Source organism: Lynx rufus, unplaced genomic scaffold, assembly GCF_022079265.1.
Source record: "Lynx rufus isolate CCGP_SWC_20201006 ecotype Redwood Valley unplaced genomic scaffold, mLynRuf1.p SCAF_1, whole genome shotgun sequence".
Taxonomy (NCBI): Eukaryota; Metazoa; Chordata; class Mammalia; order Carnivora; family Felidae; genus Lynx; species Lynx rufus.
The window spans coordinates 187,346,147-187,490,325 of record NW_025814823.1 but is presented as its reverse complement, the minus strand read 5'-3'; positions in this window follow the sequence as shown (position 1 = coordinate 187,490,325).

Below are 144,179 nucleotides of genomic sequence, written 5' to 3'. Positions count from 1 at the left end.
TTACTGTACTCTACCCAACCCAGCCATAAACTCAGGTACCACATCTAACAGCTTTCATTTTTCCCATCAGTATGAGAATTGGACAATGTATTTCATCTCATAGGCTACTATCATTTATCATCTCACTTTCAGTCTCTTTTTGGTTAAGACAAGCTCAGGGAATAGGACTAAAAATTACAAAAATTCCTAATTTCAAGGCCAACGTAACTGTGTGACAGAAATTAGTCCTGTAATTGCCTATTCCTTTCAGCTGGGGAAAGAAAGTCTAGAAAAACTTACAAATCCTTCCCTGTAAAAATCTCCCCTAGCAACTCCTTCATCAAAACCTCCTGTAAATAACTGGCTTGGTATCAAGGAATCTTATTCAAAGATTCACGAAGAAAATTATAAAAGCTGTCAATATTATAGCTAGATACTATGCAAAGAAAAAGAAAATGAAACAGGGAAAGCAAAGTAAAATAACAAACAGTCAACAAAAAAAATTGCCATGGAGAGTATACAAGTATGACCAAGATTTCATTGTGAACCGGCACAACAAAACTACCTCATGAAGCAATCATTGCTAAAATGCAGAGATCATGTCAGAACTCTAAAGCCTAGAAAAGTGTTTGGTGTAAGGAAAGAAATGGAGGATAAGTGAGAAGCCAACAACAACAAAAAATGAATCTGACCTGAGAAACAACACAAGGAAGAACAAAAGCTGCTATAAATGCAGTAGACTACAAAATATAGGAATAAGAAATGTTAAAAAGGATTCATGAGAGAGAAATTAATGATCTCAAAGGCAGATGGGATTGTCCAGTATGTGTATAATTGGAACCTTTTATGAGGAAAATGGAAATAGGCAAGTAAAGCAGATATTGAAAATTATTAAACAATTAAAGAAAAAAAATTAAACACAGAGAAAGAGTTGGATATATAGTTTGAAAGGGTAGTCTATGCTCTATGAAAGAGGTGACACAGAATAGCCAACATGATGACATACCCTCATGAAGTTACCACATATCAGGGATAAAGAGGGGATCCTTTAGGCAGCCAGAGAGAAACTATTCAGGTCTTGGGTAAGGTGGGAAAATGGCTTCAGCAAATGCTCAAAGAAAGGTAGCATTGCCTTAATAATCCTCAAGAATAGAAAATATGGTTTAAGAACCTGACCCCTAGCCAAACTATGAACTGCATTTTGGAAAATACAAGAACTTCTGGAATATTGGTCCCAAGAGTCTTCACTGAAAGTTCTGTTGGAGGAAAAAGATCAGCTCACCCAAAGAGGATTATAAAAATCACAGCAAAAAGAGTTGTGGTGAGGTCTGAATCTATTCATTTGCAGGAATGAGACTAAATGTCATGTGGGGATAACAGTTTTAGTGCAAAATACACATTTTATTATCCTGACAAAAGTTGGGAAGAGAAAAGGGACAAATAGGGCAGGTGATATAAATACAGTGACTATCTTATGTTTTATAGCCCAGAATGATGAATTGAGCACCGCAAGTCTAACAGAACATAAGAAAAAGATAGTACTGTATACTGGGTGGTGAATAAAGGGGAAAAGAGAAGATATACTAGTTTTTTTTTTAATTTTAGTGTTTATTTATTTTTGAGAGAGAGTGAGAGAGACAAAGCACGAAGGGGGAAGGGCAGAGAGAGAGGGAGAAATGGAATCTGAAGCAGGTTCCAAGCTCTGAGCTGTTGGCACAGAGTCTGACATGGGACTCAAGCCCAGAAACGTGAGATTCTGACCTGAGCTGAAGTCAGTGCTTAACCTTTTGAGCCACCCAGACACCCTAAAGATATACCAGTTTTATAATGCTTATAACTAAGTTGATAGACACTATTAAGGTAGAGATTTAATAGTTATTAATAATGTTACAGTTAAAGTAATTAATTACTTACACATTAAGTATAAGCTTTCCAAGTTACAAAACAAATATTCACAAAAATAGAGAACATTAGAAGTTTAAAAAATACTAACGAAAGGCCCCATGCTCTTTACTTTAAACTTATTAAAACTTAGAGTAGACATGGCTACTTTTCTATGTTAGATCAGTATTGTTTATATAGTCCAACAATCAATAAACTAAATGCCATTTAAGTAATCACTGCTACTTTTCCCTTGAAGCTCTATCAGAAAATCTCAGCATATTAAAAGACAGATAAAGCTTTTTTTTGTCCCTGGAAATTATGTAATTTTTTCATCAACAAATCAACTAAATAATACCCAAATTAATGTCAATTTCTTAAATAAAAGTGCCACTTGGTTTTCTTGGAAGTTCTGGAAGACTCTTCTGAGTCAAGTGTACATTTGCGCATATGGTGTATTGACTGACAGTTATGAGACTTGTTATTTGAGCAAATGACAACATGTGCCAAGTCTCCAACCCTTCCCTCTTGCAGGAGGGTGGTGAAGAGATATCAGTTCACTAGGGCTGCTATGACAAAGTGTCACAAACTGGGTAGCTTAACCTACAGAGATTTATGGCCTTATAGTTTCAGAGGCTAAAAGTCCCAGATCAAGGTGTTGGCAGAGTTGGTTCATTCTTGAGGGCAGGAGAGAGAATTTGGTTCATGACTCCCTCCTTTTTTGTTTTGTTAGCAATCTTTTATCTGCCTTGGCTTATAGACACGCTATCTTGATCTCTGCCCCCATGTTCACATGGTGTTCTTCCTCTATGTGTGTATGTACACATTCCTCCTTTTCATGAGGGTACCAGTCAGATTAGGAACCCACCTACTTTAGTGTGACCCTATCATAACTTGACTAATTACACCTGCACACTTCTTTTGCAAATGAAATCACATTCTTAGGTAATAGTTAAGACTTCACATATGAGTTTTGGGGAAACACAAACCCACAGTAAGAGAGAAGAGAAAGTGGTAGTTCTGAACGGATGTGGCAGACCATCCAACCTGTCAACACAGACAGACAAAACCAAACTGGATGTCCATTATAATCAGGTGCCATTGCTGGTATATTTGTTAATTTTCACTGCCACCTCTTACAGGTTCTCTACTCCCTAAGTAGGTAATTCTGTTTATTGATATGTATTATTGATGTAAAAGAAGGTAGATGAGTACATTAGAGTATGAGAAGAAATTAGGATCCAAATCTAAGCACCTTGAAATTAAGGACATCTAATAAGTGAATGGGAATATTCTTAAATTTGTGAGACTTTCCAAATTTACTAACAGTTAATTATGCTATCCAGCATACTGTTTATAAGCAACCTAATATCATTAAATGAGCATAATTTACTGCTGCAGGATCCAAGCAAGTCTTCCAAAATGTCATCTGGATTAACTCCTCAAAGAGACACACATGTTCTGCTTTGAGACTAACCATACTGCAGCAATTCTTTGTTGGTAACACGGAGTAGTAGAGGTGAGGGTGACAGAGGCTTGATGTTATACTTGTTGGAATGAACCCAAGTGTCTACAAAGACTTCCTTATCTTCCAGATAGCAGAGAAACTCTATCCCACTAATTTCCACGTCACTAAATAAATCAGTGCTTCCCAGCGTAGGGGATGGTATGTAATAGGGTCTTAGGCAGTGTGAGATAATGCAGGATACTACTTAAAAGGGAGTAATGGAACTCTGATGTCTATAATGGGATTTTTCTTTTTTTAGTTCCTTTTGTATTGATGCAAGCAAAAGAATTGGCTATCTCAATTTGGTGTTAGCTTGATTTTAATCCTTAACACATTCTAATTTCCTTGGTAACACACAGGAAGACATCAAAGCTCAGGTTTTTAGGTAGGTGCTATTGTTTATTTGCAATGTGATGTTCCTTTTAATTCATTTTATCATTACTTTTTAGTGAGGGCAATTGATATAAAGGTTACATTTATGGAAGGGACACATTTTTTAAAATAAATTGAGAAGTTAATTTTTTTAATTGCAAAATAAATAACAGTTATGTAGTTAAGCAAACATTTGAAAAGTGGCATACAAATGGCTGAAATCTGGAAACCACTGAATTCATTCTGTCATTTATTCTGAATTCATTTGCATATAAGAACAAAGCATTCCAGTGGATGTTCAATAAATGTATTTAGTTGCAGGAAAAAGTTACACTCTGCACACAAATTTGCATGTTTTGGATGAGCAGAATGCAAAAACCCAGAAACCTGACAAATCTCTGTTTTGTTGGAATAGAGCCAGGGCTGAATTGCAAACCACCTTTGGAGCTGGTGGCAAGGCCTCCTCCTTTCTTTCTGTTTTTATCCCTAGTTTTCTTGTTTTGCATTATGTTTGATCCTGCAAGCCACCTCTGATCCTTTTGGGAATAGGCAGAGTATATAAAAAGGGAGGTGATTAATCAGTATTTGTTGAATAAATGAATACATAAGTGAATGAATAAATAAACAGAGAAAACAGATGAACTGAGAGGGAGAATTACACAGATCTGGTTGCTCTGAACTCCCCCATTTAGTAAGGGAGTATTAATTCAAGGAGCACACTGTGATTCTAACAGGGAAGGCAACACCCTGCATGATCCAGATGGGTAACATGAAATCTGAACCAGCAGGACATTAGAGAAAACACTTAGTGTCTGTCTTCCCTCCAGATGTGTTTGCGGGGCCGGCTGATAACCCCATGAACACAATGGACCCCCAAAAGACTTTTCAGGCAAGTCAGAGAAGCTGGAGCTTATGGTTACATTGCCTAACCTCAGTATTAACTGTACTGATTTCTAATTTATAGAATCATGAAAATAAAAGTCCTGGTTTTGGTGGAAAGGAAAGTTACAAAATCCATTTGAGTGTTTATCCAGCCTGAATTAATTAGAGGGGAAATGGGAGGGGAGAGAGAGGGAAATGACAGATCTTTGTTCTCTGCTCAGGAAGGGCATCAGCATGACACTGAAAGCTCTTCTGGGGGACAAAAGAAAATCCCAGGTGGTTTAGTGAAAGTGGTTTTCATCTCAGTTGATGGGATGATTCATAGGCTGTTGGAGAAATTATCAGCGGCAGAGAAACACCAAAATGATGTAACCTATTGTTCCTAGTCCTCTAGATTTTAGCAATACTCCTTAATTTGTGATATAGTAATTTACATACAAGTCTTCACTCTCTTTCTAAATTGGACTCTACTAGAGGGGAGGATCTACTGGATTCATTTTTGTATTCTCTATGGTACCCATTATTTGAGGTGCAGTCGGTGCTCAGTATGTAGCACCTATTAGTTAAATGTATGAATAAACGTAGATATTTGAAAATTGCTACAGCTGCTGTATACATACTTTTCCACCAATGTTTGAGCACTTACCATGAACTGGACAGTACTGTTAACCACTGGGAGAAACTAAAATTCAGGGCACAGCCTCCCTTCTCATGTGGCTGATTCAACCATGAACACAAGTAACTTTCATACAACTGAGAAACAGATGGGGAAATAAGACAAAGAGATGTAGTGCCTGGAGAGTCAGATTTCAACTTTGAGGGTTGCTTAGGGTGAGGATGGAGGAAGAAGCATTTGATGAAGGCGTTGAAGAATGAAATTCAACAGGTAGAGATAACTCTGGAAAAGGATGTCCCAATGGAATATGCCACCAAAGACAAAATCTGGAGATGGGATACAATAAAGTGTGTTTTGGGGTACTGGGTAGTTTAAAGGGGCTACAATAATGTCCAGAATGTAGGGTGTATGTGTATATGAGTGTGGGTGAAGGGGGAGGGAAAATATGGGACAGGAAATGAATCAAGGAATTAAAGACCACCTTGGCACAGATTTCACAAAGCCTTAAAAACCTGGTGAAGGCATTTGAATACAACTAATGAAAGTTGTTGAGCAATGGATATGGCACTATCTCCACTGCTTTCTAGGATCTGGACACAACAATAAGCTCATGTGATTAACATGTCTAGGGAAGATTTATCAACACCCTCTCCTCCAGGGCCATTCTTATCCTTCCAGGTATCAGGGGTGCACCATCCAAACAAAAGGAGGCTCCAACAGATGTCAGCTAATTAAAGGAATGGCTCCCTGCTGGAACTTTATCCCCAGTAGGAAGAAAGGAGAAGACAGTATAAGAAAAAAACAGTGGGAGAGCCCTTTTTTTAACTTTAAAAAAAACACTTACTCATTTTTGAGAGATAAACAGAGCATGAGCAGGGAAGGGGCAGAGAGAGACAGAGAGACTGAGAGAGAGAGAGAGAGAGAGAGAGAGAGAGAGAGAGAGAATTGGGAGCAGACTCCAGGCTCTGAGCTGTCAGCACAGAGTCCAGCGTAGGGCTCGAACCCACCAACGGGGAGATCATGACCTGAGCTGAAGTTCCATGTTTAACTGACTGAACCACCAGGCACCCCAGTGGGAGAGTCCTTTTAAAGCACAAGACACATTTGTCTCTATTTGAGAGTCTATTAAAAAAAAATGGCTTTCCTTGAAAATTAGTTATTAAAGAATATGACCTTAGCATTTATTTTTACTTTCCAGCAGAAAACATATTCCTGGGCAATCAAATATCCAGGTTGATGAGAGAAAGCTTTACTTCACAAAGGAATGTCAGCTGATGAAGGAGTTAAGTGATAGAATTTAAAAAAGCAATAATGTAATTGATTCAGGCCCAAATTTTCAATTGGTGTTAAAGCTACGAGGTGAATGAAAATATAGGCAATTAATGAATACAACAAAAGTGAGATCTCGTTTTTCTTCTGATTAAAACCCAGCATGGGCATCTATTTCACTAAGAGCCCAAGTCCTTACAGAGGGCCCAAAAGTCTCACACAATCAGAACCCATTACTTCTCTGACCTCAAGCTTCTTAATGACACTCTCCACACCCCTCAACCGCTCCCCACAACTCCTATCACTTCAGCCACATTGACCTCATAATTATTCTTTGGACATAGCAGTCATGCACCCTTCCTTAGGGTCTTTCACTTACTGTCCCTATGGTCTGGATTGCTCTACCTCCAGATATCTGCATGACTAAGTCTTTCCTGATACAACTTCTCAACACCCTATTTGCAAACATATCTCACCCCATTGCCATCCTTAAGCATTCCCAGCCCTACCCTTTTTGTTTTTCCTTACTAGGCATTTATTAACTGCTAACCTGTGATATAATTTACTTCTGTTGGGAGGCATAGAGTTTTGCATTTTGTTCTCTGAAAAAATCCCAGGCATCTAGAATAGCACCTGAGATGTAGTCATCACTCAAGTATTTTAGTGTATTGAATAAGAGGCTATGAGCAAAAAGGAGTCTTTTGTGAATTATACTTGATAAGTGGCTCTTGCACTGCCCATGCATGCAATTGGAACACAGATCACAAGTGTGGACTGGCCTCTGTGTTGCATGAAGGGGGCAAGTTTGGCCCATAGGCATTCACTACCATAAATATGTGAAAAGTGGTGCCTAATTAGAGGATAAAGGAAATGTATTAATGCTGAGAAATTAATGAGCTTGGGGAAAAGAAAATCGGCACCTTTCACAAAGAAATCTGTTAGGAAAACATAAATGCAGCAGAGGCCAAGAGAGAGGGCAATGCCAATTTCCAGACTTTGTCCTTTCTGCTTCAGAGATCCCCAAGTTTTGCTTTTTCTGATAAAATTCATTAAGTAGTCAACAGAAGTCTCTCAACACCCAGGCAGCTTCTTTGAACTTTCATCAGTTTGTGAGCCATTCTAGAAACCAGCTCAGGGATTGCACACTGGTAACAGAAGGTCAGGGACGAAGGCAGTCTGCTTCTTGAATCTGGGAGGATCTTTCTCCGGGGATGAAGAGGGATACAGTATCATCACCTGCTTGGTGGGAAAGAGAGGAGAGGAGGCAGAAGAAAGCAGCCCCACCTCAATGCAGACTGTGAAGCCTTTCCATTTTCCCTCCTATAATCGGCTTTTTCTTTGTTCCCTAGGATTATGATCTTTTATGTCTTTCACTCCAGTGGTTCCAAGGGGTCTGCAAATCTGTGAGCACTAGACATTATCTCTAGGTTAAATAAATATGAGTTTGTGCATACCTATATGTTTTTGAAATGTAGATGTTAGTGGGAATGATGAAATATGAATCCTATTAAAAAGTGCTACTCAATTCATAGGATGGTTTGTCATAATGCTCAGCGCAGTAACCTTTTGTCACAGTGGCTTAGATAAATATAGGTTGCTATTATCACGATCGACAAAGTCTTCTGTGGGAAGATAGAATAGGGATAAACCATCTAAATCAAGTTCCTATTTAGTTCCTTAATAGGATGGGAAACCAGAGAGATGGAGTGACCCTAAGGTCTCATGGTGAACTGATAGGCCTGGGGTAAAACCCAGGTCTCTGGATGCCAAGTCCAGTGCTCTCTCAAACCCCACCCCCCCGCCTGCCAGTAGACCCCAGACTTCCCACATTCCTCATTGAAAGGATGTTCCCTACCTTTTGATTGTTTAACCTCTTGCTAGGGCAGTCTGAATCAAGAGGTCAGAGTGCTCAGCTAGAAGAGGGTCTTATTCTTCAAGGAAAGACCTAATTATTGCAAACAAAGCAGCTGCTGCCCATTCACAGGCAGGGCAACACTTACATAGCTTCCCAGGAGAGGTAATCCTACACCAAGACTTCCCTTCTACTACAGAATCCAGCATCTGGCAGCCCTGAATCTCTTCTCACCCCAAACCAACCCATTCTCCACACTGCAGTGTGAGTGATAATTTCAAGATAGAAATCCATGAGTTAATTCAACAAGTCTTTTAACACCTAGTGTGTGCTGTGTCCACTAGATCAGTGGGCAGTCCCTATCTTTGTGCAGAGGTAGTGTGAGACAGCAAACAAAGACATGTCAGTAGTGGTGAAAGGTATGAGGATAGAAAGTGCAGGGCTGGGAATGGAAACATGGAGTGTATTTGGTTCCAAAAACTCAGACCAAAATCCTGAATGTGACTTTCAGGGCTCTGTGTGATCTTGCCTTCTCTAGGCTCCAGGCTGCCTTTCTAGGTTCATCTTATACCGGCCTTCTTTTCTTGTTTGCAACTCAGCCACACAAACTTTTTTTCAGATCCTGACCTTTAGCACATAATCTCTTCTCACTGGGCCTTAGCACATGCTGTTCCCTCTCTATCTCAAGCTGCCTTTCCTTCTCCTAGTAAATTCTTTAGAAGGCTCCTCAGTTGTTATTTTATCAGGAAAGCATTCCCCAACTCTTATTCTGGTACCATAGAACTTCTTCAGACTATTCATCACATTCATATTTTATATTCTTGTGGTTATTTCATTAATGTCTTTTGTCTCTGCTAGGCTGTAAACTCTATAAAGGCAGAGACCACGTATCATTGGGCTTATCCCAATATCTAACACAGTAGGTGTTCAATAGATATAAGCGAAATGAATAAAGATTATCTAGAGATTCTGTTTATGGACTGTGAGTGTTCCCTTAGCTGGGAATTTTGGGTGCTCTCCATGACTCTGCTGAATTTTTTCTTACTGAGAAAACTTATATAACTTAATCATTTAAAGTATACAAACAGTGCTATTTGATACACTTGCAATGTATTCCATCACCTTTATCAAGTTCAACATGTTCAGTACCCATTAAATAGTCATTCCTCATTCTCAACCCCAGTCCATGGCAACCAACCACTAATCTGCTTTCTATCTCTGTGGATTAGCCTATTCTAGACATTTTTTTTTAACGTTTATTTATTTTTGGGACAGAGAGAGACAGAGCATGAACGGGGGAGGGGCAGAGAGAGAGGGAGACACAGAATCAGAAACAGGCTCCAGGCTCTGAGCCATCAGCCCAGAGCCTGACGCGGGGCTCGAACTCACGGACCGTGAGATCGTGACCTGGCTGAAGTCGGACGCTTAACCGACTGCGCCACCGAGGCGCCCCTCTAGACATTTTAATGTAAGCAGAATCACAAAATATGTGACCTTCTGTGTCTGGCATCTTTCACTTAATAGAAGTCCCGAAGTTCATTTGCATCATAGCAGGTATCAGAAATTCATTTTGTTTGATGACTGAATAACATATCCCATTGTATGGATATGCCACATTATATCCATCCATTCATCATCTGATGGACCTTTGAGGGCTGCAACTCATGTAACTATGACCATTCATTTATAAGATTTTGGGTTTATTTTGGTTATGTGTTTTTATTGAGGGGGATATATATTGAGAAGCAGAATTGCTGGGTCACATAGTAATTTGGTTTAATTTTTTGAAGCCTTTTGTGTATGAAGAATAGATATCTATGTTTGTGAAGTTGCTAAGGTTTGCTTAGCAACATCCCTTATTTCTGTAACTTGCTTCTTGTGTTACCTTGAAGGTAGAGAGTAACCTTGCACACATGGGCATCATGGGCACTCTGTCCGTTGTCCCAGCATCCCACCTCATGTGCCCTTCACCCTCAATGATTTTCTTCATTACTGCCTCCTTTCAGTGCATGACCTATTTTCTTTCTAAAAGCTATTAGCTTCCATGGGGGCTAAAAGAACAGGTTTTAATGGGACCTTGAGGCAAAAAGTTGCAGAGAAGTTTTGATAGAGACATTTCCCTCAGCTCTACTGATTTACCTAGGTAAGCTAGTCTCAAAGTTTTGTCAACTTTGTTAAAATTATTTAACCCAATTCAGTTTTCTCATCTGTAAAATAGGAATAATACATGTTTTATAGAGGTAAATGAGAAATATAGATAAAATGCCTGGTGTTGTGCCCTGGCAGGTAGCATATTTCAATATAAAATAGTCATTTGTTATTTTTCTCTGAACTAAGTTGCCATAATATACAGAATTATTCATAACTATTGTTTTAGCCAGAAAACTGACAGTTTCATTTTTCTGTATCCATTAATGAGAAGCTATCATCTTTATCGAATCAAATTGTGCCACTTCTCTGACAGAGACTTTCCTATTTCTTCTCTATTTATGCATTTAGAATCAAACTTAAATCTCTTCTGAGGCCCACATGGGCTCTGACCTGGCCCTCCCTTGCCTCTCCTGCAACTGTGTTCTCAGGCGTCTCTCCATAGCTCTCATGCTCTGGCTATGTTAGCCTGCTGATCTCTTGAGGCCCCAATTTCTTTCCTGCCTCAGGTCTTTGGCATCTGCTCATGACCTAGCCTAGAACCTTGTTCCCCAGGCTTCCTGAAGCTTTTCTGTAAGAAGGAAACTGTTATCAACTTAGTTAATTGCTTCCATTCTGACAGCCCTTTCCTTATGCTTTACATCAAAGAGGAAAACAAATCCAGAATTCTTTTTTGTCACTACATGCTTTTTATTTTCCTTCATAAATGATTATTTGTTTACTTGCATGTGCTCAGCCCTCTTTTTAAGCTGTGAGCTTTGTGGGGGTAAGGAACCTGCTTCGTCTTGCCCTCCTCTGCATATACCAAGCTGCCTCATAGGAGCCTCCCAACCCTTGTTGAATGAATGAAGCTGTGGTTTCTCTTCCATCCTGGAGCCAAAATCATCTCCAGTGAGCCTTACTTCCAATTCCATTGGGAAATCAAGTGATAATAAGAGTTGATGCAAAAACATCTCCACTTGCAATAAGGAATATTAAGAGGCACAATTCTCCTTTTAAAAGTGGCTTAGACACTGGGTGGATGGGGGTCACAGTTTTTAGTGGAATATGGAGAAAACTTCTATGAGAATCCAGTCTCAGAAAAAAGAAATCACAGGAACATGAAAACATCAGATTGTCTAATTACTGATAAGATGGAAAGGAATAAAAATGCAGCCATATGCAGAAAGCTTAGGGGGCATGGGTGGTAGTGGGAGGGACCATGAAGGGGCACAAAAAAACCAGGGGTTACAGATGTTCATTAGGTTGGCTGTGGTGATGGTTTCACGGGTGTATTCATATGTTGCAAACTAAATACAGGGTTTTAAATACATACAGTTTATTGCATAGCAATTATGCCTCAATAAAGCTGTTAAAAGATCATATGGAAAACAAAGCAACTACTACAACAAAACAGCAGTCATAGATTTTCTCTGGCTGGTGAGCTCAGAATGTAAGTTTCTGAAGGTGGAGATGATTCATCCCATTTATTCTGAGCATTCTGGAATGGGACAAGGATGGGTGGGACAGGTGAGGGAGAAAGAATAGCCTATGTAGGACACCTGTGGCCTCCCACACCTCACCTCTGTGCTCAGGGGACTCTGCTCCTGGGAGAGCAGAGGCAAAGACCCCTCTCCCCACCCACTGCATCAGGCACCCTCAAGAGGAAGCTTAGAGCCCAAACAAGCAGAAGAAAGTTGTGTTGTTATTGTTTTGTTGTTACTTCAAGCACCAAGGAGCTCAGACACACAGACCAGCAGCTCCTGCAGAAAATCTGCCATTTCCTATATGGCATTGACCCTTCCTCTCCTGAGGCTGCCCTCAACTACTGAATACCTTCAGTTTATGGAAAAAGCATTTCTTTTCCTTTCTTCTCCCCTGTTTTTCTCTGCTCACATTTTCTCTTTTTTTCTTGTTCTATTCCGTCTTTGAATATGAAAATGAATGAACACTAGTTGAACACTGTGCGGTCAACCACTTTCCTTACACTATTTTCGTTGATCCTTAAAACCACCACAGGGAAGACCTGCCATTACTTTTCCTATATTACAAACAGAAAAAAATGATTCTGTGAGTAGTTCAGAGGCTGAAGGATGTCCTGCTGCTTGTGCGTGCAGAGCCTGGATTTGAACATGGGACATCTCCAATGTCTCCGCTTTCAACTCCCAGACACAGAGAACCCTTATTCCTAAGTTCCCCAAGTTTCTCTCTTTCCTTCACACAGGTATTAATGTATGTGGTGCTTCCATTGGGTGAAGGAGTATATTAAATGGCATGGAAAATGGTCCTTACATTCTGTGAAGCATAAAAAACATGTTCAATAATTTTGTGTTTTATGATCAGCATATAGGTATATAGTAAATGAGATACATATACACCAAAATGTATCATTGGTCATCTGCATCATGAGATGATGAATGAGATATACTTTCTTCCTTTGTTTATCTGTGTTCTTTTAAATTTTTGTGATGAGCATATATTACTCATGTCATTAAAAATAGTACAAGAACATTCTCTGAGAAGTATAAATACTTTTGAAGTATTTTTTTTCTCCTTATAACCTTGATTCTGACTAGTGAGTAGCAGCTCTTCTCTCCCAAGAGAACAACATAATGTAGTTGTTTCAGGATCATAGGACAATATCAGAGGTGCAAATCAAACTTGTCTAAAGCAAACTTCAGTTCCAGTTCAGAGGGGGAGCTTTCTTCCTGAGAGTGACCACAAGCCCATCTGACAAAAGGGTTCCATCCAGGAAATGCTTTGGAAATGTTATGAACTTTCATATGCCACCTTCTACTAAAGATTTCCTGCACCTGAGGTCAGATATCTGGTTCCTGGACCTGCTTTAAAAGCATAAACAGAACACTATAGTACAACTAGTTGCATTATTAGCTCCACTTTGTATTTTGTTTCCTACTTCTGTTTTATGCACCTCTTAACCTCATCCATGATTAATCATTAACCTTGCCTTTTTCACCCCTATTCCCTGTTTACCCACCGATTATAGAAACCTAACGGGGACTAGATGACATTATTTGTCTTGAAATTATCTGATATAACTGATTGTGCCAAGTACCGAATGGTGCCTCACCGTCCGGAAGAATGCATGGCTCCAGATTGTTTCGAATGCTACCTTCTCCCCACCCCCAGGTTTCAAGACATGCCTCACCCTCTTCTCATGTACTCACCTCCTTCCACAAACAAATATAAGATGTCCAGAGGCTCAACAGAAGGCAGCTTTAGGAATAATCCTGCCTTCTCGTTGGGTTGCCCTTTTCATAAAGTTCTCTTTCCTTTAATTTTTTTAATTTTTTAATTTTTATTTTCTTTCAGTATATGAAGTTTATTGTCAAACTGGTTTCCATACAACACCCAGGGCTCATCCCAAAAGGTGCCCTCCTCAATACCCATCACCCACCCTCCCCTCCCTCCCACCCACCATCAACCCTCAGTTTGTTCTCAGTTTTTAAGAGTCTCTTATGCTTCGGCTCTCTTCCACTCTAACCTCCTTTTTTTTTCCTTCCCCTCACCCATGGGTTTCTGTTAAGTTTCTCAGGATCCACATAAGAGTGAAAACATATGGTATCTGTCTTTCTCTGTATGGCTTATTTCACTTAGCATCACACTCTCCAGTTCCATCCACGTTGCTACAAAGGGCCATATTTCATTCTTTCTCATTGCCACATAGTACTCCATTGTGTATATAAACCACAATTTCTTTATCCATTCATCAGTTGATGGACATTTAGGCTCTTTCCATAATTTGGCTATTGTTGAGAGTGCTGCTATAAACATTGGGGTACAAGTGCCCCTATGCATCAGCACTCCTGTATCCCTTGGGTAAATTCCTAGTAGTGCTATTGCTGGGTCATAGGGTAGGTCTATTTTTAATTTTTTGAAAACCTCCACACTGTTTTCCAGAGTGGCTGCACCAATTTGCATTCCCACCAACAGTGCAAGAGGATTCCCGTTTCTCCACATCCTCGCCAGCATCTATAGTCTCCTGGTTTGTTCATTTTGGCCACTCTGGCGTGAGGTGATATCTGAGTGTGGTTTTGATTTGTATTTCCCTGATGAGGAGCGACGTTGAGCATCTTTTCATGTGCCTGTTGGCCATCTGGATGTCTTCTTTAGAGAAGTGTCTATTCATGTTTTCTGCCCATTTCTTCACTGGGTTATTTGTTTTTTGGGTGTGGAGTTTGGTGAGCTCTTTATAGATTTTGGATACTAGCCCTTTGTCTGATATGTCATTTGCAAATATCTTTTCCCATTCCGTTGGTTGCCTTTTAGTTTTGTTGGTTGTTTCCTTTGCTGTGCAGAAGCTTTTTAACTTCATAAGGTCCCAGTAGTTCATTTTTGCTTTTAATTCCCTTGCCTTTAGGGATGTGTCAAGTAAGAAATTGCGATGACTGAGGTCAGAGAGGTCTTTTCCTGCTTTCTCCTCTAAGGTTTGGATGGTTTCCTGTCTCACATTCAGGTCCTTTATCCATTTTGAGTTTATTTTTGTGAATGGTGTGAGAAAGTGGTCCAACCTTCTGCATGTTGCTGTCCAGTTCTCCCAGCACCATTTGTTAAAGAGACTGTCTTTTTTCCATTGGATGTTCTTTCCTGCTTTGTCAAAGATGAGTTAGCCATACGGTTGTGGGTCTAATTCTGGGGTTTCTATTCTATTCCATTGGTCTATGTGTCTGTGTTTGTGCCAATACCATGCTGTCTTGATGATGACAGCTTTGTAGTAGAGGCTAAAGTCTGGGATTGTGATGCTTCCCGCTTTGGTCTTCTTCAAAATTACTTTGGCTATTTGGGGCCTTTTGTGGTTCCATATGAATTTTTGGATTGCTTGCTCTAGTTTCGAGAAGAATGCTGGTGCCATTTTGATTGGGATTGCATTGAATGTGTATATAGCTTTGGGTAGTATTGACATTTTCACAATATTTCTTCTTCCAATCCATGAGCACGGAATGTTTTTCCATTTCTTTATATCTTCTTTAGTTTCCTTCATAAGCTTTCTATAGTTTTCAGCATACAGATCTTTTACATCTTTGGTTAGATTTATTCCTAGGTATTTTATGCTTCTTGGTGCAATTGTGAATGGGATCAGTTTCTTTATTTGTCTTTCTGTTACTTCATTGTTAGTGTATAAGAATGCAACTGATTTCTGTACATTGATTTTGTATCCTGCAATTTGCTAAATTCATGTATCAGTTCTAGCAGACTTTTGGTGGAGTCTATCGGATTTTCCATGTATAATATCATGTCATCTGCAAAAAGTGAAAGCTTGACTTCATATTTGCCAATTTTGATGCCTTTCATTTCCTTTTGTTGTCTGATTGCTGATGCTAGCACTTCCAACACTATGTTAAACAACAGCGGTGAGAGTGGACATCCCTGTCATGTTCCTGATCTCAGGGAAAAAGCTCTCAGTTTTTCCCCATTGATGATGATGTTAGCTGTGGGCTTTTCATAAATGGCTTTTATGATGTTTAAGTATGTTCCTTCTATCCCGACTTTCTCGAGGGTTTTTATTAAGAAACGTTGCTGAATTTTGTCAAAGGCCTTTTCTACATCGATTGACAGGATCATACGGTTCTTATCTTTTCTTTTATTAATGTGATGTATCACATTGATTGATTTGCAAATGTTGAACCAGTCCTGCATCCCAGGAATGAATCCCCCTTGATCATGGTGAATAATTCTTCTTATATGCTGTTGGATTCGATTTGCTAGTATTTTATTGAGAATTTTCGCATCCATATTCATCAGGAATATTGGCCTGTAGTTCTTTTTTTACTGGGTCTCTGGTTTAGGAATCAAAGTAATACTGGCTTCATAGAATGAGTCTGGAAGTTTTCCTTCCCTTTCTATTTCTTGGAATAGCTTGAGAAGGATAGGGATTATCTCTGCTTTAAACGTCTGGTAAAACTCCCCTGGGAAGCCGTGTGGTCCTGGACTCTTATTTGTTGGGAGATTTTTGATGACTGATTCAATTTCTTTGCTGGTTATGGGTCTGTTCAAGCTTTCTATTTCCTCCGGATTGAATTTTGCAAGCGTGTGGGTGTTTAGGAATTTGTCCATTTCTTCCAGGTTGTCCAGTTTATTGGCATATAATTTTTCATAGTATTCCCTGATAATTGCTTGTATCTCTGAGGGATTGGTTGTGATCATTCCATTTTCATTCATGATTTTATCTCTTTGGGTCATATCCCTTTTCTTTTTGAAAGGCTGGCTAGAGGTTCATCAATTATGTTTATTTTTTCAAAAAACCAACTCTTGGTTTCGTTGATCTGCTCTACAGTTTTTTTTAGATTCTATATTGTTTATTTCTGCTCTGATCTTTATTATTTCTCTTCTTCTGCTGGGTTTAGGCTGCCTTTGCTGTTCTGCTTCTAGTTCCTTTAGGTGTGCTGTTACATTTTGTATTGGGGGTTTTTCTTGTATCTTGAGATAGGCCTGGATTGCAATGTATTTTCCTCTCAGGACTGCCTTTGCTGCGTCCCAAAGCGTTTGGATTGTTGTATTTTCATTTTCGTTTGTTTCCATGTATTTTTTAATTTCTTCTCTAATTGCCTGGTTGACCATTCATTCTTTAGTAAGGTGTTCTTTAACCTCCATGCTTTTGGAGGTTTTCCAGACTTTTTCCTGTGGTTGATTTCAAGCTTCATAGCATTGTGGTCTGAAAGTTTGCATGGTATGATTTCGATTCTTGTATACTTATGACGGGCTGTTTTGTGACCCAGGATGTGATCTAGCTTGGAGAATGTTCCATGTGCACTCGAGAAGAAAGTCTATTCTGTTGCTTTGGGATGCAGAGTTCTAAATATATCTGTCAAGTCCATCTGATCCAATGTGTCATTCAGGGCCCTTGTATCTTTATTGACCGTGTGTCTAGATGATCTATCCATTTCTGTAAGTGGAGTGTTTAAGTCCCCTGCAATTACCACATTCTTATCAATAAGGTTGCTTATGTTTGTAATTGTTTTATATATTTGGGGGCTCCGGTATTCGGCGCATAGACATTTATAATTGTTAGCTCTTCCTGATGGATAGACCCTGTGATTATTATATAATGCCCTTCTTCATCTCTTGTTACAGCTTTTAATTTAAAGTCTAGTTTGTCTGATAGAAGTATGGCTACTCCAGCTTTCTTTTGACTTCCAGTGGCATGATAAATAGTTCTCCATCCCCTCACTCTCAATCTGAAGGTGTCCTCAGGTCTAAAATGAGTCTCTTGCAGACAGCAAATAGATGGGTCTTGTTTTTTTATTCATTCTGATACCCTATGTCTTTTGGTTGGTGCATTTAATCCATTTACATTCAGTGTTATTATATAAAGATATGGGTTTAGAGTCATTGTGATGTCCGTAGGTTTCATGCTTGTAGCCATGTCTCTGGTACTTTGTCTCACAGGATCCGCCTTAGGATCTCTTGTAGGGCTGGTTTAGTGGTGACAAATTCCTTCAGTTTTTGTTTGTTTGGGAAGACCTTTATCTCTCCTTCTATTCTAAATGACAGACTTGCTGGATAAAGGATTCTTGGCTGCATATGTTTCCTGTTTTTCACATTGAAGATCTCCTGCCATTCCTTTCTGGCCTGCCAAGTTTCAGTAGAGAGATTGGTCACGAGTCTTATAGGTCTCCCTTTATACGTTAGAGCACGTTTATCTCTAGCTGCTTTCAGAATTTTCTCTTTATCCTTGTATTTTTCCAGTTTCACTATGATATTTCGTGCAGAAGATCGATTCAAGTTATGTCTGAAGGGAGTTCTCTGTGCCTCTTGGATTTCAATGTCTTTTTCCTTCCCCAGATCCGGGAAGTTGTCAGCTATTGTTTCTTCAAGTACACCTTCAGCACCTTTCCCTCTCTCTTCCTCCTCTGGAATACCAATTATGCGTAGATTATTTCTCTTTAGTGCATCACTTAGTTCTCTAATTTTCCCCTCATACTCCTGGATTTTTTTCTCTTTTTCTCAGCTTCTTCTTTTTCCATAATTTTATCTTCTAGTTCACCTATTCTCTCCTCTGCCTCTTCAATCCGAGCCGTAGTTGTCTCCATTTTATTTTGCAGCTCATTGATAGCATTTTTTAGCTCCTCCTGGCTGTTCCTTAGTCCCTTGATCTCTGTAGCAAGAGATTCTCTGCTGTCCTTTATACTGTTTTCAAGCTCAGTGATTAATTTTATGACTATTATTCTAAATTCACTTTCTGTTATATTGTTTAAATCATTTTTGATCAGTTCATTGGCTGTTATTTCCTGGACGTTTTTCTGAGGGGAATTCTTCCATTTTGTCATTTTGAATAGTCCCTGGAGTGGTGCGGGAGTGCGGGGCACTTCCCCTGTGTTGTCTTGAATAACTTAGGTTGGTGGGCGGGGCCGCAGTCAGACCTGGTATCTGCCCCCAGCCCACTGCTGGGGCCACATTCAGACTGGTGTGTACCTTCTCTTCCCCTCTCCTAGGGGCAGGATTCACTGTGGGGTGGCGTGGCCCATCTGGGCTACTTGCACACTGCCAGGCTTGTGGTGCTGGGGATCTGGCATATTAGCTAGGGTGGATCGGCAAGTTGCACAGGGTGGCAGGGGCAGGCTCAGCTCACTTATCCTTTGGTGATCCGCTTCGCGAGGGGCCCTGCGGCACAGGGAGGGAGTCAGACCCGCCGGAGTTATGGATCCGCAAAAGCACAGCGTTGGGTGTTTGCGCGGTGCAAGCAAGTTCCCTGGCAGTAACTGGTTCCCTTTGGGATCTTGTCTGGGGGATGGGCGAGGGAGATGGCGCTGGCAAGCGCCTTTGTTCCCCGCCAAGCTGAGCTCTGTCGTCCAGGGCTCAACCACTCTCCCTCCCATTGTCCTCCAGCCCTCCTGTTCTCCTAGCAGAGCTGTTAGCTTATAACCTTCCAAATGTCAAGTCCCGCTTGCTGTTGGAACACACTCCGTCTGGCCCCCCCGCTTTTGAAAGCCAGACTCGGGGGCTCTGCTTGGCCGGTGGGCCACCCCTCTGCCCCGGCTCCCTCCTGCCAGTCCGTGGAGCTTGCACCACCTCGCTGCCCTTCCTTCCCTCTTCCATGGGCCTCTCGTCTGCGCTTGGTTCTGGAGACTCCATTCTGCTAGTCTTCTCGTGGTTTTCTGGGTTATTTAGGAAGGTGTAGGTGGAATCTAAGTGATTAGCAGGATGCGTGGTGAGCCCAGCGTCCTCCTACGCTGCCATCTTCCCAGGATCCCCCAGTTCTCTTTCCTTTAAAACCAGTGTCTCCAGACATTGCCTTACTGCGCATCAGGTACATGGACAAGTTTGAGTTCAGTAACACATCTCTCTCACCCCAGCTGCCTTTGCCCTTCCTCTTCTGCATATGGCGCTTTCATTTATACCTACTTTGTAAACCTTTCTTTGTTTGCTCTGAGGTGGAAAATTAATCTTAGTAAAGCAGAGAGTTTAAAAAGTTAACTTAAAGATTCTTATGCTTCCCATAAGATTTGGTCGTGAGTCAAATCCAGGTAAGACCTATGTCTATCTGTTTTCTTCTTCAGTGTATCCTCAGTAGCTAGGATAAGTTAATTCATTTAAAAATAGTTAGGATGTCTACTTGGTTCCAAGCACTGGGTTGAGTGCTCGGGGATTTAATAATGAAAAAGCAAAGTTTCAGCTGCCCCCAGGGGAAGGGAACACCCAATAAGCACCCAAACCTACAAAATGTGGTTATAAAATGAAGGAAATACACAAGGTGATGGGAAGAAGAGTAACAAGGGGATGGTTCTAAATGTGGTGGAAGGGGATGCCTTCTTATAGGGAGGATATTGGAGCTGAGATTTAGAAGTAGGAGGAGGGGCGCCTGGGTGGCGCAGTCGGTTAAGCGTCCGACTTCAGCCAGGTCACGATCTCACGGTTTGTGAGTTCGAGCCCCGCGTCGGGCTCTGGGCTGAGGGCTCAGAGCCTGGAGCCTGTTTCCGATTCTGTGTCTCCCTCTCTCTCTGCCCCTCCCCCGTTCATGCTCTGTCTCTGTCTGTCCCAAAAAAAAAAAATAAATAAAAAAAAAAAAAAAAAAGAAGTAGGAGGATAGAATAGGAAGCACATGAAAGGTATGGGCCAGGTATTTGCCTGGAAATCAATGTGTCAGCCTTTTCAGCTTTTTCTGCATCCCCCAACAGGTCCTTGTGCACAGCAGGAAACCAACAAAAATTGTAGAACTTGGTTCAGACAGGTTATTGAGCTCCTGTAATTTGCTAACCATTACATTTTATAGACTATCTCTCTTAATCTTTCCAACCACCCCATGAGGCAGTCCTTAAATAAAGGACCCCCATTCTGCTGATGAAGAAAATGTTCCATGACATTAACTTGCTCCAGGTCACATGGCTGGTAACAGAACCAAGATCAGAGCCCACATCTTTTGGACAATCTCCAAGATGCACCTGCTTCCACTAATCCTTGAACGAGTAAAGGTAGGAGGGTTTAATGAAAAAAAACTAAAAATGAGTACATTACTGTCTACATAGTGGAAATCCAAAATCAAGCATTAATTTTATAGAAGCCGTTTGCCTCTTTTAAATGTAGGTGAAATTCCAGAAAATAAAACTTTTTTTTTAAATAAAACAAAAGTTTCATTGCTTTGGTAACAACTCTGATAGATGCTAAGACTTCCAAAAAATATTCTTGTGGGCAGGAGAGTTTAAGAGCAATGAGTGAGTGAGTCTATTTCCTAGGCTGATCTTGTGACAGGTTTGCTGTGTGATATTGGAGAAACTCACCACTCTCTACTTCAGAACCCCTGATGATGCCCCCACTATCAAACAGCAACGTGAGGCAATGTCACAAATGTGTGCATGAGAACTATAGGGTCAAAGTTCCCTGAAAGTGGGGAAATGCCAGGCATATAAGGAGATCTATAGAATGGCAGAGTAGAACACAGTTTCAAAGTCTGTTCTGGGGGGAAAGAAAGGGAGCTCAGGATGGAAAAAATAATATCAGGCAAGGACAGAAGGTTCTGAAGAGAAATGGGAGCATCTTTTCCCAAATAGCCACAGACTCCTTGATGTCAGTGCACAGTTTTTCCTAATTTTGTTTTTCCCCTATAGTACCCTTCAGAGGGTCCTAGCACATGTTAGGTAATTCAACAACTGCTTAGTAACTTGGAACATTCTGGGAGATGAGAAAGGACACTGTTACTACAAAGACATGTTGACCAGTAAGTGATAAAGGAAACAAGGATACAAAGTCAGATACTAAAGGGATCCTCTGTATAAGCTTCAGAAGTTTTCACCAGCAATTAGCATGGCCACACTCTGAGTGGTGTGCATGTGAATACTTGCTATGAGTACCTAGGGAAGACAGTATAGAGAAATCAGACCCATACAACTACTATTCATCTGACATTTACTAAGCATCCACTCTGTCAGGCACTGTTGAACTCTGGAGACAGAATCTTGAACCAAACAGATCTGCCCTCTTGGAGCCTAGAACCTTACACATCAGTTACCTTGCCTTAAAAACTAATAATACAAGTAACTATTAGCAACAGCAACAAATGGCCTAGAATTTATTTGGCCTGTAACATTCTAACGAAGGAATCTTAGAGACTTTTCAATCTAAACGTTCTATCTTACACACAGGAAGGCAGAGGCCCAGAAATACCTACTTGCTCAGGGCTATGTAGTTTGTTTGTGTCAGACTCAAGATCAGAACCCAACCTGCTGAAAGTTTCTAAGTTGCTAGGCTGTGTCTCAGAGAAGCCTGTAATTGTTCCTAATGTAGTGAGCCTGAGGCATTGGGACTTGAAGCACTGCCACAGTGGTCCTTGGTTTATCATCCCTCAGAGAAAGAGACATGCTTCCAGCAGGCATTGGTTTATAGGCTCTCACAGGCCCAAATGCATTTTATTATCTGAAGGGACTTCACTGAGCCACTGAGGGAGCAGCACCACAGAGCACATTCTCAGTAAGTGGAAAACTTGTACTAACACAAACCTGCTGTTTTGTGCTGCACAAAATCCTAAATATCTAACCATTTGATGGTCTACTGAAAATTAAATATTACAGAAGCCATCCTATTTAGCTTCTTGCAGAACAAGTCCCATTATCATTTAAGGGGTCTGTCATATGCTTGACAGGTTGTGGCCTGGTGGCTCCCTGCAGGTATCACACAACCAACAACAGCAGAACAGGAGCACAGCAAGGCCCCCCTGCCTACCCACCCGGCCTCATGCTGTTCTCATTCAGAAAGTGGTGCCGGTGCACTGCTCACAGGCTGTTCAGTTGCAGCTCTCCCCAAACCCCAGAACAACGAGGGCTGGAGGAGACATCTGGGGGCCATCTCTGTGGACCAGATCATTCGTGGCTAGTTTCACCATAAGTTTTTGCCTACTGACATATGGGAGGTCAGAATATCCATGAGGTGGTTTCACCTGGAAGCTTCTGTCACCAAAGACTTGAGAACTGAGGGTCTCAGCTTTTGCCGATTCCCCCACCCTTGCACTCTTCCTTAGGACTGGGAAAGATCCCAGTGCCTGTTTTTTTTGTTTTTTGTTTTTTTGTTTTTAAATGAAGGGAGCTGGACATTGTTTCCTGCTTTTAAAAATGGGCTTAAGGTCAGAGAATACAGAAAGTTCTGAGAGTGGTGGTAAACAGTCACCTAGCTGAGTAAGCTGCTTAATCTCTTTGAGCCTCATATATATCTATAAATAAAGATATTAATAGTACCTACACAATAGAGCAACTGTGAGGAGTAGATGAGGCAGCCCATGTGAACTGCTTGCAGCAAGACCAAGAATCTAGTTGTCATCCAATATATGTTAGTTCTTCCTATTCTGGGCCTTCACTTAGACAAATGTAAAGTGGGCAGACAGTCCCGGCAAAGCAATAACAATAATTCTCTTTCTCTCTCTCAATATATAGGTGTGTGTGTGTGTGTGTGTGTGTGTGTGTGTGTGCACGCGCTTCTGCACACACTTGCATGTATTACACATGTTAGCTGCAACGCCTATTTTAGCTAATATGATACTTTGCTAAGCTGCTCTGCCCAACTTGCACTATATATATTTAGACAAAATATGTATTTTATCAACATTAGCAAGAGAGAAGCAAAGGGATGAACAGATTCATGAAATTACATATGAAAACGCATCTATCATGTTCTGAAGAGCGGTTGGCAGGTAGCCAGAACTCTGCAAATGAAAGCTATTATAATCGTTAAGAATTTGGGAGCTATGAAATTTTTCTCACCGACATTAACCATGTGTTTATTTTCACAAAGGCCTTATGCTTCCCTTAGTTGCCACACAAGACTGTGGCTTCACTTGGGGTCTGACTGAACCATGAGAAGTGTGGAATGACAGCTACAAGGGAATATCAAGAGAATGTCCTCCTACTTCATATATGGGGAAACTGAAGTTTAGAGAAAAGGAGGAGATTCATTAAAGCTATACAATGAGCTAGAAAATGGTTAAAATTTAAACAAGCTGGGAGAAAAATAACAACTAACAGTTATTTTGCAATAAACTCTGACTGGGTATTGTTCTAAGTGCTTACAACAACTTACCAAGTAGGTATTACTCTTAGTCCCTTTTAACATATAAGTAAGTAGATGCTTAGAGAAGTTAAGAAACTCCCTAATGGCAGAGAGCTAGTTTAGTTTCAGAGTCTGTGTTCTTGACTACCCACTGAACTGTGTATGTAAATCTTGATAATGGGGTTATGGATAGGGAGTTAATGCACGAGATATCTTCAGCCTTTGGTAAAAAGCCTTGTGGGATAGCCCAGCTTTGCATTTAAGAATCAGATGGACCTGGGTTCAATCCCAGCTCTGCCATTTAATAGCTCTGCTGTTGGCCCTGGGCAAGTCACCAACTTCCTTGGGCCCAGGGTTCCTTGGGTATATGGTAAGACAGGCTATGTCCCAAAGGGCTGCTGAGAAAATAAAATAGCAGTATAGCCTGGTGAATCAGAAAGCATGTGTGACTCACAACTCTATCACCTGAAGCTATGATATTTGACATATTTCATAACTTGCCTGGGTCTTCAATTTCCTCATATACAATACAAGTGATAGTACCTTTTACATGGGTTGGTTTTTGTGCTGAGTAAAGAAGATCATTCATGTAAAGAATGAGCACAGAGCCTGGGGCTCAATGAGCGCTTCCTAAATATTAGTCAATATTCCTGTTACAATGTACATAAAGTTCCAACTAAAGCACACAACTTAGCTGGCATTCAAGTCAATCTGGCCAATAAATGGATGATACACTGAACTCTTTTGTAAAATATTAAAAGGCCTAAGTGTTTATTGTTTAGGCTTCTGTCTTAAGACTAATTTCATTGAAATAAAAAAGTAATGTGGAGGAGTGAGGACAGGGTTAAGAAAGAAATGAGACAATTTTGAAAGAGAAATTAAGAAAATAATCCCTTTTACAATTCCATCAAGAAGAAAATACCTAGGAATAAATTTAACCAAGAGAGTCAAAGACCTGTACTCTAAAAACTATGACACTAATGAAAGAAATAGAAGAACATATGGAAAGATATTCCATATGAAGTAGAAGAATTAATGTTGTTAAAGTGTGCATAATATCCAAAGCAATCTACAGATTCAATGCAATATGCATCAAAATGCCAATGTCATTTTTCATAGAACAGGAACACAAAGTTCTAAAACTTGTATGGAACCACAAAATACCTCAATTAGCCAAATCAATCTTTTTTTTTTTTTAACATTTATTTATTTTTGGGACAGAGACAGAGCATGAACGGGGGAGGGGCAGAGAGAGAGGGAGACACAGAATCGGAAACAGGCTCCAGGCTCCGAGCCATCAGCCCAGAGCCCGACGCGGGGCTCGAACTCACGGACCGCGAGATCGTGACCTGGCTGAAGTCGGACGCTTAACCGACTGCGCCACCCAGGCGCCCCGCCAAATCAATCTTAAAGAGCAAAGCTAAAAATGCCATGCTTTCTGCTTTCAAACTATACTGTAAAACCATAGTAGTCAAAACAGTATGGTACTGGTACAAAAGCAGTCACATGGATTAATGGGAGTAGAATAGAGCCCAGAAATAAATCCATGCTTATATGGTCAATTACTCTTCTGATAAATAAGGAAAAAGCCTCTTTAATAAATGGTTTTGGCTACTAGGTATTTATTCAAAGGATACAGTGTACTGTTTTGAAGGGGCACATGCACCCCCAATGTTTACAGCAGCAATATCAACAAGAGCCAAAGTATGGAAAGAGCTCAAATGTCCCTCAACAAATGAATACATATAAATATATACATATATTATATGTATAATGACTCCTGAAGTCATACACGCTAGTAACTTGGGTATAAATTAAAAAATAAATTAATTTAAAAAATGGTGTTGGAAAACTGGATAGCAACTGTGTAAAAGAATAAAACTGGATCAGTATTTTACACCGTATACAAAAATAAATTTGAAGTGGATTAAAGACTTGAATATAAGACCTGACACCATAGAACTCCTAAAAGAAAACATAGACAGTAAGCTCTTTGACATCAGTCTTAACAACATACATATTCTTTGGAACATTCTCCTTAGGCAAAGGCAACAAAAGCTAAAATAAACAAATAGCATTGTATCAAACTGAAAAGCTTCTGCACAGTGAAAAATACCATCAACAAAGTGAAAAGAAAATCTACTGAATGTTAGAAGATATTTGCAAATCATACATCTGATAAAGGGTTAATATCCAAAATAGATGAAGAACTTACACAACTTGATATTTAAAAAACTCAAATAAGAAGATTTGAAAAAAACATTTTTTCTAAAGAAAATACATAATTCGCCAAAAGGTATATAAAAAGATGTTCAAGATCACTAATCATCAGGGAAATGCAAATCAAAACCACAATGAGGTATCACCTCACACTAGTCAGATTGGCTATTACCAAAAAAACAAAACAAAACAAAAAAATCAAATGTTGGTGAGGATGTGGGGAAAAGGGAATCCTTGTACATTGTTGGGGGTGTAAACTGGTGCAGTCACTATGAAAACAAGTATGGAGATTCCTAAAAATTTAAAAATAGAACTACCAGGGGTGTCTGGGTGGCTCAGTCGGTTGAACATCCAATTCTTGATTTAGGCTCAGGTCATGATCTCATGGTTCATGTTGGCAGTACAGAGCCTGCTTGGGATTCTTTCTCTTTCGCTCTGCCCCTCCCTTGCTCTGCGCTTTCTCTCCCTCTCTCTCTCTCAAAATAAATAAATAAAAACTTAAAAACAACCAAACACTGCTGGGTCTTTAAAAGAATAGAACTACCATATAATCCACTTTGGGGTATTCCTCTGTAGAAAATGAAAACACCAATTCCAAGAGATATATGCACCCCTGTAAGTTTATTCCAGTATTATTTATAATAACCAAGATATGGAAGCAATCTAAGTTCCCATTGATAGATGAATGGATAAAGATGTGGTATACACACACGTAGGCACATGCACACACACACACACACACACACACACGAATACTACTCAACCATAAAAAAAATTAAATCTTGCCATGAGCAACAACATGGATAGACCTAGTGGGTATCATACTAAGTGAAATAAGTCAGAGAAAGATAACTACTGTATACTTATATGTGGAATCTGAAATACAAATGAACAGAACAAAACAGAAATAGATTTTAGATACAGGAAAAAACTGTTACCAGAGGAAAAAGGGGTTGAGGGGTGGGCAAAACAGATGAAGGAGATTAAGAGGTACAAACTTCCAGTATTAAAATAAATCAAGGGATATAATGCACAGCATAAGGAATATGGTCAATAACATGGTAATAACTTTGTAAGGTGACAGTAACTAGACTTATTATGGGGGTAATTCTGCAATGCATAAAAAAATCAGATCACTATCATGTACATCTGAAAGTAATAGGATATTGTATGCCAATTATAGTTCAATGAAACAAAACAAGACAAACTAAAAGAAATGGGATAATTTTGTTTAGCTGAGGACATAATTCTCCACAGAGACTTATCATGCCTTCTCTTACTTCCTCTGCACCCTCCCTTTTACTTCTACTACATGTAGAATCCTGCCCCAAAGGGTATTTATAAAATTGAACTGCATGGCTTTTAGATTTAGACTTCAGATTTTGAATATCTAAAGCTAAGAAAGGTAGGTTCTGAGGAAACTTAGAAAATACATTCCATTTATTGCGAATTTTGAATGGATTAGGTATTACACCTATTATAAAATATTCTACCCACATCTTTCTTGCCAGTGTGTTACCATAGAAGTGTATTGTGCTAGAACCTTTGAGAACTTTCACTATAGAAGGGGCTTTTTTTTTAATTTTTTTTTTCAACGTTTATTTATTTTTGGGACAGAGAGAGACAGAGCATGAACGGGGTAGGGGCAGAGAGAGAGGGAGACACAGAATCGGAAACAGGCTCCAGGCTCTGAGCCATCAGCCCAGAGCCTGACGCGGGGCTCGAACTCACGGACTGCGAGATTGTGACCTGGCTGAAGTCGGACGCTTAACCGACTGCGCCACCCAGGCGCCCCTAGAAGGGGCTTTTAACTAGCGATCCAGCCAGAATCAACTTCAAGGAAAACATCAATCAACCCAGTTCACTCTCCCTATCCAATACTACTCAGGTTCTCCCAGGTCAGGAATGGGTTCTACAAATCCCAAGAAGCAATTTCCACATCTGTCCATTCTTAATAAGCACCTTGGAGTGAAGAATTAATGCAACGAATTCTTCAGGTTCAGGCCAGTTGGAATTGTCTTCTACCTTCCTCCTCTTAATACTCATTAACATTAATGTTAAATTGTGGACATGGGGCACACACTGTAGATTAGCAGATCTAATGTCTAGTAGATTAACTTCTCTTTTGTTTAAACCTACCAAAGTGTATTTAAAAAAACTGAAGGAATTTTCCAGGTTTCCTTGAAACTAGGATTACCCATGTGTCACAGTTTTTTCCAATGAGATGGAATAGAGTATGACTCTCCTTCCTCCTACTGTAGGCCATGGAGTGGCCATATTGTGATTATAAGGTAAGGAGATGAGAAAATACTGTTGCTGAGGAGGCAGAGATGAAGGTTATAAAAAATGGGTCCCTGAGGGCATCTTTGAGTCCATACACTAGCTGTGGACTGCTTCCCTCTGCACTTGTTTAAGCTACTGTAATTGGGTATTATTTGTGTGTGTCTTATTCCTAACTGACAAAATGAATGGACAGTTGTTATTTGTGGCCACTTAGGCTCCTTCTATTATAGCAATAGCACCCACATTTACTTTGAAATAACTATTCCCTCCCTTTATGGAACCCTGGGTAGAAGGACTGTCAAAATGCCTACTCCTTGGTTTATCAAGGGGTTGGCACAAAACCAAATCATTTCCTATACTTCCTACATGGAATCCAACTGATGTTTTTTTACAATTAGTTTTTCAGTCTTAGATTCTAAGAGTTACACCAAATCCTTCCAATAAGTTCCATAGTTTCTGAAGTTAGAGCCTCTTTCTGTTGCCTGTAGCCACAGAACCCTCTGTGGTACTAGCAATCTACACAAAAACATCGATACTGAATAGTTTCTATTAAAGTTGTTGCAAATATTATCCCATGAAATTGTTACAAAGTTCCATGCAGTAGGAACTATTAGGGACATTTTAGAAGTTTAGTAAACTGAGGCTCAAAGAGGTTAAGTGATCATTCTTACCAACGTCACACAATAAGAATGTAGCAGAAGCAATAATCACCAAATACCTATGTGCTACTCCTAGCATAGCCTCTCCTGCATTTGGTTGGGCCCTTGTAACTAGTACTGGCCAATGGAACATGAGTGACAATGACATATGCCACTACCAGGCTGAGGTCTGCTAAGAGCTGGACTATCTCCTCTATTTCTCATCCCATGACTCAGTGACCTTGAGGATGGCTTAGCTACAGGTTGGGGGATGATCTCCCAACCCAGAACAAACTGATTATGACAGATGAGTAAACTATTACCCCTTAAGCCAATGAGACTTCAAGGTTTATCTGTTGTGCATTTAGAGTTAGTTATCCTGCCCAATGTATTGACAGTGAATTGAAATCATATCTGGTTTACTTCTCTGTATTTTATTTTTTAACAGAAACATTACAAAACTAAAAGAGGAGATAGAAAGGACACCTACTAAAAATGGCCTTTTTTGAGCTCTCTGGTCCTAGCCTGGTCTCTCTAGAAGATATTCCCTTTATGTTTTCTTGTCTTGGATTCATGCTAATGGAGTTTCCTCTAGCAAATAATGATGATCATCATATAATAACTACCTCTACCTTTTAATGAGTGTTCACTTGTTATTGGCCACTGAATTAGTAAGTGGCAGAGTGTGAATTCAAACCACGAACATCTGATTTCAAAGCCCATACTCAGAGTTCTGGCCCAAGATGACAATATAGGAAGATCCCAAACTCATTTCCTCAACAAACACACCAAATCTACATTTATTTATAGAGCATTCCTAGAAGAGAAACAGAGAGCTGACTGAACAGCTTCTGCATAATAAAAGAGCACAAATGGCAGGAATGAAGAGCAACAGTGAAGGAAACACAATCACAAAGGAAACCTCCACCCCTGAGGCTGGGATCTGCAGTAGGGAGGAATAGTACCAAGGGGCCAGGAACAAATTCACCTGCTCTGGGAACAGAAAAAAAAAAAACAACTGTCCATGGTTTGGAAGAGCAACTAGTATATAAAAGATCCAGGCCTAGAACTTTGCCAAATGACAAGGGAGCTGCTGGAACTCTCTCTTGGTCAGAGAGGTTGGCGAGTGCCATGGTTTATATTCTTACTCCACCTTGAGAGCACAGAAGGGACAGGATTCAAATGCCTTAGCTGGCCTGCTGCCTCACCGAGGACTGGGCCTCTAGCCCAAGACCGGCTCTCAGCACCCTGGTGCCCAGGAAAAAAAAAGCTGTGGTTTAACAGAGTAGCTACAATAGAAAAGATCCAGCAGTAGAACCCTGCCAAATGGCAAGGCAGCTGCCGGAACTCTCTTAGGGTTGGAAGGGCTAGTGAGCACCATGGTTTATACTCCCCCTCCATTCCATGTCAATAGGGAGAGCTGGTCTGGCATTTTAACAGGTCTATTGCCTCAATGGGCCATGGGCCACTAGCTCAGGCCAGCTAGTCCATCCCACAAGGCTGACCCAGGACAGTACACACCAGGACCATGACCCCCCTGTCAGCACTCACTATATCTCCAGCTATTGTGCCAAGGGTGAAAAGGGTAGAGCACCCCAAAACACTCTAGGCCCTCACCATTTCGGCTTTAGATGGCTTGCTAGGGCACCCCAGGTGCAAAGTGCTCCAAGACTTACTGGGTGATACATGCTTTGGCCCCAGCGACCCTGCTAAAGTGCCCCCTGTTCAGAGAGCCCCAGGATACTCCTGCCTGTGCTGACCAGGTTCCAGTCACTCTGCCAGGGCACTCTGTGCACTTGAGACACCTCAGCTTGCATCCACTTCAACTTCAGCTGTTTGTCTGGGTACCCTTGGCACAAAGAGTCCTGGAATACTCTGGCTTATACCACTTCATCTTTAGCTATCCTGCCAAGGTGACCTCTCTGCACGGAGCTCCAGGATCCTCTGGCTTGTACCCTTTTCAGCTTCAGTTGTCCTGCCAGGGCACCCTCTGTGGGGAGTCCAGGGACCACACTAAACTGAACCCACTTCAGCCTTAGCTGTTCTTCCAGAGTGTCTTCTGTGTATAGAGTCCCAGAACCCCTATAATCCCCAGCTTGCACCCACTTAAGCTTCAACTGTGTGCATAGGTGTGCCTAGGATTTGTGTTCATAGGACACTTGGAACTCTTGGCCTGCATCTACTTCAGCTTCAGCCATCTGACAAGGAAACCCCATCACGGAGTGCCCTGTGACTCCCAGCCCACACCAGCCACAGCTCCAGCCAGCCAGTGAAAGCAATCAAGTACACACAATTTACACAGAGAATGGACATATACAAGACCATTCCTTCAAGTTTAGAATTAGCTCTTCTGTCTAATGTATAGAAACAAAAGGTCAAGCAAAAGAGGAGAGAGAAGAAAATTCTCCAAATAAAAGAACAAGATAAAAACATCAGAAAAATATCTAAATCAAATGGATAGAAGCAATATGTCTGAAAGAGTTTAAAGTGATGATCATCAAGATGCTCACTAGGCTGGAGAGAGGAGTGGAAGAACTTAGTAAGACCCTAAACAAAGAGATAGAAAATATAGGGGCGCCTGGTGGCTCAGTTGGCTAAGGCGTCTGACTTCAGGTCATGATCTCATGGTTCATGAGTTTGGGCCCCATATCAGGCTATGTGTTACCAGCATGGTTCGGATTCTGTGTCTCCCTCTCTCTCTACCCCTCCCTCACTGACTGTCTCTCTCTCTCAAAAATAAATAAACATTTAAAAAATTTAAAAAAAGAGATAGAAAATATAAAAAAGAGCCAGAGTTGAAGAATAGAGTAGCTGACATGAAGAATATACTAGAGGAAATCAATACTAGATTAGCAGATCCAGAAAAATGGATCAGTAATCTGGAAGACAGGGTAATGGAAAGCATCCAAGATGAACAAAAAATAAAAAAATATATAAAAAAATGAGACTGGGTTAAGGAATCTCTTAGACAACATCAAATGAACAAACACAAGCATTATAGGGGTCTCAGAAGGGGAAGAGAGAGAAAAGGGCAGAAAACTTATTTGAAGAAATAAGAGCTGAAAACTCCCCCCAAAAGGGAAGGAAATACAGATTTAGAATGTATAGCGAGTTCAGATTCAGAAAGTATAGAGATTCAGGAAGTACAGAGAGTTCCAAAGAAGATGAACCCAAAGAAATCCACATCATGACACATGACAATTAAAATGTCAAGGTTTAAAGATAAAGAGAATTTTAAGAGCAGCAAGAGAGAAGCAAAAAGCTACATACAAGAAAAATCCCCAAAGGCTCTCAGCTAATTTTTCAGTAGAAACTTTGCAGGCCAGAAGAGAGCGGCATGATGTATTCAAAATGCTGAAAGCAAAAGAACCTAAAATCATGAATACTCTATCAGGCAAGGTTATCATTAAGAATTGAAGGTTGGGGTGCCTGCGTGGCTCAGTCAGTTAAGCATTCGACTTAAGCTTGGGTTAGGATCTCGTGGTTCAGGGGTTCAAGCCCCATATTAGACTGTGCTGACAGCTCAGAGCCTGGGGCCTGTTGCATATTCTGTGTGTGTGTGTGTGTGTGTGTGTGTGTGTGTGTATGTGTGTGTGTGCATGCCCTTTCCCCCCTTGCACTCTGTGTCTCTCCCAGAAAAAAAAAACATTAAAAAAAAAGGAACTGAAGGAGAGGGGGTGCCTAGGGTCTCAGTAGTTTAAGCAGGTCATGATCTCACAGTTGTGTGCACAGTCCCTCTCTTTCTCTTAAAAAGAATTAAAGGAGAGAAAGATTTTTCCCAAGCAAAAGCTACAGGTGTTTATCATCACTAAATTAACTTCACAAGAAAGGTGATAGTCCTTTTAAGGACTTCGTTAAATGAAAAATAAAAGGCCATAATTAGATAAGGAAATTATGAATAAAAAATGTAAAACATAATAACATATACATAAAATGTGGAGGGGGGAGTAGAAAAAATTTTTTTTTAGGATATGTTTAAACTCAGGGGCTCCTGGGTTGCTCAGTCGGTTAAGCGTCCAGCTTCGTCTCAGGTCATGATCTCACACTCCATGAGTTCGAGTGTCGCGTCAGGCTCTGTGCTGACAGCTCAGAGCCTGGAGCCTGCTTCTGATTCTGTGTCTCCCTCCCTCTCTGCCCCACCCCTCCCTCATGCTCTGTCCCTCCCTGTCTCAAAAATGAATAAAAGTATTAAAAAATTTTTTTTAAAAGAATATGTTTAAACTCAAATGACCATCAACTTAATATAGATTGCTATATACTTAGGATGTTATATATGAACCTCATGGTAACCACAAACCCCAAAACCTATAGTAGACACACAGAAAATACAGACAAGGTGCACATGGGTGGCTCAGTTGGTTAAACATTCAACTCTTGATTTCAGCTCAGGTCATCTCATGGTTTGTGAGACTGAGCCCTGTGTTGGGGTCTGTACTGTCAGCAAGAAGCCTGCTTGGAATTTTCTCTCTCTTTGTCTCTCTCTCTGTCCCTCCCTTACTCTCTCTCTCTCTCTCTCTCTCTAAGTAAACAAACAAACTTGAAAAAAATACAGACAAAGCAATACAAACTTAAGACTACAGAAAACTCAATTACAGGGGTGTCTGGGTAGTTTAGTCAGTTAAGTACCCAACTCTTGGTTTCGGCTCAGTCATGATCTCACAGTTCATGGGATTGAGCCCCATCTCAGGCTATGTGCTGCCAGGATGAAGCCTGCCTGGGATTCTTTCTCTTCTCTCTCTGCCCCTTCCTGCTCACTCTCCCTCAAAAATAAACTTAAAAAATTAAAAACAAAATTAATTTCAAAAAAAAGAAAGAACAGAGAAGAACTACACAGTCAGAAAACAATCAACAAAATGGAAGTATATACCTATCAATTATTTTAAATGCAAATGGTCTAAATGCTCCCATAAAAAGACAGGGTGTCAGAATGGATAAAAAAAAATAAGACAAATCTATATACTTCCTGTCAGAGACTCATTTCAGACCTAGGGATATATACAGACTGAAAGTGTAGCGATGAAAAAAATTTTACACAAATTCCAAGCAAAAAAAAAAAAAATAGCTGGGGTAACAATACTTTTATCAGACAAAACAGAATTTAAAATACTGTAAAAACAGAAACAGAAGGACATTATATAATGATAAATAGATCAATACAACAAGAAGGTATAATAATAAATATCTATGCACCAACATTGGAGCATCTAAATACATAAAAAAATATTAACAGGCATAAAGGGAGAAATTGATGGTAATGCAATAGGGGACTTAAACACCTCACTTATATTAATGGATATATCATCGAGGCAGAAAATCAATAAAGAAACAGTGTCTTTAGATAACACCTTAGACCAGATATACCTAACATATTTAGAACATTCCATCAAAAAACAAAGTACACAATATTTTCAGGTATACATCAAAAAATTCACCAAGATAGCTCACATCTTAGGCCACAGAATAAGTCTCAATAAATTTAAGAAGACTGAAAACGTATTATGCATCTTTTCTGACCACAATGGTATGAAACTAGAAATCACACACACACACACACACACACACACACACACACACACACACACCTGGAAAAAAATTTCAAACACACGGAGGGTGAACAACATGCTACTAAACAATGTGAGTCAACCAAGAAATGAAAGAAGAAATAATACATGGAGACAAATGAAAATGAAAAGACAATGATCTAAAATGTTTGGGACACAGCAAAAGCTGTTCTGAGAGGGAAATTTATAGCAATGCAGGCCTACATCAAGAAGAAAAAACTCACATAAACAATCTAATTTTACACCTAAAGGAACTAGAAAAGGAACAAAGAAAGCCCAAAATTACTAAAAGGAAGAAAATAATATCAGAGCATAAATAAATGATGTAAAGACTAGAAAGAAACAATAGAAAACATCGATGAAACAAAAGCTGTTCTTGAAAAGGTAAACAAAATTGAGAACACTTTAGCCAGACTCATCAGGAAAGAACCCAAATAAGTAAAATCAGAAATGAAAGAGGAGAAACAACAACTCACACCACAGAAATGTGAAGGATTATAAAAAATATGAAAAATTATACACCAGCAAATTAGACAACCTAGAGGAAAGCAGTATTCTTAAAAAATATAACATTCCAAAACTGAATCAAGAAGTGGGTAATGTGAACAGACTAATTACTTGTAATAAAATTGAATGAGAAATAAAAAAACTACCAAAATCGGTAGACAAAACAACTTGAAAGAAAACACTTTCAAGAGGAAATGAGATATCTCAAGAGAATGAGATGTCAAGAGGGAGCTTTGAAAAAGCCCAACATATTCCTGGGAATTTGAAGGCAGGAGCAAGTACAGGGCTGTGTATCTGTCCAGAAAAACCTGAGAAAGCTGTAAGAGCTCACTCCTTGTTGACCTTGCACAAACACAAAATGAAAGCTGAGGCAGAGTAAATGGCCTGCCACAGCATTCAAAGCATGCCCCAACCAGAGCCCTTCAAATTCACTAGAGGGGCTCAATAGTAGATTTGAATAGGCAGAAGAATCAGCAAATATGAAGACAGTTCAAATTATTGAACTAAAAAAAAAATGAAGAAAAATAAGTAGAGGCACACCTGGGTGGCTCAGCTGTTGAGTATCTGACTTTGGTTCAGGTCATGATCTCACAGTTTGTGAGTTTGAGCCATGCATCGGGCTCTGTGCTGACAGCTCAGAGCTTAAAACTTGCTTCAGATTCTGTGTCTCCCTTTCTCTCTGACCCTTCCCCACTTGCTCTCTCTCTCTCAAAAATAAATAATAAAAAAAAAACTACCAAAATCCATAAGTGCATGACTAGATGGATTCACAGGTAAATTCTATCAAACATTTCAAATTTATTCTTGCATCCCAAAAAAACTGAAGAGGAACGAATTCTATCAGCATTACCCTGATACCAAAACCAGACAAAGACACCACAAAGAAAACTACAAACCAATATCCCTGATGAGCACAGATGCAAAAATCTTCAACAAAAGATTAGCAAACCACATTAAATAATACATTAAAAGAATAATTCACCACAATCAAGTGAGATTTATCCTGAGAATGCAAGGTCCTCAATATTTACAAATCAATGTGATATACTAAATTAACAAAACAGAGGACAAACATCCTATGATCATCTTAATGGATGCAGAAAAAAGCATTTGACAAATTTCACAATCTGCTCATGATGAAATTCTCAACAAAGTGGGTTTAGAGGGAACATACCTCAATATAATAAAGACCATAAAAAAAAAAAAAACCCTACAGCTAACATAATACTCAATGGTGAAATACTGAAATCCTTCCTCGAAGATCAGCAACCGGACAGGGATGTCCATTCTTACCACTTTGATTCAACACAGTACTGGAAGTCCTGGCCACTACAATCAGACAAGAAATAGAAATAGAAAGCATCCATACTGGTGAGGAAAAGTTAAACTATCACTATTTGCAGATGACAGGATACTATACATAGAAAACCCTAAAGACTCCACACACACACACACACACACACACACACAATTAGAAAAAATGAATTCAGTAAAATCTCAAGATACAACATTAATCAGAAATTTGTTGTTTACGCACTAACAATGAAGTAGCAAAAAGACAAATTAACAGTTCTATTGAATATTGCACCAAAAAGAATAAAATATCTGGGAGTAAACTGAATCAAGGAGGTGAAAGACCTGCACTCTGAACACTATAAAATATTGATGAAAGGAATTAATGGTGACAAACACATGAAAGAATATTCCAGGCTCATCAGTTGGCAGAATACTGTTAATATGTCCACACTCTCCAAAGCAATCGACAGATTCAATGTAATCCCTGTCAAAATACCAATAGCACTTTTCACAGAATTGAAGTAATTCTAAAATTTATGTGAAACCACAGAAGACCCCAAATACCCAAACCAATCTTAACAAAGCTGGAAATATCACAATTCCAAATTTCAAGCTATACTACAAAGCTGTAGTAATCAAAACACTATGGTACTGGTACAAAAAATGAACACATAGATCAGTAAAACAAAATAGTCCAGAAATAAACCTATAGTTACATGGTAAATCTATGACAAAGGAGGCAAGAATACACAATGGGGAAAAGATGGTCTCTTCAGTAAATGGTTCTGGGAATACTGGACAGGCAGAAAAATGAAACTTTTTTGTACCATAAACAAAAATAAACTCAAAGTGGATTTGAGATATAAATGTGAGACCTTAAACTGTACAACTTTTAGAAGAAATAGGCAATAACCTTTTTTTTTTTAATATTGGCCATTGCAGTATTTTTCTAGATATATCTCCTAAGGCAAGGAAAACAAAAGTAATAAACTATTGGGACTACACCCAAATAAAAAGATATTACACAGCAAAGGAAATCATAAAGAAAAAAGTCAACCTACTGAATGGGATAAGGTATCTATAAATGACTTATTTGACAAGGCGTTGATATCCAAAATATATAAAGAACTTATACAACTCAGCACCAAACAAACAACAATCTTATAAAAAATGGGCAAAGGACTTGAATAGACATGTTTCCAAAGAAGACATATAGATGGCCAGATACATGGAAAGATGCTTAACATCACTAATCAGGGAAATACGAATCAAAAACAATAATAAATCACCTTACACCTGGCAGAATGGCTAGAATAAAAAAGACAAAAAATAACAAGTGCTGGCAAGTGGAAAAAATGGAACCCTCGTGAACTGTTGATAGGAATATAAATTGGTGCAGCTGCTGTGAAAAAGAATATAGTTTTCTCAAAAAAAAATACAAACACTGTATGATCCAATAATTCCACTACTGGGTATTTATTCAAAGAAAGCAAAACACTAATTGGGAATGATATATTTGCAGCATTATTTACAATAGCCAAGATAGGGAAGCAACCAAGTGCCTACTTATCAATAGATAAATGGATAAAGAAGATGTGGAAAATTATATATATATATATGGGAAGAAAGGGAATATTACTCAGCCACAAAAAGGATGAGATTTTGCCATTTGGGACATGGATGGACCTAGAAGGTATTATGCTAAGTGAAATAAATCAGATTGAGAAAGACAAATACCATGATTTCACTTATATGTGGAAACTAAAGAACAAAACAAATGAATAAACAAACAGCAAAATCATATCAATAACAGAAAGCAAACTGACGGTTTCCAGAGAGGAGAGGGTGGGCAAAATGGGTAATGGAATGAATAAGTTACAGGAATCAAAGATACAGCATAGAGAATATAGGCAATGGTATCGTAATAGTGTTGTATAGTGACAGATGGTAGCTATACTTGTGGTGAGCATAGCATGATGTATAAACTTGCTGAATCATTATGTTGTACACCTAAAACTCATGTAATACTGGGTGTCAAGTCTACTTAAAGAGTAAGTAACAAAAGCCAAACTCAGACTCCAAATAAAAAGGCCCAACTCAGACTCCAAATCTTGGTGTACCCTAAGTGAGGCTGCTCATCTCGCTCCATAGGACTGGGATGAGTGGATACAGCTTACAGTTTCTGCTCCCTTTCTCCCTCCGAGATATCATCTTCTTTTCAAAAACATTCTGGGGCCAGCTGGATTTGAACATCATTTACTCTGTCCTCAGCAGGAAAGCAACAGTGATCTCTGGTTACCTCCCAGCTCCCAGCATGAGGAGATTTTGGTTATCATTCTGCTAATGATTTCACTAAGTGTATGCTATTTATCTCCATTGGTCTGCTGAGAGGGGAGCAGGCAATACAGTTTGATGCTTATTATTCTCTTATTCTGCTGGCCAGCACTCTCCTACCCACTCATCAAATTCAATGTTTTGTCAGGCATAGTGGCCTTCAAGTCCTGACCCCAAATTCCTTTTGATATACTTGCCACCCTCTGCCTTGGAACACTGATAATCAATTTAATTCAACATATTAAACAATCAAACATCTATGTTCCTGGTATTGTGTAAGGCTCTGGGAATTGAATGGTGGACGTAATAAAACAAATAGGGTACCTGTTCCCCATAAATGCCTACGGTATCATGGGGGTCAGATATAGATAGACAATCCTGATACAGTGTGATGAGGGTGCTGATGGGAGAAGTAGAGCAGGCTCTGGGAACCCTAGTAAATGCACTGCAGCCTCGACTATCAGGAAGGCTTTCTCAGCATGGTAAGGATCCAATTTATCTGGCTAAGAATTCACCATATTGATGGAAAAGGTAAATAGGATAAACCAAACGCTGGCTGTTCTTGAATTCTCAGTTGCCAAATAGGACATGTGGCTGGAGGGGATTCCTTCATACACATCTTGAGGCTAAAGAGGATCCTCTACATCACAGTCCTCTTATGTATGGGCTTATAGCAACATTCTTGAAGAAGAATTATAAGACTTAAAGTTTTAGTCTATCCAAGCTCTTCAACTTAGTGGTAACAAGACCACATTCTCAGCATGGGGAGAAAGCAGAGTGAATACTGAGGTGTCCCCCCCAAATCTTCTCTGCCTCCAGCACCTTCAAAAGCCCCTTTCCTCACAATGCATCTAGAACAGGTAGGAAAAGGGATTATCATTTTTTCATCCTCTCTTCTATATCTGTACTATGCTTATGCTGACATAGCTGTCAGTCCCCTGACCTGAAAAGCTACCACCTCCTTTCTCATCCTGCCAAGTTCAAGCCCCCTTTCCCCAAAGCCTTCTGGTTGCCCCAGTTTGCATCCCTCTCTCCTCTCTCTGTTCCTCCCAGGAACATACATTATGGCATTCGGAAGTATAAAATCCTAAATAATATTTTAATTAGACATTATTAAGTGTTAAACTCTTTAGGACAGAAACTGTTTTATTATATCCCCTATAGACTTCATAACGTTTGGTTCAAGGATGTCCTAAATATTAATTAGTTGGGTGTATGTGGTACAGTTCAAGGCATTCAGTAAGTGTTCATTAAATAGTTTTTGGACCAGTATATTATGTATGGAGCAAAAATAGACAGATTGATCTGAGACACAAAGAACCCTTAATTCTAGGAGGTGTTATAGGAAGGGAAGGGACATTATGGAACCTGATACTTTGACAGAATCTTTTGTTTACTTTTGTATGCAAAATACTTACATTGTTCAGGTTAATTATAACAGCCCTGAGTTATCTTGATATAATAGATGAAAATTATATGGTATTAGAAAATGATTCAAATTCAAATATGACCTCAGGATATAGGTTTTCTCCTATAAGACATTGGTTCCCCAATTGGGCATGCCAAGGGATGGTCTCTGATAACACATGTTCCAGTCCCAGGCCAGTATTTTAGAAGGGATGAGTAGAGGAACCTGGTGGAGGCTATTATTAGCTTTAAATTTTTTTTAATGTTTATATTTGAGAGAGAGAGTGAGGGAGGGAGGGAGGGAGAGAAGTGGGGGGAGGGAGGGAATGAGCAGGGGAGGGGTAGAGAGAGACGGACACAGAATCTGAAGCAGGTTGTCAGGCTCTGAGCTGTCAGCACACACAGCCTGACTTGGGACTTGAACCCATGAGCTGTGAGATCATGACCTGAGGCAAAGTAAGATGCTTAACTGACTGAATCACCCAGGCATCCATCTATGACTAGCTTTAGCAGACCCTCTCTTGAGACAGTGTCCTAAATCCAGGAGGAGGATGCTGTTAGATACGGTATGTAATTGTACTGTTCCCAAAGGATCAGCAATAGAGATAACTCAGATGAGCTGGTTTGCAGAGACACCCATCAGGTCTTTTTTCCATCTGGACTATTTCAGTATTTTATTTTTTTTTAGGTTTTTTTTTTTTTTTTTTTAGAGAGAGAGTGAGTGTGAGCATGAGCAGGGGAGGAGTAGATGTGGGGGGAGGGAGAGGAAGGGAGGGAGGGAGAGGGAAGAAGAGGAAGGGAAAGAGAGTATCCCAAGCAGGCTCCATGCTTTTAGTGCAGAGCCTGATGTGGGGCTTGAACCTAGGAACCATGAGATCATGACCTGAGCCAAAAAAAAAGTCAGACGCTCAACTGACTGAGCCACCCAGGTGACCTTGGACTATTTCAGTATTTTCACAACTAATGTTGACCTAAATGGCTTGGAATCTCTTCCATTTTGGCTTTTCTTTTATAAACAGGTAAGTGATGAGAATACATACATTTATAATTAGGAGGAAAATAATATATTAGAAAGAATGTGGGAAAAACCACAATTGCAAAAAGTATGCAGGAATGTCAGGTTTTATCTGGAAGGCTTCAGGGACCAACATGAAAGCTGCTGTTTGCAAGCAGCTCAGTAAAGCAGATCAACGGTCAGGAAGTGAAAAGATCTAATTTCCAAAACCATAGACTGTTTTCAATGACTTTGAACAAGTCACTTCACCTTTGGGCTTTAGTTTCTGAATTTGTTAAAAGTAGAGGCTGGATAAAGTAAAACCCAAGCTCTTTATCATAGCCTAAGAGGCCATATATGATCTGGCCTTTGCTCTGTTCTCTCCTTTCTGCCCCTACTTCCTCCTTACCCACTGTGTTCCAGCCATACTCTCCTGGACTTTTGACAGGATTGTACCAGGGCCTTTGTGTTTGCTCCTATCTCTTATGAAATGCTTTTCCATCCTTTTCCCTTCAAGATGAGTACATTCCTTTTTGACATTCAGATTTCAGCTCAGGCAGGCTTATCCTGACACTCCTAGCCAAAATAGTCCTACCTATTTCTCCATTACCTTATTTTATGTATAGTATTCGCCACTTTCTGAAATCTTCTTTATTTAATTTTTTTTTAACATTTATTTATTTTTGAGACAGGGAGAGACAGAGCATGAACAGGGGAGGGTCAGAGAGAGGGAGACACAGAATCTGAAACAGGCTTCAGGCTGTGAGCTGTCAGCACAGAGCCCTACGCAGGGCTTGAACTCACAGACCGCGAGATCATGACCTGAGCCGAAGTCGGCCGCTTAACTGGCTGAGACACCCAGGCGCCCCTGAAATCTTCCTTATTTGTGTGCATATTTTTGATCTCTTCACAGTAGAATGAAAACTCCATGAGAGCAGAATCTTTAATGTTTTTCAATGCCCTATTCCCTATATGGAAAACAAGGTCTGGTACAGAGTATATGTTCAGTAAATGCTCAACTGATTGAATAATAATGAATACTTATATGGGTCTTTTTAGTTTTCAAAATACCCAGTATTTAGTCTCATTCAGGCTTCAGCATCCTATAAATTAAGCAAGAATTATTACATTTTAGTACCAAAATCAATTATTATTATTATTATTTTTTTTTTGGTGGGAGATAATCTAGTAATTTTTAGAAGGGTTAAAGGGGAAGAGGAAAAACACTACTCTGAATGAGCTTATAATTTATAAAGGGTGAATCTGCTTAAGAAATGTTGATGACAAAAAAAGTGTGTGACTTAGAATCAAGGAAATAGTGTTATAACTGTTTAAAAAATGGCGAAGAAACCAAATCCTGAAACTAGCCAGTGGAAGAGGCTGGTTTTCAAACTACTTTTTCTTCAGAGGTCTTCTGCATTCCAGATTTAACATCCATGACTAGCATTATCTCCTTTACTCACCTTTTCAAGGCTCAGAAGGCAAAGGAGATATAACTCAAAACTCTCCTGCTGCTTCTCGAAAACTCTTAAAATTCTGCAAATGTTCTGTCATTCCCACTTCTACATGCCCCAGCTTTAAAACCATGGCTAAGCACTAAAAAGGAGGAATCTGAGTTTGAACTGACCTAGAAGGAATTGGAGAGAGAAAAGAATGAATAGAAATGAATCACAAAGGAAGACTTGAGGCTTTCCTTCACCTAATGTGGCCAGGATGCTTAAGTACAGAGCCAGTTAGAAACAGGAGGCTGAACTAGATGCTCTCAAGGTCATTTCTGATTTTAGCAGATGGTTTTTGGTAGGCAGAGGAGGGCACATGCTAAGATAAAGTGAAGCTTTACTCAAAGTGTGTGAGAGTCTGAGGCACTGATAGCCTGTAATGTTGGCCAAACAGTTAAGTGTTAAAAACATACTATGGGAGATGGTCTTCTTTTAACAGAACTTAATACAGAAATGTTTCTCTTCAGGAAGTCTGAGAGGGGAACATTTCAAAGGATATACTCTCAGGGATGAAATTCACCTCAAAGGACCATCTAACCCAGCTTGCTTTCTTTAGACACAGAAAATATGGTAGTATTTCCACATACCCTATGAGGAAACAGCAACCTCCTTGCTAAATATGATGCACATAGAGTTCTCAGTCCAGTGTCTTGCAAATAGTAAGCATGAAGACATTGTGATTATCATGACTATTAATCTATTCTAGTTGACAAATATTTAGTTCAACATACTATGTGTAAAGACCCAAGACCAAGACAAAAAAAAAAAAAGTAAGCACTGCCAAGGAGCTTGTACCCCAGAAGGGAGAGAGATTACTCCCACTGATGTTGAAAGGGGCTGTGTGAGCACTGGCCAGAGACGGAAACAGGTAAGGCAGAGCCTGTGTACTCAACATAACAATTGAATGCAAGTTCTCACAGGGTAGATTGGGATAAAACAAAACAAGAAAATATAAGGGGTACAATAATGAAGAATAAATTACCTAAGAAAATATTGGACTTTCATGAGACAGGGATAATTCTTTGTCATTTTTTTTTAAAGATTCTAGATGGTATTAAGTAACTGTGCTTTCCCTATCTCTTGAGACCCTAAGGATACCAGGTGAGGTGGTTCAGTGGCATCCCACACTTCCCTGTGCTCTGTGTGACCTTAAAGAATAGGATTGGCATAATTCAGAAGGTGCATTTTCCTGCTTCTTTGATAAATAGGTTTTTTAAAAAGGTAGTACTTCAGATGAGGGAGAATAGCTATTGAGGCCACTGGCCCAGTGGGGGCAAGAGAACAAGATGGGCCACAACTCAATTCCAGGGCAACATCCTAATGTCCCTCATACAATAGATATTCTGCAGATTATAAAAGAATTCTAGATTTGATTGAAATATTTAGCTTTGTTAAAGGCAGTGAAGCCAAGGTACAGAAGCAACATAAGGTCCTATTGATGGATCAATGGATAAAGAAAATGTGTTTGTATGTTTGTACACACATATACACAATGGCATCTTATTCAGGTATAAAAAAGGAAATCCTGCCATTTCCTACAACATGGGTAGATCTTGACATCATTATGTTAACTGAAATAAGTTAAAGAAAGATAGATACCTTACGATCTCACATTTGAAATAAAAAAACCCAAGCTCATAGATACAGAGAATAGATATTGGTGGTTGCCAGAAGTGGGGTAGAGACAAGCAAAATGGGTGGACAGGATCAAAAGGTATGAACTTCTTGTTATAAAATAAGTGAGTCACGGATTTGCAATATACATCATAGTGGCTATAATTAACACTGTATTATATATTTGAAAGATACTAAGAGAATAGATCTTAAAAGTTGTCATCATTTGGGTGCCTGGGTGGCTAGTTGATTAAGCATCTGCCTCTTAGTTTTGGCTCAGGTTATGATGATATCACAATTTCATGAGTTTGAGCCCTGCATTGGGATCTGTGCTCAGAGCACAGAGCCTACTTGGGATTCTCTCCCCTTCTCTCTGCCTTTCCCCAATTCACACTGCCTATATCTCTCTCAAAATAAACTTAAAAAAAAAAAGTTGTCATCACAATTAGAAAATGGTTTTATGGGGGGGGGGGTGCTTGGGTGGCCCAGTCGATTAAGGAACTGACTTCAGCTCAGGTCATGAGCTCGCAGTTTGTGGGTTCAAGCCCCGCGTCGGGCTCTGTGCTGACAGCTCAGAGCTTGGAGCCTGCTTCAGATTCTGTCTCTGTCTCTCTCTTTGTCCCTCCCCTGCTTGAGCTCTCTCTCTCAAAAATAAACAAATATTAAAAAAAATTTTTTTTAAGTTATGTATGCTGATGAATGTTAACTAGACTTATTCTGGTGGTGATCACTTTATAATATATACAAATATCAAGTCATTATGTTGTACCCCTAAAATAAATACTTCATGTCAATTATACCTCAATTGCAGACACACACACACACACACACACACACACACACACACACACACACACACACACACCCCACACCATGGATAACTCCTTCAAATAAGTCTCCAAATAGATAAGCAGGTAAGTGATCTCTTGATCACCTTCCTATAACACCAGCACCAGGATGGGAATTAGGAGATCAAAGTTCCAGCCCCAGGTCCATGCTTTTTACACCCTGAGGCAAGACTTTAACCACCGTATACAACTCCATGGGACCTGCTGCTCCCTGGAAATCTACTTCTAAAATTTAAGGAGCTAAGGTTAATGGAAAAATGGGAGGCTAGAGGAATTCCCTTCTGGCTCTTTTTATTTCCTTCCCTGTCTCAGAACTTCATTGGATCCCAGAGGCAGAGTTGGCACCAGACTTTAGCCATGGGACTACAGCCTTATAAAACTGGCTTCCAGAAAATGAAAGCTGCATACACCTAGTGGTGCACTGGCTACTCGGAGCTCTTTATTCCAGTCTGTCCATTATCTCCTTTACTTTAGTCCACTTGGCCCAAATCGCACATTCTAATTTGGTTGTACAACTCATTTCTTTCATTTCCTTTAGCTAAAGTCCTACAAAGAGAGTGCTAGCAAAAAAAAAAAAAAAAAAAAAAAAAAAAAAAAAAAAAAGTTGAAGAAATGTAAAGAACCTGAATGTTCTATCTCCTTTATGTATTCTTTTTTTTTTTTTTTTTTTTTTAAATTTTTTTTTTTTTTTTCAACGTTTATCTACTTCTGGGACAGAGAGAGACAGAGCATGAACGGGGGAGGGGCAGAGAGAGAGGGAGACACAGAATCGGAAACAGGCTCCAGGCTCTGAGCCATCAGCCCAGAGCCCGACGCGGGGCTCGAACTCACAGACCGCGAGATCGTGACCTGGCTGAAGTCGGACGCTTAACCGACTGCGCCACCCAGGCGCCCCCTTTATGTATTCTTTATGCTTTGCACCTTTTATAGGGTTGGAAGCTTTGTACTGATAATAATGAGTTATTCAGGGCATGCAGTGTTACCAGGCCTGGGTGTAATGTAAATGGAATTATTTGCCATAGAAATACCCAGTCCAATCTCTTGGCAAATTGCAATCTCTAAAACTAGGTCCCTTTGAAAGGAGCTTACATAAATGTATACCTTGTTTGAAAGATTTGCAGCAATTTGAGACATATTGAGTTCTTTCTAAGATGAACATAGATCAGCTCTGCTCCGTCATAAGATTTAATTAGCAATCATTTATTAGTACCTATTAATTGCCTGATTTTTCAGTTTTACTGATTAAGTGACTTGCCAACATATTTCTACAAAAATGCAAGCTATGTGCCACTTAAGTGTGTGTGTGTGTGTATTTATTTATAAAAGAAAATTAACCAGGCCTTTGTGTTTTACTTGGTTACGTTAAAAAAGTAAGTTCTTAAACTAAGCCTTCTTCTATGTTCAGAAATCTGTGAGACCCAATGGCAAAAAGGTTATAAAACACCACCTTCTTCTCAAGACACTGACAAGTCTAACTGGGGAGATAAGACTTATAAACGTGAACTAGGTAGATGAAAAATATGAGGTTATATGTAGCCATGACTATATGTCCAGATACTAACTATACAGCTGTTCAGGGAAAGAAGTCACCAACATGGGATCAATGAGGTAGACTTTCCACAACATTAATAAAAGGCTGGTGAAGTTGTCCAGTTCTCTTTTTAAAAATTTTTTTTTTTCAACGTTTATTTATTTTTGGGAGAGAGAGACAGAGCATGAACGGGGGAGGGGCAGAGAGAGAGGGAGACACAGAATCGGAAACAGGCTCCAGGCTCTGAGCCATCAGCCCAGAGCCTGACGCGGGGCTCGAACTCCCGGACCGCGAGATAGTGACCTGGCTGAAGTCGGACGCTTAACCGACTGCGCCACCCAGGCGCCCCTCCAGTTCTCTTTTTAAAGGGTCACGAGGAAAATTCCTCTCAGGGTTTAGACCTAGGAAATAGCCGTCTTGTCTTCTCTTCTTGGAGAGAGTATGGGGATTGATCTCAGGGAAGCCTAGTCATAGGAGTTTCTTAAAGCCTAGAAGAGAGCTCTGTTGAGGCTGGGGCCCAAACACAAGCTGGAGACCAACGTATATCCTAGGAGTGAGATACTGTAGGACCACCATGACTGCTATAACAAAGGAAGGGTCTTGATTCAGAATCAAGAGACCTGAGCTCTTGTGCCAGCCTCACAAGTCCCTCCTTGAACAAGTCACTAGACCTTCTTCAGATTATATTGTCTTTTGTTTTATATTTTTAATGTTTATTTTTTGGGAGAGAGAGAGAGAACGAACACATGAGAGGGAGGCGGGCAAAGAGAGAGAGGGAGACACAGAATCCGAAGCAGGCTCCAGGCTCTGAGCTGTCAGCACAGCCTGACATGAAGCTCCAACTCATTAAACGTGAGATCATAACCTGAGGCAAAATCAGATGCTTAGCCAACTGAGCCACGAAGGCACCTCAAATTGTGTCTTCTTAAAATTATTTTAGAGAGAGATCTTACAAGTTTGGGAGATGGACAGAAAGAGAATCTTAAGCAGGCTCTATGCTCCATGTAGACCTGACATGGGGCTCAGTCCCACAACTATGGGATCTTGACCTGAGGTGAAATCAAGAGTAAGATGCTCAACTGACTGAATCACCTAGGCACCCCTAAATTATGTCTTTAAAAGCTTTAAATTTTTTTTTTAACATTTATTTATTTTTGAGAGAGTGTGAGCAGGGGAGGGGCAGAGAGAGAGGGAGACACAGAATCAGAAGCAGGCTGCAGGCCCTGAGCTGTCGGCACAGAGCCCGACATGGGGCTAGAACTCACAAGCCGTGAGATAATGACCTGAGCCGAAGTCAGACGCTCAACCGACTGAGCCACCCAGGCACCCCTAAAAGATTTTCAAAGTATGATGAGGTAACATTCAAAGGTGGGGATTTCCTTGTTTGGATGTGGTATCTCCGAGAGAGCCAATCCCTGGATACCCAGGCAAGGGAAATCACAAAAAGAGAATGAAGCGTTTATTTTCCCCCCCTCTTTGGCTCAAGGCTATCCATCAAGTATACCAACTTATTTTCTAGGATTATCATATGTTTTGGAGAGGAAACCCTTTCCATTCCATTAGTCTGCCTTTTGTGTAGAAGAAAGTGTTGACTTCCCAGAAGCAGAGACAGGGGGTCAGGGGGTGGGGGGTGAGTAGCCCACTTAATCTGTGTTCCCTCTGAGGTGGAAACTTTACAACCACTCAGGAGGTACAGTATATCCCTATTCTACAGAGAAGCAAACTGGGGCTCAGAGATGTTCAGAAACTTGCTGAGGTCATACCATTAGTAGGGGGAAAAGCAGGGATGGAATGCAAGTCTTTGTGGGGCTCTTACTATGTCTGCATTTGGGGAGGAAGAGTGTGTGCACGGAAAAGAACACCAGGCTGGGAACTGGAAACCCACACTCTAGTTCTTGCTTTACTTCTACTTCATTACATGATGTTGGGCCAAGCCTTTCCCTCTTTCAGGCCTCAGGGCCCCACTGAAGACAATGAGCTAACTGCTCTCTAAATTAAATGCACAGGAATTTTCAGTATATAGCTTTCCAAGTAAAGAGCCCATAGCTTTAATAGATTTACAAAGGGATGCATAATCCCCTAAAATGTTTATAAAAACATTAATAATGCTAAACAATACAGTAACTTCTAATACTTACAAAATTTTTTTTAGCATTCTATGTATTTTACCTATTTAACTCATTTAATCCCCAAAGTAACTCTATGAGATATATACTCCTTTATACCCATTTTAGAAATGGGGAAATGAAAACAAAGAAATGTTAAACAACTTCCCTAAGGACACACAGTATGTGGCAGAAGCCAGACTCGAGCCCACGCAGGCTGGTTCCACAGCCCACAGTCTTTAACTACTATGGTCTTGTTACTTTCTGATACACATCTGAGACAGGACTATGCATTCCAGTATTACAGCTGGAGTGTCAGGGGACTGATAGAGTTCAGAGTTTATCTGGTTTAGTGGCTTCTAAATCTTTTCATGCTCTACTGGGTCCTATCTCTTTATCACCTACAGTGCTATATACCCTTCACAGTACACCAGTACATGAAGCAGATGAAACCTTCTCTAAGAAGACAGTATACGTCATTATTTCAAGGATACGCGTGAGCATGTGTGTGTGCACGTGGTTCAGACATAGGGATAAATATTTGGGAGGACTGCCTCAAGGTCCTACCCCCTGCCCTGCATGGTGGCTTCAAATCATTCCTTTCAACACCTCTATGTACCCACAGAGAACATAATGAGAAAACCACTCCAATTGTTCTTTCCCTTTGTTTGCAGGGGCACAAACAGCATGTACCCAAGTGTGGGGCCCAGGCTTCTGAGCTCAGTGAACTTCTCTCCTTCTGCTTAATTTCCTTGCTACAACCAGGCCACTGCCCAACCCATGGCCATAGAGCTGTTACCAGTCAAGGACAAAGACATTCACATACATACCTTCCAATCCTCTCCCTGGGCTACCTAGAGGTTTGGAGGCTTCTAACCTTCAAGCTACCTGTGGACAGTCACCAGAAGGCTTTCTAGGACAAGACAATAGGAAGAAAACTTTGTGGTGGTTTGGCCATGTCAGGAATGTCAATGTCCTATCAATGTCAATGACAGGGAAATGTTCAGCTTCAAGCGGTATAATTGGGTGGGGAGGAGGGTTGTCATCTGGAAGGCTAATAAACTTCTCAAGTCTAATCACAACATGGGTCTCCCATGAGAGGGGCAGTGAGAGGAGGAAGAGTAGCAGCTCTCCCGTCGCCAGCCCCCAGAGTCTGTTAAAGCTCATTTTTCCAGATGGAGCATGTCTGAGGATGTCATACCTACTTACAAGACACAACTTTGCTTTCCTCCCTGCCACCTGCCTCCCCTTCTGAGTTTGCCACCCTGCACTTCTGCTGCCTCAGCAGTTGGCAGCTGGACCTTGCTGAGCGTTCCAAAGAACAGGCTCTCAGACAACTGTGGCCTGATTTGAGCAGGGAGGAGAGCACCAAGGGGCAGGGTAGGACCAGCAGCCACAATGCTTCCCTGCAAATGCCTGCCCTGAATGACAGGGCATGGGGGGAAGGAGTGGGGAGTTTCTATGCATAACCAGTTGAGGAACATGCTCACAGGACCACAGTAAGAAAGGGAAACTAGGCATTCTTATCTGCCTATTTTCTCTTTTCATACTTGGGAAGTAATAAAGGCTGCAAATGATCAATTATTCATTCCAGGGCGTACCTACATGGTGCCAGGCACTATGTTATATGCTGGGGGAGAAAATGAAGATAAAGTCAGTCCTCTTGAAGCTGCCAGCATAATGGGAGAGGCAAATGAAATTAAGAATACAGTTTGTACTTGGAAACGATAATCTGCTTTGTAAAGGAACATAAGAAGTTAGAATATATAGAGTGAGTTTGATGGGATCTATGGTTGGGACAAAAAAACTTCCATGTGGCAGTGATATAACTAAAACTGAAGTCTGAAGGATAATAAAATGACCAGGGTAAGAGATGGGAAGCAAACCCAGATGGAAGAAACTGGTGCTAGTCCAAAAGCATCAAGGTTGTAAATCATACTTTATTCATCATGAAATATCTGCGACCTATTTTTTTTCTCTCTCACACACATACCCTATCTACTCATTACCTACCATGCCACACATACTTGGCATTATCTCATTGCTTCTTTCCCAAGGTGTTAGAAAGACCGACACAAACTTGGAAGAGACTTAAATGAAAAATTGTATATGGCATGCAACAGGGACATAAAGCAGGGCTATAATCACTGAGACACCTAGAAGGTTGGGGAGTCAAGGGAAATTTATTGGAAAAAAATCCCTGGGTAAGAGTAAGATTTCCTAGGCAAAGTGAGTAAGGAATAAAATGATAATCTTGAGCAGGGGGTCCAGTCAAATAAAAGCTCTAAGGTAGAAAAGAGCCTGGTACCTGTATAGGCAACTTGCAAGATTTCAATATTACTGGGAGACATACTGCAAAGCAGGGGGTGGTAAATTAGGCAGGAACTCCCTGTATTACATCCTTGCATGTGTTTATTCCTACCATGAATATTTATCAAGCATCTGCTACAAACTAGGCCCTAATGCTAGGAGGCTGCACAAAATCAGACTTGGTCTATGACCTGGGAATCGGGACTCGAACAAAGCAAGAACTCAATCGAGGGAGGAAAATGCCCAGTGATCAAAGCGAGACTTTGTAGATGCCATTAGGCAAGCTAGTCTTCACTCTCAAAGTAGTAAGAAACTCTCATACGTTTTTAGGCCAAGGTTTAAACATGTTCAGATTTGCATTTTGAAAAGATGATTCTGGGTGCTGCGGGGGAGAACATCTATCTCTGACTTGGATACCCTATCCCTCTCCTCCAACTGGTGCCTGTCACAACAGTGGAAGGGAAGCATGGCGTCCACCCTACACCATCAATCCGTGCAGAAGCCTAGCAGCTTCCAACAGCTCTCTGCACTTGGCAGCCATCTCAGGGCACTGACAATGACGCCTTCCTGCCTGCCTCTGAGGCCAACTGCAGTGTCTCAGCAACAATTATATTAATATCAGAGCTAGGAATGAGCTGATGGAAAGCTGTTCATCCATGTAATGAGGTTTCGCTTGTATTTTAGAAATGTGTCAGATAATTTGGTAAGAGACAGCAGAGGTTTTTTTTTTTGTTGTTGTTTGTCAAGAGACCGGGGAGGTAGAAGGCGAGTTCCTTGGCTTCTATTGTAATGTGAGAAATGTCATCTGTACAAAAGATGCTCAAGGTAGATAAGCAAATGTGAAGGGAGAAGTGACAGCAAAAGAAGCCCAGGACAAGATGCAGCAGGGAGGGGACAGTGGACATAAACATCCAGTTGTCACCTCACAGTAAGCAAACGCTTATGATGGATCAAGCATTATCTACACCATCTCATTGAAGCAACATAGTTCTATGGGGGTAGATGTTAACCCCATTGGGCATGGGGCTTAGAGAGGTGAATTCAAATGCAGGTCTTTCCAACTCCAAAGTCTGATTTTGTGATGATCTGATATTATGCCATATTCCTGGATAAAAAAAAAAAAATCGGTATGTGTTTGTGTAAACTGTGAAGTCTGTTATATGGGGGGGGGGGGGCAGGAAGTACTCAAAGCTAGTAAAGAAGAACATTTTCCCCATCAATCTCAGGTGAAATCTCAATGTTACACGTTCCTGTGATGTTTGTGAGATCTGAGGCTGGTGCTCTCAAGTGTGGCATGCGTAATGATTTTTAAGAGACGTACAGGGACCATACTCAATAAAATGGAATCCCTTAATAGGAAAATTCAAGCTCTTCATTTTCCCCAGTTGTGTTGTCAGGGACTCTCAGCATCCGCTGCCCTGTGGAATCACCTGGAGTGCTTTAATCAACTCCAGGCTCAAGCCCCACCTCAAGAGATTCTGATTTAATTAGTCCTATGCCATGCTTCTCCCTCTTTAATGTCCTGCAAACCACCTGGTGATTTTGGGCCAAGGCATACTCTGATTCCATGGGTGTGGGTGGGGCTGGAAAGCCTCATTTCCAACCAGGTGATGCTGATGCCACTCCTTGGGGGAGCTTACTTGGAGCAGCTATGGTCTAGGGTGCAGGCAAGGTTGAGAACAACTGCTTCAGGGTGACAGTTTCATTGTGGTGCTAGTCAATCTTTTTTATTAGGGCTTAAAAAATTATCATCAACTAGAATGAGTTATAGGTGCACAGGGAACACAAATCACACAGCCAACAATGATGCTCCCTCCCTCTTTGTTCCCAACGACAGGGCCCCTTCTACAGATTCAAATACCATCATTCTTTCAGAGGGATCCTTACATATAAAAGCATAGAGGTGTGTGTGTCTTTTTTTTTTTTTTTTATCTAGAAGTTACACATTTTAATCACCCCGTTCAGCACTTTGTTTTCACTTAGGATATCTTAGATTGTTTTATAAGTGTACAAAAAGCCTTGCCTCATTCCCTTCCCCCCCTCCATGGTGGTAAAATATATTAACAACTTACTGCATTAACTATTTTTAAAAATCTTTTTTAAAGTTTATTTTGAAAGGGCCAGGAAAAAGGGGGGTGGGGGAGAGAGAGAGCGCACACATGAGCATGCACAAGCACAGGAGCAGGGGAGGGGCAGGGGCGGGGAGCATCTCAAGCAGGCTCTGCACTGTCAGTGCTGAGCTCAACTTGGGGCTCAAACCCACAAACTGTGAGATCGTGACCTGAGCAGAAACCAAGAGTTGGAGGCTTAACTGACTGAGCACCCTGGCGCCCCCTGTATTAACCATTTAAGCCCAGAGTTCAATGGCATTAAATACACTCACACTGTTGTAGCTGCCACCATCTCCAGAACTTCCCAAACTGAAACTTCATACCCACAAAACTGTGCCAGTTAATATTTAACTCTCTTTTTGAAACAAAGGGAGAGCCAGTCTCAGGGCAAGAACTCTCCACAGACAGCACTGTCTGGATAGAGTTTACCTCATGGTGCTCTGTGATCACTGAATTTTACAGTTGCTCTGTTTGTGATAATACTAATTTCCCATTTAAAGTAGTTTCCTTTTTAAACAAAACTATTTCTGTTGAAATGATGTCTGTTAAATGCTAGTGCAGGCTGCCCCTGACAGAGGAGCCACAAGATGTGACAATTGTACATCATAAGGAAGTGAAGAATAGGATCCCTCCTCCCCCGCCATCCCCTTTCTGAGCTCCTAGCTGACTTTCATCTCCACACACTGGGCAGTGGAAATGGCTTTCCCTTAGGGCCTCATTACCTGTACCCAAAGGCAGATTTTTCTGAGGTCTGGGGCTGTTTTCTCTCAGACCACACAAAAGCCGCTCCTCCTCCATCATCCTCAACAGAATGGCAACCAAGAGTGAAGGCACAGGCCCCTTATGGGATTTTGGGTTTCTTAGTAGATACAGGGAACTCAGTCCCATGCACCTCACAGTAGGTGACATCAGAAATGGCCCTTCTAGAAACATCACATGTTTCATGTGGTGGAGATCTGGCTTGAGAAATTTCAGAAAAGACCAGTGTTCCTCTCACATGGGAGGTTCCATAACAGGCCTCCCCTGAAGTCAAGAGCCCATGGTGAAAAGAGCTTGGGGTTGGGAGCCCACAGACCTGACATGGAGGCCTGGGTTCACCATCAATCAGCTCAGGGACCTGTAGCAAGTCACTTCACCTTTCCAATTGTCAGGGTTTTTAAAATCTGCAAAATGCTAAGGTGGAGGTCTTGGGATGGTTAAATGTAGTAGTATATGGAGGTATTTAGCACTATGCCTGGTTCATTGCTAGTGCTAACTGGAAATCTTACAGTCCTAGAAGCAAGGAAAAAAGGAGAATGTGGGCAAAAAATGGGGTCCAGGGATGCTCAGTTGGTTACTGCTCAGCCACGGTTCCACCTGGGATGGAAAGAGGTGGAATGTGTGGGACAGGCCTCTCCATGTGAGCCATGACAAAAAAGATGCTGCTAGTCTATGGGAGGGAAATGAGCTCCATCCTAAGAGTCCAAACTCAAAGTGTAGCTGGGCAGAGACACTGTGATAAGAGAAGCTCTTTGCAAATATAAAGATTTAAATGACCCAACACTTACCCTCCCAGCCCCTCGTTTTTTGTTTACTCTTAAGCCAAACAGAAAATCTAGAAAACAAGCATGTAATAGACACATACTTTTTTTTTTAATTTTTCCATTTTAGGTGCTAATATACTGATTCAGTGAATAACATGTGAGCCTGTCCTAGGTGCCTGGTACTGACCAGGGTGTTGGGGAATAGAGACGAATGAGATGGAGAAGACTTTTGTACTCTTAAGTCCTCATGGGTCCCCTCCAAGCCCCTGACTCCATGGCTCATTCAGCTTACCCACACACAACCCCTGCTTTTGTCCTGGTATGTTCTGGAAATGCAGCAGTGTCTAGTGATGCTTCTGCCATGCAGAGCAAAGAAGAAATAAATGGCTGTATTTTCAGAAGTAAGTGTAAGTATTTGTTGAGAAGATCAACTGTTAGAAACAAAAAAGATCTACTCTCACCGATGAGGGGTCTTTTTCTGTGACAGGGAGAACAGACGAAAAGGAAGGGATAATGAGTGATGATCTGGGCATGGGCTGGAGCTGCTCTGGTCATCAATCGGAAGGCTGGAAAATGAGGAGCAGTGCAGTCTGACAGGGCTTGGGAAAATGTCCACAGCATGAGCTGCTCAAGAGAAAGACTTGTGCATGTTCTTGTGGTAAAAAGGGAAGAGTTTAACACTGAACCATCAGCCAGTGCATTACGCTGGTCCAGGGAATGGATTTTGACTTTGAAAGAACTGGCTTGAAACCGCATCTCTACCACTTAGTAGGTGCTTAACTTTACCTTAAGTTTTCTAACCTGTGAAGTGAAGATCACAGGACTTACTTCATCAGGTTGGTGGGAGACTTAAGTCAAATGTATATGTATAGGAGTCAGTGCTTGGGACACTGTAGAAATGTTGTCAGTAAATATACGCAGAGCTGAACAAAATGAAAGCAGTGTTACGCTACTGTGGAAAATAAGTAATTCGTGCAAAATCACATAGGCATTAAGAGGCACGCTATCTAAGATTTAACTAGATTTTTCCAAGTCCTTTCTGGTCCTTTTCAAGTCCTTTCAAGTTCTTCCAAGTACTTACTGGTAATAGTCTAGTTGCATAAGCAACACTTGATAGACAGCTACAATGAAGACCACCATTTTGTCTGCTTTTTGTAAAAGACACTTCACAGGCCAGTGCTCAGGCTCAGATGCCAATTACTGAATTGTCTCACAGCATTGAAAATATGCTTTATGATCTGTGATCAAATCTGCCTTGTTCTTAAACCATGTTGAAAAGAGAACAAGAAAGAAATTTGAAAAACTCAAAAGGGTTACTTTTCCAAAGGGTAAGAAATGGGCTGAGGGTGCTTTGGGGAGACAAATTCCATTCTCAGGCTTATCTACTGTGATAATCCAGTGGCTGAAGGGTTAGGGAAGGAAGGCCAAGTTATTAAGGAGATCAACTGTGTCTGGATAAGATGGGGCAAAGGGAAAAACAAACTCACCACCCAGATCAGAGCGGGAAGTACCAGGGAAACCAGGTGAGGCAGGTTGGTGAGCCAGTCTAACGAGTTTTTCCACAGCTAATCAGTAATGTGTTATCAAGCCACCTAGGTGAGGGTGATTCAGGCAGGAGGAGTTTGGAGAAGCACAGAGGTGAAGAACAGGTATTTAGTCACACAGGTTTGGGTTTATGTCCTCATGGTACCACTTTCAGCTGGGGTCTCCTGGTCATGTGTATGAGCTCTCCACATGTCATCTTCCTCTTCACTAGAGAGGCTAATACTGGAACATACTTGAGAGGGTTGTTGTGTTAGGATTACATCAACTAATTAAGTAAACTCACACATAGCAAGTACTCAATAGAAGTTGTTAATTATTAATTACTGCCATTATTTGGGAGGCATTTAAGAGGCACGCATTCTCAGATCAGGCAGAGGAAGATGGCTGCTTTTTATGAGTCATAGAGCTCTTACATTGCATGCTGGGATACTGGCAGAGGCAGGTCCCCACTCAGGGGGAGAAGGAATTTGTAAAATAACTCCACTATCCAATTGGGTGCAAGACAAAAGAGTACAAGTGCTGGCCTCTGTGTTTGACTAGCCCAGGAGAGATATATGGATAATTTATTCTGGTTACTTATCCCAACATTTGTACGAACTCAAGTTTCAATAAACAGATTTAAGCCAGTTTAGGGTGGTGTTCTCTTAGAGCTAAAAGAAGCCTCCTAACTATTCAGGTCAGCCCTCGGTCTTGGGGAACAGTAGTGCCACTGATTTCTTTTAATGAGCAAACTACACCTCACAGCCAGTGTGGTTGCCTGCCCACAGAAAGAATCCTGAATAGGGGAAAAAGTTCTGGCTGGTTGAGGATACCCTGGGGACACAACTTAGTCATTTTCAAGAAGACACTGGACTCACCAACCTGAAGGTAACAGGAGACCAATAAATACCTTTAGGTACATGCATGGGGACAAAGTTTGTTTGGTCTTAGAGTATAAACCCAATCAAACTGTGAGTTCCTAGACATATTTTTGTTTCCCTGAGAGTTTGAGGAAACAAAACATATGGAGGGAAAGCTCTAGATGAACACAGTTGGAAGTTCAAATGCTGATTCTAGCTGTGTGACCTGATTCTTCATCCGTGTCTATGTTTATAGGATGGGGGAACGAGGACTTATAGAAGGGCTGAGGGAAAAGTAACAGTAGCAGCCAATATTTGAGAGTCCATTACATACCAAGAACTGTTCCTAGCACTTCTGTGTATCCATTTCTATAACATGCCTACCACTAGAGGCCAAGTTCAGTAATATCCCCAATCATAGACTGGGAACCTGAAAAACAGAGTGGCTGAGAAATTTGTCGAAGGTCACAAGACTAGCAGCTGACAGAGCCACGCACTCTCAACCACAAGGCCACACCCTTCACCACTGTGATGCATGGCCTCTCACACAGGAAAATAATGAGGAAACTGCTTCTCTCAGTGCTGAATATGAGGAGGTGGTTAGTCAATATTGGCTGTCAGTCCTTAGAACAACATATAATATTTGTACATTCTCCTAAACATTTTAAGAATTTAAAAATGTTTGGGTCCAGCCTCATATCCAATGTATGCTTAAAGGTGATGATTTTTCTATTTCCTGACAAGACAAACTATTTTTTGAATGTTTGACTATTTTATGAAAATATTTGTCATTTTCTTCAAAGGCCACTTGAAGTCCTTACAGAACATTTCTCTAAATCTTGGCAAACAAGAAATAATTTATTTCACGATGGTGAAATAAAACTGCACAATTGTAATGAATCTTCATAGGCATCATCTCATCAGATGACAGACTGTGAGGAGGACAGGCCTTGTGATGTCAAATCGTCAATAAATAAAGATCCCAGCATAGTGTATCTGAGTAAATGGAAAAAAGCCTGGTAGGTAAGAACATGCACTCTCAAGTCAGCAAGCACACATTCAAATCCGAGTTCCATCACTCACTACCTGAAAACCTCACACCCTCCACGTCTCACATGCCCTATTTCCAAACACAGAGATCATCGGGACAAACATCACGGGACTTTTTCAAGGAATTCTCTAAGCACTTAGTAAGTCCTCAATAAAAGTCCACTGTTCATATTGTTATTATCCCCACCAAGGCCCCAGAAATTGGACAAGGGTTATTAAGAAGCAGAGCCAGGATTCTAGCCCAGGTCTCCACTTACTGTAATGCTCTTTCCATGGTACAACTTGGCTTATGGGCCCCTTCTTCCCCAGAAAATCATTAGGACTCTGGCATGACTCCTGATTCGTAGATATTTTCTTTCAAAAAGGGCATTTTTAAAAATCTGCAAGTCAAGAGTAGTACAAGAAAATAGAACAAGCTAAGGAATGCCTTGAATTATAGAACAACCTGAGGATCAGATATAAAATCAGATGTCTCTTAAATCAAATAGGGCCAGGGCCAGAGCTGATGCCAGGAAGGCTTAACATACATTACAATGAGGAGCACAGAAATGTAAGAAGGGACCCATAAAAACCACCAGCATGTGAAACACTGCCAAATGCTGTGTGCTTGCCAACGAGGCAGCATCACTAGGCTGGATTCTAATGTTCCTTGCTGCAAAGCAAATAGGCTGGGTGTTAATTAAAGTGTGTAAGTTGATTCGTGAGGTAGCTGCCTGGGAAAAGGAATCCTGCAGAGGAGTTTCTTCCTTTCATAGACTTCTTTTCTGCAAGTGAAATTATCCCAAATAAATACACCTGTGTACTCTCTGCTCCCTGTCACTTACAGGGCTGGGTGCTTGTGAGTGAGAGACTTATTGTTGCTAGTTTCTAGATCACTCTCACGTGGAGTACCCAAAGAGCTGGCCTGTCTGCACTTCACAACAGCCTCACAGGCTCTAGAGGGAAGCTGTAATCATTCCATTTTACAGAGGAGAAACATGACAGGTGGAGGCACTAAGGGACTTGCCCACAATTGCAGAGTGGTAGAGCCCATAGAAAAATCTTGATCCCCTGGTCCCTAATATAAGCCTCTTTCTACCTTATAAGTGAATGACACCCACAATAGCAAAAGACAGGCAAAGCATGGTGAGAATTTAAATGAATAGCCTGAGGAAGCAGGGCTGGAAGGGTGCAAGCTCAGCTTTCTGAAATCCTATTGGTATGGCAAGTACCCAGTCATGACTCTCATCAATACCACATTTGGTCCAGAAGAGCATGCTTGGCTGAATCACAGGCAGTGCTGTTTATCCACACTGGTCAGGCAGAGCCAGCCTTATTGTACCTTGCCAATTTTCAGGGAACTAAATCCTTTTGATGCCATTTGGTTTTTTTTTTTTCTCTAGGTTACTCCAGGAATGAAATCAGTTGCCTCTTAGGCACTTAAAAACAAACACAAACAACTCTGACTTTTCAAGTTTATTTGAGAGAGAAAGAGTGAGCAGGAGAGTGGCAGAGAGAAAGGGAGAGAGAGAATCCCAAGCAGGCGCCATGCTGTCATCTGCAGAGTCCAATGTGGGGCTCAATCCCACTAACTATGAGATCATGACCCAAGCCAAAAATCCAGAGTCTGGCGCTTAACCGACTGAGCCACCCAAGCATGCCGAACATTCAGGTGCTCTTCACTTCCATTTTTAGACTAAGGGTTTTGCCTGGTCAAGGGAGATTGAAGGGCAATATTGAATGAGAAGGAGGTATCCTCATGGTCAAGTTATCTCCTGATCCTTTCTATTATTCATTTACCCTGTTAACACAGCCTGTTATTATTGGGAAATCTGCTAAGCCCTGGGTACTCAGGAATGTCCAGCGGGCAGAAGACACAGAGGATTCCTTCCTGCAGGGACCTTGTGTTCTAGTGGCAAGATATACAATAAGAAGAGAGAATTTCAGATGACCATTGGCATTGAAAAAATAATGCTGTGAGGGAGTGTCATTGGGGAGGATAGTGGTGATGGTGGGCCCATTTTAGATTCTGTGGGCATTTTAGGAAGCCCTCCTGAACAAGCAACTTTTTTGTTTAAATTTATTTACTTTGAGAGATACAGACAGCACAAGTGGGGATGGGCAGAGGGAGAGAATCCCAAGCAGGCTCCACACTGGGAGCACAGAGCCTGATGTGGGGCTTGAACCCACAAAGGTGTGAGATCATGACTTGATCCAAAACCAAGAGGTTTAACCAACTGAGCCAACAAAGCTCCCTGAACAGGCAACATCTGAGCTGCCATTTCATTGAAGAGAGCAAGACAAATACAGGAAAAGTCTAGGGGAACATGTTCCCAGGGGAGGCAAATCTAGGCACACAGGTCCCAAGGAAGAAATGAACATAGGCAGCCAGTGTTGCTGGCCCACCATGAACTGAGGGATTGGATATTAGCTGAGATTGGGAATGGGCAAGAGTTGAGGTTGTGAGAGGTCTGGTAAACCATTTTGGAGGCATTGGGTTTAATTCTAAGTGGCCACAGTGTACTCGCCTGAGGTTGGCCTCTGAGTGCATTCCCTTTCTCCTTCCACTGTGGACTCTGGTGTTTTAAAGACCAGCTTCATTGCTCAGCTGCACAGTCTCTGAATTCTTAATGGCACAGATCATGTGGATTACATATTGCAGACAGTGGGCATCAAACAGTTTCCAAATTCACGGAAAGGGGGTATCGAGGCATGAGAAGTAGAGACAAAGTCCCAATTATTTCCTAAATATGGCAACAGGAGATGGAGGCTGTCAGCTTTGTTCTGCTTGGAGAAAAGCTTCTTTACAGGTGGTTGTTCCTTACCGCCCCCGGACACTTTGAATCTGAAAGACCCCAGAGCAAATATGACCTCATTGATTAAGTGCAGAGCATGGACTGGAACCTGCAAATGTTGGGTTGGCTCAGTTAACTTCCCTGACCCTCAGCATCCTTGTCAGTAATCGTAGCTAATACCAACACCTGTCTCAGGGGCTTGCAACAAGGTGAAAGGTGGTTCAACCTCATGCTTTGCACGTGGTAAGCTTCCAATAAGCTCTCATCATTACTATTTTTAGTCTCCATCACCAAAATCCCAGCTCTTTCCCATTCTACCTCACACATGTGTACTTGTATCAAAATCCTGCAAAATGGTTTTATAAGCTTTTGGAAGAGGCCCTGGAATAGTATAGGTAACGACCAATGCCTGTACACTACACAGGTAATTCATTTCAAACTATAGGAGACAAAGGCAGAGGCTGCCCTCTCCTGAACATGTAGAAAAGCCAAAAACACATGCAGTAATCATCATGCATCATCATCTGCAACCGCCCTCATATCCCAGCCAACTATACAGGCAAAGCTTTCCAGCATGGGCAAAGAGGTCCCCCAAAAAGAGTCCCTTGAAGCCTGGAGCTGCTGGTGGCTAACGGGGTACACGGCTGCAGCCCCCAGGACCCAGGGTACTGAGAATGAGGCCAGCGACAACCTCAAAGGCTCCCTCTGAAGTAACATCCCTGCCCCACGCCAGCAAGAGGTGGGGAGAGCTGAGGAGAAAAAACCACCCCCCAGTCTTAGCATTAAGTAGAACACTTACCTTCTCCTTCCTTGGTAAAGGCTCCACAGCTATGACAGGGGGACTCAGGGCTCCTGAGGTGTTTTTATTCTGATGGGGCGGTGGAGACAGAGGCTGGGTTGCTACCCCCTCTAGTTATCCCATCCAAGGAGAGCAAGTGCTAGTGAGAGCTTTCTTCTCATCTCTGGCTGGAACAGGTAGCTCCACCCCCTTTTAGAAGCCCAGCCCAGGTGTCACACACCTGAACACAATTCCTCCACCCCATTTCCTCCTCTCCTGGCCTGCTGCAGAAACCCACTTAGCCCCGCCCTCTCCAAGGCTTCTAGGCTCTTCTTCCAAGCCCTGCATCTCCACCCTTCTCCTCAGCTCCCTGGCAGGGCTGGCCTAACCAGCTCAGGTACCCAGACCTAACCCCAGGGAGGCCTGTGCTGTTACCTGGTGGGTGGGTGGTCTGGTCTCTACCCGTCTGGCTCTGGCCTCTCCATTTTGTTTGTTTGTTTATTTATTCTTTAAAATGTTTGTTCATTTTTGAGTGAGGGAGGAGCAGAGAGGGGGGGGAAACAGAGGATCCCAAGCAAGCTCTTCCCTGTCAGCCCAGAGCCCAATGTGGGGCTCGAACTCATGACCTGAGCAGAATTTGGACACTTAATTGAGCCACCCAGGTGCCCTTCCAAATTACTTTGAGAGGGAGGCCCTGAGTTAGAGCCAGAACTTGGACACTTGGCCCAGCTATGCGAAACCAGAGAGTATCCATTTTCTGGTGATTGATTTAAAAACTTACAGGAATTCAAAGGCCAAGTGTCGGGAGATGGGGCTCTGTCTAGCTACTTCACAGGGTAACTTTATTCCAAGCCAAAAGCTGTATCTCTATGCCAGAGACTTGGCTATATTGCACCCCTATTTTAGTGACCCCAGGTTTTCTCATGACAGATGTAGCAGCTGCCTTTATTCTCAGTAAAAAGATGAGAAGGAGAACTTGAAAGATAGGATGAAATCTGACCACCAGGCCCAAAGGAGATACTACTTCTTCCTCTCTGTTGGGGAGATCAGCAAAGAAGTTACGAAGAAGTTATATCAGCAATATACTCCATATCTATTATGAAAAAGCACTTAGTCATGCCAATTAATGGCTGCTTCACTGAATCCACAGGTGGTCTTAAAATAAGGAGTTAAATTATCCTTGAAAAAAGATAATCATTGCTCAGGTCCCACATCTAAGCATTGGGGATTTTATTTTCCTACCCCAGCAAGGTAGTATTCCCTCTCTCCAGATCAGAGATTTACAGATCTACTGACTCATCGGAATTATCTGGGGTCTTAAAAGTGCAATTTCTGCCTGAAAGTCTCATATTCTAAGAGGGCTCAGGAATCTGCATTTAAAAAATTTCCCCTACAGGATTCTCGTTTGAGTGGTCTGGCTACTGTGCTTCAAAGAACACTGCCAGAGAATAGCGTGCTACATTCTCTCTTTCCAGACCCCAGCCTGCATTTCTTGTTGCCTTTTAAATTCAGCTAAGGACCAAGTTGTTTCCATTGTTTTCAATTCATGCTTCCACCCCTGCCTTCAGGAATTTCCCAGCTGGCTCCAGCTTGTTCCTCCTCCCTTTCACTGACAAATAGCTTTGTCAGAGGACAGAGTGTTAGACTCACAGATATTCCTGCCTTAAGAGACCTTAGAAATGATGTCATTGAACCCTTTCTTATCTCGCCAGAAAAGATATTGAGCCCTACTTCTGCCCTTTCTCCCTTCTGACACCCAGACCTTACATTATTGCCACCACTACACTACCTGTCCCAAAGCTGACTCCTCTCACGCCCACACCTCCCCAGGCTCACTGCCCGTGGCACCAGTTCTTCTGGAAAAGAAGCCAGGTGCATGGGCCCCACCCGTCAATTCCTCTTCCTGCTCCATGGCTAAGGCAATGTGTTCAAGTTTCTTGTTTCTTGACTCAGGTTTAGTTTTAGAATGAGATTCTCACATCCCACCTGCTCCCTCAAATAGACTTATCTTACAGGCAACGAGATCTCATATGACTGTCTGTCCACCAATCATTTAAATCATAAGGCAAGAGTACAGGACACATTTGATTCTAAACGCATTTACTAAACACCTAATATGTGCAGGGCATTGTGCTAGGAACAGCAAGGATTGTGAAGAGAACCAAAAGGTATTGATAATGATGCCATTATTGTTATAGGCATTGCTGTACCAGTGAATTGGAGAGACGAGAGAGAATACTGAGTAGGAACCAAGTAATGAGAGAGATGTGGGAAAATGTGTGAGTCTTATTTGCCTCAGGGGAAATGCTCTCCTGGAGCTGCCCATGCCACCTTATCAGTAGCTCAGGTGATCCCATGTGATATAATAGGGAAATTAAAATTAAATGTTTTTGGGGTGCCTGGGTAGTTAAGCATCTGACTCTTGATCTTGGCTTAGGTTATGATCTTGCAGACTGGGTTCAAGCCCCACATCAGGCTCTGCACTGATGGCTTGGAGCCTGCTTGGAATTCTGCCTCTCCTTCTCTGGGCCCCTCCCCTACTTGTGTGTGTGCGCTTCCTCTCTCTCTCTCTCTCTCTCTCTCTCTCTCTCTCAAAATAAATAAACTTAAAAAAATTGAAAAATAAGTAAATAAAATTAAATGTTTTCTTGCCTTGCCAGTACAGTTACACAAGTCTTTCCTAGTACTCATAACCTTCAGATGAAATGAATGACAGCATAATCTAGTTACAAACAGACTTTGGCACTAGAGTGCTGGGATTTAAACCTTTACTCCACCAGCTTCCAGTCGTGTGGTTTTGGGTAAAGTACCAAACTTCCCTGGGGTTGGGGGGGGGTGGCGGTGAGGGTAGATTGTTGTGTTTACATCACAAAGTGGTCACCAGGATAGTATCAACAAATATGTATAATCTACTTTAAAAGTGAGAGTGCTCACATATTATTATTCAGGAGATCCTGAACATTGTTACCATGTATTTATTTACACTAAAAAAGATACAATGTTTTCTCATCCAAGGACCAAAAATATCTTCCAAATATTTGCTCCATTTGATTTATGCATCTCATTTCTATGTTTAAGATCCTTTTTTAGTTTATCCATGCTTTCCTTCCTGTATCCATTTAAATATATTTATATTTTGGGGGGCACCTGGATGGCTCAGTTGGGTAAGCGTCCAATTTCAGTTCAGGTCATGATCTCACTGCTCGTGGGTTCCAGCCCCATGTCAGTCTCTGTGCTGACAGCTCAGAGCCTGGAGACTGCTTCAGACTGTAACTCCCTCTCTCTCTGCCCCTCCTCTGCTTTGCTCTGTCTCTCTCTCTCTCTCTCTCTCTCTCTCAAAAATAAATAAACATTTAAAAAATATATATATATATAGTTTTCATTGGGGATATACTGTGTGCCAAGCATTGTGCTAAGTCCTGGGAGTCCAATGGGTGAACAAACAGCCACTATCCCTGCTCTGAAGGAGTTCACAGTCCACTGGCATACCAGATATTGATTGAACAATCACACACAAGCTGTGACATTATGATTATGTTAAGAAGGAGCAGTACCCAGTGCTGAGAAAGCCTGTGAGAAGAATTTGACCTGGTCAGGGATAGAGTGGAACTGAGATGTAAAGGAAGAGATGGCGTTACCTGTACAGAGTGGAAGTGGCTGAAGGAGAGATGGGTGGGGGGATGGGCTAAATGGTTGATGGGCATTAAGGAGGGCACTTGTTGGGATGAGCACTGGGTGTTGTCTGTAAGTGATGAATCACTGGATTTGACTCCTGAAACCAATACTACACTGTATGTTAACTAACTTGAATATAAATAAATACATTTACAAAAGGAATATTCTAGATAAACAAATGCCATGTGCCATTTTAGTGCTGTTATAAGTGACCTCCACAACTCAGTGGCTTATACTGGAAAGGTTTGTTACTCACTTATTACTCACATGTAGGCTGTAGCTCTGATCAGGCTGTGACTCTGCTTCTCATTCAAGGACTGAAACTGAAGGAGCATCCCCAGTGTGGGACATGCTATCCCTGTAGCAGAACAGAAGGTCAAGAGCACTGTTGAAAACCTTGCCATAACACTGAAGGCTTCTGCTTAGATGTAGCCTTGTTGTGTTTGCTTAAATTCCTTTTGATGACAGTGAACTTTTAAGAGTCTCAAAATCCACAAGAAAGGGCCATTGATACCTGAGAAGTAGAGACCAAGGCCAAACTCAAAGCCAATGGGACAGGGATGTATAATCCTCAACAATGGGGCCATAGCAAAGTATATTGCAGTGAGCAGGAGCATAAGCCTCTTTGGGGAGGGCATGGGGATATATAATGGCAAAACTAATATAATCCTCTGTGGTAGAAAGTAAATGGCAAAAAACCTAGAGGCCTTTGTGGCTAAGGCTGAGAGGGTTGATGGAAATGTAATGAGATGAGATGAGTGGTAGTTACAGGCAAGCCATGTAAGGGCATCTGACCTTTATACACTGACCTTTACTCATTCAATCCCTTTCCTTAGTTGTTAAAAGAATACTTTTCATGTTTTTCTGGTTTATATTTTATTTATTTATTCATTTATCTATTTATTAAAGTTTATTTATTTTCAATTTTTTTAATGTTTATTCATTTTTGAGACAGAGAGAGACAGAGCATGAGCAGGGAAGGGGCAGAGAGAGAGGGAGACACAGAATGTGAAGCAGGCTTCAGGCTCTGAGCTGTCAGCACAGAGCCCGACGCGGGGCTCGAACTCACGAACTGTGAGATCATGACCTGAGCTGAAGTCGGACGCTTAACCGACTGAGCCACCCAGGTGCCCCAAAGTTTATTTATTTTGAGAAAGCATGTGTACAAGCAGGGGAGAAGCAGAGAGAAGGAGAGAAGGAAAATCCCAAGCAGGCCCCACACTGTCCACGTAGAGCCTGATATGGGGCTGGAACTCACAAACCGTGAGATCATGACCTGAGCGGAAACCAAGAATCAGACACTTAATCAATTGAGCCACCCAGGTGCCCCTGGTTTCTAAAGCATACATGTTCATTATAGGAAATGTAGAAATGACAGATAAAAAAAAAAAAAAGAAAGAAAAAAATACAAATCACCCGTAAATTTACAAGTCAGAGAGAATCATCATTGAGTGATATTTTGGTGAATGATTTAGACTTTTAGATGCTTTTTAATGTATGGGAAATACTTTTAAAATCAAAATTGGATCACATTCTTTATCAGTTACGAATATTTTTCAAGTTATTAAATATTCTACTCCTCATCATCATATGGATGCATCATAATTTAATTCCTACCTATTGGATATACACATTTTTGTAATTTTTCTATTTTACAAAAATCCAACCCTGATTTCATTTCATAGACATGGCATTTTTATAAAATGTATGACCAATTTTCAAGCCATTGATATACATTGCTAGTTGACCCTCAAGATAAGTTGTAGCAAATCACATACAACTCCAGAGCAAGATTTACCAACTCCTTGATAATTATTATTTTATATTGCCAATTTAATCAGTGGAAGATATTGTCTTATTTTTATTTTGCATTTATTTGTTAATTAAGGACAGACTTTAGTTTATATAATTCCCAGTGCTTTCATCAGGGAAAGATTTACTTGATTGAAACTCTAGGCCTTTCAGATCTTCTGCTTGGAATACACTCTTATTTCCTCTTCAGAAAATTGTAACTATTTTAACTCATTATAAGACATTCTTCTGCTTCCTATCAAATGCATTCTCTGATCATCTCTGCCCCTGATTATCTCCTTACTGTGGGAGCCAGAGGAGGATATGAACAGTTGGTTCAATATATATGGTGGGATGATATGGTTTGCATGTACTCTGTCTTCCCAGATGGAGAGGGTGCCTTCTTGTGACTGAATTTGTGTCCTTCTGAAGTGTCTCACTCTGTGCTCGGCATGGGTTCTGATCCATAAATATTTTGAGTGAATACTAAGAAAAGGCATAATGGCACATGGGTGGGTAAATTCTGACTTGATGAATAACTCAGTTGTAGAGACTTGCACTAGCTATATTAATAAGTCATCTGGACCAAAGTAATTTCGAATGCCACCCAGGATCTCTTTTGAGATTGTAATCTAACACTAATTTTGTTTTCAACTTTCATAATGTAGGTTAGTAACACAGGACATTCTGATTTGACAGAAGTGCAATCGCTTTATCTGTCTCTGAAATTTCTCCCCCCCGCCCCAAAGAACTTCTGTCCATTTGATATGTGGTATGTTATTTTTATTAATTTGGGGTGTTTTTCTTCATCTTCCTGTTACATGTTGTGCTAATGTCTTGTCAAGCTAGTCTGACAATGTACATTGTATCTTCATGCTCCCCTTCTCATGTTACAGGGAAAGGACAAATGAAACGACCATTAACAGAGCATTTCAGTGTGTCATTGGGGGGAACATGGGGAAAAGAGCAACCCCTGCTGACACGGTCTTGCTTCCTGTGGTTGTAGACTAAGTGCTTGAAAGTCTCTCAGAGGCCTCAGGCTAATTGGCTTTATGATGATGTCTATCTACATTGGCATCATTCTCGAACTGGCTCACTTTATCTGTGGTCTGTTGCTCACCTGCACCCTTGTCTTGAGGGAATAGGAACCAGAGCCTGTCAAGCACTTGTCCTACCATGTGACATCTTCTACATTTATTCTGGGCCACTGAAAATTACCCACAAGTAATTTTAGGAGTATTCTGCTGCATAGCTCCCTATGGCCTCCTTCAGTGACTAACTAGAACCCTTACATGAGATGAGACCTATTTGCATCAATATTATCAGGTGGTGCTTGAATCTAGTCTATAGTTGAACATACATTGTCACTGCTCTTTCCCATTTTACAAATATTATCTATTCTTCAAGCAAATAGATGCCTGTCTCCTTCCAGGAATAGTGAGGTTTTGATTTATAATTATTGTTTTCCAAATAAAGCCAAGGCATACCTAAACAGGTGTTCTCTCCATGAATTACTTAATTAAAATAGCTCCCTGAAGGCCGTCGAAATACCAGAGAAAGAGAGTGAAGCACAGAGATTTAATTTTGAGTAACTCCTTTATTAAAATGGAAGGAAATACAATCTGGCCTACTTCAATTTAGGAGACTGCATTAAAAGTCTATCAGCAGGGGTGCCTGGGTGGCTCAGTCGGTTGAGCATCCGACTTCGGCTCAGGTCGTGATCACACAGCTCGTGAGTTCGAGCCCCGTGTCAGGCTCTGTGCTGACAGCTCAGAGCCTGGAGCCTGCTTCGGATTCTGTGTCTCCCTCTCTCTCTGCCCCTAACCCACTCGCATTCTGTCTCTGTCTCTCTCAAAAATAAATAACCATTAAAAAAAAATCTACCAGCCAAGAATGATGTCCTTTAATAAAGCAATGTTTCCAGAGTGTGGGGGAAAGACCACCTACATCAGAATGATTTGGGGAACTTCTAAAGCATTCAGGTTCTTGGCTTCACCCCAGACCTACTGAACTCTCTGAGAGCAGACCCTGGGACCTGCATTTTAATACCCACCACTCCAGATAATTTCTATGTACACTGAAGTTTGAGAATCAATCAGGGATTGATGATATATTGGAGGGGGGAGACTCTGAATGTTACATGGTCTTCTGAAAACTCCATGTGTGAGAACATTGTTTAATGTCTGCCTCCTCCACTAAATTGTGAAGTCTGTGAAGACAGTGACCAGTGAGCCCACTCCCATAGCCCCAGAACCCAGCATAGTGCCTGGTTCACCCCATACCTACTGGATCAGAAACTCAGGGAGTCAGGCTCATTGACCTTTACTTTAACAAGTCCTGCAGATTTCCCTGATGCATGCTATAGTTGCAATAGCATAAAAGAATCTTTCTGGAAAAAAAAATATACTTATAAAGAGTAGCAACATTTTTTTCCCCTTTCGACTTCAAATTGGATATTCTTTGGTCTATATGCTACCATGTATCTTTTAAGATCAGGATATATTAAATCCCTAGCATGATTTCAAGAAAAGGAAACATTATTCCCATTTTACAGCAGAAGAAAGTGAGGTTCATGGGATGCAAGTGCCTTGTGAGGTCATGCAGCTGATAAGGGACAGACCTAGAGTTGAATTCAAGATCTCTTAGACACTAATGCCCATGTTATTCTTTGTTCTTCTACCAGTTCCTCAGGTCCTGGCTTTTGTTTCCCTGGCTTTTGTTTTGCATCCGCATGAGGACTCTTCTGAGAGTTAAGGGAGGAAGTTACATAGTCTTGATCTCTTCATGCATCACTAACGATAGCATCTGGAGGACATCTGCCTTGTGGGGTCTTGAGTCTAATTAGTTCCCTGAACATACCATCCAGACATGGCTTAGGGAGATTCACCAGGACTTACAGGCTGGAGAGGCAACCTGATTATTGTGGGACTATCTCCATTTGCATCCACCAAATAGTTTAAAAACCATGCTTTTTCCTTATTCTATTCCAATAACCAAAATAAGTCATATTTCATGGACTGGAGGGAACCAGAGTAGGCTTAATGGGAAAATACTCATTGGGACTAAATCAATATTTATGCTGAAGGCAAATCTGTGCTTTTTTTTAAAAAAATCAGATTTATGTAGGAGGTCATGCTTGTTTGGTCTGGAGCAAAGTAGACAATATCATTCATTCATTCATTCATTCACCTTCTATGCCCAGTTGGAACTCAAAGCTGTATGAATCCAAATGAACAACAGACAATGAAAATAAAGCAAGATGAGTGTCATGGCAAGGAAAGGTAGATGATGTAGAAACACGTAAGAGGGCAAGCCAACCATGTTTGGGAGTTGAGGAAGGTTTCCCACGGGAAGCAGTATCTAGCTAGGACCTAAAGATTTTTATAGGCACTATCAGCCATGGAATGAGCAATCGGAGAAATATAGGGAAGAAGAAAATGTTTCTCAGCCTAATGAATTACATGTGAGGAGTGTTCAAGCAGAGTCAGGCCATCTAGGTCTCTTAACTGTTCCCCAACCCATCCCTTCTCTTGGGGAAACCCAAGCCAAGACAGAGATAGAATACAGACTTTAGTCCAGGCATTCAGAGTCTTGGCATTCTCATTATTCTGATTCATTACCATCATCAATATCATCACCATTATTACGTTAATATGAGAACCAATGGGATCACAAGCTACATTAATGTAACTTTGTATTCAGAACAGGGAGAATGGAAAATACTGTTCCCCTCTTCTTAAATATACCTGGGGTTCACATCTGATGGCTCAACCTAAAGAGGATAAAATATAGGGTGTTGGGGGTAAGAGATGAAAAGTACCTCACTTGAGGAATATTTAAAAGGATCGGAAATCTTATTCAATTCTCAATTATTGTTATCAAAGGAGGGCTTCCATGACAGCCAATTGAAAGCAGTCCATGAAACTGTCACAGCACCTTTGAAGCTGTGACTTTCACTGGGGTAAGGAGAAAGTTTGTGCTGCTTACTACTTCTTCCCCAGTACCTCACCACAGTGCCTTGCTCATACTAGGAACTTAACAGATATTTATCGAATGAATGAATGGCTGGGACACAGATGTTAATTGCAGGGCTTTTCCAGTCTCTGTATTATGCCCACCCTTTCCAAAGGTGGTTTTTCTCCCTCTCAACTGGAGATACAGCCCCTTTTTTAAATATTAAATATAATTTATTGTCAAATTGGTTTCCATACCACACCCAGTGCTCATCCCAACAGGTGCCCTCCTCAATGCCCACCACCCACTTTCCCCTAGATATGGCTCTTTTGAAATGTTCAAAGCACATCACATCATTGTGACTGGCTTCAAGGTATATCTGTAGACAAATCCTTTAAGAAACTTTACCTACAGAGAAGATGCAGTGACTAATGGTTCTGCTGTATAGGTTGGGGACTTTATCTTTCACAAGCTGTTTTATGCATCTTGAACCAAAATATATCATTGGAATCAAAAATGAGAAGATACACTACATTTTTTCAGATCCAAAGACCTGGGAGTTGACCCCTCTGCCTAATCTACTGTTAAGTACCCTGAGCTTGTACAAGAGAAAGGTGGGTATAAGTGAAGATTGTAATCATAGGGTTCAATGCACCCAAGCAGTTTTCTGAATTCCTTGAGCATAAGAGCATTGTACCAAGGGATTTTGGAGACCATTTGGTTCAACATCTTCATTTTTTATATAGGTCAACTTGAATCTCAAAAAGTAAAGTGTCTTTTTCCCATTGAAGCATCCTATTAGTGGCAGAGCAGGTATCTTTACTCAAAGACCTGCTTTTTTTTTTCACCATGCTCTGCTATTTTTCTGCTATTCTTTCTTCTCCACCTTTGTTAAGCTACGTATTCATCTTCCTCTAAAAATCAAAGATGGGCAAAAACATTAGGCTGTTTTTCTTCAATTTCCCCTTCCAGAATCATGTCCTTTGCAGTCACTTCTTTTCATACACAGCCTAGAGCAGATATTCCCCCCATTATCTCCCCTTTGGGTTTTCTTTTTAGCCAAAATGACTTATTTAACTTATAATGATCATTTACATCTTGGCACTCTGGAAGCCTATAGTAAAATAACAGATGTAGGAAAATCAAGTGCAGGAAGGCATTCTGAAGACCTGGACTTACGAAGAATAAGAAAACACTCAGCTTCCACGACTTCTTGTTCATTTTTCTAATTAATGCACTTAAATACATAAAATACAATGCTCATCTCAAGCAGCTGCTCATTTATGAGGTTTCTGGCACCAGCCACCAAAACTTGAGTTTTTGAAAATCAAATGATTGATGCTTTTCTTTTTAATCTGAATTTTTCATATTCATCATATGAATGCTTATTTATAACTAGGTCTAGGTTGCAGGTTGAATGATTTGAAGACTAGAAGGCTTCTCCACATCATATTATTTTTCCATTAGCTTATTAAACAATCTAGAATAAGACACATAATCTTTTTCATGAAGCCATTTGTCCCAGGAACCTCCCATAAAATCTAGTTAGGACTAGCACACTTAAGATGCTGGAAGTCATCAGCTATTGAATGAACAGTTTAGTTTACCAGGAAACCATTTTTTCCTTGGAAATTTGAAAATATAATTCCTTTCATAAATGGAAAGCAAGACAGGTAAGTTTTTTTTTTTCAACGTTTATTTATTTTTGGGACAGAGAGAGACAGAGCATAAACGGGAGAGGGAGACACAGAATCGGAAACAGGCTCCAGGCTCTGAGCCATCAGCCCAGAGCCCGACGCGGGGCTCAACCCACGGACCACGAGATCGTGACCTGGCTGAAGTCGGACGCTTAACCGACTGCGCCACCTAGGCGCCCCGAGACAGGTAAGTTTTGATACATGGATTTTTGAAACATAAATCATATGTACAGTAAAGGAAGTGGGCACTATGAGGAACAGTAGTGGGAGAGTGAGTAATAAAAGGATACTTATTAGAGTACTTTAATAAGACATACATTCCTTATCACTTTGCATAGGGACAGACTAGATAGAAAAAAACTTAATCTTTGAAACTTTCATTTCAATCATGTATTTTATTTTTTCAGCAAACACTTCACGAACACTTACTGTGTACAGTTTTGGTGGGCAAGGTGTGTAAAGAAGAAAGAGAGGCAGTGTTTGGTTGCTACCTTGTTATATCATAATAAAGAGATGGGGGAAACATACAACTAAAGGATGCAAAGTAAGGCAGAGTTAGATGTAGCTTGCAATAGAGGAGCATGTTTAAAGTGAAGGCATGAAGAGGAACAATTGATAAATTCCAACAGTGGCAGCTCTGTTTCAGAGGCATCTCTGTGTTACCTCTTGGACTCTATTTTCAAGGTTAGGGAGAAGGATGCTCTTCCTTTAGACACAATGTAGACTGAGAAGTTAATTGCCCTCAAACAATCTTCAGGATTGAGGACAAATAGTTGTTTCTGTGTCAGTCCTGCTAAGAGAGGTGGTCTCTTGGATGTGAAAACATTCTCAACTCCTGTTCTTTGTACTATCTCATCACTGACTCCCTTTATAGGATACCCCAAAGAAGGTTTTGTGATCTCCATCTTTCCCTGTCTCCTCAAGTCGTTGTTCTCTCCTTTGATTTCAACCTGTTGGTAGGAAGGGAAACTATGGCTTTTCTGTATTAGCCTAAAATGCAAACAGTGGGCAAATAAACAATTCTAGCATAACTAAAGTTAAGATAGACTCCAGAATCCAGGTTTTTAACTGTTTTACTATACTGTCTTACAAAGGAGTCCCAGAAATCTTCAGCTGGGTTTTAATGAATGGCAATGTACTCTGAAAAAATAAACACCTCCCCTCCACACACCATTAACCCTTACCTTGACTGCTTTAGCTTTATTTTAGCCTTTTGAGTCCTCATGCAAGTGTTGAGATCAAGCAGAGTTGAAAGGGAGCCTTTATCTTAGCTTTCTAAGGTCCAGTATTAGGATGAGAACTCCTCATTTGGATTAATGGTTCTCTAGCAAAGTGTGTTTCTAAGAAAAAATAGTTGCTTATACTGAATTATGACAGTGTGGGGCAGGGTACAAACACTGTCTCTGTAGATTAACACTTAGTGTTTCCTCTTGTTTTCCCTTTCAGGTTATCTTTTGACTTCTTGTCTCATTTGGGTGTTTTCTTTTGTCCAGATATATCTAAGGAATTGACATTGATTTTCTGAGCATTGGGCCCACAGTTTCTAGAGTGTGGTTTTCTATCTCATAGGTAGTTCCAGATATCACACTTGGAGATTAACACATTAGCCCCTGTTCTATTCATTAGTGGGAAAATGTGTTTCAATTTAGGAAAAGAGAACTTTAACTCTGGTACATCCAAGGATGATAGGTGGGAAGGGCTTCCCTGAGAGTTGAGAATGTTGTTGTGCTTTATAAAAGATGAGACATAAAAAATAAATCTTGCTGTAATGCCATGGAAAGGCTTGTTTCTCATATTTGCTTTGGAATAGAGCTCTGGTCTCTTTTTAACACAATTCAACCTTGATGTTTGAAATATTAACATTTTATACTCAAATATGCTTACAAATCACAAATCATACTGGTAAATATGCATGGATCATGCTCTTTTGCTTCCTAGAAAAGTATGAAGACTAGAAAAAAAATCTTATGGGGTCAGAGCTTGGGATGTGGTGGGGGATAAGATTGAATATCAGCAGAGTTAAGCTGGCAATAAATTTGAATTTCCATTTGTGGAGCTTGGTTACAAAATAACAAGCACTTTCAGAGGTGAATGATGCTGGGAAAAGGTGAAACCAAACTTGCTGGCTCTAATCCAAGCACATATAGGCTGGGATGCTGGAGAATCAGTAGTAGTGGTGCCTCATGTAATACCTTGCCTTGCACTTTGTAGAATGCTTTAGAATATTTGAATTACTTGCCCAGATTTTTTTGTTACCAGATCCTTTGAAATGTATTATGATCCCCATTTCCAAAATAAAGAGACTGATGTTCTTTGATGTTTAAAAGTTTTGCCCATGTTTATAAGGCTAATAACTCAAAAAATGAAACCCAGATCTTAGAACCATTGACTATTTACTGGTCTAGGATTCATTTAGGATTTGGATTAAGACACCTTTTCCTCTGGCAGGACTTTCTGTCCACCTAAGTGTGGATAAGGTAAACATCTCTGGGCTACAAAAAGTACCTTATAACAGCCTCGCTCTCATCACATTGACTTGTGATGAATTATTTCCTTGACTATATTTTCTACTGGAGTAGGAGCTCCATGAGAAAAGTGGCTTGTTTACCATTGTAACATCAACACATGGGGACTGGCACATGGTAAATGTTCTTTAAATCTTTGTGAAGAAAACTGAATTCCAATACTTATTTTTCCAAAACAAGGAAGTCAGTAAAATCTTGGCTTCTAGATTGACATACTCCAAACCTGGATAGAATGGGTGTCTTCCAAGAAGAGCAAGTTACTGGTGCTGCTTTCTTAAGTATCTTATAGCAAATGCCCAAGAAAGAAGACTGAAAAATTCTTTTTAACACTGACAATTGTTCTGCTTTGGGAAGTGGCCTTGTTTCATTTTCATTTGAAGGGCATTTCTGCCAAGTTGCTAATTAAAGCTGGTAAAGAAATGAGAGATCGCCAAAGTTCTCTGAACACATAGAACCCTTTCCTGCTTTTCACTCATCAATGCCCACAAGTTTGCAGAAGAGGAATGTGTATATTTAACTCACTAGAAAAGCTATATCTGTTCCCCAAACCACCCATTCTCTGCCAGGCAGATAATTGTTATGATGAGGTTGGCAGAGGTGCCAGATGATGTCTTATCATCCCCCATGGAAAATGAGTGAACATTAAGTGAAGATAAACAATGAAAAGATCCATTTAAAACCCATAACCTGTGCAATTCAAAATTGGAAGTGGGACTTAGGACCTCACTCCCCTTTGGAAATTTGTAAATTCTACCTCTACTTCTGTGAGATTCTCCATTGCGACCAGCACAGCCAGAGTTGGCTGGACTCCTAGGTGCAATGCATAGTCCATCTGTTTGGTGTGAGCTTGGATAATGAGTTGTGTGCATGGGACAGATTCCAGTTGAATTTGAATTGCCTAAATACTTTGAAGATGTGGTTGTAAGTCCTGAATTCAATGAGCCCTAAGAGTTAAGGAGTCCCACTGTAGGCCATTCCAACCCCAACTTTTTCAGTCCACACACAACAGTGGTTCAGAAAGATATACTCTGCTATAAGACTGGAAAATCTAGTTTAGCATGACTCCTGGATTATAGTAGGTATTTAATAACCATTTCTTTAATAATAGTAGCATGTCTTTAGTACTTCTATGCATCAGGTGATAGACTAAGTACTTCCCTTCCTTTCCTTCCTCACTTTTCCCTTTTCTTCCTCCCATCCAGTCCTCCCTTCTTCTTTCCTTCCTCCCTCCTTCTTTACTTATTTCCCACAAATGTTCATTGAGTTTCCTCTACTCTCAGGTACTTTTCTAAGAGCTCTGGCTATAGTAGTGAACAAGCAACATTATGCACCTTAAATTCTAGTTGTATAATTCTATATTAATAATAATCAGGTAAACAAACAACTTCAGATAGTGACGCAAGAAGGAAGGACTACGTTCTTTGAGCGTACGGGGAAAACTTCTCTATGGGAGATGTATTTAAACTGACATTCTTTTAATGGGGGCAGTTTTCCAGGAAGATGATTATTCCAATATAAATGTCCTATACGAACCAGACTTGTTTGTGAAATAAAAAAAAAAAAAAAGAAAAGGACAGCATCTCTGGAGCAAGATGCATAATGGGAGAGAGTATTTCATGCATGAGGTTGGAGAGGAAAGCAGATGACAGATCATACAGAGATGTTGTAGGCCCTGGTGAATAAGACTTCAGTGTATTATCAATTTCTTTAACCAACGCAATAACCCTGGGATGTAGGTGTTATTTGTAAGCCCTATTTTCAGACAAGAAAAGTGATATTGACAGAGGTGGCATCAGAGTCACATCACTGGCTAGTCACAAAGTCCATATTTGAACCCAGGCAGCCTAACTCCAGAAATCACTCCACTATATATTGGGTATATATTACCCAATATAAATCCAGACATTATCAACAGCACCTTAGAATTACCTCCTTTCACACATCCAACCACTCATCCTCTCATGTTCCCATTCCCAACACAGAACAGCAGGTAATAGCAGGGATATGGGAGTTGGAATCAAAAAGCCTTAGTTTAAAATAGCTTTGACTGGCTATTGACCTGGGAAAGTCACCTAATTCCTTAGGGCTTCAGTTTTTTCATCTGTAAAACGACACTAATACTACTACTTTCTTCCCACATGTTAGGCTGTTGTGAGACTAAAGTAATACATTTGCTCATGGTAAGTGTCAATGAATTCTTAACTACAAACCAAACCAAAGCAATCTCCTAATACATAGCCTCAATTGCCACAACCAGTCTCTCCTTTCTCCGTCTCCCACACTGCTATCTGGGCTGTAGACCACTATTATTACCACCCAAACTTTCTGAATCAGGCTCTGGAGATGGAGTCAGAAAGGTGCATTTTAACACACTCCCTGACTCTGATGCAAACCAAGAGTTTAGGACCACTGAAATGGACCATAAACCAAGATTCAAGAGGATCTTGGTAGATGTCTCTATCAAATTTGGAAATTGAAACTATATTTGCAAATATACACAGTGTTGGGGTTAAGTGGGATTTTAGATCTTTTCATTGCTATTTTAACGGTATTATAGCCAGAGTTTTTATAGTATATGAATCCTTCCCTGCTACTGCCCATCTTTCATATTTTCCTGCCCTCACAATGTTCCTGTGTAAACTATATGTGAAGAATAACAGCAAAATGGCATTTAAAGTACAATGTGTAATTACTCTCAGTGCACAACCATGGTAAAGGCTAATCTGATTCACCTGTTTACATACATTCAAGTCCTAACATTTAATTCAGATGTTGACATCTCAATTTGATTCTTCAATAGGCATTTCAAATTTAATATGTGTAAAACCAAACTCATTACCATTCCTCTAAATCTGCTCCTTCAATAACATTTCTCATTTGGGAAATAAGCATATCTATCCTTCCAACTGTTCAGACTTGTAGGGATCAATTTCTCTTCTATTTCCCTCATGGCTGGTAGCAGCAAATCATGTTGATTTTATCTTCAGAACATATCCAAGGTGTGAGTTCTCAACAACCCTGCTGCCACCACCATGAACTAAACCATTATCATTTTTTGTCTGAGATTTTGCAAGAGCCACCTGATTGGTTCCTTTGTTTCTGCCTTTGCAATTCTAAAAGTCTATTCTCAACAGAGTAGCCAGAGAACCCTTTAGAAACCCAAGTCAGTATATAGGCTCCCCCCCACTATCTAGAAGTAGAGAATTCCTACAAAACCTTTAATAAGGCAAAAACATAAAGCAAAGGTTATATCCCACTTTCCAAATGTTCACACTAACTAGGTGGCTTTGCTTTTAGGAAAGACCTACATTCATACAATAACAGCTTTTCTCATAAAAGCAAAAATTATCTTCGGATTTCCTTCAGTTAGCCAAAATCAGATGCTAAGGTAGGTCTTTCCTAAAAGAGAACTGGTGTAAACCAAACTTTCAGAAAGCAGGAATACCTGTTTCTATGGTAGGCTGTATAATACCCCCCAATATGCCCATGTCCTAATCATCAGAACCTATGACCATTATCATATATAGTAAAAAGAGATGTTGCAGATATAAATTCATTAAGGATTTTGAGCTGAGGAGATACTCTTCGATTTTGTGGGGGGGATCTGATGTAACTACAATCATCTTTATAAGAGGGTACTGGAATAGTCAGAGTCAGGGAAGAAGGCAATATGATAATGCAAACAGAGACTGGAGCCATGAGCTTTGAAAATGAAGGAGGGGGCCACAAACAAAGGCATACAGGGGACTACTAACCCTTGAAAAACTACTCACAAACTACAAAAGGAACCATCCTTGCCAATACCTTGACCTTAGTCCAGTAAAACTGATTTTGGAATTCTGACTTCCAAAGTTGCAAAAGAATAAATTTGTTGTTTAAAGCTACTGAATTAGTATTAATTTGTAACAGCACTAATAGGAAACTAATATACCTCTTCTTTATTCCTCCTAATCCTGAGTAAAATCAAAAGTCAACACAATGACCAACAAGCCCTCAAGCAATCTGCTCCCCACCATCCACCTCATAACTCTGAATTCATCTCCTATCATTCTTCCTTCTGCTCACTCAGTTCCAGTCACTTAGCCACCTTACTGCTCCTCAGACACCCAGGCATGCCCCCTATTCTTTGCCTTTGCTCCTTTCCCTACCTGGAGTGCCTCATCCCACCCACCCCCACCCCCAAAGAATCACATGATTGAATTTTTGCTTTCCTGGGTGTTATTCAGCTGTCACCTTCTCATTGAGGGCTTTCTGACCATTCTATTTGAAATTAGAACAGTTATTTTCACCCCTCCAGTCCCTATTCCACTTGGGTGCTTTAATGGTATCCAAAGTGCTTATCACCATATGAATAGCTTTAGGTTTTACTTATTAAAAGAAGGTAAGATCTGGGCACCTGGGTGGCTCAGTTGGTTAAGCATCTGACTGGCTCAGGTCATGATCTCACGGTTTGTGGATTTGAGCCCCGCATTGGGCTCTGTGCTGACAGCTCAGAGCCTGAAGCCTGCTTCAAATTCTGTCTCCCTCTCTTTCTGCCCCTCCCCTGCTTGCACTTGGTCTCTCTCTTTCAAAAATAAATAAACATAAACAATTTTTAAAAAGGAAGGTAAGATCTATTTTTCTGTGCTTTGTACATGGCTAATGCCCACCACCCACCAGGATGCTTGCATATAGTAGGTGCTCAAAATAGTTTTGTTAATGAGAAGGAACTGAAATGAATAAAATTCTAAGCCAGCACAATGTCCAGCATGATTTGACATGCAGGCAGAGAGTGATGGCTAGGCTCCAAGGAGAACTCTGACTCAGCTAAGTGAAAGTTTTTTGAAGTTTAGGAAGAGGAGAGGCCGCTGACAAGTCCTGCCAAGGAAAGTCCTCATTTGACTTACTAACCAAGCTGTGTGTAGTGGAAAGCATGGAGAGAGGGATAGAACACAGGTTAAGATCTCTAATCCATTAATATTCATGGCACAATTACTTCTTGATTTCTGACCAATTATATTATCAGTTCTCCCCCTTCCCTTGAAAGAAGACCTGGAAAATGGTGCATAGAAAAGGGAGTTAAATTGTCTTTTCCCTGTATTGGGTTATTTTAAAACTCTTCAGAAAGTCTCAAGGAAATGATTTAATGAGGAACCCACAAACTTCCAGACTTTTAATGACAAAAGATGATCTTTGAGCAAAGTTTAGCTTCCTTTTCAGCATAAGGATGTACTCTATGCAAATTAAAATCTCCTCAGCAGTCATCCATTAGTAATGGCATGATAAACTCCATTACACACACACATCACACCGTACAGTGCAAGGGAAATTGATACCTTTGGGACCTAAACCATAGATAGGATCCAAAGGAAAAGCCTGGCCAGAGCAGCTGCAGGGATGTTAAACAGTCTAGCTTATCTGTCAGTTCTAAAGTAGTTGCCTGAAGCTCTGAGTCCTCATCAAGGAGCTGTAGGAGAAAGTGCTGTTATGCTAAATTAGCGATGCTGGCTGAGGGCATAGGAAAGCCCCACAAGTCACAATCTTGCTTGCTTTGTGTTAGAGAAGACATTTGAGGGATCAGGATTTGCAAAACAAACTAATGGGAACCACTGTGTATTTTGCATCCCTTTCTCTTCCATGGATTGCCACTCTTGACTAATATCCTATTAAGAAGAGAGAAAGCAAGTTAGAGTGAAGTGAAGGGATCTGGTTGAACCTATACATTAACGTATGAAAGGGCAAAAGGACCCAAGGTTTACAGCAACTCTGGTTATCATTAGTGACTGCATGTGACATATTGAAGGATGGGCACTTACAGAACAGTGCTTTGTGTGGAGCTTCCATGAATGAACAAAAACCTACTCTCCTCATCCTGATCTATCATTTCTCACCACATGTGCTATTTATCAGAAAATTGGTTCACTAGTCACCAAATATGTGATGGTTATTGATAAGACAAGAAGACAAAACTAAAAGGAAAAAGGAAATCAGGCATTTAGAAAAGTACCCTGCCACTAATCTTCATTATTGTAGTGGATTGCCCAATCCATTCTGCTCTTGAAGTTGGCTTTGAGTCAGCCTCCTTTGGAGACCTGCTGATTGTGTTTCAAATATGGATTTGACATGTAGCAGATGAGGATTTTTCAAACACATGTTCAGTTAAGAGGGAGGTCACAGCTTAAGTGAAATCAACACAGGTTCTTGGCCTGGCTTAGATTGGAGGACCCAGTGCATAAAATCTACCTGGAGGGTCATGCAGATACACCTGGGGAACAACCTTATATCTTTCCATCAACCTCTAGATCTTAAGAGATCTCTTGTCATGGGGACCTTTCTTCAGGTGCTCCCATGATCTGTCAGGGTTTTGGTCTTTTCTGGCAATTTTAAAGGATGTTTCTATCATCCTCTCTCATCATTTCCCTTCCCTGAAATTATCTTGTGGATAATCCTGGCAGCTGATCTCACACAATGTTGCTCTGGTAGTTGCTTTTGGTGGTAGAGTCTTTTCCTGCAGCTTTTACTCCTGATGGTTGGGAGAGTGTATGCCAGGTGACCAGGCAGAGCAGATGGCCTCACTTGTCATCTGGTTCCTATTTAAAATCAGGTTCTTCTCTTCTTATAGCATGTATGTCAAAAGTTACTCCTCTTAAGCAATATTTACTAACATTAATTATCCCTAGATTCAGATTTACCCTGAAAGAAACTTTAGATGCTATAAAAAATTTTAACCATATATTTATTTTATAAATGAAAAATATACATGGTGTAGTAAATTCTAAAAACATACAAGAAGCACAAAATAGAAGATAAAGGTGTCTTCTCTCTCTACTTCTCCTAAAGAACACTGATAAGCTTTCTTATGTATCTATCCAGAAATGCATCTCTATTTATTTCTATATCCTTCTATCCTTTTTCTGATTCTGAGAATTGGAGTAATACTCTGTGTGCTTGTCTACAATCAGCCTTTTATTTTTAATAATAATTAATCTTTGCTGTGCAGAAGCTTTTTATTTTGATGAAGTCTCAAAAGTTTATTTTTGCTTTTCTTTGTCTCGCCTCAGGAGACATATCTAGAAAGAAGTTGCTGTAGTAGATGTCAAAGAGGTTACTGTCTGCATTCTCCTCTAGGATTTTTATGGTTTCAGGTCTCACATTTAGCTCTTTAATCCATTTTGAATTTATTTTTGTGCATGGTATAAGAAAGTGGTCCAGTTTCATCCTGTTGCAAGTTGCCGTCTAGTTTTCCCAGTATCATTTGTTGAAGAGAGTGTCTTTTTCCTGTTGGATATTCTTTCCCGCTTTGTTGAAGATTAATTGACCAGATAGTTGTGGGTTCATTTCTGGTTTTTCTATTCTGTTCTATTGATCTATGCATCTATTTTTGTGCCAGTACCATAATGTTTTGATCACTACAGGTTTGAAATATAACTTGAAGTCTGGAATTGTGATGCCTCCAGCTTTGTTTTTCCTTTTTGAGGTTGTTTTGGCTATTCAGAGTCCTTCGTGGTTCTATATAAATTTTAGGATTGTTTGTTCTAGCTCTGTGAAAATGCTGTTGATATTTTGATAGAGATTGCATTAAATGTGTAGATTGCTTTGAGTGGCATAAATATTTTAACAACATTTGCTCTTCTACTCATGAGCATGGAATGTTTTTCCATTTCTTTGTGTCATCTTCTATTTTTTTCATTAGTGCTTTATAGTTTTCAGAGTATAAGTCTTTCACTTCTTTGGTTAAGTTTATTCCTAGGTATCTTATTATTTTTGGTGCAATGGTAAGTGGTATTCATTCCTCAATTTCTCTTTCTACTGCTTAATTATTGGTATAGTTTCTGCACAGTAAAGGACACAATCAACAAAATTAAAAGTCAACCTATGGAATGGAAGAAGATATTTGCAAATGACATATCTGATAAAGGGCTGGTCAAAATATATAAAGAACTTATAAACTTAACAACCATAAAATGAGTAATCCAATTAAAAGTGAGAAGATATGAATAGACATTTCTGTAAAGAAGACATACAGATGGACACCAGACATGAAAGGATGCTCAACATCACTGATTATCAGGAAAATACAAATCAAAACTACAATAAGATATTATCTCCTAACTGTCAGAATGGCTAAAATTAACAACACAGGAAACAACAGACGTTGGTGAGGACTCAAAGAAAGGGGAACCCTCTTACACTGTTGGTGGGAATGAAAACCGGTGCAGCCACTCTGGAAAACAGTATAGAAGTTAAAAAAGTTTTAACTCAAAAAGTTAAAAATAAAAATACCCTATGATCTAGAAATCTCACTAATAGGTATTTATCTAAAGAACATAACAATGCTAATTCAAAGCAATAAATGCCCCCCAATGTTTATAGCAGCATTATCTACAAGAGCTGAATTATGGAAATAGCCCAACTGTCCATTGGTTCATAATTGGATAAAAAATATGTGGTATATATATGCAATGGAATGTTACTCCACCATAAAGAAGAATGAAATTTGCCATTTGCAATGATATGGATAGAGCTAGAGAGTATTATGCTAAGCTAAATAAGTCAGAGAAAGACAAATACCATATGACTCCATCACATGTGGAATTTAAGAAAGAAAACAAATGAGCAAAGGGAAAATAAAAAGGGTGGGTATCAAGAAACAAACTCATAACTATAGAGAATAAACTGATGGTTAGCAGAGGGGAGGTAGGTAGAGGGATGGGTAAAATTGATGATGGGGATTAAGGAGTGCCCTTGTTGTGATAAGCACTGGGTATTGTATGGAATTGTTGAATCACTATATTGTATACACGAAACTAATATTACACTTTATGTTAACTAACTGGAATTTAAATAAAACTTAAAAAAAGTTCTAGGAACCTATAGCATGTACATTTACACATCATTTTGTAGTGCATTAATATAATATTTTTGTTATTAAATACTCTTAAAATAAAATAATAATAATTAAAAATAATTTATCTCAGAGATAGTGTTATATAAGCATTCTAATCTCATATTCTAGTCATTTTATTAACAACATGGTATTCCATCACATAAATGTACCAAAATTTAATTCTTTAGGCTCTTAGATGTGCACATCTGGGCTATTTTAGTAGCTATCATTATTTTTTTGCTACTAAAAACATTTGAGGTATGAACATCTCTGTAATTGGCTCACTTCTGCACATATGTAATAGTTTTTAAATGACTTTGCTCTCCTATAATTCTTTAGTATCTTACCCTGTTTTATTTTCTTCATAGCATTTGGTGTTTTCTAAGCTAACTCATTTATTTCTACTTACATCCTCTTCCCTCAAATTAGAATATTGACGTATCATAAGATGAGGCAGCACTGTCTTATTCATCTCTTTATTACTAGTACCCAGAATCGTGCATGGGACACAGTGGGTGCTCAATAAATATCTGTTGAATTAAAAAGCAATGAGCCACAACATCTCCTATAGAATGAATTTGGCTGCATGTGACAGAAAACTACAATGCAAATTGGCTTAAACAAAAAGGAAATTAGCTTTCTCACAAAACTGGAAGTCTAGCAATTTGACAGGTTCCGGGCATTTTTGATCAGTGCCTTAATACAGTCTTTGAAGACTCAAATTCTTCCCATCTTTTTATTTTCTCATTTTCAACATGAGCTTTATTTTATGGATGGTTGTGTGATCAAAGATGGTTGCAGGACTTGTGGACCCCATCTCCAGATGTGATAATGTCCAAAGGAAAAAGGTGGACTACCCCTTTCTGTATTTCTTTCCTAGAAACAATAAATCCTTTAGAAGTTCCCACAGGCTGTCCTCCAGTATTTTATTAGCCAGACTGGTCACGTGCACATCTCAGAGTCAGTCATAAGCACAGGATGTGGCATTACCTGGCTTGGCCTAGACTAATCGCGTGGAGTGGAACTGAGATAGTGGAGTCATCCATAAAAGTCCACAATACTTGAGCTCTGGAGTCAAGCTAACAGTCCTGGCATTCTGGGGTTCTAAACCTGACCGTGGGTAAGGTAGCAGTTAGTTATACAATATAAATGGGACCAAACTAGGAGGTAGAACGTTGGAACTACTAGGGATTTAAGGAACTAAACTGTTCTGTAATCATAGAAGACATTTTCTGTGATGGAGACAGAGATACATATTTTCAGACTAGGTTTCTTCAGGGAATAACTTTCTATGTCTGGGTTTAGACATAGCTGTGACTGAAGTTGGTGGCTAGTTTTAAGGTGATGTGTGCATTTTTATTTGACCAGTCACCAACAAATGTCAGAGCTGCAATAGAATACTTTACAAAGGTGTGGGCATGGTTTTCTCTGTAGACCATGGCAGCTCATCCAAAAACCAAGATAGTATTGGTTCAAAACATATTGCAGAACCAAACCATGCTCATCATTTCCACTCCTACAAATTTAGTTGAAACCCCCTTCATCTCTTGCCTGGACTACTCCTGCCTGGTGTTGTGCCTTCCATAAGTTATCAGTTTTCACACAGCAGCCAAGCAGGCTTTTAAAAACAAAATCAGGGATCCTGGGAAGATGGCAGCATAGGAGGACGCTGGGCTCACCACGCGTCCTGCTGATCACTTAGATTCCACCCACACCTGCCTAAATAACCCAGAAAACTGCCAGAGGATTAGCAGAAGGAGTCTCCAGAGCCAAGCGCAGACGAGAGGCCCACGGAAGAGGGTAGGAAGGGTGGCGAGGCAGTGCGCGCTCCACGGACTGGCGGGAGGGAGCTGGGGCGGAGGCTCAGCCTGCCGGCCAAGCAGAGCCCCAGAGTCTGGCTTGCAAAAGCAGAGGGGCCGGAAGAGTGTGTTCCGACAGCAAGCGGGACTTGACATCTGGAAGGTTATAAGCTAACAGCTCTGCTCGGAGAACGGGAGGGCTGGAGGACAACGGGAGGGAGAGTTGTTGAGCCCCGGATGACAGAGCTCAGCTTGGCAGGGAACAAAGGCGCTCGCCAGTGCCATCTCCCTTGCCCATCTCCCAACCAAAATCCCAAAGGGAACCAGTTCCTGCCAGGGAACTTGCTTGCACCGCGCAAACACCCAACACTGTGCTTCTGTGGATCCATCCCTCCAGCAGGTCTGACTCCCTCCTGGTGCCTCAGGGCCCCTCCCAAAGCGGATCTCTGAAGGAAAAGTGAGCTGAGCCTGCCCCTCCCGCCCCTGTGCACCTTGCCGATCCACCCCAGCTAATATGCCAGATCCCCAGCACCACAAGCCTGGCAGTGTGCAAGTAGCCCAGATGGGCCATGCCACCCCACAGTGAATCCCGCCCCTAGGAGATGGGAAGAGAAGGCACACACCAGTCTGACTGTGGCCCCAGCGGTGGGCTGGGGGCAGACATCAGGTCTGACTGCGGCCGCGCCCACCAACGCAAGTTATTCAAGACAGCACAGGGGAAGTGCCCCGCAGTCCTGCACCACTCCAGGGACTATCCAAAATGACCAAACGGAAGAATTCCCCTCAGAAAAACGTCCAGGAAATAACAACAGCTAACAAACTGATCAAAAATGATTTAAACAATACAACAGAAAGTGAATTTAGAATAATGGTCATAAAATTAATTGCAGGGCTTGAAAACAGTATAAAGGACAGCAGAGAATCTCTTGCTACAGAGATCAAGGGACTAAGGAACAGCCAGGAGGAGGTAAAAAATGCTATCAACGAGTTGCAAAATAAAATGGAGACAACTACGACTCGGATTGAAGAGGCAGAGGAGAGAATAGGTGAACTAGAAGATAAAATTATGGAAAAAGAAGAAGCTGAGAAAAAGAGAGATAAAAAAAATCCAGGAGTATGAGGGGGAAAATTAGAGAACTAAATGATGCACTAAAGAGAAATAATATACACATAACTGGTATTCCAAAGGAGGAAGAAAGAGGGAAAGGTGCTAAAGGGGTACTTGAAGAAATAATAGCTGAGAACTTCCCTGAACTGGGGAAGGAAAAAGGCTTTGAAATCCAAGAGGCACAGAGAACTCCCTTCAGATGTAGCTTGAATCGATCTTCTGCACGAAATATCAGTGTGAAACTGGCAAAATACAAGGATAAAGAGAAAATTCTGAAAGCAGCTAGAGATAAACGTGCTCTAACATATAAAGGGAGACCTATAAGACTCATGATCCATCTCTCTACTGAAACTTGGCAGGCCAGAAAGGAATGGCAGGAGATCTTCAATGTGATAAACAGGAAAAATATGCAGCCGAGAATCCTTTATCCAGCAAGTCTGTCATTTAGGATAGAAGGAGAGATAAAGGTCTTCCCAAACAAACAAAAACTGAAGGAATTTGTCACCACTAAACCAGCCCTACAAGAGATCCTAAGGCGGATCCTGTGAGACAAAGTACCAGAGACATTGCTACAAGCATGAAACCTATGGGCATCACAATGACTCTAAACCCATATCTTTATATAATAACACTGAATGTAAATGGATTAAATGCACCAACCAAAAGACATAGGGTATAAGAATGGATAAAAAAACAAGACCCATCTATTTGCTGTCTACAAGAGACTCATTTTAGACCTGAGGACACCTTCAGATTGAGAGTGAGGGGATGGAGAACTATTTATCATGCCACTGGAAGTCAAAAGAAAGCTGGAGTAGCCATACTTCTATCAGACAAACTAGACTTTAACTTAAAGGCTATAACAAGAAATGAAGAAGGGCATTATATAATAATCACAGGGTCTATCCATCAGGAAGAGCTAACAATTATAAATGTCTATGCGCCGAATACGTGAGCCCCCAAAAATATAAAACAATTACTCACAAACATAAGCAACCTTATTGATAAGAATGTGGTAATTGCAGGGGTCTTTAACATTCCACTTACAGAAATGGATAGATCATCTAGACACACGGTCAATAAAGATACAAGGGCCCTGAAGGATACATTGGATCAGATGGACTTGACAGATATATTTAGAACTCTGCATCCCAAAGCTACAGAATAGACTTTCTTCTCGAGTGCACATGGAACATTCTCCAAGCTAGATCACATACTGGGTCACAAAACAGCCCTTCATAAGTATACAAGAATTGAAATTATACCATGCATACTTTCAGACCACAATGCTATGAAGCTTGAAATCAACCACAGGAAAAAGTCTGGAAAACCTCCAAAAGCATGCAGGTTAAAGAACACCCTACTAAAAGAATGAATGGGTCAACCAGGCAATTAGAGAAGAAATTAAAAAAATATATGGAAACAAACGAAAATGAAAATACAACAATCCAAACACTTTGGGATGCAGCGAAGGCAGTCCTGAGAGGAAAATACGTTGCAATCCAAGCCTATCTCAAGATACAAGAAAAATCCCAAATACAAAATCTAACAGCACACCTAAAGGAACTAGAAGCAGAACAGCAAAGGCAGCCTAAATCCAGCAGAAGAAGAGAAATAATAAAGATCAGAGCAGAAATAAACAATATAGAATCTAAAAAAAACTGTAGAGCAGATCAACGAAACCAAGAGTTAGTTTTTTGAAAAAATAAACAAAATTGATAAACCTCTAACCAGGCTTCTCAAAAAGAAAAGGGAGATGACCCAAATAGATAAAATCATGAATGAAAATGGAATGATTACAACCAATCCCTCAGAGATACAAGCAATTATCAAGGAATACTATGAAAAATTATATGCCAAAAAACTGAACAACCTGGAAGAAATGGATAAATTCCTAAATACCCACACTCTTCCAAAACTCAATCAGCAGGAAAAGAAAGCTTGAACAGACCCATAACCAGCGAAGAAATTGAATCAGTCATCAAAAATCTCCCAACAAATAAGAGTCCAGGACCAGATGGCTTCCCAGGGGAGTTCTACCAGACGTTTAAAGCAGAGATAATACCTATCCTTCTCAAGCTATTCCAAGAAATAGAAAGGGAAGGAAAACTTCCAGACTCATTCTATGAAGCCAGTATTACTTTGATGCCTAAACCAGACAGAGACCCAGTAAAAAAAGAGAACTACAGGCCAATATCCCTGATGAATATGGATGCAAAAATTCTCAATAAGATACTAGCAAATCGAATTCAACAGCATATAAAAAGAATTATTCACCATGATCAAGTGGCATTCATTCCTGGGCTAGAGGGCTGGTTCAACATTCGCAAATCAATCAATGTGATACATCACATTAATAAAAGAAAAGATAAGAACCATATGATCCTGTCAATCGATGCAGAAAAGGCCTTTGACAAAATTCAGCAACGTTTCTTAATAAAAACGCTCGAGAAAGTCGGGATAGAAGGAACATACTTAAACATCATAAAAGCCATTTATGAAAAGCCCACAGCTAACATCATCCTCAATGGGGAAAAACTGAGAGCTTTTTCCCTGAGATCAGGAACACGACAGAGATGTCCACTCTCACCGCTGTTGTTTAACATAGTGTTGGAAGTGCTAGCATCAGCAATCAGACAACAAAAGGAAATCAAAGGCATCAAATTTGGCAAAGATGAAATTAAGCTTTCAGTTTTTGCAGATGACATGATATTATACATGGAAAATCCGATAGACTCCACCAGAAGTCTGCTAGAACTGATATGTGAATTTAGCAAAGTTGCAGGATACAAAATCAATGTACAGAAATCAGTTGCATTCTTATACACTAACAATGAAGTAACAGAAAGACAAATAAAGAAACTGATCCCATTCACAATTGCACCAAGAAGCATAAAATACCTAGGAATAAATCTAACCAAAGATGTAAAAGATCTGTATGCTGAAAACTATAGAAAGCTTATGAAGGAAATTGAAGAAGATATAAAGAAATGGAAAAACATTCCGTGCTCATGGATTGGAAGAAGAAATATTGTGAAAATGTCAATACTACCCAAAGCTATCTACACATTCAATGCAATCCCAATCAAAATGGCACCAGCATTCTTCTCGAAACTAGAGCAAGCAATCCTAAAATTCATATGGAACCACAAAAGGCCCTGAACAGCCAAAGTAATTTTGAAGAAGAAGACCAAAGCAGGAGGCATCACAATCCCAGACTTTAGCCTCTACTACAAAGCTGTCATCATCAAGACAGCATGGTATTGGCACAAACACAGACACATAGACCAATGGAATAGAAGAGAAACCCCAGAATTAGACCCACAAACGTATGGCTAACTCATCTTTGACAAAGCAGGAAAGAATATACAATGGAAAAAGACAGCCTCTTTAACAAATGGTGCTGGGAGAACTGGACAGCAACATGCAGAATATTGAAACTAGACCACTTTCTCACACCATTCACAAAAATAAACTCAAAATGGATAAAGGACCTGAATGTGAGACAGGAAACCATCCAAACCTTAGAGGAGAAAGCAGGAAAAGACCTCTCTGACCTCAGCCATAGCAATTTCTTACTTGACACATCCCCAAAGGCAAGGGAATTAAAAGCAAAAATGAACTACTGGGACCTTATGAAGTTAAAAAGCTTCTGCACAGCAAAGGAAACAACCAACAAAACTAAAAGGCAACCAACGGAATGGGAAAAGATATTTGCAAATGACATATCAGACAAAGGGCTAGTATCCAAAATCTATAAAGAGCTCACCAAACTCCACACCTGAAAAACAAATAACCCCGTGAAGAAATGGGCAGAAAACATGAATAGACACTTCTCTAAAGAAGACATCCAGATGGCCAACAGGCACATGAAAAGATGCTCAACGTCACTCCTCATCAGGGAAATACAAATCAAAACCACACTCAGATATCACCTCACACCAGTCAGAGTGGCCAAAATGAACAAACCAGGAGACTATAGATGCTGGCGAGGATGTGGAGAAACGGGAATCCTCTTGCACTGTTGGTGGGAATGCAAATTGCTGCAGCCACTCTGGAAAACAGTGTGGAGGTTTTCAAAAAATTAAAAATAGACCTACCCTATGACCCAGCAATAGCACAGCTAGGAATTTACCCAAGGGATACAGGAGTGCTGATGCATAGGGGCACTTGTACCCCAATGTTTATAGCAGCACTCTCAACAATAGCCAAATTATGGAAAGAGCCTAAATGTCCATCAACTGATGAATGGATAAAGAAATTGTGGTTTATATACACAATGGAGTACTACGTGGCAATGAGAAAGAATGAAATATGGCCCTTTGTAGCAACGTGGATGGAACTGGAGAGTGTGATGCTAAGTGAAATAAGCCATACAGAGAAAGACAGATACCATATGTTTTCACTCTTATGTGGATCCTGAGATACTTAACAGAAACCCATGGGGGAGGGGAAGGAAAAAAAAAGAGGTTAGAGTGGAAGAGAGCCAAAGCATAAGAGACTCTTAAAAACTGAGAACAAACTGAGGGTTGATGGTGGGTGGGAGGGAGGGGAGGGTGGGTGATGGGTATTGAGGAGGGCACCTTTTGGGATGAGCACTGGGTGTTGTATGGAAACCAATTTGACAATAAACTTCATGGATTGAAAAAAAAACCAAAAAACAAAATCAGTCAAGACACCCGGATGGCTCAGTCAATTCAAGGTCTGAGTCTTGGTTTCAGCTCAGGTCATGATCTCATGGTTGGTGAAATCAATCCCCACTTCCGGCTCTGTGCCAACAGTATGAAACCTGCTTGGGATTGTCTCTCCCCCTCTTTCTTTGCACCTTCCCCTGCATGCATGGGCATGCTCCCTCTCTCAATCAAAATAAATAAAATTAAAAAAAAATTAAATACAAAATAAGTCATCATTCCTTGGCTCAAATCCTCACATAACATTTCACCTGTTTAAGAGTAAAATGCTCTCCCCTTCCTTATGACCTGGACCTCTCCACCATGAGGTGATATGTCACTGCAATCCCTTCACGGTAGCACTCCAACCCCATGGATGCTGGTCTTTTCCCTTGAACATGCCAAGCCATTTTACCATCTGAAGGTCTTTGCACAGGATTTCTAGTTTGTCGTATGATTGCCACCTTCAGATTATTCTGGTCTCACCTCTGACATCACATGCTCCATAGTTCATCCCTGAACACTAGAGTTAAAGTAACTCCATCCCTAGGCCTAGTAACTCTATCCCATGCTTTATTTTAATTTCTCCAACATTTTATCACTAAATAATATCTTACATATTAATTTATTTACTAATTAATTTGAAAATTGACAAATTAAAATTCTCTCAACAAGAAAGTGTACTTCTGGAGCGTGGTGTTTTGTTTGGCATTTTATTCTCAGCACCTAGAACAATGGCTGGCTTAATTCATATTTGAATATTTAATTAATATTTGTTAACAACAATGCCAACATTTGTTCTTTTAACTCCATCTATGTAGCACTTTCATATCACATGTACCATATGAAGGCCCAGAGAAGAAAAAACTTCATAGCAGCCGTGTTTGGTTTGGAGAACAGAAAAGAGTGTGGGTATAGGCTTAAGGACCTTTTGTCAAATATTTAAAGCACTGTCATGTGGAAGAGTGGCTCTGAGGTCAAGTCACTTCACCAGGACCAGTAGGTAGGAATTAGCAGACATTGACTTAGACTTCTACAACCCACAGAAGTTAATCCCCAAATTGCCAGATCAATTTCTTCCTCTTGTGAAAGGAATAATTTTTTTGCTGAGAGAGACGCTAAATCATTCTGTTAATAAAGGGCTGGGAGAGAGAGGGCAATGGAAGGAAGAAGGAGAGGAGCCTTAGGGGGAGCAGAGGAGGAATTTTGGGAGGGGGGATGATGTGATAGAATCGTCACATAGAAAGAAGGATGGGAGAAGGAAGTATTTTGTGATGTGTTTGTGCAGCTGAGTGAAGACTAGAATTCCTTTCTCATTATTTTTGGATATTGACTATACTTTTTGAATATAATCTCCCTCTGAGACAGCACCAACTGGGTCCCTGAGTTATAATGGCTATGTTTAAAAAAATACAGCTTTAAAACAATTGACTAAAAGTAGGAAAAGCTGCCTGATAAATAAGTTAGTAGCTTGCCGTTTGAAATTTAAGGACCTCAAAGACAATTTGCAGGAGATGGAATTCTAGATTATCAATTCCCCAGACTCTGGCTCTAGTCTAGTGGCAGGTAGGAAGAACTTCTCAGAGTAGAGCAGAGGGACCATTGCATTTGCTCACAGTGGCTCCTGGATGAAATTTGGCCAGTGTGGGACTAGAAACGGGTATAGTGATGGGACATTGATTGTTTCTGCTTTCCTTCTAAACTTTCATGCTGAATCACTTGCAGGATGGAGAAAATGGAGGTGTCAGGGGACTGTGGGGAAATGAGGAGCTGAGACCAGTTCTGGCCAACGTTGGGTATGTGACATCATGTTAGCCGCCAACCTCTATGTGCAATCTCTCCTGTTAATTGCATGCAGGAGAATGGTATTCTGTGTAGAGAAAAGATGATCTGGTTGGGGAGCCATTTTGACCTCAGCAAAAACTGGGCCCAGGAGAGCAAGTAAACAGGTGGTGGGCCAGGCACAATAGACTGGGAAGATGGGCATTGGTCTGAGGTGTGCATGTGTGATCTTGGGAGGTCCCTTCCCTCTCCAGGCCTCACTCTGTTTATTGCAAATAAAGGGGGCTAGACAAGTCACCCTGAAAGCCTCCTCTGACACTCTATTTTGCAAAGTTTCAGGTCAGAATATTTTTGTCACTGCATAATACTTAAAAACTAAGGTTTAGAATAAAACTAGGATATAAAAATAAGGTAGAGGATGGCATCGATAAGAAATGAAAATAAATGAACTAGAAAGGCACCAATTAGAGAATGGAAAATCATAAACATGGTTGGACAAAGTAATTTTACAAGTGGCCAGCAAAGTAAATTCTCAGCAGACTCTTCTACTACAAGTATTTCTGAGATATGGAGAACTACAGACAAAAAATCTCCTTTTTCCTTGTTCTTCTTTACTCTTCATAGTTGGTTTGAAAATTTGATTTTAACATACACATGGTTCTCCATAATATGTCTTTTCTACTTTATCTCTCTACAATCACTCCTGATCTTTTATGGAGGAGGCCACTTTGGTCTCTTCCTCACAAAGACTTTGTACTTTGCTCAGGCTGCCGTAAGAAAACACCACAGACTGGGTGGCTTTATCAACAGAATTTTTTCTCTCACAGTTCTTAAGTCCACAAGTCCAAGATCAAGATTCTGGCAAGTTTGGTTTCTCCTGAGGCCTGTTTCCTTGGCTTGCAGATGCTCACCTTTTCACTGGGCCCTCACATGGCCTTTCCACTGGTGCCTCTTCTTTCTGTAAGGACACCACTCATATCTGATCAGGGCCCTACCTTAATGACCTCATTTTAACTTAATCCTCTCTTTAAAGTCCCTATCCCTAAATACAGTAACATTCCAAGGTACTGGGGGTTAAGACTTCAACATAGGAATTTTGGGGACACAGCTCAGCTCATAACACTATCTCACAGACTTTGTTCAAGTGATTTCTTGGAATGCCGTGTCTCCTTACCTATCTTTCAAAATCCTATGCATCCTTTAATTCCATCTTAAAAGCCCCTTCCTCCTTCCCTTTCCTTTATCACCCGTCCCTATGTAACTGGCTTTTCTTTTAATTGAAGAAGTAACATTTGCATATTGTATAATAATAAAAGCACAAAAGTGCTATTGTGTAAATGATAATATTGTTTAATACCCACAACCTTGTCCAGAGTGCCCCTGTGCAAGCAAAGAATTAGTACTAGTTTTTGAAGACTCTTGTCTGACCCACAACACCATTAAGCCACATTGTCTAGAGAGAGGCAGTAATTCTGAACAAGAGATGGACGAAGACATCCTAGCCTGTTGCATATACTCTCATGCAAGGACTTTTCCCATTCCTGATGACTAGGAGGGCTCCCTGCCTAGGCAGTTGTCCACAGAGAAGCCTTAGGCTTTATGAATCGCATAGCCTTGGATTTCAATCACAACACTAGAATGAACTAATTGTGTACTTTGGACAAATTGTTTCACCACTTTGGGTCTCTGTTTACTTGGCTATGAAATAGAGACAATAATTATACTTTCTCCAGAGAGCCATAAGATGAAAGAGGTTGCTTGTGAAATGCCATGAGAATGGCATCCAATAGTGCTGAGGATAGGTTTTTCCTTTTTGTTGCCCTCTGGGTCTCTTCATAACTCTGCAACTATTTCCTCACTCATGGAGCTACTTTGATCTCAGCCTGTCCTGAGAATCCTTTGAGGTCGGGGGGGGGGTGGAGGCCCATGTGGGTGCAGCTCTATATATCTCTGAAGATCCACTAATTCTAACTCAATGCCTATTTAGGCGATTAATAAACATTAACTGAAATTTAAAACAGGATCTATCTGGCACACAAAAGGCAAAGCATCATGTTTTGCTGTAGAAAGACTCGATGAGTAACCCAGTTCTGTCACCTAATTGAAGTGTGGCCTCCAGCAAGTCATTTAAGCCTCTCTCTTCCTCAGGTTCCTTATCTGTAGAATGTGGGTGGCCATCTCTACCTTAAGGGGCTGATGAGAGGAAAACTGAGGGAAGCACTGAGCTGTTGCAGGAAGCAGAGTTAAATAGAACTATGATGATCTTTCTTAGTTTTTGTTTTCCCTTTCACATGAAATTCTCCCTTTCAGTACACAGTGTCTCTGTTCCTTCTGATTGTATCCCCTTCCTCATATTGATAGCTCACAATAATCAAGGGCAGGGGGAGGGGGGAAGATAAGAAACTAAGGTCTGTGCAAATGTTCTAAGAGTCATTCTTTTCCTAAATTCTGACAGTTTCAAACTGCATTGCTGCAATTTTCTTTTCCACTGTCAGACTGACATGAATGAATCATCTCTATGGTAATCATTAGAGAAACCGTTACCTGATAATTTACTTAATGATAGAATCCACATTGTTCTGCACATGCCTGTCCTCCTAAAATACAGTCAGCCAGTGAGCAGCAGGACATCCGTCACTTAGTGACCCGTTTGGTGTTACTCAGTATCTTCTGTGCAAGTTCTAACTTCAGCATCCTGTTCTCTGGTACATTTGATATTCAGGAACCTTCCATCTGACCTCCTGGAGGGACAAAGCAAAGTCTCTGATCTGATCCCACATCCCCATCTCAAGATCATAGCCTGAGTAGATCTTAATTTAAAACAGAGAGCAGCCTTGAAGTAGAAGTCAGGGAAGGCCATCAGGCAGGCTTATGGTTGGAATGGGGGTAGGCAGAGATTTAGAAAGAGGGGACTAAATTTGTTCAGGTCAATGGTTCTCAAACATTTTAATCTCAGGACTCCTTTGCACTTATAGAAATTACTGAGGACCCTAAAAATATTTTGTTTATGTGCATTATGGCTATCAATAGTTATCCTGATTAGAAATTAGAAGTTAAATTTTGTAAATTAAAAAAATAGCAGTAATAACATGTTAACATCAGAGAGAATATTAATCTATGTCATGTAGCCTCTGGAAAACTCCATTTTACTCTCAAAAACGAGTGAAAGTAAAAAAGGCAATGATGTTTTAGTACTACTATAAAAATAATTTTGATCTCATAGACCTCCAAAAAGGGTCTTGGGTAAACTTTCAAAGCTATTGGACTAGGCAAGAACATTCGAGATTAGAACCTGAATGTGTATGTGTGTATAATATACATGAATATATATACAAATACATGAATATATATATATATATATATCCATACTCTCCTTTTTCTTTCTTTTTTGGTAATAATAGCACATTAAATGTTTAATGTGAATTAGATATTATGCTAGCTCACAGTTATTACTTTATTTAATCCCTATAGTACTCATGAGAGAAGATACTATTATTATACCCATTTTATAGATTAAGAAATGAGGCACAGGGAGGTTAAAACTCAAAGTGAGGCCTGATTTCTAAGATGAATATCAGAAAAGGACAAATTATATTTCTAATGCAAATCACCGTGAGAGTATTCTAAAGCATGTAGATAGAAAACAAAGAGACTTAAGTAACACTCTTCTGCAAGCAAACTCCAGGTATGGGTTATTTGGCCTTGGAGGATGACAAGAGTAACTTGCTGGTTGGGTTCTGGAAAGACAGGGAGAGAAGGCTGTACTACAGGCTGTCTTGTGCTGTCCACAGCCTTCTCAGAGCTGTGGGACTCCTGTACATACTGCTGAGTACTCTCAGTGAGTTCGTCTCTGGGAATTATTCTCAAAGAGAGCATCTAACTCAACATCACACCTCCTCCCCTGGGGCAGCCCAAAGCCAGGACTGGTTAGCAGGTATAGACAAGCCCTTGCCTTAGGGCAGGACAACTCTGCAAAACCATCTAATTCCAGACCTCCCATGGGATCTGAGGAGGCCTTTCTTGCTAGAACATTATTGCTCATTACCGCCCTTTGCCAGCCCATCTTCTCTCACATGCCTGCAGGTATTGATCCTGAGGGCACTTCTCAATCAACATCTTGCAGCCAAGTCTCCCTATCTGTTTCCCAGGGGAACCAACCTAACACAGATTCCAAAACCTCCACCATTCAATACAGTTCACTCCAATTTCTCTTAAATATTAGGGCTCCATATATTTAATATTAGGTCTCTTTAAGCTCAACAACCAGTAGGACCAGTCGTGGCTTGTGTTTATCCTGTCTTCCAGTATTCCATGTTGATCACTTCCCATTTTGATAGTTCTTCCTCCTATGAAATTGAAATCAGCCTGCCTGGTGTCCATCCATGTTCTTGTTTTCCACGTGGAATTTCCAAGTTTGATTCATTCATTCTTCCATGATGGCTGTCTACATTACTTTCTGGGTGGAGTTTTTAAAACTGGATCCATGAGGACCTCACCACAGTCAGAGAACTAGACCAGATGACATTTTAGGTGTTTCCTGGTCCTGAGGTTTTCTGATTCCAGAAAGTTTTTTTCTGGTAGGCTGTTCGTGATAAAATGTCTCCCCTTTCTAACCTCCACTTTCCATGTAGACTTAGATGCCCCAGACTATAAAAAGGAGTAGCAAAACAAACTTCCTTCTAATTCTTCTTTTGTTTTACATTATAGTAAAATGAGAGTGAAGATTTGGGTCCCCTTAGCTCCATGGTTTTCAATTTGACCCCATGTATATTCTTTTTTATGAACCAACTTAGTTTTGCACAATCTCATCTTCCTTGCTGTGCTCTGGAGGTAGGACAATTGTCAGTGTTATTTTTAATCATGTAGCACTCACGGAGATAATGATATTGATTAAAATGTGAGCCTAAGGTAATTCTCTTGGAGAGGAATACATGAAAGAAGTGTGTTTTACCTCCAAGTTTCCACCAGGTGGCATTTTATTAAAGTAGTATTGCTATTGTGCTTATTAATGGTAATTGCTCAAGCTATTATTCTTAAAGGGATAGTAGTAAGTTCTTTGAAAATTTAAATGACAATTTTCCATGAGTAATTATAGTGAGGATTCTAAAACAAAAGCTTGTCATATTTTTAAAGACAAAATATCCATGTGCATGCTTACCAAGTCTAACTTAATCTGAAAAGAGACAAAATGTCTAAAGAGGTGAAGGGGATTAAGAGGTACAAACTTCTAGTTATAAAATAAATGTGACAGAGATGGAGAATATAGTTAATAGTATTGTTATGTTGCATGGTGACAGACTACACTTATCTTGGTGAGCATTGCATAATGTATAAAATTATAGAATTGTCAATTCACTGTTGTACAAGTGAAACTAATATAACATTGTATGTAAACTATACTTCAATGAAAAAAAAAGGCAAAACAAAATAAAAACATTTCTAACGTGGGCTTTGACGCTAATTTATTGTATGGCTTTGTGAAGTCACTTTCCCTCTCTGGGCTAATTTCTTTTTTGAAATGAGAAAGCAAAAACAAATAGACAGTCTTCTAAGATCTCTTTACTTCTAATACTTATAATTCTACTTCTTTTAATAATGTATTTAAATTATAAGTTTCCTAATACCCTCATTGCTGACTTTGTAATAAAGACAAACTTTAACCACTGATTTGTTCATAAGATAACTTTATATGAAATTTTATTGTGATTTTGGACTATACTGACTTTTATTGTTTTAGAGGGTCTGTGAAAGGCATTTCTTCTCATACTGAGTCTCAGAATCTTTTATTTCAAGCCAAACAACTTCAGTGGCTGACAACCTCTTTTCTATCCGTTCAAGGTATTATTGTGGAATCAGTTTCTTTGAAACCTAGAGGAACTCATCTGGGAGAGCAAGAGAGGTCTTCACAGATAATTATCAACATTAGACAGGTGAAAAGCCCTCAATTCTCTTGTCCAGTTCTGCCAAAATAAAATAAAATAAAATAAAATAAAATAAAATAACTTCTTTAAATTTTCTATTTTCCAGATTGTTTTTACTGAACTACAAAAGATCCTACTGAACAGAGGGTTATACTACTTTACAATGTCACAGAATTTTTTCCTATCTTTCAATCTTGAAGCCTTCAAAAAACCACACAAAAACAAAAACAAAAAAACCCAGGAGGAATTGTGCCTTCAGAGCCCAAGCTCCTCTGGGCACATGGATTTGGGCTCAGGGGAAGGCAGCATTAACTCTTGAGGGCCGTTATTACTCTAATGCGACATTCAATGAGGCTGGACTAATTAATTCTGTGGTTTGAAATCTCCCTCACCTTCACTGCTCTCCTCACCCCAAATTCACAGAACCTACGTCTACCTGGCTCCATGTTCTTCAAAGGTTGTTTCATGAATAAGAGCCACTGTAGAAAAAAGAAATGGCTCTTTCATCAGAGAAGTTTTAGAAAGGCTGCAAAGAATACTTCCCTGAAATCACCACAGTGCACATTAGCATTCTCTGGGAATTGCTACAGGAAGAGAATCTATTTGTATAACCCATTGTCTTGCACACCTATGGAATGCTTTGGGGGATATAGCTCTAACTTAATCATTTTATTTTTTTAGGTAATGAAGAAACAGAGTTTAGTCAAGAATAAAGTCAGGAATTTAGTCACAATAAAAATGTAGGGGGATAATTGGGCTCAAAACCCTGTATTTATTAGGTTAAGCCCTGTTTTCCCCCCATACATTCTAATTGCAGATCCAAATTGAGAACACCTTCTATAATTTTACTAAGTGTAATATGGATTATACACATTTTAAAACAAAAATGGACCTCGTCAATGCTGCTTAATATATTGCTAATGAGCAAAGTGAGTATCAGTGATATTGTGACCTTCTCAAGGCCATACAACTAAGTAGGAGTGGAACTAGGGATGAGATGAAATTGCTCCATGTCTGGCATGGGATAGTATCTATGATCATGCCATCTGTCTACTTTAACTCATACCTTTGAATTAAGAATGAAGATTACATCTAAGTTATTCTATACATATGTCATTGTCAGCAATTAACAACTTCAGCTGAAAAGGATTGCTGTTTTTCCTTCAGCAGAGGAATGTGACAACAGGACAGACAAGTTTTGACAACGCTGTTTTGACTAGGAAGAACCAATAAAAACAAGGATAAAAAATGCCAAATACATAACTGTGAATATAATCTCACCTTCTTTAAAGTTTGACTTAGACTAGTTTTGTAAGAAATGTGTTATTAATAGATTTTTAAAATCCAATTCCAGCTGTGAGTAGTAGTGACAAAGAGCCCCAATATTAAAGATACTAACAAGCATAGAAATACAGATAGATACCAGTTACTATGTGTTTATGCAGTGCCAGGCACTGTGCTAAGGACTTATATACACTGAACCTCCCAGTGCCTCTACGAGGTAAGTATGGCCATTTTATGGATGATCAAACTGAAGGTCAGAGAGGTTAAGAGATTAGCAAAAGGTCACACAGTAGCAAGTGGTAGAATAAAGATTTGACCCTATGAAGTTAGTTTTTATAGCCAGTGTTCTTAAATACTTTACAATATTTGAAAATAAAATCTGAAAAGTATGGTATTAGACATGTCTTCCTCCTCTGAATGTCCCCTTGCCAAGCAGGAATCATGAAGTCCCTTTTCTTACACACATTTCTGATAGTGAGTTCATTGCTGGCCCCTCCCTAGCTAAGGCTCTGCTGCCTTATCCTCTGACAGCTCTTATAGCATAAACACAGACACTTCTAATTTCATGTGTAATGGAATTATGTGATTTGGAGAAGGAACTGGGATATAGGCAACCTTCCAAACTCTGGAAAGTTTGCCAAAGAAAATGATGATGTGAATAGGATAACCTTAAGTGTAGTCTGAGTAAGAAAACTAGTCTAAAATAAGTTGGCAGATTTCCAAAATGTGCTTATTGACAAGATGCCAGTCCATCTAAACATACTTTGTAATAACCTTTGTTTGCTTTCCCTTATAACCAAGTTTATAGTAGTGACATCCTTGGTTTTGGAGAATGAACAACCTTCATTGAATGGCTGCTTCCACGACTCTGGGAAGACTGAATTATCACCTAGACTTCCAGGAGTTCCAAGGGCTGGCTTCCTCTTGCTGACTTATCTCTTGCTCCTGCAGCTCTGGTGGTGTTGGCCCATTTTCTTGTTTCCAGGGAAATAAAGCTACTTCCTTTTTGTAAGTCAGATCACTTTACTGAAAATTTGAAGTGTCACAGGGAGAGCGTACATGTGTCCTGCAAAGTTTTCTGCCATCTTTGCCCTCCCCTTCTCTCCTTTCCTATGCTTCTCCCTATTCCCTTTTACCCTGCTCGGAACAAATTCCCCTTCATGTCACTAGTAGGAGGCTCTGCCCTTCTCTGAAGGCTCCTTGTAGGCTGAAATGCAATTCCCACAGCCACTCAATGACCTCAAGAGAGGCACTAAGGAGACTCTTCCAAGAAATGTGCTTTTTTCCTAAGAGAAATTCTGTAACATACTATTAAGAATAGAGTTTTCTCTACTTGTTATAACCAACCACTTGTGCTTGAAAATAGCAAAACTGTGTCTCTTCTTTCAAATGCAGTCAACCTTTCTTCCTGGTTATTTAATACTTACAGTTCACTAAGAATATAGTTCTACCTGTTGAAAATACTATGCCTCTAAATCATCTATTATATCATGTCTCCTAATCCTCTTTGTATAAGCCAAATAGGGACAATGTGGTTAAATGTGCTCTAAAAATAAACAAAATTGAGGTGTAGGAAGGTGAAATGATCAGTCAAAACTCAACCTCTACATAGCTACACCAACACCCCTGTTCTTCCTTGACGTACTCTGATACACATCCTCCAAAATATAGTTTAGAGGATGACCAGTTAAACCAGTATGCACACACTATGCAAGCTCTGTAGTTCAGTTTGGGGCTGGAGGCCACCACAAAGAGAAAGAAAAAAACAGGGACAAAGAAAATTTCGACTATCATTGGTCTTCCAAGAGCTTTGGTGAAGTCATCTGGGAGCAGCTTTTGTCTACCCTGAAGAAGGAATGTGCTTTTATATTTAATTAGATCGCTATTAAAGTTTAAACAGCTTCCTTTTGCTCTTGGGTCAAAAATCCAAACTCCTGAACAAGTTCCTGAGTGATCTGCCCCGTCTCTCTTTTATCCTCAGCTTATTTACCTTTTTCCTCCTTCAATCTGCTTCAGCCACCTAGCCTCTTTGTAGTTCTTCAAATGAGCCATGCCATCTTCCGTCCCAGAGTTCTCCCATGCTTTTCTCCCTGCCTAAAATTATCCACCCCCCACTTCCCACCTGCTACCTTTCCACCTGGTCCATGTTTTCTGGTTCTATAATTTCTGCTTATTTCCTCTTTTGAAAATCCCTTCCACTACCCTGTATTGAAGAGCCTGCCCTTATTTTCCCCTATATATTGACATTATTTCTTATGGTCTGTAGTCCCCACAAACCTTATTAGGCTCTGAAGGCTATGCTTTGTGTAGTTCTGGGCACATAATAAGCTTTCAATAAATAATGAATGTTTGAATGAATGAATGAATGAATGAGGAAGACAGGATGGTTGAGTGTTCTTTTCTGTCTGTGCTCCACTCATGTATTTGCCAATTTTACAAATGCTTATGGGGCCTCCCCCACCTTGTGTGTATATGGAAGGGACCAAGGATTCAATGTGTCATAGGCCCTGCCATCTGACATGACTGAGTAGGAAGCTGTCTGGGAGGCAGTTGTGGAGCACAGTAACAGAGCAAAGACTTTGTTTTTGCCAAACCTTCTTATCTACAACCTTCCAGAATCTCCTTAAGGCTGCCCAACATGTTCCATGCCCAATACATCATGATGGCCCTTTAAGCTGCCAGGTCAGCTGTATTAAAATAAGCATGACTCCTCAGTCCTGCTGCAGTTCCAGGGATTTCTAGGCTTTGGTTTTGCAATTGCTGAAAGAACCGCAAGGACTCTTGGGATTAGTAGCTGTATTTAATCTGTTGATCATGAATTGAGAAAGGAAGTTTTGCTACTTCCTCCTAAAAGGGAAAACATTTTTAAATTACACATTAGAGTGCTTATCCCAATTCCCCTCAACTTCCAGAGCTCACACAGGCCTAACTCCTCCCTGAGCTAACCTGGCCTACTGTTCATATTCTGTATTCATTCTCTTTATCTCTCATTCTGTCACCTAATCATGTAAACTTACATAGTATTACATAAATAGTGTTGTATTATTATTTAGCTGTTTGAGGGATGTGTGTATTTTCTGTCCCCCTATGAAGTCTCTTGGGGACAAGAACATGTGTTCTTCCTTTATAAATGCCATAGTACTTAGCATGGTCATAGGTAATTCTCAGGAGGTCAAGGATGGATATCTCATAACAGTATGTCACATATTGGGTTCTCCAGAAGCAGACACTAAGATGAAATTTGGCTTGCGGGATATTTATCAGGTATCAAAACATGTGGAAGGAAGATAGGAGAAGAAGGACTGAGAAGATGGAGAAGTCCAACTGGGAGGCCAACCCAACACAGCCTCAGCTCACACCACAGAATTCTTCCACAAAACACCAAAATGGCAAGGTCTTTATAGCCTCCAGCCCCTACCTTGATCAGTCATCATATGTGAGGCTCCCCCATAGTGGCATGCCCTTGGGTGGCTTTCTCCCATAGAAACAAGGCTTGGAGAAGCTGACAGCTGAGGCTGCCTGATGACAAGTAAGGTAACAAGTCCTTCCATGAATAGGAAGCTGGGTGGCACATCTTGTCCACCATAAAGTAGGTGGCACCACTCAACAAAAGCCTTGTGAGATTAAAATTTGATAAATACCTATGGGACTGAATTCCATTGGCCAGACCTGTGGTTAAGCTAAAAGACCAACATATGAATCCAGACTCTACCTGTTAAGGGAAAAATAGTGATGACATCTTGGTGTGGGGATGATATGGGACAGCTGGTGCATCCCCCAGAAGTTAAAAGGTTGCTAGACACATAGAAAGACTGACATGTCTCAAATTCATCCAGGACCAGTCCTTTCTATAGACACTTCCCATGCAGTGAGTTCCGAAGTGCTCCCCACCCAACCATATTTCCCTAACAATGCCTGAAATCTCCCCCATTTTACTGCACATGACAACATGATATCATCTGCCTTATATAAAAGCCTATGAATTAGCAACAGCTGCTCCTTATTGAAAGCCAACAATGTACTAGGTATTTTACATATGTATTTCTTAATGTGTGTGGGATTATAAACCAGGTCCTGTGCTAAGCACTTTTTTTGGATCATCTCATTTAATGATAATATTATAATATTGATTCTATTTACATTGTATATTCTTTTATCCTTATTTTGCAGATAGGGAAATTGAAGTTTAACCAGGGGAAACAACTTGCCCAAGGTCACAAGCTAGTAGGTTGAAGAACCAGAATTTAATCCAAGCAGTCTGATTCTAGGAAGATTTTAAATTTTCCTTAGAAGGACACCACTTTCCACTAAAGATTCTTGCTTATTTTTTGAAGTTTCTCTTCATAAGTCCCTTAAGGTTTCAGGACCACAGGGAGTTGCCTCCAAGGCTTTAGAGGATAGAAACTATTCTACTTAATAATAGCAAGGTAAGAAATTCAAGTTCCCCAGGAAGTAAATGACAGAGGCCAGACAGATTGGTCCCTGTGTGGAGGAAGAATCAGAAAGTACCCCTGCCCCCACCATACCTATAGCAGCTCAGTAGAAAGTCTTTAGGGGAAAAAAAGGAGGAATGAAAGTAAAAAAAAAATGTACATAATATAAAGTTCTTCCTCATTCTTATAAAAGCTGGAGTAAAGGGGCACCTGGGTGGCTCAGTCACTTGAGCCTCCAACTTTTGGTTTCAGCTCTGGTATCTCATGGTTTGTGAGATCCAGCCCCAACACAGGTTCCACATTGAGCATGGAAACTGCTTGGGATTCTTTCTCTCTTCCTCACTCTCTGCCCCTTCCCCAACATGTGCGTGTACACGTGTGTGTGTGCATGCATGAGTGTGCTCTCCCTCTGCCCCTCTCTCAAAATAAATAAATAAACTTAAAAAAAAGCTGCAGTCAATTCGGCAAGACACTCATGTGAGTGGGTTCTTTACAGAACTTGAAGAGGTGTTGAGATCAGCATTCAAGTGGGTGCTGGGTGATTATGGAGACAATCTCTTGAGACAAAGGATCCCCCAGGACAAGAAGGTCAAGAGGATAACTGATAAGTGAGTTTCCCTTTCATTTAAAACATCTCATCAGACAAGTTGATGTTTCCATCTTAGGGCTGGAGAGATAGTGACTGTAAGATATTAGCTTGCTGAATGTCATACAGAGAATAATGACAAACCAGGGGTCATGACAAACCAGGTTCTATAGTCTGAATTTTTTTTCTATGACCATAAACTCATCAGAAGAGGTCAGGAGACATACTAAAACAAACAAAAACCTGTTAATATTTTGATTCCTCTCTTAGTCTTTAATTTTAATCTCTTTGAACTGAGTAGAAGAAGCCAAATGAAAAGTGAAAGGCACAAGTAAGAACCTTCTGAGTGACTATGTGCATAATGAGAGAGAGTTCTGATCTCCTATCTTTCCCCATGAGTGACAGTCATCACTGCATAATGAGGTTATAGCTCTTGGAGGAGATTCAAGGAGCCAAGGGATTTTCAGCCTCAGAGCTACAGAAGTTATATATCATAACCTCTCAAAGTTGGGGACCCTGTTCCTACCCATGACATCTCTGCAAAGCAGTCATGAAATTTAAAACCACAGAGACTTGAGTGTTGATTCAGCATGCAAGTGCTTAGCCCTCCAAGGAGCAACAGTGTTTATGTAAAAAAAGAAGCTGAAACATGAAAGCTTGCTATCAGCATCACATCAGAAACCCAGCCAGAGCACTCTCCTCTAGTTTTTCCATTTTCGCTGAAATAGGCATGCCCGCCAGAGGGATTGCAGACCTAGATGTCCTCATCTGACCCATAGATGGGTGGGTGGAAAAAAGCAGACCAGCTCAGGCAAATGTTTCAGCTTTGAACATTTACTCCATGCTAGGCTATGTTTCCTATATTCTCAGGGTACATAGCACATTAGAGAATAAGAGAAATGAGATCCTTGCCCTCATGGGACTCAGTTAAATGGACAAGATGGGTAGGAAGATCTGGAATACAAGACAGAGGAGCAAGGGGGGATTCTCAAACTCGGAAGACAAGACTCTTAGTGACTTAAATTGAGATGTGAGGAGGCTTTGAGGATAAGAAATGGGCAAACTCTTAGAAATTAGAACCAGTCTTTTCCAAACTCATGATTCAGCAGGTAAAGCAGAGAACAGGTACTGGGGCTGGGGCTAGGAGAACCACATTGCCCCTGCCTCATCCACTCATCTAGACATGAAAACCAACAGTGGTATATCAGGGACTCCTGGGATTTCTTTTGCCACACTATTCATGAGGACTTTCCACAAAACTTCTGCCCATTTCTTTGGTGCCCCACACCCTTTAAAATCTTTGCCAGCAGTCATCACATTAAACTTCTCAATGCTTCATCACATTGTACATTATTGGGTAAATTGACAAGAAATGTAGCCAGTAGATTAAAGTTCTATATTACTGTTCAATTCACTGAAGCTGAGAACTGTACTCTGGGTGTATAGAAGAAAATAATCTTCTTAGGAAATACACACTGAAATAGGGATAAAGGGCAAAAATGAATTTAATTTACTTTGCAACATTCAGAAAAAAGAGTAGTCATATATATATGTTAAAGTGAGGTGAATGTGGGTAAATAATATGCTTGTCACTATTCATGCGACTTCTAAGTTTGAAAATGTTTTCAAATGAAAAGTATTATAAACTGGTCCATGACCCTGTCCCCTAAATTTTATCCTCACTTTGAGACTCTAACTTTTGCTTTTCACACTGCCAGCATCATACAAGCCCTCCAGAGATGTGGTAATCCAGCTGTAAACCCTTTGTACAAGGTTCTGTCTCAGGCAAATGTCCTGGGATACACTTATTACAACAGAGGTTTGAACATTTCAAGCAGGGTTTTATAGAATACTGGAGAAGAGAGAAAGACAAATGGAATAATAAACCTATACACATACCAAAATACAAAATAAATACAAGAATACAAGGAGGAGGCTGACATACCTGGGATCCAATCCTTGCTGACACACACCCAGGGCAGGACATTGCCTCTCTTTTTCTTCTGTTTTCTGATCTAGAGTGTGGAGATAAATACAGTAGTTTAAGTGGGAAAAAATAGATAAGTCATAGGAAAAGATTAATGGGAAAGAAGTGTATAAAGGGAAAACTATCCTTATCAGACAAGTATAACATCAAGCAACTATAGTTGAAGCAGAGTGGTACCAATACAGTGCTGGACAGAAAAACAGTGAAGCAGAATCACAGTCCAGAAATCAACTCAACTACCAAAGAAATGTTATGTTTGAAACAGAATGCATTTCAGATTTTGGGAGAAAGTTACAGTCAATATGTTCTGTTGAGAAAAAGGACTGAAGAGAGAAGTGGATTTTCAGAATGATGGAAAACAGGAAACTGAGATGCTCAGGAACATCTGGGTCCTGCCGTCACTTTTCTATCTCGTATGCTAATTTGAAGAGTAGCAAAGAGCTTATACAAGAGAAAATCGAGGATTGCTAGACATAAGATAGTCAAGCAAAGAGCTGAAGTTCTATTTTTGTTTGAGTAAACAGAAACAGCCCACATTTTGTTTAGGAATACACCTCCTCCCATGCACACACTTTCAGTCTACAAGAATCAGAATGGGCATATGCAGCTGACATCATGTATTGAAGAAATTAACTAGAGCAAGAGTAGGCAAATTTTGTTTGTAAAGGGCCAGATAGTAAATACTTTAGACTTTATGGAACAAGAGACAAAATTAAGGACCCCATGTAGGAGGCAGGCAGAATAGCCAAAGTTTCTCACCTCTGGAATAAAACCAACAGGTAGCAAAACAGCCAGAGGGAATCTGCAAAGGACCACAGAAGAGAATTCACAAACAAGTGTTCCTTTATCATTCCTTTTGTAAAATCTGAAGATTCAGCAACAGTAAGCCCACATGACAATATTCCCATATGGCAATAATTGGCTGCTTTAGATAGGCCATGTCTTCTCCACCTGGCCTATTTCCCTCATTTATGCATTTGAAGTTCATCTACATTGTTGCATATATCAACAGTTCATCCCCTTTTATTTCTGGATAGTATCCCATTGTAGGATACACAACAATTATTCATTCACCAGGTGATGGTCATTCAGATTTTTTTTTTTTTGACTACCATGAGTAAGGCTACTATAAACATTCACATACAAGACTTTGCATAGATATATGTTTTCATTTCTCATGGGTAGATACTGAGAGCTGACTTGCTGGATCATATGGTAAATCTATGTTTAGCATTTTGAGAAACTGTTTTTCAAGCTGGCTTTTCAAAAAATTGGCTTATCTTATTGAGTTGTTTCTTATATGTTCTGGATATAAGTCCTTTATCAGATACATGATTTGAAAATATTTTCTTTCAATTTGTAACTTATTTTTTCATTAATTGTATTTTTTGAAATATAAAAGTTTTTAATTTAAGGCCAATGTATTTCTCTTATTGATGTTCTTTCTCTCCTTTCTTTCTTTCTTCCTCTTCTTTCTGTTTTTTTTGTAACCTAAGAGATGTTTGGTTAACCTGCAGTCACACTGATTTTTCTCTCATGATTTGCTCTGGAAGTTTTATTATTTTTGTGATTGCATTTAGTTCTATGATCCATTTTGAGTTAATTTTGCATATGGTATGAGACTAAGATCTAAATACATTTTTTCATGTCAATATCTAATTGTTCCATTACCAACTGTTGAAAAGCTTATCCTTTCTCCCAAAGAATTACCTTGGCCCCTTTGTTGAAATTACTAGACTACAAATGTAAGAGTATATTTCTAAATTCTCAATTCTGTTCTGTTGATCTATATATCTATTTTTATGTCAATACCACACTACCTTGATTCTTATACCTTTCTTTTTTGTTTTGAAGTTGGGAAATACAAGTCCTCTAATTTTGTTCTTTTTCTTTAAAATTGTTCTGCTATTCTAGTCATTTGCCCTTCCATATAAATTTTAGGTTATCTTGTCAATTTCTGCAAAAAAAAAAATCCTGCTGAGTTACTGATAAAGATTACATTTAATCCATACATCAATTTTGGGGAAAATTCCATCTTAATAACATTGAATCTTCCAATTCATGAATATAGAATCTCTCGCTATTTATTTAGGTCTTCTAAATCTATTTCCATAGTGTTTTGTAAATTTTGCCCTTCTTTTATTAAACTTATTCCTATATGTTTTTACTCTTACAGTGCTATCATAAATGGAATTAAATAATTTATTTCAGGGGGCACCTGGCTGGCCTAATTGATAGAGAATGTGACTCTTAATCTCAGGGTCATGAGTTTGAGTCCTGTGATGGGTGCAGAGATTACTTAAATAATTTTTAAAAATTATTTTTGGATTGTTCAGTGTTTGCATATAGAAATATAACTGATTTTGTATGTTCATCTTCTATCCTGTGATATTGCTGAAATCATTCATTTGTTCTAGTAGTATGTGGGTGTATTCCTTAGATTCTCTACATACAGATGATGTATCTGTGAATGTGTATAGTGTTCTTTCTCTTTTTCCAATCTGGATGCCCTTTAGACTGTCTTGCCTGATTCCAATAGCTACAATTTTTATTACTGAGTAGAAATTACAAAGGCAGACATCTTTACCTTGTTCTTGATGTTGAGGGAAAGAATTAAGACTTTCATTATTTCATTTAATGTTGTCGTTTTTCGGGTGTTTTTTGTAAATGCTTTTTATTATGCTGGGAGAAATTTCATTCTATGCTTAGTTTGTTGAGAGACTTATTTTTCCTTTGAAATCATGAAAGGGATTTGGATATTTTAAATTCTTTTTCTGCATTTGTTAAGACGATCATGTGGTTTTTGCTCTTTTTAAAAAATTAATATTTTTAATTATACAGTATATTACAGTAATATATCAGCAATATACTGATATAATTAATATCAGTAACTGATTTTTGGAGGATAATTTAACTTTGCATTCCTAGGATACATCCTACTTGGACACTATGTATAAACCTTTTTATTTGTTCTTGATTTGGCTTGCTAGTATTTGTTGAAAAATTTTTGTATCTGTATATATTGAAAAATATCGGTCTGAAGTTTTTAGGTTTGTTCGTTTTTGGTGAGTGATGTCTTTGGTTATCGAGGCCTTATAGGATTAGTTGTGTTCCCTCTTCCCCTGTTTGCTGGAAGACTTTGTGGAGGATTGCTATTATCTCTTCTCTAAATATTAAAAAAATTCACCAGTGAAACCATTTGGCCGTTGACTTTACTTTGTGGGTCTCCTTATGTATTATAGGTCTATTAGATTTTCAATCTGTTCTTGAGTCAGTTTTGCTAATTTATATCTATTAATTTTTCCTTTGCATCTAAGCTGTAGAATTTGTTGGCATGAAGTCAATTATAGTACTTTTGAAAATTCTTTTAACTTTATCAATTTGGTAATATCCACATTTTTGGGGGTTTTTTTGTTTTTGTTTTTTTTTTTTTTTGGTAACCTGTGTCTTTGTGTGTGTGTGTGTGTTTGTGCATGTTTTTTATTCTTTGTCAGTTTTGACAAAACTAAACTGTTCTATTGTTTGCATTCAGGTAAAAATATTTTCTAATTTTCTTGGTGATTTCTTCTTTGACTTCTGTGTTTTTATATTTTAAAATACTTATGAATTTTGCATATTTCCTTTTGTCGTCAATTTATAATTTAATTCCATTGTGAGAACATCCTTTGTATAATTGAATACTTTCAATGCATTGCTACTGCTTTATGGCCTTGCATATGACCAATACTAGAGAATGTTCCATATGCACTTAAAAAGAATGCGTATTTCTCAGTTGTTGGATGGATTGTTTCCTAGCTGTCAATTATGTCATGTTGATTGATAGTTGATGTTTAAATTTTATGGTTGCTAACTTTTTGTCTAGTTTTATGTCAATTTTTTTGAGAAGAGATTTTAAGTTTCCAATTATTTTTGTTCTATGTATTTCTTTTCAGTTCTGTCAGTTTTTGTTTCATGTATTTTGGGATTCTGCTGTTATGTACAAATATGTTTATAATTGTTACATATTCCTATTAATTATTTTACTATTATAAAGTACTCCCATGTCTCTAACATTTTTTTATCTATTTTTTAAAATATTTATTTATTTTTGGGAGAGTGAAAGTGGGGGAGGGGCAGAAAGAGGGGGACAAATGATCAGAAGAAGGCTCTGCATTGACAGGCTGACAGCAGAGAGCCTCATGTGGAGCTTGAACTCACAGAGTTTTTTGTTTTGAGCTGAAGTCAGGTGCCCCAACATTTTTTATCTTAAAGTCCATTTTGTCAGATATTAGTATAGCTCCTCTAGATCTCTCATTTTTACTGTTTGCATGGTATAACTTTCTCTATCCTTTTGCTTTAATTTTGTCTTAAAATTTGTATGTATGTATGTAAAGCTCTTTCAGGTAGCATATTGTTGAGTCTTATGTTTGTTTTAGTCAGTGTGATAGCCTCTGCCTTTTGTTTGGAGTTTTTAATCTATATTTAGTGTTTAATATGGTTGAATTTATTTCTACCATTTTGCTAGTTATGTTTTATGTGTTTTATTCCTTTTTGTGTTTGCATGTTCATTTTTTACTGTCTTTTACACATTTATTGCCTTTTACACACATTTGTGTGTGTGTACCATTTATATTCCTTTGTTGATATTTTTCTCATATATTTAAAGTTTGTTCATTATTTTTTTAAAGCTGCTTTAGGGATTACAATATGCATTTATCACAACTGACTTCAGATTTATACAAACTTAAATCTAGTAAAAAATAGAAACTTTTTTTTCCATTATAGCTCCATTCTCTTCCCCTACTTTGGGCATTTATTTTCAAATATATGTTCATATGTTATAAACTCAATAACACAGTTTGTGAATGTTTATAGTACAGTTGTCTTGAAGTTGAGATAAGAAAGAGAAAATTTGTATATTTTTAATGCATATCTTTGCAATTACCTTTACCAGTGTATTTCTTTACAAAAATTCATGTTATCATCCAGTGTCGTTTCCTCTTAACCTGAAGGATTTCCTTTGGGATTTATTTTAAGGCATATCTGTTAGAAATTAATAAATGCCATATTAGTATTTCACCTTCAGTTTTTAAATGTTCACCTTCATTTTTTAAGGATAATTTTGGTGGATATAGAATTATTTGTCAATGTTTTTTCAGCATGTTAAATATGTTATCTCATTGCTTTATGGCTTCTATTTTTTCTGATGAGAAGTAAGCTATTACTATTATTATGGTTCCTTTTAAGATATTTTGTTTTTGAATTTATCAGGTTATGATGTGACTAGAAGTTGATCTTCTTGTCTTTATCACACGTAGAACTTGTGCTTTTTCGATGTATAGCTTAATGTTTTTCAAACATTTTGGAAGTTTGCAGCCATTATTTCTTTATTTTCTCTGGCCATTTCTTTCTCTTTTTCTGGGACTTACATTATTCACATATTGGTACTTTTGATATAGTTCCACAGGTCTCTGAGGCCTTGTTTATTTTCCTCATTTTTCCATTTTTCAGACTGCTTAGTCTCTATTGATCTATTCTATTTTGCTGATTATTCTGCCGGCTCAAACCTTCTATTGAGTCCTTCTAATGTATTTTTTATGTCAGTTATTGTACATTTAGTTCAGAATTTCAGTTTTGTTCCCCTTTATATTTTCTATCTCTATAGACATTCTTTATTAGTGATTTTCTGTCATATTTTCCTTTAATTCTTTAAACATAATTTCCTTATGCCTTTGAATGCATTTATTACCCTTCATATTCTCCCTTTGTAGCTGCTTTGTAGTCTGTCTGTTAAATCTCTGGCTCACCTCAGCAATAATTTCTATTTATGCTTTCTTTGTGTGTGTATTGGACAAACTTTCCTGTTACTCTGCATTTTTCTCTTTTGTTGTTGTTGAAATGGGCATTTTAGATGTATTGTAGCACTCTGGATTTTGATTTCCCCCATCCCAAGGGATGCTGTTGCTTTAGTTGTTTGTTTAGTGACTTGGCTACACCACTTCTGTCAAACCTTTCTATCCTGTATTATGCAATCAGTGGTGTCTCTACTCAGGTATTTTTCTGATTTTTTTTTAACCTTTAAGACTGGCTTTCTTAGGTTTGCCTCTGTCAGCATAGCTTAGTGGTCAGCCAAAGATTGGTCAGAAGTTGTGTTTGAACACTTTGAGACTTTCCTTTTTTGCTGATGGCTCTGTGTGTAGATTACAGAATACTTCAAAGCTCAAGCACTTATCAAATATGCTCCAGCTTTTATTTTCTGCTGTACAAGGCCTCACATTCATCCAGTGATGAGTAGATAGCCAGGACCTTCTCTTGTCTCTCCTGGGCAGGGACAGAGCTTTCTAGACCATCAGAAACATTTGGGTTATTATAAAAACTTATGTCTACCCTGTTCCTTGTATATCCTTATTATATCTCTGGCTAATCTGTTGTCTGGCCCAGTCAGCATCACAATCTCTGAAAGATGTGATGTTAGCCCTCCCAGATTGGCAGAGAGATCACTATTATTTTGAAAAAGCCCTAGGGCATGTGGCTTCTCTCTACTCTGTCTCAAATCAAGTAAGCCCTTTATGGTGGTAGAACTGTCTCTTCTTATACTCTGCCTAGCTATGGCAGAGCCATCATGCCATGAGCTGGATGGAAGGATGGGAGCAGGCTATAAAGTCACAAACTTTTACTGTCCTTAGAGATGGTTAGTAGTTTTTCTTGAATAAACACTTCTCAACTTATTGTATGCCTTTGTTCAATTTTCAGAGTTCTACAATGATTGCTTTAAACAATTCTGACCAGTTTTATCATTGCTTTTTTAGGGTATCTGCGAAACCTCTTCTCTGACGTTTTGTGGTTTCTTCTATAAGCATATAAATTTTATAAAGCATATTCTCCCATACATTTATACACTACGTATAAATGTAATCAATCTTCAAAGCTGAATCCCAAAACCATCATGAGGTACTGTCCAGCACCCCACAACAACTCATAACAAAATTTTAATCTCCTTCTTACTCCCTCTGAAATTTCATGAAAAAGATATAATTTTAATAATATCAAGATTAAAAACCACACAGCTTTTCTTTCTTTGGTCACTGGTAACAATAGAAATGAGGGAGAAGTCTTAGACTCATTCTATTTCCCATGTACCATCATTCCTGATGTAAGTAAGAACTTAGAAGGAATAGGATGGTAGTAACCATAGATATAAACATTATTTACTTGACACTCTCATTTTACAGATGAACAGACTGAGTCCCAGGGAGATTAGCTCTGGGAGTAAATTTTGGATTGTTGCTTGTTAGAGAGTCAGTTATATGTATGTAGCCATTATTTTTTTTTAGAGCAACAGATAGAGTTGGAGGAGTTGAAAAGCTGTGTGGAAGACTGACGTTGGCTGTTTGGCAGGATAAAAGTACTCCCAGTAATTACTTTTATTTTCTTTCTAAGGAAAAGAGTATGCTGTGTTGTGACAGCAAAGGACTCTTTCCACAGAAAAAGAAAAATCAATTTCTACAGATGCCAGCTCTGCATTCTCTAGCTATATGGCTAGAAACATGAAATTGAAATATAATGATCAGGGATTTGTATGAGGATTCACTTGGGGTTGTGTGCTGGGAAGAGGATGTGACAAACTCACAGTGCCTTGCTTCCACACTCAGTTTAGAAATCAGACATCTACTTGAGTCACTGACATCAACACTCAGAGTATCACCATTCCCTAGTGTCTCTCATAAGATTCTGGGCTGATGTAGGACACCTGCTTCCAGAAATGGGCTAGACATTAAACAAATAGATATCTTTAAAAGAGGTAGCAATTTCCTGTGGTTTGGCTAAAGTCTTTATCCTCCCTCATACCTAATGGCAGTGACTTACACTTAATACCTGTCCCATTGTATTCAATGTGTGGTTTGGATTTTGCTATACTTGGGCTTTGCTTCACACTTCCTGTACCAAACACCCAGCATAGGAGTACATATACACATCTCTGTAATTGTGGAGGTAATTTATATGTCAGACACTAGGACAAGGGATATTTTTTAGATAAAATAACAGGTAGCTTTTGAAGATTGTGGAGGGAGGATTAAGGGAATGATATTTTGAGGTCCTTAGATGCTAGAATTTGAAATCATCTGATATTGAACAGCATAGGCCTGATGGTCAGAACTGTTTTCATAGGGGGATAAATCTTGTTGTCTTGAATAACACTGACCACAAGCTATGAAGTTAGAAAAGACTGATGGCATGAGGAGGAAGAGAGACAGCAGGAGTGATAAGTAAAGGATAGAGAAAAAGAGGAAAAAGGGAAAAGAAATGGGACTCGTAGGAGGAGGTAGCAGAAAAAGAAAGGAAAAAAGGAAGTTTGAGTAAGAAACGAAAAATAGAGGAAGAGCAAGCAGAAAACAAGGACAGATGAAAATGAAAGCTCTATTATACATCATGGGACCTGGGCATTAGTCTCCTACTTTGGAGATGTCTGTTAACCTCTGTGGGCTTCTGTTTTCCCACTTGTTTGAATGAATAGACTAGATTGAGTGATTACTTAGGTTCTTGGTGGCTTAACATTCTATATGAATAGTACGCCATCAAAGACTATTTTTCAGGGGCGCCTGGGTGGCGCAGTCGGTTAAGCGTCCGACTTCAGCCAGGTCACGATCTCGCGGTCCGTGAGTTCGAGCCCCGCGTCGGGCTCTGGGCTGATGGCTCAGAGCCTGGAGCCTGTTTCCGATTCTGTGTCTCCCTCTCTCTCTGCCCCCTCCCCCGTTCATGCTCTGTCTCTCTCTGTCCCAAAAATAAATAAACATTGAAAAAAAAAAAAAACTAAAGACTATTTTTCAGCATGTTTCCATCTACCACTTATTTTCTTCTACCACTTTCCTTACTTGGCCACTCTGCTCCAGTCAAGCGTCTCTTCTGCTATTCTCCATCATGTAGATTCCACTCATCCTACTGGCCCACCTAAGCCTTTTGCATTGCCATTCCTTCTCCATGGAGTTTTCTCCCACTAGATCTTCCTGCAGCATGCTCTTTCACGTCACTTTGATTTATTCCTAAATATCACCCCCTTGGAGAGTTCTTCAAGAACTTCCTATGTAATAGGAGACCTAACCTGCACCCTCCCTCCCCTTCCTCACTCTCAATCCCATTACTCAGTTCTACTTAACTTCTGAGTAGTATAATATGGTATAATTTAAATGTATGTATTTACATTTTTAAAAATCTCTCTATGAGGCAAGGATTTAGTCTTGTTCTGTGATGTATCCTTAGCACCAAGGACATTACCTGTTACGTCATAGACACTCAATAAATATTTATAGAATAAATCTTACACCTGGCTGTGGTGGTAGATCAGCCAAGTTTTAATATCCCCTTTTTATAGATCAGGACACCACAGTATAAAACAAGAATCAGTTTAAAACACCCTGTGATTTGGTAGTTATTTTTGCCTTATCCCCCTGTCAGTCTCTACACTTGCCTTGTATTTATGCTAGACTTCAGTGCTGTGCTACCCCACCCCCAAACTCTGTAACATCCTGCTCTGATTAATAAATTGCAATCAATTGCAATGCCTAATTATCTCCTTAGGAGGTCTGAAAAGAAAGTAATAGATGGAGCATACTTACCTCTCAGCATGGGAGGGGAGTTATGGCTGGGTAACCCAGAAAAAAAAATGCTTCAAGGAGAAAAAAATAACAAGAGAGCAAATGAAAAGTTGTTATAAGTAGAAATAACTGCAATGTGTTTGCTACTTCCAAATATCAAATTTAATAAAAGTTGTTTGATTTGATGTCTAGAGTGCTTAAAGCAGTATTTCTCTAAGTATGATTAACAGACCACCTGATTCAGATATACCCATGATGCTTGATAAAAATGCAAATGCCCAGGGAAACTCCAGATTGATGGAATCAGAATCTCTGAAGATGTAGTCCAGAAATCTGCCTCTTTGCTAAATTGCCTATGATGTTTTCTGATGCACACTAGAATTTAGAATAACATTAGCTGAAAGATTATTCAGTTTTATTTGGCTTTTTAAAGAGTAATATGCTTTGATATAGATATTTTTTCATTTATTTATCATAAAAACACTTGCTGAGTGAGTGCCTACTTCAGAGAGACACTGTGCTGGGTGGATGCAGAGATGAATTAGATGTGAGGTTTGTGGTACAAGACCTCTGTCTTTTAAAATTACTGAAGGTCAGAGAGAGAGAAGACAATACAGTGCAACGGAGGAGACCCATCCTGTGGTCTGTACTCTGTGTGGGAAATCTACTATCAGGAGATTTGAAGGGGTACCATGTGGAAGGGGCATAGGCCATGTTCAGTATGGTCCGGAGAACAGAAGTAAGACCAACGGGTGGCTGTTTCAGGAAAGTTAATTTGGGCTCCATATGGAGAAGAATTTTCCTGCGACCAGAGCTTCCCAGTTGGGGAGCAAGTGCTCACTGGCCTCATCCAAGTGGGTATTGGAAGACCATCTGTTAGAAATTTGAAAGCAGGGAATCCCATACTTAGAAGTAGAGCTCCTTTGCTTTTGACTGAGATTCACTGATTCACCAAAAATACTGTATTAATGATATTCTACAACAATTTGTGGACCAGAATTCTTTTCTGCCTAGACTGTGTAAAGGGTATAAAATAGACAAGATAAGCTCATCATTGTTACAGAAGAAGAAGAAGAAGAAGAAGAAGAAGAGGAGGGTGAAGAGAAGGGGAGGAATAGGAGGAGGGGGAGGGGGAGGAGGAGGAAGAAGAAAAAGAAAAAGAAAAAGAAAAACAGTTACTAAGATTGACAGCCAGCATTTCTGGCATGCTTCCTGTGTATTGGACCTTATGTTAAATACCACCCATGCATTACTTTCTTTGTCTTTAGAGCAATGCTTTAATGTGATTATTTAGAGAGTATTAGCTCTATTTTTCTGGTGAATTCAGTGATATTTAACCCAATGACGTCCTCATCCAAGGAAGAGGAATACCATCGTGAAATGATTCAGCTTTTCAGATTTTAAAATGTTAAGACAAAGTTTCTCACATGATTCTTTGATTATTTCCCTGGTTAATGTGTACTCAGCTTCAGATCATGCCTTTAATGTCACTTGTTTGGGACAACCTTCACAACTCTCTAGATTAAACCAGGTCTCCTATCATCTGCTTTATCAGTACCCTGTAACTCTTCTTAGCTATTGCCCTAGTTGCTATGAACTATTATAAAGGGAGGAAATAGCTGTAAATTGACTTAACAGAGATTCAATTTATTCAGTTGAAACTATACCTCATCTTATGCTATAACGGCATCATGGTAACTGAACCCTAAATGTTCTTGGAGGGTTTCTCAGCCTGGAAGAGAATCATAGAATTTCATTTTTAATACAGACTGTATCTGCTACATAAAAATCTCAAAGATTCCTAGGCCTACACAGTCAGTGGCTTTAGGTTTGCATATGAAATCCTCCTGAGGTGGTCCATGACCACCACTCCTTGTTGACCCTTCCTTCTCCACCTCTCACCCCTACCATAAATACTAGCTATGCTGAGCTACTGACAGTTTCCTCATGAGCCTTGTTGTTTCTTGTTTCCATTATTTACTCACACTATTACCTCTGCTTGCATTCCTGTTCTCCATCTCTCTGGTTATCATTCAAGACAACATCTTCTGAGAAACCACCCCTGCTTCATTTGAGCCCACACAATATACCCCACACAGAATTCTATAACACCAGCACCACTTGATTTCACTTAGACATACTTTACTAGATCAAGGGTCAGCAAACTTTTTCTGTAAAGACTCAGAGAATAAATATTTTCAATTTTGTGGGGTGCACAGATTCTGTTAGTAACTACTCCACTCTGCTACTTTAGCACAAAAGTAGCCACAGATAATATGTAAACAAACGGTCCTTTGTGTATTTCAATAAAACTTGATTTAGCAAATCAGGAATGGGGAAAATTTGGCCCACAGTCTGTAGTTTGTTTTCTGTGTCCTAGACTATAGACTATTCAGGGTATCAACCATGACTTATTCATCTATTATTTCTAGGTGTTAGTCTGGTACCTAGTCTATGGTAGGTGCTCAGAAATGTTTGTTGGCTGACCATATGATTCCAATCCTTATATACAATTTTTTTTAATTTATTTTTGAAAGTGGGAGACACAGAGTGCGAGCAGGGAAGGGGCAGAGAGAGACACACACACACACAGAGAATCCAGACCAGGCTCCAGGCTCTGAGCTGTCAGCACAGAGCTCGACATGGGGCTTGAACCCACAAACTTGAGTCATGACCTCAACAGAAGTCAGACGCTTAACCGACTGAGCTACCCAGGAGCCCCCAATCCTTATATAAACCGTGCTGTAAGCTGAGACAATTTTCCTTCCAAGAAATATCTTAAAATTTCAACATTCTTTCCATTTTAGCATCAATTTTATCCTCTGACAAATGAGGGAAATACCAATTACCTTACATCACTTGGGGTTTTCAAGAGGATCAAAGTGGCACTGCACTCGAATGTGGACTTCTACAAAGAAGACCATGCACATGAGGGACTTTAACTTCTATCATATGTTAACTGCATCTGTAACCAGTGAGATTGTCCCAAACATTTAGTGAAGAAGTAAGTATACAAGTGTAAGATCTGATTTGGCAAATGAAGCTGAAAAGAAGACCCTGTGTAATTGACAGCAAGATCTAAGGAGCACATGGAGGAGGTAGGAGAAGCATTTGCATCCAGAAACTGCACTTATTGCCCCATCTCAACCTCAGCATGTGCTGTTTTGCTGCCTCATTACTATCTTATCAGTCGCTCAGGGCAGGGGTGGCAAACTGGTTTGTCATGCTAAGCACTTGTGCCCAGTTGCTTCTCAAGGCCTGCCTACAACTGAGAAGGATTCTGAGTCTGTGCCCAGCCTCAGTGAGTTTTACCAAAGAGCAATGATTGCTCAATGGAACTCTGCCATTGAGGGGTAGACATATCATATACATCAAGTTGCCCCAAGGACCTGAGTGTGTCCACTATAGTGGGAAGTGAAGGGAAACTTGTAGGTGCCAGGTACGTGGGAAAGGGCATACAGGGCAATTGAGAAAGTAAGGTAACAGGATGCCAAAATCAAACCTGCACCATATCAAATTTTTTGTTAGAATTAGACCAGGAAAGGGGAGCCTGGGTGGCTCAGTCGGTTGAGCATCCGATTTCAGCTCAGATCATGGTCTCACAGTTTGTGAGTTCAAGCCCTGCGTCAGGCTCTGTGCTAACAAACAGCTCAGAGCTTGGAGCCTGCTTCTGATTCTGTATCTCTCTCTCTGTCTCTCTCTCCCCCTCCCATGCCCATGCTCTGCCTCTCTCTGTCTCTCAAAAATGAATAAATGTTAAAAAAAAAAAAAAGATTTAGACCAGTAAAGATGGAGGAATCTTCATGTCTTCCTTTTTCCTCTTACTCTGAAGGGCCTAAAGGTAACCCTGTGTTATTGGTTCTTGAGACTGCTTATTTTATGGGTCAGTTAAGCCCCTTGGTACTACTGGGATATTGTGGTAATCTTTCTCCATTTAGAACATTGCCTTTGTCAGTAAATTAGTTCTAAGGTTTTCCCAATTGATCTAAAAGCATGAATATACTCTTAGTCCAGTTTTACCCTATTTGGCTTCTGTCTGATTGGTCTGTTGTTTTGCTTTCTGGTTCTTCATGTATATTCTGAATCCAGCTCATCCTTCTGCTTCTGATTTTAACCCCTTAACACTGGCTGTATGAAAGAATCACGTGGAGAGTTTTTAAGATGGTTTGGTGCTTGGGACTCCATTAATATGGGCAGGACCTCTCCCAGAGGAGATTCTAATTTTTTACTGAAGTTGAACACAGTTGGTTAGAGGTCAGGCTCTTGGGACAGATAGGGATGGTTTTGTGTCCTACTTCTTCCGCTTACCATGTGACCATGGGAAGGTGACATAACTTCTCTGTTCCTTAGTTATTTCATGTTGTTTAATGGGGCAAATAATTGTACCCTTCTTATAGAATAATTATAAAGAAAAGGTAAACATAACAGTCTCCAGCATGTGATAGAGGAATAATAAATATTAACTATTATCCATATTGTAGTTTCTGTTCTTCTTACTGTGATCGTTAGGATGATGATGATTAGGAGCATGATATGCGTACTTTATTTGCCCAGGCCTAGAACTCTGTGGTTACTCCCAAGCACAACAGCATGCTAATTTCCTATTTTTTGGTTTTTTACATTCTATACCCAGGTATGTAAATAACTATAGAACAGGGGTCTAGAACTAGAATCAGGAGTCCTAGGTTGTAGAGCCCACTTATGCCACATACTAACTATGTGGTCTTGGGTAGTTATCTAGTTTTCTCAGTTACAAATAGGACATACCAATATATATTCACAAAAGAACACCAGCATTTCCTGAGAGGGAAAATATTTATACTTTTTTTTGTGCATGCTGTTCCACAAGCAGGATGTGGAATATCTTCTGATTCTTCTTCCAGTGTACTCCTTTTAATGATTTAAGAATAAGCCAAAATTCTACCTTCCTGCTTAAAAATGTATGGATGGATTACATCAATTTTTATGTCCCTGAAGCATATTATTGGCACTTATTTTGGCACTCTTATTTTGTCTTGAGTTATAATTAGTTATTTCTCTTCTCTCTTACTATAAGGTCACTAAAGGTAAAGATTCCTGTTTACTCATTTGTAGATAGACGTTTTCTAGAATAGAATCTAACATATTATATTAATCAACTATAGCTGCATAACAAACCTCAAAATCTTAGAGGCATACAAAATAGGCATTGATTTCCTGATCATGCTTTGTTGGTCAGCTGGGGAACTCCTGCTTCAGGCTGCTGGTCTATAGGTTCGCTGGGGCTGCTGTGATCCCTATGTCTCTCTTCCTCCTTCTGGGATCATGGGGTTAGCTGGAACATGTTCTCATGATCACTGCAGAAGCTTAAGAGGACAAGCTCAACTATGCAAATCCAATTTAAGCCATTGCTCATATTGTGTATGTTTTATACCATTGGCCAAAGCAAACTACATGATTAAAGACAATGAATTTTTCATTGGAAGAACTGAAAAGTTACATGACAAAGGTTATGATCCTAGGAAGTGATAAAAAATCGTAACCAATAATTCATTCTAGCATGTATACAGTAAAATTGGAAAAGGAAAGAAAAAGCAAATAAGCATTTATATCTACTAAACCGTATCGTGGTGCTAGGAAAACATTTTATAAAATATTCATCATGGAACACTAATTCCAGAAGTCATGACTAAGTGTTTCATGATAAAGGAGGGGTGGAATGGGGTTCTATAGAAGGATAAGTATGGGAAATACAGAATTATATTTAAATGGTTTTTGTTTTCTTAACTGTAGCATTTTCAGAAATTTTTATTTGTTAACTTGTATCATAAATATGTTAAAGAACTATGTAGTAGTAGCTTTAGCAAAATTTACAGGACCATGGAACTTCCTTTTAGGAACTTCTTGTTGAACTAGTATTATATGGGACTAATTTTCGGACAAAGTATGTTAGAATAACAGGAACACATTTTTCTTGGTCTTTCACTTAGAAGAGTTGCTTGGGGAGCTGAAAAAGGATTATTAAGGCAGTAAGTACAGAAGAATGGCCAATTAGAAAGTTGAGTGAAGATTCCAATTGATAATAGAAAGTATATATAGTGAGGCAACTATTTAAGAAAATATGCCCTTGAGAAATCCAGATAATAAATTTAGAAATTGAGAATTCTATGAAGACCTTCCCTGCTGCAAATCACTATAATGTCAAAGCAGAACCTTGCTGATGAATCAGAGTTATGCCTTTGAATTGAAATTGCAAGTAATTAAGTGTGATGAGATTGGTCAGGCCAGACACTCCCCATCCTCTGAAGCTCCATGCTTCAGGCTGCAAAGCTGGGGTTGGTTTTCAGGGTTAGGGGACACCCACAGAGGGGATGAGTTATTGGCCCATGCTGTGCTCTCCAATCAGTGTCCATCTCCTCCCCCTCCACCTCCTACCTCAGTCCTTTGTCCTCTGCTTTTACACTTTACTGAACTCTAATCTTGAAAACAGGGAGTCAAAACTCTCTGGGCTCTGTTGACAAATAGCTGATGCATTGATTAGATGGCTGAGACTGATAGAAGCAAGGCTATTGCTGGGAGTGGAATGAGAAGTGTAGATAAGTGCAGAGAGGGAGAGGACTAGGAAAAGAGACAGAAAACCAGTCGTGCAGAGTAGGAGGGCTCTTCTGTACCAATCAGGGCCAGGCTGAAGGGAAATTTATTTAGATGGCCTTGTGAATCAGGATTGAGCATTAAATGTCGGGTGAGAAATAGGGATGGGAAGCACAAAATTTGAAGAGACACAAAAAGTGTTAGTCTCTTATAGTTTCAAAAAGAAACATTTCTTTGTTTTCCTCATGACTATTCCAAGTTTTGAGAGCACAATGTTGACTCTCCCTGTCAAGAAAATAATAAAGATAGCTCTTACAGCAAAGGTTCATATGACTAGAAAGTCTAGGGAAATGATGTTAATGGGTGGCATTGGACAGAGATAAACTGGGGAGAGAGGGGATAGTGGTCAGTAGACCAGAAGGCACATGTCCCATCAAACACAACAAAAGGTAGAGTTAATCTTCAGGCAATTGTTGCCTTGCTAGGATGGGGATCCAGAGTTGCCAAATGTTCTGATTTATAAAGAAAGGGTATAAATGCACATTTTGTGTGTGTAAATTGATACCTGTGGGGGCATCCTGTGGGGTCCATCCAACCCATCATTCAACAGTCTATGAACTCTGTCTTACAAGATTTCAGGGAGGCAAGATTGGGAAGACTAGCCTTGGAGTTCAACACCTAGACTTAGCTCCTGGTGACCTGGAGCTTACTTAATAACTGACTCAAAATTTCCTTATTAGTAGGATGGGGGTGATAATACCTACCTCACAGATTTAAGTGGCTTCACATAGCAGAGTAAGCTTTTGCTCTTCTTCTTTGGGGTATAATCACTTTTGGGTAGTGGTTTCCCAACAGTGACTACATTTCCTAGCTCCTGCTTACAACCAGACGTGGCCTGGTCAATAGTTATCAATGATGGACTCAGGGCAGAAATGATAAATATCACTTCTGGACCAAGGCTTTCAGTAAGCAGGCATGCCTTCTTCCTCATTCTGTCAGCTGAATGCATGTGATGCTGAAGGTGGCTGAGCCACTAGATGAAAGAAGACTGGGTCTTAGAATTACCTTGTGGAGGAAAACCAGCTGCTAACCAGGAACATCCACTTTCACTGTAGATGAGTGATAAATGAATTTCTATTTGTTTTGAATTTCTATACACTTTGAGATCAATTTGTTACTATAGCCTGGCATAGCCTCATAATACTATCCTTGATACATACCGGGTGCTTTGTGAATGTGAGTTCTTTTTCCTTGAATTATACTCATAATTATTCTCAGTTGCCTTCTCTTCTGTATCTATTGCGTGTGTTGCACACCCTTAGGCTCTTTACCTGCACAGTGTCATTCCTCACTACAGTCCTGCTAGGTAGATATTACCACTTAAACTTTATAGATGGAGAATCAGCAACTTTGAGAGGTTAAGTTACACACTCAAGGTGACCCAGCTAGTAAGTAGTAGAGCTGTGTAAACTATGTCCATCTAATTCCATACCTGGGGTCTTCATTGTGAACCACACTATTTTCCTGTGGCATTGGAGATGAATGGCCCTGGAGATGAATGGACTATAATGGGAGAAAGATTCCACATGACTTTGAATACTATGCTCAGAGCTTTTAGTTCTTTTTCTTTCTTTACCAATAAATAGAGCATAGACAGCTTCAGGAAACATTTCAGTAATTTAGATAGATTTGTGTGACTCCTTCCTGGGACCTAAAAAGTACTTTTGCTTATCCAAATTAGATAAAGGATGTGACTTTCCAAAGAAAATTCACACTGAATTACTCTATGACAATAGTATCAGATTGGACTTGCCCAGCTGCATTTAAGATAAGTGAAGAGAAAAGACTTTTCAATGTACAAGAGACAGTATGGTCTCATCTCAAGTTTATCTGTGTATCCCTGGGGTCTGTGTAGTCTCGAGCACACAAGAAGCACCCAATTATGGTTTGGAAGAGAGAGAAGCAGGGGTGGGGGTGGGGGGAGAGGGGTCAGAGAGATTAGGGAAGGAAGGAGAGGAAGTAAGAGCAGGAGAGAAAGAGGAGGAAGAGGCATCATAGTGCTAAGCTGCAGTCCTGTGTTCTATTTTTGGTTGAAGTCTCAGTGCTTGCAGTAACCAGTTCTATAAACTCCTAACATAAATTTAGTATTGAAAGTCACCTTGGGTATCTTGTCTGAGCCTATCTTTGAAGACGAGGAATTTGAGATTCAGAGGTTAGAAGACTTTACAAGATTTCTCAGCTAGTTAATTACAGAACCACGATTTGAACCTAGTTCTTTTGACTCCCATTTATGCCAATTAAAAAAATTTTTTTTCACCATACATTTGCTGATGATAAATGAAGCTGGGATGAAAGAACAGGGGCTTTTGGGCAGAGAAATCAGCAAGAAATAGTACATATGTGTATTTATGTAGCTTCATTATTCTGAGTCAGTGATTTATGATAAGCAACCTGGCTAAATTTCACAGGTAAGTTCAGTGAAGTCCCCACAAACATTTAATTTCGGCAATTTTTAACTCCAGAAGCTCAGCAGTGAAAGAGAGAATCAAAGAGGGAGGGGGATTTAAATTATGCAGGTGACTTGCCAATTATGCCACTCAAACATTCAGTCCAGGCAGCCTGACACTGGAGCTGCGGACCTGCTGTTATTCCCTTGACGCTAAGTTCTCTCACGCTTTCCCATGGAGTGAGCATCTCACTCTGCTGAGTGTTTAGTGTTTAAAGATACATATTTTTCATACAACATTGCCCCTGAATGCAAGCCAACTCACCACTTCATCTGGTGTTCAACTGAAGAAAGAGCAATCTGTTTCAAAATAGGAGCAAATGTAGTCTGTGTTGGATATGCTTTGAGTTAGTATTACGATCGCCAATGTAGTGCCTTTTGAGGGGTGTTGAAGGATGATTTTGACTATTTGTGGTATTTGCTTTAGAAGCTGATCCTCTGTTGAGATGTGGGGTCTTTGTATTGATTTCTACAATGGAGGTTCACTGTCCATTTGCTTGCTACTCTGACTTCAGGTAAAGCATCATGCATTTTAATTGCAAAATTAGTGACTTTTTGACCTTGACTCAAACTGTATTATCAGGACACATGTCTGGATGATGGGAAATATTTAAGGTTCCTAGAACACTGGGGACCCATAACATAAAACTGGCAGGTCCTTTTTTATGGTAATATTTAAGATTTCTCTAATTATGATGACCAAGAACACATATTCCCCTAAAGACAGGAATTGTATAGACTTCAAAGAGCAGTGGATAAGAGGGCTAAAGTCCTGAGTTTGAATCTTAGTCTGCCATTGATAGATGGGTGGCACCAGGCATGCCATTTATACTATCTGGGATTTGATTTCATCACCTAAAACATGTGCAGGTTGTACTAATAATCTCAAAAGCTGTTTCCAGATTGTATATTGCTTCAGTATATTAAACGAGTTTCCCTTTCTTGTGTGCACAAGAAGAAGATAAAATACCTCTCTAGACTCTGTTTGCCCACCTGTTACTTGGTAGATAAGGCAGCGAGGACCAAATTGAGTCTATAATTTGACTCATTCTCAAATTAGAAATTTGAAGCTGTCTTACATTTCTTACAGGGTTTCTTTTTCTGCTGTTGTAGACACTGTCACTGGTTGAATTCAGCTTCATTCTTTACGTCCAACATTCAAAATCTAAGAAACCAACTCCCAGAGTGTATCTCACTGCCCTGCCAATGCAGTCTCATTCCAGTGAATCTTTGAATTACTGACTGGTCAGGGGGCTCTTACAGACTCTGGTGTTAAGGCTACTCATGTTGTCTTATTTTAATGCCACCAAAGGTTTATTCCCTGAGAGATCCTGCCCACTTCCACCTGGTTCTTCTAATACATAGTGACCAAGAAGAGTTGGTGGCTCTTCAAAGTCAAAGAAAAGAACACTATGATCTTAGGCTTGTCTTTTCTTCCCATCAGACAAGAATACTAATGAAAACCTTCTGTCCCAGCCAAAGCACAACACAGAGCCATAACATCATACCACCTTTTGAGTTAAACAAGGAAAAAATCAGCAAGGAAAGGGCTAAGATGAAAGGACACACAAACACTAATGTATGGGGAGGAGAAATACGATACCAATAGTGGAATGTTTCAAAAAGGAGAATAAATATTCAGATGAATGACATGGCCTCCCTTTTTTTAGAAGTCCTCCAGAGACATGAGCGATCACCAAATGAAAGAGAATGGATGCTCATGAAGGGAAAAAACTGAAGATAGTGGATTCTCATGAGAAGATACATTCACAGATCTTTGAACCTTGTTTGAGCCACTAATACAGTGGATGCTTCCCTTTAGGGCCAAGACATGGACATGCCTTCTCATGTCACAGTGGAGTATATTCTTCATGTTTGTTTGTCTTCTTTACCTAACTATGAGGACTTGAGGGCTAAGACCAGGTACATAGAACATGTTTTCCTTTATTAAACATTCTTCTAGAATATGACTGCTTTCACTGCCCTCATCGTGAAAAAGTAAACTAGTTTTTCTTTTGTAAGGATCAGGATAGAGGAGAAGGTGAAGTTTAAGGTCTTCTGTTAGGAGTATATTTATATAAAAGTAATTTGTAAGTGGAGAATTCAATACAGACAAGGGTGAAAATTACAGGGGCAGCTGAGCAAACTAAACAGAAGGATACTAAGTTAAAATACAAGCAAGATTTAAACAATTCCAAGTTAGAAGAGGAGCATAATAAGAATTCAGAGACAGGGATGAGGACTGTGGGCTGAAGCCTCATGTGGCATTCAGCTGCCAGAGTCCTGTTGAGATGAGAACATCCTACATAACAGTAGCTGCAGTGTGGGAAGCTGGGAGGGTCTTATATTTGCATTGTCCAGGTCTTTGGCTCAAAGAGCCAAAAGGGCCCAAATCTCCTTCTTCCAGCAGGGGGAGCCATGTGGCCTGAACATCTCTGGCCATTGGAGCATGGAGGAAAAAATACAAGATCTTCAGAGATTAAGGTACCCACCTGCCATATTTAAGAGACTTGCTTCATAATAATTGATTTATGAGAAGTACTTCCACCACTTGTTTTGTAACAATCAAGTGCAAGCAATATCCCAATGATGAAGGAGGGTTGGTGATTAAAAAAAAAAATGATAGGTGTAACATAATCGTTAATTTAATTTTTTAACATTTTATTTATTTTTGAGAGACAGAGAGTGAGCAGGGGAGGGGCAGAGAGAGGGAGACACAGAATCTGAAGCAGGCTCCAGGCTCTGAGCTGTCAGCACAGAGCCCTATGCGGGGCTTGAACCATATTATGACCTGAACTGAAGTTGGATGCTTAACTGACTGAGCCACTCAGGTGCCCTATAGTAATTTTTAAAAAACCAAAAAACTTTTCTGAAAGACTGAGAAGATTTAGACAACAGGTATTCTTTTAGCTGTATAAATTTTGCCTCTGATGAGAAGGCAATGGAGAATTTTACTGAAGTTTACTATGGGCCAGATAGATATTTTGCTAAGCACTTTTTATGACTTGTCTCCCTCAACCCTCACAACACTATATATTATAGACTGGGCTATGATTGGACTCACTTTTAAAGATGCAAAAATGATACAAAATGAAGTTATAAGAAAATGCTGATGAGTGCTGGAGCCAACACACAAAAAAAACCTGGACAGCCTGAGTTCAGTGTCCACATTTTCAGGAACTGTGCGTGATAGGAGCCAACTTTTATTATGGCAAGTATTTATTATGGTGGATGCTTTAAAAGTATCTTGTTTAGGGGCACCTGGGTGGTTCAGCCGGTTGAGCATTCGACTCTTGATTTTGGCATGGGTCCTTATCCCAGGGGTCATAGGATTGAACACCACATTGGGCTCTGTGCTGAACATGGAACCTGTTTAAGATGCTCTCTCTCCCTCTCTCACTGCCCCTCCCCCACTTGTGTTCTCTAAAAAAAATTTAAAAAAATAAAAATAAAGTATCTTCTTTATTTTTTTAAAATTTTTTTTAAACGTTTATTTATTTTTGAGACAGAGAGAGACAGAGCATGAACAGGGGAGGGTCAGAGAGAGAGGGAGACACAGAATCTGAAACAGGCTCCAGGCTCTGAGCGGTCAGTACAGAGCCCGACGCGGGGCTGGAACTCACAGACTGTGAGATCGTGACCTGAGCTGAAGTCGGCGGCTTAACCGACTGAGCCACCCAGGCGCCCCTAAAGTATCTTCTTTAAATAGCTCCTTCCAAAACACTAAAACTGAAGGAAGTGATTTCCCTAATACCACATAGCTAGTAAGCAGCTGAGAAAGGTCATTTATTTCAAAGACACATTTTTGACCTAGGAATTGGGAAGATATAGAAGAACAGATAGGGGTGCCTGGGTGGCTTGGTCGGTTAATCCTCTGACTTTGGCTCAGGTCATGGTCTCATAGTTTGTTTGAGCCCCACATTGGGCTCTGTGCTGTCAGCAAAGAGCCTACTTTGGATCCTCTGTCTCCCTCTTTTTGTGCCCCTCCCCCCTTCAAAAATAAACAAACATTTAAAAAATCATTAAAAAAAGAAAAAGAGCAGATATTGATTCCTCCCCTCTAGAACCTTATAGTATCATAAAAGGTTCTAGAGGGGAGGAATCAATATCTGCTCTTTTATAGTATCATAAAAGGTACAGAAAGCAATGGACAGAAAGCAGCACAAGTTGGATTAAAACTCTAGTTCAAAATACAAGGGTTAGCAGTTGACTGTGAGTCCCAGAAGGAATGGGGGACAATTGGGGCCTGAAAGCTCCTAGAGGGGAAAGGTCAGTTCTGGGATTTACAGAAAGCCTTGTCAGTCTCATTCTAATCATCTCTACATCTATCTGTTTCTTCCCTATGGATCTTGAAATAAACCTCTTGTCTATTTTCAGCTGAATGATGCCATGGAGACAGGCCTGGTGTCCAGGAAGTAGAGATCTAAGCAGTCTGTCCTGGAATGCCTCCTGACTCCCGATCCGGGGTCAGAGGCAGAGCGGCCTGTGCTACGGGGAGCCAGCCTGTGTGTGGTTGGAGGTGGCTGTGCAGCTGTGTGGGATGCTGGGAAAGGTCTCAGGTGGGGGTATTGGAAATTGGAAATACAGGCTGCCAATTACTACCATTTCATTTGAAGAGACTTTTGCAACAAACAGCAGCAAAATATGTTCAGTGCAGTTGTGTATAGAAAGATGGGCCAAGGACATGTTCATAAGAGAGAAGAATAAGGCATGTTGATTACATATTTTCACATATTTTTTTAGTTTTACAGAAAACACTAAGAACTACTTTGTGTTGAGTATGTACTATGTGTGGGTGCTCTAATTACTTGATCTCTATTAATAGAATTCCTATTCAATGGAAGATAGAAATGGAGAATTTAAAGAAATTAAAGTAAAATTACACATCTTTGAGCCTAGATTGGCCTGAATCCAAAGCCCATGCTTTTTGACTTGACATTCAAATGTCCTACAAGTGTTTACAGAATCCATGCCACAGATAAAGCATAATCCCAGAACTTCCTCTCACATCCAGGAGCAGTTTTGTGTTATAGTTTTTATATTTATATGTGTCTTGCAGACACAATGGTGGAGGCTCTCCACAATGGTGGAGCAGCTGGGTGAAACTTCTTTACCTCCACCATTGTTGGTCCCAGTTGTGGGTGACATCTGTAATAGAGCTACCATAGAACAGCAGGTGGGATGACTGGACATTTCTCCTAATTGCACTTGATCTTGATTAAGTAGCATCCCAGTATGGTTTCCAGAAATCATGTAAGCTTATAATAAATAAACCATTTTCTGTTTGAACTACTCAGAGCAAATTCTGTGGTTTGCAAAAGTTCTCACAATTTATTTTATTACTCTATTTGACAACTAGGGAAATGGAGGCTTAGATGATGTGACTTGCTTATGCATTCTTTCCATCATATTCTTTTTGCTTTGTAAACATAGTTTACCATAAAATTCCTCTTTGGACAGAGTTTATCTGTAAGAAACAGGAGCTTAGCCTGTTTAGGTGACTTTCACCCTCAGTGACTGTTATCATGTGACATTATTTTAGGTGACATGGAATTCTCTTTTTGACTTAACTTTAAAGGAATAAGAGTCCTCCAAAACATCATACAATAAGAGGCAATATATGTTGCACTAAAAATAAAGAATATATGGATATGTGTTGTTTTGCCAATTCAGCAGACTTCTCCTTTTTTTGTTAAGAGCTGCCTGTTTTTCCTTTAGATAACAGTTTTTCCTTCCTCCAAGTGATTCTGATGAGACTGAATCAAAAGGCCTCTGCTAAAGGGCTGGCATGTTGCTCAGATTGGCCAATCAGAGTACCAGCATGGTACTCATGTGAGGGTACATGGCCCAAGTAAGGTCAACCAGAGCCAGTTTTGTGTTTTGCTTTGACTCTTGAGAGAGAGGGAGAGAGGAGGTTATTTGCAATATACTCTATGTTTTCATAAGCACAGAAGCTTGAAACTTCAAGGGACCATCTTGCTACCATATGGAACAAACCAATTTGAGAATGAAGTTTAAAAAGATGAAAGCAGAACTGATAACAGAGAGAGGAGACCTAGATGGGGAGAAACATCTTGAGAAAGAGAGGCAAAGACGGAAAGAAAAAGGCAGAAGGAGCCAAAGGGAAGGCAGACAAAAACAGAGAAAGAGGAATAACCTTAGGCACATATACAGAGATCACACAGATACATACACACATACACACAAAGACAGGGAACACACACACACACACACAATCAGAGGACTACATGGCACCGCCACTTGATATCATTTGAAGTCCTGCAACCATCCATGCCTAAGACAATATCTGCTCATTGTACTTCTTGGTTTTAAGAGCCAACATTTCTTAAGTACACTGGGGTTGGAGTCCTAAACAATTCTAACTAAGAATCTGGTGTTTCTGGCCCCATTTTGGTCATTCAACCAGCTCTGTGCCTCTCTGTATTTCAGATTCCTTAGTTTTCTCATCTTTAAAATGTAGCAGTGATACCTGCTTCACCTGTCTCCAATGTTGTGAGAGCTGATATGATGGGGCCATGAAAGGGGCTTGAAAGCAAAAACAATGTTATACCAATATATGAACACCATCATGGAACATCTCTCATGAAAAAATTGCCATGGTAGGTGTTTGGATATTGTTTTTTAAATGCCGTGGTTTTCCCAGTGGACAAAGCTGGAGAAAAAGCTAATCCATACAGGTGATGCTTTTTGAGGTAACAGAAAGCAGCTATTAAAGGTGTCAAACATTTGGGGAGCTGATGTATCAAATGGGAGGGAACTGCTTTGAACAGAGATGATTGCTACTTTTAAGGACACTTTGAGGAAATGACCCAGAAAATTAGCATGATCACCTGCTGCAAAGTGATTCTCACATCTCCATTTGCTTTCAGATGAAAGGAAACTGGAGGAAGGACACATAATCCTAATATTTCAAATCCTTTTTCTTTTTTTTTTTTTTTTGCAGAGTTAAATCTTTGGTTAAAAAGAAGAAAAATATTTCTCTGACTTTATCCTCATGCCTCTCTGATGAGACATGTTTTGCTTGTAATTTGTTGGGTTCCCTAAGTAGAAGTATTGCTGTACTATTTTTTGTGATAAAGAAACAATAGATATACGGCACTTATTTTAAACAGGTTGCCTTCTAAAAGCAAGCTGAAATTTTATGTAGAAAATCATCTCCAAATTTAGTCCAATCACTATATTGTATACCTGAAACTAATAAAAATTTGTACGTTAAAAAGTAATAAAATTATTAACTCAAAGAGAATATTTGACATGTATTGAGTGCAGGACAGCAAAATAGATGTTTCGTGTTCTTTATCTCCTTTAACACTCACAGGTATGGGATCACATCTTATAGATAAGGACACTGAGGTGTAGAGAATCTAGGGCAGAAGCTCTCAAAACTGGTGGCCCATCTGTATCACTCAAAGTGCTTGTTTAAAAATCAGACTCTTGTGGCCCCTGGGTGGCTCAGTTAGGTAAGGTGACTCTTGATTTCAGCTCAGGTCATGACCTCAAGGTTTGTGGGATCAGGATGGAGCCCCGTGTTGGGCTCTCGCTAAGCATGGAGACTGCTTGAGATTCTCTCCCTCCCTCTTTCCATGCCTCGCGCACACACACCCTCTCTTTCTCTCTTTAAAAATAAATAAATAAACCTTAAAAAATACCCAAAAAACCCAACAACAACCAGATTCTTTGGCTGAATCCCAAGTGACTCCGATGTGTGTGATCAGGTTTGGAAAAAATTGTTTTCAGTAACTTGGCTAAGATTATACTGCTGGTTGATGGGACTAGTATTTGGTCTAAGTCATTCTGACTCCAAATCCCACATTCCTTTTGTTTCATCATCTTTGTTGATGATCCTTCAAGGTAGCTTAAAAAAACAAGCAAACATACTCGACCACACACATCCTTTGTGTTGCTCCCTATACCTAAAACATTCCATCAAGAGACAGGAAGTCACAAATCCTATTGAGTCTACACTTCTGGAAAACAATTTTTCCTCCAGTGTCTATTTTAGACTCAACACAGGGCTAATTAAGTGCTCACTGTCTTTTGCCAGGTTTGGCAAGTGGCATTGGAGTGGTTTTCTGCTTACTGGTGAAATTAAGAGAACAAAACACATTCACTAGAGTGTGGAAGGTCAGCTCTCCTTAATAAAGTGTTTGCAGCTTTGTGAAATTGGAAAAGAAATGATGTATTCTGAAGCTATTTTCATCCCATTAACTTAAGTCAAGAAGAATAAAGTCAAATGTAGTTTCAAAGATTAGCCTCCAAATCTGATGTGCATTTAAGAGGCATAACGGACTTTTTTTTTCTGCCACCTCTACTTTCCTCTTTCCCTTTCCCCTCAGCTTAGAAACTTGGAACTGGAACATTCACAAATGCTGTAAGTATACTTGTACTTTTCATGTTTTTCTTTGACAAGACATACATTTTATGAGCTCAGGGTCTGTAATTCTGCTGATCCTTAGGGAAGGAATGAATTCTGTTTCCTTCTCTAAGTCCAGACACCCCCTCCACCATCTGTCTTCTTTAAGACAGAAACCAAATAAATATGGGACCCCAATGTCTTCTAAAATTTAATTTGGAGATGGTGGAAAACTTGCTTTAATTCAGTGTAATCAGGTTTTTCCAAGTGGTCTGTGTTATGATTTGAGACATTCCCCCCTGGCGGTTCTGGCTTTCTGAGAGTACCAACATAGAGAAAGGGATTTGAACTATAGGAAGCATGACCACAGCTCAAGCCCTTCTCAAAAGAGTAGAGACTGTTTGTGGTTTATAAACCACAGAAATACTCAAAGCACAACGGAGGAGAGGCATTTCCAGAGTGTGATCTTTTCCAACATGACCTATATATACTTGATGTATACATAACCTTTCTAGTATTCACAGTAAACTGCAATTCAAGATTTTTACAACTCTCTGATATTCTGAGTCAAAGACTAGCGTTTCACTTTTAAGGATCTTGAGTTGTCTAGTTTTTAAATATATATATATATATATATATATAGAGAGAGAGAGAGAGAGAGAGATATGTATATATATCATATACATATCATATATATGTATATATATATACACATCTCTCTCTGTATATGATATGTATATGATATATATACATACACACACACACACACACATATATATATATATATATATATATATATATATATATATAAACTAAATCTGGGTTCTCATCAGAGCTACAAAAGGTTCAAGGTAAAAGGATGAGAGAGGGAAAAGGAAGGCCTCAAAATGCACAGATGGGATTTTGAACCAACTGCCTTTAGCAGTGAAATTCCTAGTGGTAGACAGGACCTGGGTGAGTGGGGAGAATGTAGCATTATGAAGTATGCTTTCTGTCTTAATAAATTATTCCACTTAATTTTGGTAGTGTGCCTTCATTATTTTAAGACACATCACTCCTTTGAAGAGAAATCCAAAGCTATGTCTGCTACAAAGTGGCTCCTACCTTCTTTCTTTTTTTTTTTTTTATATATATGAAATTTATTGACAACTTGGTTTCCATACAACACCCAGTGCTCATCCGAAAAGGTGCCCTCCTCAATACCCATCACCCACCCTCCCCTCCCTCCCACCCCCCATCAACCCTCAGTTTGTTCTCAGTTTTTAACAGTCTCTTATGCTTTGGCTCTCTCCCACTCTAACGTCCTTTTTTTTTTTTTTTTTCCCTTCCCCTCCCCCATGGGTTCCTGTTAAGTTTCTCAGGATCCACATAAGAGTGAAACCATATGGTATCTGTTTTTCTCTGTATGGCTTATTTCACTTAGCATCACACTCTCCAGTTCCATCCACGTTGCTACAAAAGGCCATATTTCATTTTTTCTCATTGCCACGTAGTATTCCATTGTGTATATATACCACAATTTCTTTATCCATTCATCAGTTGATGGACATTTAGGCTCTTTCCATAATTTGGCTATTGTTGACAGTGCTGCTATGAACATTGGGGTACAAGTGCCCCTATGCATCAGTACTCCTGTATCCCTTGGGTAAATTCCTAGCAGTGCTATTGCTGGGTCATAGAGTAGGTCTATTTTTAATTTTCTGAGGAACCTCCACACTGCTTTCCAGAGCGGCTGCACCAATTTGCATTCCCACCAACAGTGCAAGAGGGTTCCCGTTTCTCCACATCCTCGCCAGCATCTATAGTCTCCTGGTTTGTTCATTTTGGCCACTCTGACTGGCGTGAGGTGATACCTGAGTGTGGTTTTGATTTGTATTTCCCTGATAAGGAGTGACGCTGAACATCTTTTCATGTGCCTGTTGGCCATCTGGATGTCTTCTTTAGAGAAGTGTCTATTCATGTTTTCTGCCCATTTCTTCACTGGGTTATTTGTTTTTCGGGTGTGGAGTTTGGTGAGCTCTTTACAGATTTTAGATACTAGCCCTTTGTCCGATATGTCATTTGCAAATATCTTTTCCCATTCCGTTGGTTGCCTTTTAGTTTTGTTGGTTGTTTCCTTTGCTGTGCAGAAGCTTTTTATCTTCATAAGGTCACAGTAGTTCATTTTTGCTTTTAATTCCTTTGCCTTTGGGATGTGTCGAGTAAGAGATTGCTACGGCTAAGGTCAGAGAGGTCTTTTCCTGCTTTCTCCTCTAAGGTTTTGATGGTTTCCTGTCTCACATTTAGGTCCTTTATCCATTTTGAGTTTATTTTTGTAAATGGTGTGAGAAAGTGGTCTAGTTTCAACCTTTTGCATGTTGCTGTCCAGTTCTCCCAGCACCATTTGTTAAAGAGGCTGTCTTTTTTCCATTGGATGTTCTTTCCTGCTTTGTCAAAGATGAGTTGGCCATACATTTGTGGGTCTAGTTCTGGGGTTTCTCTTCTATTCCATTGGTCTGTGTGTCTGTTTTTGTGCCAATACCATGCTGTCTTGATGATGACAGCTTTGTAGTAGAGGCTAAAGTCTGGGATTGTGATGCCTCCTGCTTTGGTCTTCTTCTTCAAAATTCCTTTGGCTATTCGGGGCCTTTTGTGATTCCATATGAATTTTAGGATTGCTTGCTCTAGTTTTGAGAAGAATGCTGGTGCAATTTTGATTGGGATTGCATTGAATGTGTAGATAGCTTTGGGTAGTATTGACATTTTGACAATATTTATTTTTCCAATCCATGAGCAGGGAATGTCTTTCCATTTCTTTAAATCTTCTTCAATTACCTTCATCAGCTTTCTATAGTTTTCAGCATACAGATCCTTTACATCTTTGGTTAGATTTATTCCTAGGTATTTTATGCTTCTTGGTGCAATTGTGAATGGGATCAGTTTCTTTATTTGTCTTTCTGTTGCTTCATTGTTAGTGTATAAGAATGCAACTGATTTCTGTACATTGATTTTGTATCCTGCAACTTTGCTGAATTCATGTATCAGTTCTAGCAGACTTTTGGTGGAGTCTATCGGATTTTCCATGTATAATATCATGTCATCTGCAAAAAGCGAAAGCTTGACTTCATCTTTGCCAATTTTGATGCCTTTGATTTCCTTTTGTTGTCTGATTGCTGATGCTAGAACTTCCAGCACTATGTTAAACAACAGCGGTGAGAGTGGGCATCCCTGTCGTGTTCCTGATCTCAGGGAAAAAGCTCTCAGTTTTTCCCCGTTGAGGATGATGTTAGCTGTGGGCTTTTCATAAATGGCTTTTATGATCTTTAAGTATGTTCCTTCTATCCCGACTTTCTCAAGGGTTTTTATTAAGAAAGGGTGCTGGATTTTGTCAAAGGCCTTTTCTGCATCGATTGACAGGATCATGTGGTTCTTCTCTTTTTTTTTGTTAATGTGATGTATCACGTTGATTGATTTGCGAATGTTGAACCAGCCCTCTAGCCCAGGAATGAATCCCACTTGATCATGGTGAATAATTCTTTTTATATGCTGTTGAATTCGATTTGCTAGTATCTTATTGAGAATTTTGGCATCCATATTCATCAGGGATATTGGCCTGTAGTTCTTTTTTTTTACTGGGTCTCTGTCTGGTTTAGGAATCAAAGTAATACTGGCTTCATAGAATGAGTCTGGAAGTTTTCCTTCCCTTTCTATTTCTTGGAATAGCTTGAGAAGGATAGGTATTATCTCTGCTTTAAACGTCTGGTAGAACTCCCCTGGGAAGCCATCTGGTCCTGGACTCTTATTTGTTGGGAGATTTTTGATAACCGATTCAATTTCTTCGCTGGTTATGGGTCTGTTCAAGCTTTCTCTTTCCTCCTGATTGAGTTTTGGAAGAGTGTGGGTGTTCAGGAATTTGTCCATTTCTTCCAGGTTGTCCAATTTGTTGGCATATAATTTTTCATAGTATTCCCTGATAATTGTTTGTATCTCCGAGGGATTGGTTGTAATCATTCCATTTTCATTCATGATTTTATCTATTTGGGTCATCTCCCTTTTCTTTTTGAGAAGCCTGGCTAGCGGTTTGTCAATTTTGTTTATTTTTTCAAAAAACCAACTCTTGGTTTCGTTGATCTGCTCTACAGTTTTTTTAGAATCTATATTGTTTATTTCTGCTCTGATCTTTATTATTTCTCTTCTTCTGCTGGGTTTAGGCTGCCTTTGCTGTTCTGCTTCTATTTCCTTTAGGTGTGCTGTTAGATTTTGTATTGGGGATTTTTCTTGTTTCTTGAGATAGGCCTGGATTCCAATGTATTTTCCTCTCAGGACTGCCTTCGCTGCATCCCAAAGCGTTTGGATTGTTGTATTTTCATTTTCGTTTGTTTCCATATATTTTTTAATTTCTTCTCTAATTGCCTGGTTGACCCACTCATTCGTTAGTAGGTGTTCTTTAACCTCCATGCTTTTGGAGGTTTTCCAGACTTTTTCCTGTTGTTCATGCATTTCCTGTGCTTCATAGCATTGTGGTCTGAAAGTATGCATGGTATAATTTCAATTCTTGTGAACTTATGAAGGGCTGTTTTGTGACCCAGTATATGACCTATCTTGTAGAATGTTCCATGTGCACTCGAGAAGAAAGTCTATTCTGTTGCTTTGGGATGCAGAGTTCTAAATATATCTGTCAAGTCCATCTGATCCAATGTCTCATTCAGGGCCCTTGTTTCTTTATTGACCGTGTGTCTAGATGATCTATCCATTTCTGTAAGTGGGGTGTTAAAGTCCCCTGCAATTACCACATTCTTATCAATAAGGTTTGCTTCTGTTTATGAGTAATTGTTTTATATATTTGGGGGCTCCAGTATTCAGCGCATAGACATTTATAATTGTTAGCTCTTCCTGATGGATAGACCCTGTAACTATTATATAATGTCCTTCTTCATCTCTTGTTACAGCCTTTAATTTAAAGTCTAGTTTGTCTGATAGAAGTATGGCTACTCCAGCTTTCTTTTGGCTTCCAGTGGCATGATAAATAGTTCTCCATCCCCTCACTCTCAATCTGAAGGTGTCCTCAGGTCTAAAATGAGTCTCTTGTAGACAGCAAATAGATGGGTCTTGTTTTTTTATCCATTCTGATACCCTATGTCTTTTGGTTGGCGCATTTAATCCATTTACATTCAGTGTTATTATAGAAACATACGGGTTTAGAGTCATTGTGATGTCTGCATGTTTTATGCTTGTAGTGATGTCTCTGGTACTTTGTCTCACAGGGTCCCCCTTAGGATCTCTTGTAGGGCTGGTTTAGTGGTGACAAATTCCTTCAGTTTTTGTTTGTTTGGGAAGACCTTTATCTCTCCTTCTATTCTAAATGACAGACTTGCTGGATAAAGGATTCTCGGCTGCATATTTTTTCTGTCTAGCACCCTGAAAATCTCGTGCCAATTCTTTCTGGCCTGCCAAGTTTCAAAAGAGAGATCAGTCACGAGTCTTATAGGTCTCCCTTTATATGTGAGGGCACGTTTACCCCTTGCTGCTTTCAGAATTTTCTCTTTATCCTTGTATTTTGCCAGTTTCACTATGATATGTCGTGCAGAAGATCGATTCAAGTTACGTCTGAAGGGAGTTCTCTGGGCCTCTTGGATTTCAATGCCTTTTTCCTTCCCCAGTTCAGGGAAGTTCTCAGCTATTATTTCTTCAAGTACCCCTTCAGCACCTTTCCCTCTCTCTTCCTCCTCTGGGATACCAATTATGCGTATATTATTTCTTTTTAGTGTATCACTTAGTTCTCTAATTTTCCCCTCATAATCCTGGATTTTTTTATCTCTCTTTTTCTCAGCTTCCTCTTTTTCCATAATTTTATCTTCTAGTTCACCTATTCTCTCCTCTGCCTCTTCCATCCGAGCTGTGGTGGTTTCCATTTTGTTTTGCATTTCATTTAAAGCATTTTTCAGCTCCTCGTGACTATTCCTTAGTCCCTTGATCTCTGTAGCAAGAGATTCTCTGCTGTCCTATATACTGTTTGCAAGCCCAGCGATTAATTTTATGACTATTATTCTAAATTCACTTTCTGTTATATTATTTAAATCCTTTTTGATCAGCTCATTAGCTGTTGTTATTTCCTGGAGATTCTTCTGAGGGGAATTCTTCCGCTTGGTCATTTTGGATAGTCCCTGGAGTGGTGAGGACCTGCAGGGCACTTCCCCTGTGCTGTGGTGTATAACTGGAGTTGGTGGGCGGGGCTGCAGTCCGACCTGATGTCTGCCCCCAGCCCACCGCTGGGGCCACAGTCAGACTGGTGTGTGCCTTCTCTTCCCCTCTCCTAGGGGCGGGATTCACTGTGGGGTGGTGTGGCTCGTCTGGGCTACTTCCACACTGCCAGGCTTGTGATGCTGGGGATCTGGCATATTAGCTGGGGTGGGTAGGCAAGGTGCAAGGCGGCAGGGGGGCAGGCTTAGCTCGCTTCTCCTTAGGTGATCCACTTCAGGAGGGGCCCTGTGGCAGCGGGAGGGAGTCAGATCCGCTGCCGGAGGTTTGGCTCCGCAGAAGCACAGAGTTGGGTGTTTGCGCGGAGCGAGCAATTTCCCTGGCAGGAACCGGTTCCCTTTGGGATTTTGGCTGGGGGATGGGCGTGGGAGATGGCGCTGGCGAGCGCCTTTGTTCCCCACCAAACTGAGCTCTGTCGTCCGGGGGCTCAGCAGCTCTCCCTCCCTTTGTCCTCCAGCCTTCCCACTTTCCGAGCAGAGCTGTTAACTTATGACCTCCCAGACGCTAAGTCGCGCTTGCTGTCGGAACACAGTCCGTCAGGCCCCTCCGCTTTTGCAAGCCAGACTCGGGGACTCTGCTTGGCCGGCGAGCCACCCCTCCGCCCCGGCTCCCTCCCGCCAGTCCGTGGAGCGCGCACCGCCTCGCCGCCCTTCCTACCCTCTTCCGTGGGCCTCTCGTCTGCGTTTGCGTCTGGCGACTCCGTTCTGGTAATCCTCTGGCGGTTTTCTGGGTTATTTAGGCAGGTGTAGGTGGAATCTAAGTGATCAGCAGGACGCGCGGTGAGCCCAGCGTCCTCCTACGCCGCCATCTTCCCTCCCTCCTCCTTCTTTCTTTCCTTCCTTCCTTCCTTCCTTCCTTCCTTCCTTCCTTCCAGAATGAGCAGGGGGGAAGGGCAGAGGGAGAGAGAAAGAATCTTAACCAGGCTCCACACTCAGCATAAGCCCAATGTGGGACATGATCTAATGACCCTGGGATCATGCCCGGAGTGAAAATCAAGAGTTGGATGCTCAACCAATGGAGCCACCCAGCTGCCCCCAAACTGGGACTTTTATTTTTTTTTAATTTTTTTTAAATATGAAATTTATTGTCAAATTGGATTCCATACAACACCCAGTGCTCATCCCAACAGGTGCCCTCCTCAAATACTCATTACCCACCCTCCCTTCCCTCCCAGCCCCCATCAACTCTCAGTTTGTTCTCAGTTTTTAAGAGTCTCTTATGTTTTGGCTCTCTCCCTCTCTAACCTCCTTTTTTTCCCCTTCCCCTTCCCCATGGTCTTCTGTTAAATTTCTCAGGATCCACATAAGAGTGAAAACATATGGTATCTGTCTTTCTCTGTATGACTTATTTCACTTAGTATAACACTCTCCAGTTCCATTCATGTTGCTACAAAAGGCCATATTTCATTCTTTCTCATTGCCATGTAGTATTCCATTGTGTATACAAACCACAGTTTCTTTACCCATTCATCAGTTGATGGACAGTTAGCGTCTTCCCATAATTTGGCTATTGATGAAAGCACTGCTGTAACATTGGGGTACAAGTGCCGCTATGCATCAGCACTCTTGTATCCCTTGGGTAAATTCCTAGCAGTGCTATTGCTGGGTCATAGGGTAGACCTGTTTTTAATTTTTTGAGGAACCTCCACACTGTTTTCCAGAGCGGCTGCATCAGTTTGCATTCCCACCAACAGTGCAAGAGGGTTCCCGTGTCTCCACATCCTCCCCAGCATCTGTAGTCTCCTCATTTGCTCAACGTCATTCCTCATCAGGGAAATACAAACCAAAACCACACTGAGATACCACCTCATGCCAGTCAGAGTGGCTAAAATGATCATAGTGGGGATTTTAAACCAGCTCAGTGAATCCACCTTTTAGGTAGTTCATAAAAATGGGTACTCCAATGGTATGCTCATGAAAACTCTTCCCTACTGTGTCTTTGTCTGGCTTCTCACTTTGTTCCAGGCCTCATGGGAATTTTTTTCCATCTTCAACCACCTAAGTTAGGCAGAGTTGATTTTCCCAGTTTTCTCCTCTTTTTCATACAACCTACACTTGATCTTCGACTTTTTTTTACACTAGGCCATTCTGAGAAACCACTTGGTTCACTCCAAATGCAGCTTCCAGGATCCTTCTAGCTTCTGGCTGTATCAGCTGATTTAGTTGGCATCCATTCATTCTTGCTGAAATTTTTGTGAGAGGCATCATTTCACTCCATTTTTTGCCAGTCAACCAGATAACCAGATCTCAAACTCCATCTGACTAATTTGCTATTGTGGCAAATGCCTCTTAGAAATCAATCAGAGACAAAAGTTAATCACATTAGGTTTGTGATGTCAAGATCCCAAATCATGAAAAGCGTGACCATCTTTTAAGTATAGTTCCTACTAATCTTGTCAGCCCATCTCTCATTCATAGAGGAAGACTTACAGAAGCTAATAGTATTTAGTACTTTTCAGGCTCTGGTTCCAACTCCTTTATATTTTACATAACTGTTGAACTGGCCTAAAACCAACCTATGAACATATTTTTTACTGACAGCAGTGGCTGGCCTGAGTGTTTCCTTCAGTAGCACCCTGTTTCCTTCAGGTTCAGAGGAAGAAGTCCTTTAGGCTTCTAAAAGGAGGAAACAGGTCTCTAACCTCATAGGACCAAAAAGAATTAAACAATACCATGAGAAAAGGTCCAAGAGAGAATTCCATTCGCCCTTTAGTTCCATTCACAATATATTACCCCCATTTTCTCCATTTTGTTCTTAAACCTTATTATGGTACCACATTTACCTTGATGGTGAAGTGAAATAAGGTGTGGCGGACAGTGTGTGTGGGTGTGTATCAGGGGTTAGAATGTATGCCAATAATGACCTTGAGGTCATTTGATGAAAAGGAGAGCTGCATAGTGAAGGTGTGGGGGAAACCAGTCATTCTCAAACTATGCTGGTTGAAGGCACATTGATAAAACCTTGCTTGAGGAAAATCTGTTAATATGTATCAATTATCTTGAGTGCCTGGGTGGCTCAGTCAGTTGAGCATCTGACTCTTGATTTTGGCTCAGGTCATGATCTTACAGTTCTTGAGATCGAACCTTGTGTCCGGCTCTG